Source organism: Bombina bombina, chromosome 4 (genome assembly GCF_027579735.1).
Source record: "Bombina bombina isolate aBomBom1 chromosome 4, aBomBom1.pri, whole genome shotgun sequence".
NCBI lineage: Eukaryota > Metazoa > Chordata > Amphibia > Anura > Bombinatoridae > Bombina > Bombina bombina.
Genome location: NC_069502.1, coordinates 870,381,529 through 870,525,707, shown reverse-complemented (window position 1 = coordinate 870,525,707; position 144,179 = coordinate 870,381,529). Strand labels below are relative to the sequence as shown.

The 144,179-nt window shown below is 40.3% G+C and overlaps 1 protein-coding gene across 2 annotated transcripts; it reads left to right on the top strand.

Moving 5' to 3' along the window:
- The first annotated feature begins 36,997 nt into the window (after nucleotides 1–36,997).
- Nucleotides 36,998–116,313, top strand: LOC128657369 (gastrula zinc finger protein XlCGF17.1-like). 2 transcript variants are annotated; one of them, XM_053711694.1, is made up of 6 exons: nucleotides 36,998–37,046; nucleotides 52,592–52,637; nucleotides 59,497–59,652; nucleotides 83,781–83,882; nucleotides 114,009–114,098; nucleotides 115,074–116,313. In XM_053711694.1, the coding sequence occupies exons 3-6, from the start codon at nucleotides 59,601–59,603 to the stop codon at nucleotides 115,754–115,756; spliced, it is 927 nt and encodes a 308-aa protein (XP_053567669.1). In that variant the 5' UTR covers nucleotides 36,998–37,046; nucleotides 52,592–52,637; nucleotides 59,497–59,600; the 3' UTR covers nucleotides 115,757–116,313. The 2 variants fall into 2 exon arrangements, with proteins under 2 accessions (XP_053567669.1, XP_053567668.1); XM_053711693.1 differs by lacking the exon at nucleotides 36,998–37,046 and adding an exon at nucleotides 52,357–52,480.
- The last annotated feature ends 27,866 nt before the right edge of the window (nucleotides 116,314–144,179 follow it).

The window sequence follows — 144,179 nt, the reverse complement described above, 5'->3', positions numbered from 1 at the left end:
TTATCAGGTAAGTTCTTACATAAATTATGTTTTTATACTCAGCACATTGTTGCAATTGGATATTATTAGTTATATATAGTGGTATATAAAGTAATATGTTGTGAGTATGACACTTGCCATTAAAAAACTAATCAGATATCAATATTTGACATATCCAGCGTGTTTTTTAGATGTTATGTTTCATATACCTTTTGCAACCTTTTTTGCAGAACAAATAGTGCAGCATTTTGTGAATGCAACATAGGCTACTGTTATACAAATCTGATATTGCAACCTGACAAGATCAGTGTTTATTATGGATGCTATGTTCTATATGCTCTTTATATATTTGCATGTTTTGTCTGTGTGACTCTCTGTATATATATATATATATATATATATATATATATATTTTTTCTTGGTTTTGTTATGCCTTTATTTAGTATTGATATATTATTGTATATGTATTTGCACTCATCCTGTTATATGACATCATCTGATTTGTTTGTGGTTCCTTGTACGGACTAGTGTTTTCAATTATCCTTTAGTCATTTGATTGGTTATAAATAGCATGTTCACGCTACCATTTTTATGATGCTGATGAAACAGCTTTTTAACAGCTGAGAAATGCGTTTCTTGTTTTACTATTTATCATTTTAATAAATGTGAGTTTTTTCTTACAACGTGCCATTTGCCAATCATTGTTTACCTCCTGCTTGGAGAGAAATTCTAAAGAAGATCTCCTTCCTGTTGCCAGTAACCACGGTAAACAAGTCTGCTGGGTGACTAAGAGATTCCTGCCTGCTTTGTTTGCAACATCTAACAGGAGTGCTACTATACATTTAAGTGCAATTTGACAGATTGGGGCTGATTTATCAAAAAGTCTGTCAAAAACACATGCGTCAAGTATGGCGCGATGAGCATTGGACTGTTGATAAATAAGAGTGATCGATGTTGCGGCTATTCTTTTTTTTCCAACTTTATACAATTTCATTACTGTCCATGAACAAGCACATTTCTCTAAAGCTAATCTTTTATTTTTCATCTGTTAATGTCCAAGAAATAGCTTTATTTATTCCTGAACAAACACTATCTCATAGAAAGTTATTTTTCTATTTAGTTGTTATACAAAACATCTGATATATGATATTTTCACATAAATTAATGTGTATTTGTATTTCTATAAATCATGATATGCCTAGCTCGTGTTTTTTTCTTTTTTTTTTAAATGATTATTAATGCTAGAATTTGTACATATACCTTTGCACATACTTGTATGTATATATATATATATATATATATATATTGAAAAGTAGTGCACCACAAACTAAACTGTCTACTTGAATATAATCAAATATATGTATATTACTCTTATCTCTTAAAGCGAGTCTAGTCAAAATTAAACGTTCATGATTCAGATAGGGCATGCAATTTTTTTATTTATTTTTTTATTTATATTTTAAAACCAACAGTATATCAGTGTCAATACATAGCAATCAAACCCATAAAGATTCAACAAAGATTCCTTGACACACTGTTAGTAATTTTTGACCATATCATAATACCGACAATCTACTTAGATACAGAAAAAAAGAAGAAATAATTATTAATTCAAGGTTAAATTTCAATTTGTAATAATTTTCCAAGGGAGAAAAAAAAAAAAAAAAAAAAAGGGGGGGGGAGGGAAACCTCCTCCCCCCACGCCCCCAGTTCCATTCTCTTTGTTTACCATATATTCAGCAAAACTATTTCAGTATTTCTAAATGGGAAGATCAAATGATCAATTTCTGTGGGTGAATAGGGTATGCAATTTTAAACAACTTTCCAATTGACTTTTATTATTAAATTTGCTTAGTTCCCTTCCCTTGGTGGTATTTTTGAAAAGCTAAACCTAGGTAGGCTCAAACTGATTTCTAAACCGTTGAAAACCGCCCCTTAGCTCAGAGCATTTTGAAAATGTTTCAGTGTTAGACAGTACTAGTTCATGTGTGTCATATAGATAACATTGTGCTCACTCCCGTGGAGTTATTTAGGAGTCTGCACCGATTGGCTAAACTGCATGTCTGTCAAAAGCCAGTCTGCAGAGGCTTAGATACAAGATAATCACAGAGGTAAAAAGTATATTATTATAACCGTGTTGGTTATGCAAAACTTATTTTGTGACAATTTGTCTTGTATATCGAACTTGTGTCAACTGTGTAGTAGTTTCAAAACCTAACACATTTTCTAACAAACGGTCAATGGCGTATTTTAACTGTTGCGTTTGAATATGGGCATTAAGCAGTGTCTAATTAGTAGCCCGCAATGAATACAATATAAAATTTAAACAATACGAACATTTGTTATATAAAAACAGAATAAAAAACAATAATATAAGTATTGCAGATATAGAGCGAAAAAACGGCAAATACTTGCCTGGCCAGACTTGTGTATACGTTACCACTACGCATTTCAGGTTCACGCCCCTTCCTTAGATGTAACAAACAGTCTCATTCGCTCTCTTTTAAATGGCATCAGTTCCTAATTCAACCAATAGGATTCTGGTTTGTATAAACGTAATGTAATCAATTTAATCTATTCAGATCTTTGTTAACAGATCTTATACATCTATTCTGCTTAAATGGTCATTAATGCTGTTATAGTTTTCAATGGATATAACCTAAATTTTGTTATGCCGGGATTTTTTTTTTTTGTATACTGAACATAAGTGTTATTTTCTATGGACACTGTATACCTGTTATTTTTGAAAACAGTTTAAGATCATTTAACAAACACATAGGGGCTGAATTATCAAAGTCTGTCGGACAGGATACGCTGTAGCGTATCATGTCCGCCAGACATTGCTGAATGTGAACAGCATACTTGGGCAATGCCGCCCCCTGCAGATTTGCGGCCGCTAGCAGGGGGTGTCAATCAACCCGATCATTGGTTGATTTCTGTATGCCGCTCAGAGGCCGTGGATCCAGTTAAGGAGCAGCGATCTTAAGACTGCTGCTTCTTAACTCCTGTTTCCGGCGAGCCTGAAGGCTTGTGCAGAAACAGACCGAGTTGGCCCCATTCGGGCATATGTCTTCACATGTAGCGGTTTATATTCGTTACATTTCTATTTATATGCTGCTTAGTTGCACTGACCCATACTTAAATAAGAATAAGTGTAAATTGAGATAAATAGTTGCATTGCATCAGTTGCTTAAACAGTTACTTGGACAGTCAAATATACAAGACATTTAACTGATTTTTATAAAAATTGGCAAAAAACATATTTTCTTCATAAATGGAAAGAGTCCACAGCTGCTTTCATTACTTTTGGGAAATAAGAACCTGGCCACCAGGAGGCAAAGACTCCCCAGCCAAAGGCTTAAATACTCCTCCCACTCCCCTCATCCCCCAGTCATTCTTTGCCTTTCGTCCCAGGAGGTTGGCAGAGAAGTGTCAGAATTTATTTTGTCTCTTATGGAGGGTAGTAGTCTTAGGCATGGGACTAGAGTTTTAACCCCTTGAGTGCTAACGACGGCTCTGAGCCATTGGAGAGTTTCCAACTCTGGTGCTAACGACGGCTCAGAGCCGTCGCTAGCACTCTCCCACCTTGAGGGAGATCTGGGGGCACCCTATCCCGGCGATCGAGCCTCCATAGTGACAGGCATTGCCGGGGGTTTACGTTATGCACAGTGACATCACACGCAATGACGTGATGACGTCACTGTGCAACGTTAGTTTTACTTAACAATGTTAAGTATAGGAGCAGGGGGCATGCTGCTTAGAAGCCTGTATCTCAGGCATCTAAGCAGCTACAGACCCCCAAGACCCACCGTTGGAAAGGTAATCGTCTAACCTTTCTAACAGTGTAAGTCTTGGAAAAAAAGTAAAAAAAAAAATACAAAAAATAATTTAAAAATAAAATAAAATAGCTTAGCACCCAGGTGGGAAAGTGCTTAGCACTCAAAGGGACAGTCTAGTCCAATGATTCAGACATAGAATGTAATTTTAAACATTTTTCCAATTTACTTTTATCAAGAAATTTTGCTTTTTTCTCTTGGTATTCTTACTTGAAAGCTAAACCTAGGAGGTTTATATGCAAATTTCAAAGCCTTTGAAGGCTGCCTCTTCTCTCAAGGCATTTTGACAGTTTTTCACTACTAGAGGGTGTTAGTTCATGTGTTTCACATAGATAACACTGTGCTCACGCACGTGGAGTTCCAGTGAGCTAGCTCCGATTGGCTAAAATGGATGTCTGTCAAAAGAACTGAAATAAGGGGGCAGTTTGCAGAGGCTTAGATACAAGGTAATCACAGAGGTAAAAAGTGTATTAGTATAACTGTGTTGGTTATGCAAAACTAGGGAATGGGTAATAAAGGGATTATCTATCTTTTTAAACAATACAAATTCTGGTGTAGAATGTCCCTTTAAGTAGTCTTGTCAGTCTCTCAGTGAGGGATTGGATAAAAGTTAGAGTCCGAAGATGCAGGAAGAGTCTTTCTGCAAAACCATCCTGACTCATGTTAACAGCTCCTCAAGCAATCGGCGTTGTCGATCTTCGCTCCACTGCCTGCTGTCTTCTCTCGAGTCCATGGCGGAAGCGATGCTACTATCCGTCACACTTGCAAGGCCGTGTTCCTGTTCCACGGCGTGGATTCCGGTAAGATCATTTAATTTTTCTTTCTTTATGAATGTACTGTAATATAGATGTATTCCTGAGAGGCTACCACCTTGCGGGTTTAACTTAACATAAGGGTCTCAGTGAGTCTCCTTTAGTATCTTGGAATCAAGGGTTAATATTTCCTGAGGGGGGTTATTGAACAGGGGGGTTTATAATCATGTTTGTTATGCGATTCAACCTGCTTGTATGTGGTGTTTACGGGCTCATGGTTGGAATATTAAGGCCTTTGGAGGTGGCGCAACCTTATGGTTGGACAAGCTTTTTTTGGACTATACGGATTACCTTGTGGTCAGGCGTGGTTACGCTCTGTCTTCCATTTCCGGTTTCCTGACCTGTAGCGAAGGAGAAATTCTAGTTCGCTGGGGTCTGGTCATAGGAGGTGGTGAGTGCCCCAGCCATTGTGGGTGTCAGGTTCCGTTTTTGTTTTACTTCTTTAGTCAATATTTTCTTATCCTCTATCCAGTTATGGAGGATTCTGATGCTGAGACTGTGCAAATTTCAGATTTAGCTATGGAGGATTCTGATACTGAGACTATTTTGATTTCAGATTCAGATTCTGCGTCCAGTGAAGAATCCGGTTTGGCCTCGTTGACATATGTCGACCAGTTTTGTTCTGTATGCCATATGAAAGCGCCTTGTTCCTCGGGCTCTATTTTCTTTTTATCCGGTTAGGATGTCTTTAGGATGTCTTTTATTTTGTTTATTATTTTCCTTTGGGAATACTAATCTGGGATCGATGCTCTCTGTTACTTAGGCGTAAGTGTTTTTGGACATGTTAGTCCTAGGTTTGTCTGTTTTCGTTCTTCACCTCTGAGGGAGGATTTATGCGGCCTGATGGTTAGGACCCGGATAGGTTGGGTTCTGTCTTATGGCTGTTCAGACACGTGGCGCCGTTCTGATTGGCTGGTTCGGTCAAGGTGCCGAGTGCTCATGTTATTTGTTTTACATTTAACTAAGTATTCTAGAGAACCTGTGGGTCTACAAGGCAAGAAGGATTGTCTCAGCTCTTCTAGCCTTCACTTTGGATGACTGGGTGAGTGGATCGCCACTGCGTCATTTCTATCGTGTCTGGTATTGCTGGACCCTAGTGTCCCGCTCCCACGTGATGGAGAGTTAGAGTGCTTAGCGCCTTCTCCCGCCATGTGGCGGTTTGGCTTTTTTTCTTTTGAGGCTCGAGGATTGTCATTGGACTTGGTCCTCAGCAGCTAGTAAGTTAAAGGGTAGTTCGGCTGCCTTGCAGGAATGTACCCAGCTGCAGCTATTGCACATCGGCTGTGTACTGTCTAGCTGTTTTTCTGAGACTTTTTGGTCTCCCTCTGCGATCTTCTGTTAGGTCTCCTTTTAGGGGCCTGGGAGATGTTTGTTCCCTGTTAGGGACACTGAGCGTGGTCTCCTTGGGCTTGTTTGGGGTTCCTCCCAGAACTGGGGATGGTTTGTGTCCCTTCTCCCTGTGATCATCCTCTTGTGCGGAGGTGATGTGGAGACCAGCCTTTGCTCGAGTGGTTTTGACCTTGAGGTATTCCCTTGCCTTATTGTCCTGAGGCTGTTGGTGAGTCTTGAAGCTCTAGCGTCGTCGTACGACTTTTACCGCCTTGACTCCTTGGAGAGTGGGACTTCGGCAAGGGGTGGTCTCTTCCTTGGGTCGGGACTTGCGAGTTTTTCTCGTTATCCGGATATCCCCTGTGGTCTGGGTTTATATTCAGATGGGGTGTTAAGTTTGCGGGTTCTGTTTATCTAAACAGTTGGGGGTTCAGACCTGTTCTCCCTGGGGCTTCCGGTTGCTGGGTTTCATTCAGCTTTTTCCCTTGTGGATCTCATTGTGGGTTGTTACCGGATCTTAGGCTCTAGGGTTGGTTCGGGGTTCCCCAGTTCCTGGAAACTTGGGCTATGTTCTTTTACTCGGATTCTTGATCTGGTCTTGGTTGGCCAGGTTTTCTGAGTGTCATAGCTTGTTGGGGCTTATGTTGCACCTTAGACGTTTTCCCTTAGTCAGTTTGCTGTAGTATCCATCAAATTCACTGCTCTGCAGGTGAATGGACTGGCAGTGTCACTGCTGCTACTATTTCACATTGGTTGCGTGTTAGCGGGCTATTTTTTAGGGGAATCACTTTCAAGGGGGATTGATCTCCTTTATCCTGTGGCTTATGGAAGGTGCTGCCTGTTAGCCCTTTCCCCTTCTTGGGTGAGAACTTAGTTTCCTTTTAGAGAAATGTAGCTGTGAAGGCTTTTCTCTCTGGGTTATGTTCCATTGTAGTCTTGCTGGCTCCGTGTAAAGACTAAGTTGGACCTTTCTGCTAGGTCCTTTAGGCCTACGGCCCTGTTGTCTGTTCTAAGGAGTCGGGTTGCACCCGTGGTCTGTTGGACTGGCCGTGGCCATTCTTCCACTCGTTTTGAGCTGGTTTTGGGGTGCTTCTGTTTCCCTGTTTCAGACCTGCCGCTGCTGGGGCTAGCACCCGGCTGGGAGTGGGTTCTGAGAGACGTCATATTCAGAGTCTAGGTGGGCTAGCTGGACTGCTAGCTCAGCATTCTAATGCTCTGTGGCTACTCTGTATGGCGGCAGACCAAAGGTTTACTAGTTTGTTCCCCGGCGAGGTCTACTCAGCCTTCCTCCTTTCGAGGTTGATAAAATAAGCAGCGCTTTGTGTCCCTTTAAGGGGATTAGCCACATTTGCATAGTAGCTTGCTGGCTACCTAAGCTTACGAACAGAAGCTCTAGGATTGCTCCGCCTCTGGTTCGGGGTGTCACTTCTCTTCTTGGGGGACCTTGTGGAGGTTATGATCCCCTTTTTTTTTGGAAGAACTGTGGGTAGATCTAGTGGCTTGGTTTGCCTAGATGCCATCTGTCTGGGATTTGTTTTTGCTCTCAGCAAGTATTCCCTGTGTCATCCTGAGGATGGGAGCGTGTTGACCCAAGGTTTTTCATCTGGGTCTGTTACAAGTTTTTTTGTAGCAAAATACTTTCAGTGTTCCAGGTTCCGGACTGTGTGAGGACTCTTCTGTTGTCCTTGGTGCTTTTGCACGACGTTTGAGAGAACATTTTCTCTTTCTATGCCCGGTCCTACACCTGTTTCCTTGGTCTGGATGTAGTCTTCCCTTGTTTGTCGGGACCTATTTGGGCCTTTGTGAGCTGGGCGCTCAGGTTTTTTTTCCCCTTTTATGGATTTTTGTGACCTTTCATTTTCTTCCTTCGTTTTCTCCTGGCCCTCTCCCTTTGGGAGTTTAGGCTAGTGTTCCCTTCTTTAGTGAGGGATGAGTGAGGAGGAACGACTGTTGGGTGACTGTGTCTCCTGGAGGCCTGTTGGCTCAGTTGAGTCTGCTTTTGTGGTCTCTAGCTTGGCTCTGGACTACCTGCGGGTCAGTGTCCTCAGGGCTTTTTCTTTGAAAGTTTCTCGGCTTCGGACGAAGCTGGGTTTTTTGGTGGGCAGTGGTTTCAGGCTTGGTGCCCTCGGAATGGGCCGCCTATTGTACCCTCCCGTCTTGGCATTCAGTGTCCTCTATAGCTTGGGTATTGTTTTCCCAAAAGTAATGAATGCAGCTGTGGACTCTTTCCATTTAAGAAGAAAAACAGAAATTATGCTTAGCTGATAATTTTCTTTTCTTCTGATGGAAAGAGTCCACAGCAACCCGCCCGTAATTTTTATAGGGGGCATCCGTATTTTATTCTTCTGGCACCTTTCACCCTGATGTTTCTTCTAATGTTCCTTGTTCCTCTGCAGAATGACTGGGGATGAGGGGAGTGGGAGGAGTATTTAAGCCTTTGGCTGGGGTGTCTTTTATTTCCCAAAAGTAATGAATGCAGCTGTGGACTCTTTCCATCAGAAGAAAAGAAAATTATCAGATAAACATAATTTCTGTCTTTATCTCCAATATTTTTAGTGCAAACCAAACAGCATATAAACCAGTCTATAGTACAATTTTCCTAAAAGAGTCAAATTGCGAACAAATATACAAGAACAGTTGCATTGCTTCTCTGTTTCATATATTGTTTGATACATTTTGAAAATAAACTAATTTTCTATTGTATTTTTGTGAAAAGTTAGATTATAAACATGAATAAATGTTATAGCAACCAATATTTCCAGTCGGCTAGATTACGAGTCTTGCGTTTTGAGTAAAAAAGCAGCGTTAAGCCTCATAACGCTGCTTTTTTACTACCGCTGGTATTACGAGTCTTTCAGATTTAGGGGCACACTTTTTTGGCCTTACCGCAAATCAACTTACGCAAATTGCGTATAGTCTTTTTTCTATGGGACATCCATAGCGCCGGTATTACGAGCTTGTCCTGGGAGGCCAAAAAGTGAGCGGTACAGCCTATCCCGTCAAGATTCGTACCGCATTCTAAAGTCAGTATTTATAAGTTTTACAATACAAAGCTGTAGCATAAAACTCATAACTAAAGTGCTAAAAAGTACACTAACACCCATAAACTACCTATTAACCCCTAAACCGAGGCCCTCCCGCATATCAAACACTAAAATAAAATTATTACCCCCTAATCTGCCGCTCCCGACATCGCCGCCACTAGAATAAACATAGTAACCCCTAAACCGTCGTACTCCCGCCTCACAAACACTAGTTAAATATTATTAACCCCTAATCTGCTGTCCCTAACATCGCCGCCACCTACCTACATTTATTAACCCCTAATCTGCCGCCCCCAACGTCGCCGCCACTATATTACATTTATTAACCCCTAAATCTAAGTCTAACCCTAACACCCACTTAAATATAATTAAAATAAATATAAATAAAACCTACAATTATTACCTAAATTATTCCTATTTAAAACTAAATACTTACCTGTAAAATAAACCCTAAGCTAGCTACAATATAACTAATAGTTACATTGTATCTAGCTTAGGTTTTATTTTACAGGCAAGTTTGTATTTATTTTAACTATTTAGAATAGTTACTAAATAGTTATTAACTATTTAATAACTACCTAGCTAAATTAATACAAATTGACCTGTAAAATAAAACCTAACCTAACCCTACAATTAAATAAATTCCCTAAATTAAATACAATTAACTAAATTCAAAACAATTAGCTAAATTACAAAAACAAACACTAAATTACAGAAAATAAAAAACAAATTACAAGATCTTTAAACGAATTACACCTAATCTGATAGCCCTATCAAAATAAAAAAAGCCCACCCAAAATAAAAAAAAACCCTAGCCTAAACTAAACTACCAATAGCCCTTAAAAGGGCCTTTTGCGGGGCATTGCCCCAAAGAAATCAGCTCTTGTACTTGTAAAAAAAAAATACTAACAACCCCCCCAACAGTAAAACCCACCACCCACACAACCAACCCCCTAAATAAAACCCTAACTAAAAAAACCTAAGCTCCCCATTGCCCTGAAAAGGGCATTTGGATAAGCATTGTCCTTAAAAGGGCATTTAGCTCTATTGTGGCCCAAAGCCCTAACCTAAAAATAAAACCCACCCAATACACCCTTAAAGATGGTGTCCCTTAGATTCCGATTGGCTGATAGAATTCTATCAGCCAATCAGAATTAAAGTTGAAAAAATCCTACTGGCTGATGCAATCAGCCAATAGGATTGAGCTTGCATTCTATTGGCTGATTGGAACAGCCAATAGAATACAAGCTCAATCCTATTGGCTGATTGGATCAGCCAATAGGATTGAAGTTCAATCCTATTGGCTGATTGCATCAGGCAATAGGATTTTTTTCAACCTTAATTCTGATTGGCTGATAGAATTCTATCAGCCAATCGGAATCTAAGGGACGCCATCTAGGATGACGTCACTTAAAGGTACCTTCATTCATCGGGTAGTCGTCGTTGGAAGAGGATGCTCCGCGCCGGATGTCTTGAAGATGGACCCACTCCGCGGCGGATGGATGAAGATAGAACATGCCGTCTGGATGAAGACTTCTGCCCGTCTGGAGGACCACTTCTGCCCGTCTGGAGGACCACTTCTGCCGGCTTCGTTGAGGATGAAGACTTCTCCCGGTAAGTGGATCTTCGGGGGTTAGTGTTAGGATTTTTTAAGGGTGTATTGGGTGGGTTTTATTTTTAGGTTAGGGCTTTGGGCCGCAAAAGAGATAAATGCCCTTTTAAGGGCAATGCCCATCCAAATGCCCTTTTCAGGGCAATGGGGAGCTTAGGTTTTTTTTAGTTAGGGTTTTATTTGGGGGGTTGGTTGTGTGGGTGGTGGGTTTTACTGTTGGTGGGGTTGTTTGTATTTTTTTTTTTACAGGTAAAAGAGCTGATTTCTTTGGGGCAATGCCCCGCAAAAGGCCCTTTTAAGGGCTATTGGTAGTTTAGTTTAGGGTAGGGTTTTTTTTATTTTGGTTGGGCTTTTTTATTTTGATTGGGCTATTAGATTAGGTGTAATTAGTTTAAAGATCTTGTAATTTGTTTTTTATTTTCTGTAATTTAGCGTTTGTTTTTTTTGTAATATAGCTAATTGTTTTTGGAATTTAGTTAATTGTATTTAATTTAGGGAATTTATTTAATTGTAGTGTGAGGGTAGGTGTTACTGTAAGGTCAATTTGTATTTATTTTAGCTAGGTAGTTAGTAAATAGTTAATAATTATTTAGTAACTATTCTACCTAGTTAAAATAAATACAAACTTGCCTGCAAAATAAAAATAAACCCTAAGCTAGATACAATGTAAATATTAGTTATTTAGTTATATTGTAGCTAGCTTAGGGTTTATTTTACAGGTAAGTATTTAGTTTTAAATAGGAATAATTTAGGTAATAATTGTAGGTTTTATTTATATTTACTTTAATTATATTTAAGTTAGGGGGTGTTAGGGTTAGACTTAGGTTTAGGGGTTAATAAATATAATTTAGTGGCGGCGACGTTAGGGGCGGCAGATTAGGGGTTAATAAAATGTAACTAGTGTTTGCGAGGCGGGAGTACGGCGGTATAGGGGTTAATATGTTTATTATAGTGGCGGCGACGTTGGGGACGACAAATTAGGGGTTAATAACATTATGTAGGTGTCGCGATGTTGTGGGCAGCAGATTAGGAGTTAATAAATATAATGTAGGTGTTGGCGATGTTGGGGGCAGCAGATTAGGGGTTCATAAGTATAATGTAGGTGGCGGCGATGTCTGGAGAGGCAGATTAGGGGTTAATAAGTGTAAGATTAGGTGTGTTTAGACTCAGGGTTCATGTTAGGTGTAAGCATAACTTTAGTTTCCCCATAGGAATCAATGGGGCTGCGTTACGGAGCTTTACGCTGCTTTTTTGCAGGTGTTAGACTTTTTTTTCAGCCGGCTCTCCCCATTGATGTCTATGGGGAAATCGTGCACGAGCACGTACAACCAGCTCACCACTGACTTAAGCAGCGCTGGTATTGGAGTGCGGTATGGAGCTCAATTTTGCTCTACGCTCACTTCTTGTCTTAACGCCGGATTTCTGAAAACCTGTAATACCAGCGCTGTAGGTAAGTGAGCGGTGACAATAACGTGCAAGTTAGTACCGCACCCCTCATAACGCAAAACTCGTAATCTAGCCGAGGGTTATTAATTAGCCAACCTAGACTATACATATATATTTTATCTATTTTAAAGATACTAAGTCAAAATTCTTGTTTAGTCCTTTTGGTTGTAAGGTGTCCAAGTCAAGAATCCAGAAAGGTGTCCAAGTCAATTAACTAAATTAGTCCTATTTAAAACTAAATACTTACCTATAAAATAAACCCTAAGATAGCTACAATATAACTAATAGTTACATTGTAGCTATCTTAGGATTTATTTTTATTTTACAGGCAAGTTTGTATTTATTGTAACTAGGTACAATAGTTGTTAAATAGTTATTAACTATTGAATAGCTACCTAGCTAAAATAATTACAAATTTACCTGTAAAATAAACCCTAACCTAAGTTACAATTACACCTAACACTACACTATAAATGAATTAATTACCTAAATTAAATTAAACTAATTACAATAAAATAAAATAAACTAAAGTACAAAAAAAAAACTCAATTACAAAAAATAATAAACTAATTACACGAATTTTAAACTAATTACACCTACTCTAATCCCCCTAATAAAATAAAAAAGCCCCCCAAAATAATAAAAAACCCTACCCTATACTAAATTACAAGAGCTGGACTCGTTTTCTCTCTGCAACTGTGTAACCCTTCCTGATTGCAGTTTAGTTTTAAACACCACCCCTACATAGGTGTTAAAAAATGGGCTGGCATATAAGATAACATTTCTTAATGAAAATGAAATTCAAGAGAAGGAAGAAAAACACTGAAAATAGCATGACAGTAAAGAGGTGATTTTAATTTCTGCTGTATCTGATTCATGACAGTTTAATGTTAGGTAAGATTATATTGAATCAAACATCATTTGATTATTAAAATCATTGTCTAAAAATATTACACTGTGTGGCCTAATGTCTTCATCAATGTTGATCTTTAATACTAATTTCACATATACATACTTTCAACGTATAATACACATTGTAACAAACGGCACTTACAAGTTCTAATGAGTGATCAATGACTCAAGTATAAAGGAATTTGATTAGTTAGTGATAGTAGAAAATGTATTTTTAGATCTTTAATGTTCTTATTATGCACCTGATTGAAATGACAGGAAACAGAGTGTTTAAGAAAACCTGTTTTGATGTTATATAAATGTTCATAGACTCTTTTATGAAGAGGGCGTGTAGTGCACCCTATATAGTACAAATTACAGCTACATTTAAGCATATAGATCACAAAAGTAGAATCACAGTTTAAATTGAAAATTAAGATAGTTATTTTTGTTTTGTTCAATATATACAATAGTCGCATCTTCAACATCTATGCCAACCTAGAATTGATTGGTTTCTTACTGTAGATATTTTTTGTTCAATATTGGGATTAATCTCTTAATCCTATTGGCTCTCATCTTATTGGCTGATTTAAATTTGAAGAATCAAATCATCCAATAGGAATGCAAGGGACGCCATATTTAATTTACTATTCAGTGTACGGCGGCGATCGTACGAAAAGGATCCTCCACGCTCCTTGGCTCCGCGGTTGCCAGTCTTCAGTTCTGCGGTCCTGGATAAAGATAGAAGAGGTCGCCGCTTGGAAGAAGACTTCACCGCCGGGCTTCAGGAACCATGAGTAACTATCTGGGGGTTAGAGTTAGGCTTTTATTTTAAAAAACTTTGATTAGGGATTTGGGTGCTGTAAAAGAGCTGAATGCCCTTTTAAGGGCAATGCTCATACAAATGCCCCTTTAGGGGCAATGGGTAGTTTAGGATTTTTTTGTGTTAGTTTTTTTAATTTTGGGGGGTTTGGTGGAAGGGGGGTTTTACTGTTAGGGGGTAAAGGTAAAAGAGCTGTTTAACTTAGGGAAATGCCCTACAAAAGGCCCTTTTTAGGGCTATTTGTAGTTTAGCATTAGATTAGGGGTTGTTTTTATTTTTGGGGGGACTTTATTTTCATAGGGATGTTTTATTGTTTTTTATTAAAAAAAATTATGTAATGTTAGACTTTTTTATTTTCTGTAATTTTAGCTTAATTTAAACTTAGTTTTTTTTTATTTTTAAAGTAATGTTTTTTATTTTAATTGTAATTTAGGATCATTTTAATTTATGTAATAGGGTTAATTTAGGGGGTGTTAGGTTAGTGGGCTTAGTGATTAGCTATTAGCATTGTGGAGTTTGGCGATTTAGGGGTTAATAGATTTATTAGGTTAATCGCGATGTGGGTTAATGGCGGATTAGGGGTTAATATTTTAAATAGTTTGCGTTGTAGGGGGATGGCGGTTTGAGGGTTAATAACTTTGAAAGATACTTTGCAATATGGGGGGTTGGCGGGTTAGGGGTTAATACATTAGTTATTGCGGTGGGAGGGTTGCGAGGTAGATATTGTGCATGCGTTAGGTGTTTGATTTTATTTAACATCAATCGACGGGTAAAATATATGGCATCGTATATGCGATTGAGTAATGTAAGGTCGGGTTACGATAGTAACCTATTAATGTTTTAGAAATCCGGCATCGGGTGGAAGCATTAACACAATAACTTACACCTACACGAAAAGAGCGACCGCTCGCAAAGAGGAAACATTTTCGGCGAGATTACGAGTTTTTGTCGGTAATGGTGTGCGGTGTTAACGAGCCTTTTTTTCTCACCGCTCACGTAAGACAACGCTGGTATTACGGGTTTTTACAAACCCGGCGTTAGCCGCAGAAAAGTGAGCGTTGAGCAAAATTTTGCTCCACATCTCACCTCAATACCAGTGCCGTTTACGATAGCGGTAAGCTGGCTAAACGTGCTCGTGCACGATTTCCCCATAGGAAACAATGGGGCTGAGGCGGCTGAAAAAAACCTAACACTTGCAAAAAAGCAGCGTTCAGCTCCTAACGCAGCACCATTGTTTCCTATGGGAAAATACCTTTTATGTCTACACCTAACACCCTAACATGAACCACGAGTCTAAACACCCCTAATCTTACACTTATTAACCCCTAATCTGCCGCTCCGTACACCGCTGCAAACTACATTATACCTATGAACCCCTAATCTGTCGCCCCCAACATCGCCAATACCTACATTATATTTATTAACCGCTAATCTGCCACCCCCAATGTCGCCGCAACCTACCTACACTTCTTAACCCCTAATCTGCCGCCCCCAACGTCTCCGCAACTATAATATATAATAAAGTTATTAACCCCTAAATCTAAGTCTAACCCTAACACCCTGTAACTGAAATATAATTTAAATAAATCTAAATAAAATAACTACAATTAACTAAATTAGTCCTATTTAAAACTAAATACTTACCTATAAAATAAACCCCAAGATAGCGACAATATAACTAATAGTTACATTGTAGCTATGTTAGGATTTATTTTTATTTTACAGGCAAGTTTGTATTTATTTTAACTAGGTACAATAGTTATTAAATAGTTATTAACTATTTAATAGCTACCTAGCTAAAATAATTACAAATTTACCTGTAAAATAAACCCTAACCTAAGTTACAATTACACCCAACACTACACTATAAATTAATTAATTACCTAAATTAAACTAATTACAATTAAATAAAATAAACTACAAAAAAAAAACTCAATTACAAAAAATAATAAACTAATTACACAAATTTTAAACTAATTACACCTACTCTAATCCCCCTAATAAAATAAAAAAGCCCCCCAAAATAACAAAAAACCCTACCCTTTACCAAATTACAAATAGCCCTTAAAAAGGCCTTTTGCGGGGCATTGCCCCAAAGTAATCAGCTCTATTACCTGTAAAAAAAAAAATACAATACCCCCCAACATTAAAACCCAGCACCCACACACCCAACCCTACTCTAAAACCCACCCAATCCCCCCTTAATAAAACCTAACACTACCCCCTTGAAGATCACCCTACCTTAAAATGTCTTCACCCAACCGGGCAGAAGTGGACCTCCAGACGGGCAGAAGTCTTCATCTGATCCGAGCAGAAAAGGACCTCCAGAAGTCTTCATCCAGGCGGCATCATCTATCTTCATCCATCCGGAGTGGGTCCATCTTCAAGCCAGCTGACGCGGAGCATCCTCTTCCAACGACATCCAAATGAAGAATGAAGGTTCCTTTAAATGACGTCATCCAAGATGGCGTCCCTTGAATTCCGATTGGCTGATAGGATTCTATCAGCCAATCGGAATTAAGGTAGGAAAAATCCTATTGGCTGATGCAATCAGCCAATAGGATTGAAGTTCAATCCTATTGGCTGATCCAATCAGCCAATAGGATTGAGCTCGCATTCTATTGGAACAGCCAATAGAATGCGAGCTCAATCCTATTGGCTGATTGCATTAGCCAATAGGATTTTCCTACCTTAATTTGATTGTCTGATAGAATCCTATCAGCCAATCGGAATTCAAGGGACACCATCTTGGATGACGTAATTTAAAGAAACCTTCATTCGGATGTCGTTGGAAGAGGATGCTCCGCGTCGGCTGGCTTGAAGATGGACCCGCTCCGCATGGATGAAGATAGAAGATGCCGCCTGGATGAAGACTTCTGGCCGTCTGGAGGTCCTCTTCTGCCCGGATCGGATGAAGACTTCTGCCCGTCTGGAGGTCCACTTCTGCCCGGTTGGGTGAAGACGTCTCAAGGTAGGGTGATCTTCATGGGGGTAGTGTTAGGTAAAGCAATTTGATTCGTTAGTGATAGTAGAAAATGTATTTTTAAATCAGATTGACTGATTTCATTAATCACGTGATTATGCATTTACCTATAAGTTGTGGAAAACTTTACTAGTTTGTGGGTTATTTAGGAGTTTGAGTATTGCGTCAAATTTGGTGCGAAGTGGAGAGTGCGACTTGTATTACATGCGTTAAACATGGTGCAAATAGATTTATCAAAAAAATGGAAGTTAGCTATATTATGTAATGTATTTATTTCATTTTTATCCCAATATCTACTAGTGCACCAATTTTGAAGCAATAATATTGTCCCCTTACTTTGTAATGAGAGACAAAGATGTAACAATCGATAAGTAGAGTAACATCTCCCATATTTGATTTTATTTAGTAATAAGGGCTAAATAAAATCAACTTAAAAAGGACATGAAACCCATATTTTGTCTTATGATTTAGAAAGAGTATACGATTTTAATAAAGTTTCTAATTTACTTTTATTATCTAATATGCTTCATTATCTTGCAGCATTGAACATAACCTTTCTGTGTTTTCAGACTCCCATTGATTTCTATGGCATTCGCGGCCTCAAAGGTGGTGGTTTGAACGAGTGTACCTATTGAATGTTTGATAAATTGGCAAGAGGGTCAAATAGAGTCGAAAGTTACAGCGGATGATCAGTATTCCGCTCGAATAACACAAGCATCTATCTGAGTCAGATTGATCTTGCGGGAGTGTATATTACGTCACACATTTCAACATTTGACGATCTTGACGCTTTGTTAACTACGGCAAATCAACTTTGCGTCTAATTTGAGACAGAATTACAGCGTATTATCAGTTGAGGCATTGATAAATCGGCCCCATTGTATCTATATCACTGCATTCTAGACAATACTAGGCGATGTGGCGCTTCTGTTTATGTTTAAATATATATATATATATATATATATATATATATATAAAAGAGAGAGGAACAGGGCCACATCCTAGGAGTGTATCCCTGTTCTCACTGTGGTGGAAATAAAATTATGTAAAGGAATAAAGGTAAATAACCGTATATACGATTATATAAGGACACTCTGTTAAGTAGTATGGAATCACAATGTGATGTCACTGGTGTTGAGAGTGATAGTAGTTCACAAAAATATATTAGGTGATTCAAAAAGACATGGAGTGAAAAGTCAATATAGTTGTCTTTAGTGAGGACTAAATATCAAATAGATGAAAAGCAGGTAAATCTGGTAGGTATTACACTTACTAGAACAAACCTCAATCATATGAGGTAAGTTGCCGCCTCTTGCAAGTGTAAAAACTTCCTCAGTCCTGGTGTGGCAGTAATGGTAGATCCAGACGGTAGTATCCTTCTCCTCTTAGAGTATGTGCCTTTATCCTCCTTCTCCTCTCAGAGTATGTGCCTTTCTCCTCTCAGAGTATGGACTTTCAGTCCTGATGGAGGCTGGTAGTCTGTTTCCTTCACGCTCCCACAGTCAAGGGTTAATGCAAATTCTTCCGAATGCCACAATACAGTAGAATAAAAGTTTGTGTAAAAACACCAGTTGGTTATCGTGTTATATAACTAACCAAATGGTAAATGACACACAGAGGATGTTAAAGTTCAAAAATAATAAGTCACACAATAATAATAAATCCCCCAATGGGGATAAAAGGAATAGATGTGTGGTTGTTTGTAATCCCTTACGCGTTTCAAAGGCTATGGTTTTCCTTCTTCCACAAAAGTATCCCTCAAAATAACTCAACACACAGCCATTAATGTCTAAACCGTTGGCAACAAAAGTGAGTACACCCTTAAGTGGAAATGTCCAAATTGGGCCCAAAGTGTCAATATTTTGTGTGGCCACCATTATTTTCCAGCACTGCCTTAACCGACTTGGGCATGGAGTTCACCAGAGCTTCACAGGTTGCCACTGGAGTCCTCTTCCACTCCTCCATGACGACATCACTGAGCTGGTGGATGTTAGAGACCTTGGGCTCCCCCACCTTCCATTTGAGGGTGCCCCACAGATGCTCAACAGGGTTTGGGTCTGGAGACATGCTTGGCCAGTCCATCACCTTTACCCTCAGCTTCTTTAGCAAGGCAGTGGTCGTCTTGGAGGTGTGTTTGGGGTCGTTATCATGTTGGAATACTACCATGCGGCCCAGTCTCCGAAGGGAAGGGATCATGCTCTGCTTCAGTATGTCACAGTACATGTTGGCATTCATAGCTCCCCAGTGCCAGGCAGCACTCATGCAGGCCCAGACCATGAGACTCCCACAACCATGCTTAACTGTAGGCAAGACACACTTGTCTTTGTACTCCTGACCTGATGCTGCCACACACCCCTGACACCATCTGAACCAAATAAGTTTATCTTGGTCTCATCAGACCACAGGATATGGTTCCAGTAATCCATCACCTTAGTCTGCTTGTCTTCAGCAAACTGTTTGCGGGCTTTCTTGTGCATCACCTTTAGAAGAGGAATCCTTCCGGGACGACAGCCATGCAGACCAATTTTTTGCAGTGCGGTGTGTATGGTCTGAGCACTGATAGGCTGACCCCCACCCCTTCAACTTCTGCAGCAATACTGGTAGCACTCATACGTCTATTTCCCAAAGACAACTTCTGGATATGACGCTGAGCACGTTCACTCAACTTCTTTGGTCAACCATGGCGAGTAATGTTCTGCCTGTCCTGTGAAACCGCTGTATGGTCTTGCCCGCCATGCTGCAGCTCAGTTTCAGGGTCTTGACAATTTTCTTATAGCCTAGGCCATCTTTATGTAGAGCAACAATTCTTTTTTTCAGATCCTAAGAGAGTTCTTTGCCATGAGGTGCCATGTTGAACTAACAGTGACCAGTATGAGTGTGAGAGCGATAACACCAAATTTAACACACCTGCTCTCCATTCACACCTGAGACCTTGTAACACTGAGTCACATGACACCGGGAGGGAAAATACATAATTGGGCCCAATTTGGACATTTCCACTTAGGGGTGTACTCACTTTTGTTGATGTTTAGACATTAATGGCTGTGCGTTGAGTTATTTTGAGGGGACAGCAAATTTACACTGTTATACAGGCTGCACACTTACTACTTTACATTGTAGCAAAGTGTCATTACTTCAGTGTTGTCACATGAAAAGATATAATAAAATATTTACAAAAATGTGAGGGGTGTACTCACTTTTGTTGGATACTGTATATGTTGTGGATAAAGTCCGGAATTGGCGAAGCCATGCTTGTAAACCACATTCCCCAAGGTTCACTTGGGGTGGATGCCAGAGGATCGGCGAGGCGCCTTCCTTCAACTCCCCAGGCAGAGGTAAAAAAATAAATAAATAATGTAAATGGAGTAACTACATTACTACGGGCTTTACCCAGAGCCGCTTGGGTGATGTCAGCTTTACCCGGGTAATCCTAGGATTACCTGGAATTGTGACTTTACCTGTAACACACACATATATATATATATATATATATATACACACACATATATACACACACATATATACACACACATATATATACACACACACTGTCATTGGCTCACCCATCTGTTCAGTTAGAAACAAGTAGTGCATTGCTGCTCATTCAACAAATGATACAAAGAGAATGAAACTAATTAGATAATAGAAGTAAATTAGAAAGTTGTTTAAAATTGTATTCTCTATCTGAATCATGAAAGAAAATGTTTGGGTTTCACGTCTCTTTAACTGACATCAAAACCAATGAAGTTAAAGGGAGACTGAACTCAAATTTTTTCTTTTGTGATTCAGATAGAGTATGCAATTTTGAGCAACTTTCTAATTTACTTCTATTATCAATTTTTCTTCATTCTCTTGGTATCTTTATGTGAAAAGCAAGAATGTAAGTTTAGATCTTTCAAGTACGTTAAAGGGCTTAGTAAAACTGAGGCTGTGGGTATTTTACATAACATGGAAAATTCAAGAACAAGGGGTCATGATCTCAAGCTGAAGGGTAGTAGATTCAGGAGTAATTTGAAGAAGCACTTCTTTACAGAAAGAGTGATTGATTTATGGAATAAACTTCCTCAAGAGGTAGTAATGACAAACACTGTGGGGGATTTAAAAATGCATGGGACAAGCATAAGGCTATCCTACGAACTAGATAAGTTTATACTGTTAGGTAATAAAGGGCAGACTTGCTGGGCCTATGGCTCTTATCTGCCGTCAATATCTATGTTTCTATATTTTTCCCCATTTCATTTTAATTCCCTTATTGCATATATAATTATTTTCTCTTCATTATTTTGTTTTCATTACTCAGTCTTTTTATTTTCTGACATATTTACCTTATCTTCCCATTATTCATTTTATAGTTCTCTGTTCTTTTATACTATCGTTACTTCTGTTCTCTTCCCGTTTTCCTTTTCCCGGCAGCATTTACTTTCTTAGTGCAGCTCGCCTCCTTGCTTCCTCCTTTTCCCTCTCCCTGATAGTGATGTAGAGGGCTTCATTTTCCCGCCTCCCGTTCCTTATCCACATCACAGCTTACCTCAGAAGCTCAGTTCTCAACTCCGGTCAGCCCCTTCTTTTTCTATTGCCAAGCACATATTTTAAATAGGTTATTTTGTTGCTCATTTCTCAGTTACATTTTATTTAAAAGTTACAATTTTTACTCAGTTTTTTCCTTCTAGTTAATATTCTTTCAGCATTCCTTTGCACATATTATATGCTTATTTAAAGCATAAAGAATAGATACACAAATTGATTATTTTGCACCTATAGAAATGGGCCCCTTGCTAACAGCATATTATTTGGTGAATCTGGCCTTAAAGGGACATTATACACTAGATATTTCTTTGCATAAAATGTTTTCTAGATCAGCGGTCACCAACCAGTGGTCCGATGTTGGTGGTCCTTGACACTATCAAGCAGGAATTAATCTCCTCTGATGGTGTCACCCCCGTCACGTCACAACTCCCTACAGTGCCTGGCTGGACAAGAGTGAAAACCGACGGAGGAGGAGTTAAATTACAATCTCCCTATGCACGTTGTGTAGTACTGCGCGCATCTTGCGTAGCTAGATTGTATTTTTAACTCCTCCCAACCGGTGCGCTGCTCAGAGGAAGATGCTTTCATTCTAAAGCCAGCAGAGTTGGTATAGTCTTGGCTTGAAATAGTGGAATTAAAGTATTTAAAAAAAGAAAATCTTAAAAACTAAAATTCTGACTTCTATTTCATTTACTTTCTTCCCTTTACCTGTCTCTTTCTAGTAGTTTTCCTAATTCCTTCTCATGGACTTACATCACTGTTTGTCTTCCTCCCCTCCATCTTCTTTTTTTTATTATTAAATATTAATTATTTTTTATTCTAATAATTTTCCCGCGCACAAAGCCACCTGAATTCCAGTAATTGCTTCCAGTTGATCAGCCACCAGTATTATAGTAATTGCCAGTAACATCAGTCGTTGTTAGCTCACATCCATATTGAGAGCTTTCTGATATAAACTTAATTTATGACTCCAATGTCTGTCCATGATAAGTAGTTTTGAATAATTCCTAACTGGGGAGGTAACTTGGAAGACTTGTGGTTCTTTTAAACATAATTCTTTTTCCCCCACTTTCTGCCTCTCTGTTTCCAGCTCAAAAGTTGGCACTCACCCTTCATCTGTTATTTGGAAGTATTCTCTCAGTTCTGTCATTCAGTTAGTTAATTCCAAAAAATAATTCTTAAAAATGTGTAAATATATACATAATGTAATCTTAGCTATGGTTATACTAATTATGTACAGTATATATATATATATATATATATATATATACATACACACACATTTTAGAGGTTTGTACAGTTTTAAAAAATTCATGTTAGTGGTCCACGGGATTAAAATTTGAGTTTAGTGGTCCCTGAGGTCCGAAAGGTTGGCGACCCCTGTTCTAGATGATCCATTTATATAGCCCATCTGGGAGTTTTTTTTTTGTAACAATCTATAGTTTTGCTTATTTTTCAATACCATTGTGCTGGTTTTCTGACTCATAACCAAGCCCCAACGCGTCAGATGTATATGTGCGTTTACAGACCACTGCTGGCTCCTGTTTGTCTTATCTGTTTTTTCATTAACAGTGCTAAACTTGGAACTTCTAAGTAAGTTTTAAAAAGGTTTTATACTGGCTTTTTAGATCAGTATCTGTGCATATACTTCTTTATAGTAGTGTCTATTACAGGCAGTTATAAGAAAATTGGTGTATACTGTCCCTTTAAGAAATTACAAAAATACGTTAGCACCTTTAATTCTCTAAATAAAACTAATACTAAAAATATATTTTATTATCCCATTAAAATTTTTGAGAAGGCCGGGAGAGACGGGAGGCGCTTTCACGGCTACTCCAAAAACATTTTGTGGTCCCATTTCCAAAATGACGTCACACCTACCACATCTCATGCAAATTTCTTCCCTTCAAGAGGGAGAACATGGACAAAAGACATCCAAGATCTTGTGCTTCCAAAAGACCATGCTCAGATAAATTCTCTCATTTCTTCATGCACACTTTTTCCCCTCAAAAAAATTGGAAGCAGACTATCCCTATTTCTTCACAATTGGCCACTTATAATCCAGTATCCATGGATCATTTAGTCTGTCACAGGTCTTCACTTAAATTTTTAATCCAAACCTATCCAGCTAAATCTTCCCAATCCAATAACATTTTTCTCATTCAGACCTTCATAAAAAAACAAGCAATAGAAAAGGCTCCTTCAGACATAGACTTCTTATCAGCAACATGTTTATCGTAAAAAAGAAAGAGGGTTCTTTTCGACCTGTTATAAATTTAAGAGAGCTAAATCTTTAATTTGGAATATAATCATTTCAAAATGGAAGGTATTCCCTATATCAGAGATTTTCTCTTAGAAAAAGATTGGTTGGTCCATTTAGACTTAAAAGATGCTTACCTTACCATCCTAATTCATCCTTCGGTCAGGAACTATCTTCGATTTATTTGGAAAAATTATATCTTCCAATTTACTTGCTTTCCTTTTGGTTTATCTTCGGCCCCTTGGGCCATTACAAAGGTCTTAAAACCAGTAGTAGCCTGCCTCAGGACGAGAGGCATCATTTATTTAGATAATATTTTTATTATGCATCAAGACCCTTCTACTCTTCATCAACATTTGAATATCGCTATTTCTCTTTTGAACGATCTGGGATTCATTATCAATTTCCAAAAATCTATTTTGTCTCCTCAGACCCTTATATTTTTGGCTTTTCTCATAGATACTGCAAATACCACTTTACATTTACCTCTCGACAAGATCAAGAAAATCAAAAAAGACATTTTTGTTGTCAAAATTCAAACTTTTTCAATTCGTACTTTGGCTCGAATCATTGGCTTATTGTCGTATTCAATTCAAGCAATATTTCCTGCCCTTCTTCATTATAGGGCTCTCCAGAGATTGAAGATTAATTAGCTTCATTAAGGTTACTCTTATTTTCACAAAATGTCTTTAGCAGAGGACGCCAGATGAGAACTTCGAAGGTGGCTTGCAAATATAGAAGCCTGGAATGTCAAAGCTGATTTTGGCAACTCTCCAGATATCATTATAGAATCAGATGCCAGCAACTCATGTTGGGGCAGCCGGATTTTGACGCAATTTAACCGAAGAGAAATGGTTTGTTGAGGAACAACATCATCACATAAATTGTCGAGAACTTTTAGCTGGCTCTTTCGCAGTAAAACGTTTTGTCAGGAGCAATTCACCTATTTCAGTCTTACTTTGGATAGACAATATTTCTGCCGTCAGATACCGCAATCATTTAGGTTGTACTACATCAAAAATATTGTCAGACCTTACAAAGGAATTTATTCATGTTTGTCTATCTCAAAATATTTGTGTCCAAGCAGAATACATTCCAGGGTTAATGCCGCCTTCGTTCAGTCTCGGGCACCCAGTGGCAGCATGATGTCTAATTCTCAGACTGCCTTGTGCTCACAAATTTCAAGAGCAGTTATGTAGGGTCTGGTGGCATTAAAAGGGCTTGCTTTCACCTTTGAGAGCCCACTATAGAGAAAAGAAGCTGTGGAGCAAAGTTAGCGTTTCGGGGGTTCACACAGACCCCTTCATCAGATCATTTCTGATGAAGGGGTCCGTGTGAACCCGAAACGTCAATAAACACTGGTTTTTGACCCACTATTGAGAAGTCCTGAGAGTGCTTTCATTTGCTGCTGTATACTTTTCATGCTTGCACCCAGGTCGTTGACCCAGGAGGACGGATTTACTTCTAGGATTGTGTATATATATATATATATATATATATATATATATATATATATATATATATATATATATATATATATATATATATATATATATATATATAGGAGGATGGTAGAAGCACTCCTGGTAAATTGTAAAGGCCCAAAACCGGCCCGTGGTGCCCCGGGTGCACTCCAAGTGTATTACAAATCAGCAAAGTAAGGGAGTCACTCACAGGGTCTTGTAGTGAAGAACAAAGTCTTTATTGATGTTTCGGGGTTGCCCCCGTTTCAAAATAGGCATACAAAAACAGACAAGTACTTACCCCCTATATACCCATACTAATCATCTAACATCCGTCAGCTGACGGGTGTTAGATGATTAGTATGGCTATATAGGGGGTAAGTACTTGTCTGTTTTTTTATGCCTATTTTGAAACGGGGGCAACCCCGAAACATCAATAAAGACTTTGATGAAGCGCATGTGCGAAACGCGTCAGGTGTTAATGTCTTGGCTTCACCTATGTACTAGCACTTTGCTAATAAATTTGTTCTGAACCGACCTTGGATGAAGCATCGGCCTTTATTTGTCCTCTTTTGGGGATCTTCTGTTTGATATAGATATAGATATATAGCAAAGGAGGATGGTAGAAGCATTCCTGGTAAATTGTAAAGGCCCAAAACCGGCCGTGGTGCCCCGGGTGCACTCCAAGTGTAATACAAATCAGCAAAGTAAGGGAGTCACTCACAGGGTCTTGTAGTGAAGAACAAAGTCTTTATTGATGTTTCGGGGTTGCCCCCGTTTTCAAAATAGGCATACAAAAACAGACAAGTACTTACCCCCTATATACCCATAATAATCATCTAACACCCGTCAGCTGACAGGTGTTAGATGATTAGTATGGCTATATAGGGGGTAAGTACTTGTCTGTTTTTGTATGCCTATTTTGAAAACGGGGGCAACCCCGAAACGTCAATAAAGACTTTGTTCTTCACCACAAGACCCTGTGAGTGACTCCCTTACTTTGCTGATTATATATATATATATATATATATATATTTATTTATTTATACACACACACACACACACACACCCATACACACAGATAGGAAAGTCTCTGTTACAGCCTTTGACTTGATATTATATTCCATGGTGTATAATGCATCGGAAATAAGGATCATCTGCCCTTCTAAGTAGTGACAGTAGTCAAATACTGAGCCCCACTAGAGCTGCTGCTTCCCGCACCCAGAACTATAAGGTGTTATGGCATTACTGACACGTATGACAGGAGCACTATGGGCCAGTAGCACAGTGTGTCATTATAAATGGTGGTTGGACCTCAGTTAGATGACCAAGCAGGGGGCAGAGCAAGGAAAGGTAGACAGGGCTGTATATCTAGGGTGACCATATTGCCGCTTTAAAAAGGGATACATATGAAAAACACATATGTCAGAGCTCTTTTCAGGGCTGTTAAAAGAAATGTTTTGTATAAGAACCCTGACATATGTATCTTTCATATGTGTCCCTTTTTAAAGCGGCAATATGGTCAGCCTATGTATATCCTCTTTGTCCCATTCCCTGTAGAGTTATATAAATTATTACCTATAGACCTGAGGGTCTGGTAATTCTCCATCACATCCTTATAAAGCTATTTTTGTTCTTCGACAGCCCCACTCCTCCTCAGAGAAATAAACTCCCAATTCATCAAAGTCCATTTGTTCCTTCCAAAAAAAAAAAAAAAAGGTCCATCAAAAACTGGTCTTAACCTATACAGTGTAAACCACAACATGCAAACTGACTGCGACAATGAACATGAACAAACCAAAACTCAGCTAGTGTGCTAAATCCCCATGGAGTTTTGCTGTGTGTGCTGTATAAAGGACGTGATCAAACCCAGAGCTCAGCCGAAGACCATGAACAGTCCATATGGTAGTGTGCTCACTTCCCCTGGGGTTATGCTTTGTGTGTGTTGTATAAAGGATGCCCAGCACCGAACGTTACACACAGCAGCAGATAAGTATCATGTAGAGCTATGAGGTCTGGTTCTTCTCAGTCGTGCTCTTGTTGGCCACACGTGAATCAGCTTAATACCACCTGGTTTTGGTCCTTCAATGACGTGTGTGACACTGAGTAACAGGTACAAACCATGTAATTTACAGTAAAACGGACCTATAACTAGAGAGAAGAGTGTAAATGTTACATATAAATGTACAGATCTGTGTCTATGTCACACAAACTTAAAGGGACATGAAACCCAAACATTTTCTCTCATGATTCAGATAGATGATGCAATTTTAAACAACTTTCCAATGTATTTCTATTATTTATTTTGCTTCCTTCTCTTGCTATCCTTTGCTGAAAGATTTATCTAGGCAAGCTCAGGAGCAGCAAAGAACCTAGGTTCTCGCTGCTCATTGTTGTGTATATATATATATATATATATATATATATATATATATACATACATACATACATACATACATACATACATACATACACACATACAGGGAGTGCAGAATTATTAGGCAAGTTGTATTTTTGAGGATTAATTTTATTATTGAACAACAACCATGTTCTCAATGAACCCAAAAAACTCATTAATATCAAAGCTGAATATTTTTGGAAGTAGTTTTTAGTTTGTTTTTAGTTTTAGCTATTTTAGGGGGATATCTGTGTGTGCAGGTGACTATTACTGTGCATAATTATTAGGCAACTTAACAAAAAACAAATATATACCCATTTCAATTATTTATTTTTACCAGTGAAACCAATATAACATCTCAACATTAACAAATATACATTTCTGACATTCAAAAACAAAACAAAAACAAATCAGTGACCAATATAGCCACCTTTCTTTGCAAGGACACTCAAAAGCCTGCCATCCATGGATTCTGTCAGTGTTTTGATCTGTTCACCATCAACATTGCGTGCAGCAGCAACCACAGCCTCCCAGACACTGTTCAGAGAGGTGTACTGTTTTCCCTCCTTGTAAATCTCACATTTGATGATGGACCACAGGTTCTCAATGGGGTTCAGATCAGGTGAACAAGGAGGCCATGTCATTAGATTTTCTTCTTTTATACCCTTTCTTGCCAGCCGTGCTGTGGAGTACTTGGACGCGTGTGATGGAGCATTGTCCTGCATGAAAATCATGTTTTTCTTGAAGGATGCAGACTTCTTCCTGTACCACTGCTTGAAGAAGGTGTCTTCCAGAAACTGGCAGTAGGACTGGGAGTTGAGCTTGACTCCATCCTCAACCCGAAAAGGCCCCACAAGCTCATCTTTGATGATACCAGCCCAAACCAGTACTCCACCTCCACCTTGCTGGCGTCTTAGTCGGACTGGAGCTCTCTGCCCTTTACCAATCCAGCCACGGGCCCATCCATCTGGCCGATCAAGACTCACTCTCATTTCATCAGTCCATAAAACCTTAGAAAAATCAGTCTTGAGATATTTCTTGGCCCAGTCTTGACGTTTCAGATTGTGTGTCTTGTTCAGTGGTGGTCGTCTTTCAGCCTTTCTTACCTTGGCCATGTCTCTGAGTATTGCACACCTTGTGCTTTTGGGCACTCCAGTGATGTTGCAGCTCTGAAATATGGCCAAACTGGTGGCAAGTGGCATCTTGGCAGCTGCACGCTTGACTTTTCTCAGTTCATGGGCAGTTATTTTGCGCCTTGGTTTTTCCACACGCTTCTTGCGACCCTGTTGACTATTTTGAATGAAACGTTTGATTGTTCGATGATCACGCTTCAGAAGCTTTGCAATTTTAAGAGTGCTGCATCCCTCTGCAAGATATCTCACTATTTTTGACTTTTCTGAGCCTGTCAAGTCCTTCTTTTGACCCATTTTACCAAAGGAAAGGAAGTTGCCTAATAATTATGCACACCTGATATATGGTGTTGATGTCATTAGACCACACCCCTTCTCATTACAGAGATGCACATCACCTAATATGCTTAATTGGTAGTAGGCTTTCGAGCCTATACATCTTGGAGTAAGACAACATGCATAAAGAGGATGATGTGGTCAAAATACTCATTTGCCTAATAATTCTGCACTCCCTGTATACATACATACATACATACACACTGTCATTGGCTCACCCATCTGTTCAGTTAGAAACAAGTAGTGCATTGCTGCTCATTCAACAAATGATACAAACAGAATGAAACAAATTAGATAATAGAAGTAAATTAGAAAGTTGTTTAAAATTGTATTCTCTATCTCAATCATGAAAGAAAATGTTTGGGTTTCACGTCTCTTTAACTGACATCAAAACCAATGAAGTTAAAAGGAGACTGAACTCAAATTTTTTCTTTTGTGATTCAGATAGAGTATGCAATTTTAAGCAACTTTCTAATTTACTTCTATTATCAATTTTTCTTCATTCTATTGGTATCTTTATGTGAAAAGCAAGAATGTAAGTTCAGATGTCGGCCCATTTTTGGTGAACAACCTGGGTTGTTCTTATCGATTGGTGGATAAATTCAGCCACCAATAAATAAGTACTGTCTAGGGTTCTGAACCAAAGATTGGCTGGCTCCTTAGCTTAGATGCCTTCTTTTTCAAACAAAGATAGCAAGAGAACAAAGAAAATTTGATAATAGGAGTTATTTAGAAAGTTGCCTAAAAGTGCATGCTCTATCTGAATCACGAAAGAAAAAAAACTTGGGTTCAGTGTACCTTTAATGACTACATTTGGTTAGATATTTAGGCCTCTTCAAAGCGTAGTGATTTCTTTTTGATGACAATGATAAAATTATGAGACATAAAAATTATTTGTTTTATTAAAAGCATTTAATAATTGTGATGATAAAGACTTACCTATAAAGTAAAACTACAAGTACAAATAACCTCTCAATCCTCCTATGATAATACTATAAATTTAAAGGGACACTGAACCCAATTTTTTTCTTTTGTGATTCATATAGAGCAAGCAATTTTAAGCAACTTTCTAATTTACTCCTATTATCAATTTTTCTTCGTTCTCTTGCTTTCTTTATTTGAAAAAGAAGGCATCTAAGCTAAGGAGCCAGCCAATTTGTGGTTCAGAACCATGGACAGCACTTGTTTATTGGTGCTGTCCAATCAGCAAGGACAACCCAGGTTGTTCACCAAAAATGGGCCGGCATCTAAACTTAAATTCTTGCATATAAAATAAAGATACCAAGAGAATGAATACAATTTGATCATAGGAGTAAATTAGAAAGTTGCTTAAAATTGCATGCTCTATCTGAATCATGAAAGAAAAAAATTGGGTACATTGTCCCTTTAAATGGACAATAAAACTTGATGGCATCTTAACACAGCTATTTTATATGATTATTTTATCCCAGTTAACTTTCTGTCCCTGGGGGGACAATTAAGCACAAATGTGCATTTATATGTGTATAGTTTAAAAAAAAAGATCTACAGGGACCTCTGAATGCAACTTTATTGGGGCTAATAAACCCTAACATGTAGTGGTCCCTTCTACAATCAGGTTGTATCACAGTAAAAACAGGGTGAGGTCATAGGACAGGTGTTAACCACTTAAAGGGACATTATACACTAGATAAATAAAAAGAGAGAAGCGCTCAACCTGGGAACGAACAGCAGCATAATAGCTTGTTCTATGGCTAGTTACCACCCTAGAAGCAGCCTCTTTTTGCTCAATATGTGCCTTTCACAGAGAAGGACTTTCCTGTAGCATATCAGTCTGATCCTGACTTCACAGTACAGTCCAGCCCCGAAATACCAGGCAATCCTTCTCTGAACAAGAGAAACAGCAAAACCCCAGACGTACGTTTCGGCCTATTGTGGGCCTCGTCAGTGAGGTGCAGCCATATCCCTCTAGGCACACTGAGCAACGGGTCCACGTCTGGATTCCCGCATCACACTTAGGGAGACTTCCCTAAGTGTCATAATTTGCATAAATAAAAAGAGAGAAGCGCTCAACCTGGGAACGAACAACAGCATAATAGCTTGTTCTATGGCTAGTTACCACCCTAGAAGCAGCCTCTTTTTGCTCAATATGTGCCTTTCACAGAGAAGGACTTTCCTGTAGCATATCAGTCTGATCCTGACTTCACAGTACAGTCCAGCCCTGAAATACCAGGCAATCCTTCTCTGAACAAGAGAAACAGCAAAACCCCAGACGTACGTTTCGGCCTATTGTGGGCCTCGTCAGTGAGGTGCAGCCATATCCCTCTAGGCACACTGAGCAACGGGTCCACGTCTGGATTCCCGCATCACACTTAGGGAGACTTCCCTAAGTGTCATAATTTGCATAAATAAAAAGAGAGAAGCGCTCAACCTGGGAACGAACAACAGCATAATAGCTTGTTCTATGGCTAGTTACCACCCTAGAAGCAACCTCTTTTTGCTCAATATGTGCCTTTCACAGAGAAGGACTTTCCTGTAGCATATCAGTCTGATCCTGACTTCACAGTACAGTCCAGCCCCGAAATACCAGGCAATCCTTCTCTGAACAAGAGAAACAGCAAAACCCCAGACGTACGTTTCGGCCTATTGTGGGCCTCGTCAGTGAGGTGCAGCCATATCCCTCTAGGCACACTGAGCAACGGGTCCACGTCTGGATTCCCGCATCACACTTAGGGAGACTTCCCTAAGTGTCATAATTTGCATAAATAAAAAGAGAGAAGCGCTCAACCTGGGAACGAACAACAGCATAATAGCTTGTTCTATGGCTAGTTACCACCCTAGAAGCAGCCTCTTTTTGCTCAATATGTGCCTTTCACAGAGAAGGACTTTCCTGTAGCATATCAGTCTGATCCTGACTTCACAGTACAGTCCAGCCCCGAAATACCAGGCAATCCTTCTCTGAACAAGAGAAACAGCAAAACCCCAGACGTACGTTTCGGCCTATTGTGGGCCTCGTCAGTGAGGTGCAGCCATATCCCTCTAGGCACACTGAGCAACGGGTCCACGTCTGGATTCCCGCATCACACTTAGGGAGACTTCCCTAAGTGTCATAATTTGCATAAATAAAAAGAGAGAAGCGCTCAACCTGGGAACGAACAACAGCATAATAGCTTGTTCTATGGCTAGTTACCACCCTAGAAGCAGCCTCTTTTTGCTCAATATGTGCCTTTCACAGAGAAGGACTTTCCTGTAGCATATCAGTCTGATCCTGACTTCACAGTACAGTCCAGCCCCGAAATACCAGGCAATCCTTCTCTGAACAAGAGAAACAGCAAAACCCCAGACGTACGTTTCGGCCTATTGTGGGCCTCGTCAGTGAGGTGCAGCCATATCCCTCTAGGCACACTGAGCAACGGGTCCACGTCTGGATTCCCGCATCACACTTAGGGAGACTTCCCTAAGTGTCATAATTTGCCTAAATAAAAAGAGAGAAGCGCTCAACCTGGGAACGAACAGCAGCATAATAGCTTGTTCTATGGCTAGTTACCACCCTAGAAGCAGCCTCTTTTTGCTCAATATGTGCCTTTCACAGAGAAGGACTTTCCTGTAGCATATCAGTCTGATCCTGACTTCACAGTACAGTCCAGCCCCGAAATACCAGGCAATCCTTCTCTGAACAAGAGAAACAGCAAAACCCCAGACGTACGTTTCGGCCTATTGTGGGCCTCGTCAGTGAGGTGCAGCCATATCCCTCTAGGCACACTGAGCAACGGGTCCACGTCTGGATTCCCGCATCACACTTAGGGAGACTTCCCTAAGTGTCATAATTTGCATAAATAAAAAGAGAGAAGCGCTCAACCTGGGAACGAACAACAGCATAATAGCTTGTTCTATGGCTAGTTACCACCCTAGAAGCAGCCTCTTTTTGCTCAATATGTGCCTTTCACAGAGAAGGACTTTCCTGTAGCATATCAGTCTGATCCTGACTTCACAGTACAGTCCAGCCCTGAAATACCAGGCAATCCTTCTCTGAACAAGAGAAACAGCAAAACCCCAGACGTACGTTTCGGCCTATTGTGGGCCTCGTCAGTGAGGTGCAGCCATATCCCTCTAGGCACACTGAGCAACGGGTCCACGTCTGGATTCCCGCATCACACTTAGGGAGACTTCCCTAAGTGTCATAATTTGCATAAATAAAAAGAGAGAAGCGCTCAACCTGGGAACGAACAACAGCATAATAGCTTGTTCTATGGCTAGTTACCACCCTAGAAGCAGCCTCTTTTTGCTCAATATGTGCCTTTCACAGAGAAGGACTTTCCTGTAGCATATCAGTCTGATCCTGACTTCACAGTACAGTCCAGCCCCGAAATACCAGGCAATCCTTCTCTGAACAAGAGAAACAGCAAAACCCCAGACGTACGTTTCGGCCTATTGTGGGCCTCGTCAGTGAGGTGCAGCCATATCCCTCTAGGCACACTGAGCAACGGGTCCACGTCTGGATTCCCGCATCACACTTAGGGAGACTTCCCTAAGTGTCATAATTTGCATAAATAAAAAGAGAGAAGCGCTCAACCTGGGAACGAACAATAGCATAATAGCTTGTTCTATGGCTAGTTACCACCCTAGAAGCAGCCTCTTTTTGCTCAATATGTGCCTTTCACAGAGAAGGACTTTCCTGTAGCATATCAGTCTGATCCTGACTTCACAGTACAGTCCAGCCCCGAAATACCAGGCAATCCTTCTCTGAACAAGAGAAACAGCAAAACCCCAGACGTACGTTTCGGCCTATTGTGGGCCTCGTCAGTGAGGTGCAGCCATATCCCTCTAGGCACACTGAGCAACGGGTCCACGTCTGGATTCCCGCATCACACTTAGGGAGACTTCCCTAAGTGTCATAATTTGCATAAATAAAAAGAGAGAAGCGCTTAACTTGGGAACGAACAACAGCATAATAGCTTGTTCTATGGCTAGTTACCACCCTAGAAGCAGCCTCTTTTTGCTCAATATGTGCCTTTCACAGAGAAGGACTTTCCTGTAGCATATCAGTCTGATCCTGACTTCACAGTACAGTCCAGCCCCGAAATGCCAGGCAATCCTTCTCTGAACAAGAGAAACAGCAAAACCCCAGACGTACGTTTCGGCCTATTGTGGGCCTCGTCAGTGAGGTGCAGCCATATCCCTCTAGGCACACTGAGCAACGGGTCCACGTCTGGATTCCCGCATCACACTTAGGGAGACTTCCCTAAGTGTCATAAATTTGCATAAATAAAAAGAGAGAAGCGCTCAACCTGGGAACGAACAACAGCATAATAGCTTGTTCTATGGCTAGTTACCACCCTAGAAGCAGCCTCTTTTTGCTGTTGGGGTTTTGCTGTTTTTCTTGTTCAGAGAAGAATTGCCTGGTATTTCGGGCTGGACTGTACTGTGAAGTCAGGATCAGACTGATATGCTTCAGGAAAGTTTTTCTCTGTGAAAGGCACATGTTGAGCAAAAAGAGGCTGCTTCTTGGGTGGTAACTAGCCATAGAACAAGCTATTATGCTATTGTTCGTTTCCAGGTTGAGCGCTTCTCTCTTTTTATTTATGCAAATTATGACATTTTGGGAAGTCTCCCTAAGTGTGATGCGGGAATCCAGACGTGGACCCGTTGCTCAGTGTGCCTAGAGGGATATGGCTGCACCTCACTGACGAGGCCCACAATAGGCCGAAACGTACGTCTGGGGTTTTGCTGTTTCTCTTGTTCAGAGAAGAATTGCCTGGTATTTCGGGCTGGACTGTACTGTGAAGTCAGGATCAGACTGATATGCTTCAGGAAAGTTTTTCTCTGTGAAAGGCACATGTTGAGCAAAAAGAGGCTGCTTCTTGGGTGGTAACTAGCCATAGAACAAGCTATTATGCTATTGTTCGTTTCCAGGTTGAGCGCTTCTCTCTTTTTATTTATGCAAATTATGAAATTTTGGGAAGTCTCCCTAAGTGTGATGCGGGAATCCAGACGTGGACCCGTTGCTCAGTGTGCCTAGAGGGATATGGCTGCACCTCACTGACGAGGCCCACAATAGGCCGAAACGTACGTCTGGGGTTTTGCTGTTTCTCTTGTTCAGAGAAGAATTGCCTGGTATTTTGGGGCTGGACTGTACTGTGAAGTCAGGATCAGACTGATATGCTTCAGGAAAGTTTTTCTCTGTGAAAGGCACATGTTGAGCAAAAAGAGGCTGCTTCTTGGGTGGTAACTAGCCATAGAACAAGCTATTATGCTATTGTTCGTTTCCAGGTTGAGCGCTTCTCTCTTTTTATTTATTATACACTAGATGTTTCTTTGCATAAATGTTTTGTAGATGATCCATTTATATAGCCCATACAAGTTTTTTTTTTTTTTTTAAATGTATAGTTTTGCTTATTTTTAAATAACATTGCTCTGATTTTCAGACTCCTAACCAAGCCCCAAAGTTTTAGGAGAATATCGACGTATACCTACTCCAGCTTGCTTCTGTTTGTGTAAAGGGTCTTTTCATATGCAAAGGAAGGGGGGGGGGGGGTCTGCTATTTCCCACTTGCAGTGGGTGTTCCAGTAACCTTTTAAACAGAGCTAAAACTGGAAGCTTCTTAGTAAGTTTTTTTAACTGGATTTTTATATCAGTATCTGTGCATATTATTCTTTATAGTAATGTCTATTACATGCAGTTATATGAAAAGTGGTGTATACTGTCACTTTAATAATAAAGAGATCAGTGATAAAAAATATTATATCCTGCTTGGGTTTTATTGATGCACTGAAGAAAGTATCAGTATATACTATAAAGGGGGTTCCATCTACCTCACACATACACCCCCACACTACTTTATATACAGATATATGTAATATTATAGATAGGTCCCTTCTGCCTCACACAAACCCCTTCACCTTATACACAGCTATATAATATTATGGAGTAGTTCCCTCTGATACACACACACACACACCATATCCCAATACATTATACAAAGATATAGAATATTATGGAGTACTTCACTCTGTACATTATACACAGATATATAATATTAAAGAGCTGTTCCCTCTGAGACACCCACACCACATGCCCAGTGCATTATACACAAATATATATTACTAGTCCTAAAGCCCGTTCACACGGGCCGTGTTGTGTTATATTTAATTCTCTCTCTCTCTCTCTCCTCTCTCTCTCTCTCCTCTCTCCTCTCTCTTCACTTGCCGGTCCTCGCGCTGCTTTGTTTCACCCCTGCGCGTGCGATCAGCTGTGCTGCCCGGTCCTCGCGCTGCTGTCGGGTGGGTGCGCGTGCGATCAGCTGCAAGTGTTTGTCTGAACTGCGCATGACGGCTTCAGACAAACTCTTGTCTTTTATAATATAGGATTATATTATGGGAGTAGTTTCCTCTGAGACACACAACATATCCTTAGTACATTATACACAGATATATAATATTATGAAGTAGTTCCCTCTGATACACACACACCCATCCTCAGTAAATTATACACAGATATATATTTTATGTAGTAGTTCCCTTTAAGACACAAATAAATACTATATCTCCAGTACATTATACACAAATATTTAATATTATGGAGTTGTTCCCTCTAAGACACAAATACATACTATATTCCCAGTACATTATACACAAATATTTAATATTATGGAGTAGTTCCCTCTGAGAAATACACACACCCAGTGACACCATATCCCCCAGTACATTATATACAGACATATAATATTATGGAGTAGTTCCCTCTGACACACACCATATCCCCAGTACATTATACACACATACATAATATTATGGATTAGTTCCCTCTAAAACACACCATATCCCCAGTACATTATATGCAAATATATATTATTATAGTATGAGACACATAAACCAAGTACATTAAATACAGCAATATACAGAGTTATTTCCCAGCACCTTACATACAGACATAAGCTATCGTTCATAAAATAAAAATGACGCTGTTTATAGCTACCTTCGTAAAACCACCATTTTGCTGTGAGACGGTAATAGCTAGTTCCACTTCTGCTACAAGAACTGTGATGTCACAGCAGCGATCAAATGGTGCTTAGAGATACATTCTAGTCTCCTGCCCAGCTCTTTCCTTCGGTACTATTTGATCTCTCCCGTCATGTGACTTCTGTGACATCACTGATCCTTTTGCTGGTATCGTCTCGCAACTTGGAAGTTTCAGGAAGGTATATATATAAATAAAGACTCTTTTGTATTGCGATATATACCTGTGTATACTGTATGGAATTTGAAGTGTATGTGTACTGATGAAGATGCAGTGTGTATTACTGAGGGAACGTCTCTGTAATATTATATACCTTATATACGGTGCTGGGGAAATGGCTGTGTGTCAGTGAGAAGAAGGAACCTCTCTATAATTGTATATACCTTATATAAGGTGTGTGTGTCTCAGGAGTCAGGGAACCTCTCTATAATATTATTTATCTACATAAAGGTGCTGGGGAGGGGGCTATGTGTGTGTTTATGAGACAGAGAGACTTCTCTATAATAGCATTTATCTTTATATGTAGGGGGCTGTGTGCATGTGAGGCAGCGGCAACTTCTCTATACTAATTATGTAGCTCTATAGAAGGTACTTGGGGGGAGCTGTATGTATGTGAAGCTACCCGGAAGGGGCTGTGTGTGAACATTGCATGGGATGAGCATAGAGGACCTTTTATATCATTTATTTTCAAATGTCCTTGGGAGGGAGCTGTAAGGCAGAGAGAACCCTTTTATGATATTATATATCTGTATATAAGGTGCTGGTGATGCAGAGGGAATCTCTCTATAATATATATCTGTATATATATATGCCAGGTACCAGGGAGGTAGACTTTGTGTATAGGGAGCGGGGAACTTTTTGATAACATTTATCTGTATATAAAGTACTGAGGAGGGGGTCTGTGTGTGTCTGGGAGGAAACCTCTCTATAATATTATGTATCTGTATATAATGTTGTGTGGAGGGCACTGTGTGTGAGGGACAGTGAAACTCTATATTATCATATCTCTATATAAGGTACTGGGGAGGGGACTGTGTGTGTGAGGCAGAGGGAACCTCTATAATATATATTTTTAAATAAGGTACTGGGGGTGGGGCACTGTATATGAGGCAGAGGAATCTTCTCTATAATATATGTATGTATATAAGGTACTGTAGATGGGGCTGTGTGTGTAGAAGAGGGATCTGCTCTAAAATATTATAAATCTGCATAGAGGGGGCCTTTTTATAATATTATATGTTTGTATATAATGTACCGAGAGGGAGCTGTGCGAGGCAGAAAGAACCCTTTTATAATATTATATATCTGCATTTAAGGTATTAGGGAGGGGGCAGTGTTTGATGCAGAGAGAACCACTCTATAATATTATAAATCTGTTTTATATAAGGTACTAGAGAGAGGGCTGTGTGTGTGTTTGTGGAGCAAAGGTAACTTCTCTATAATATTATGTATCTCTATATAAGGTACTGGGGGTGTGTGCGTGTGAGGCATAGGGAAACTCTATTATCATATATCTCTATATAAGATACTGGGGAGGGGGCAGAGGAAACCTCTATAATATTATATATATTGTATATAAGGTATTAGGAATGGTCTGTGTGTGAGGCAGAGGGAAACTCTTATAATACATATCTGTATATAAGGTGCTGGGGAGTGGGACTGTGTATGTATAGGGCATAAGGAACCTTTCTATAACATTACATATAAGGTACTGGGGAGTCGACTGTGTTTTAATAAGTAGAGAAAATTACTCTATTATATTATCTATCTTGGCCTTCTCTTGTAATACTTAACAGTGAAGAACCCCTCGCCGAAGGGGTGTGGACAGAACTACCACTCGCCTGATTTACCTATAAATGTAATCCTCGGGCACCTCTCTTTCCTCTCTTAGTTCTGTCCAGCCACAAGGTGGACAGGGCTAGGAAACTCTCCACAATCAAGGCTTCTGAGCAGTGGCGTAGCGTGGGTTATCAGAGCGCAGGGCAAGACAAGTATTGCGCCCCCTAACCCATTAGCACTGACCTACACAAACATACACATATGAATACACCTATACACAGTCACAAACATATGCATACACCCATACCCACACACATGCATACGCTATATACTCGTTCAGCTACCTATATACACACAATAACACTTGGTAAAACACACTTTTTGTGCCAATAAGTCTTACTGTGTGTTTTACCAAGTGTTATTGTGTGTGTCATTGTGTGTTTGTGTTACTTTTTGTGCCAATAAGTCTTACTGTAACACAAACACACAATGACACACACACACACAATAACACTTGGTGCATCACACAGTGGCGTGCACAATAACACTTTGTACAACACACAGTAACACAGTGACATACACATAATAACATTTTGTACAACACACAGTAACATACACACAATAAAACTTGGTACAACACACAGTAAAACAAAGTGACATACACACAATAACACTTGGTGCAACACAGTGACATACACACACAAAACACTCAGTGCAACACACAGTAAGACTTATGGGCACACAAAGTAACACAAACACACAGTGACATACACACAATAGAACTTGGTGCAACACACAGTGACATGCACAATAACACTTGGTGCAACACAGTGACATACACACACAAAACACTCAGTGCAACACACAGTAAGACAAAGTAACACAAACACACAGTGACATACACACAATAGAACTTGGTGCAACACACAGTGACATGCACAATAACACTTGGTACAACACACAGTAAAACTTATAGACACAAAGTAACACAAACAAAATCACACACACAAAGTGAAAATTACATAGAGTACTATGATGTTTGACAGTCACCACACACAATAACAAACAGTGGCACATGCACAAAATAACACAAACACTCAGTAACACACAATGTGACAGACACAGTGGCATAAATAAACACACTAAGTCTGTCACACACACTTTTTGGCACACAAAGTAACACAGTGATGTCATATGATATGTACACAGTAACACAATGAGACACAACAACACAGGTCTATACACAGCTGTAATGTGTTCTTGCTGCTTGGCCATGTTTCTTATGGGCTACACTTATTCATATAGAAAGCAAAGCACTGAGCAGACACACTTCCTGTTACCTAAGGCTGTTACTACATAAAACATCCCTTCAGTAGCATGATGGGAACTGTAGTCATTTAAGGAAAGAATGTTACGCATCAAATGCTTTAAAAACTACAAATCTCATAATGCACTGGAAAGTAGAGTTTTTTTTGCTAGAAATAATAGTTCCTATTTACGGAGTCATGTTGTCTGAAGGTGTAGTGATGACAGTTTGCTGCAAATTTGTTTATCTTTTATTAAGCGCATATCATATCTATAAAGAACCAACATGCACTATATGTATCACTGATGGCAACAAGCTAATGGGGTAATCATGTAATCCCCATATAACAGCCTAATATTGGTATGATTAGATTTTTCATAATTAAATTTTTTTTATTAAGCTGAACTTTGCGTGCTGTTTTTTCACTTTAAGGTTTTCTGTTAACAATCTCCTATCATTCTAGGATTTTTACTGAAAACGGCAGAATGATAGGAGATTGGTAACAGAAAACCTCAGTGAAACAGCATGCAAGGTTCAGCTGGAAAAAAAATGTAATTATAAAAAAAATCACAACATTTTTCATTTATGCTTCTGAGGATGATTTTTTTTGGTAGTAATTTATGGCACCAGAGCATTTTGCCTTTTTTACACATGTATCTGCATTTATGCACCCAAGGTTGGTACTGTGTGGGGGCTGCCATGTTCTGCAATATTACATTGCGGAGGTCTCGTTTGAGGGCTGCTCTGAGTATGCACATATTTGCTTTGAATTTAGCCTCAGCGTGGGCCTTTTCCCGTTGCGCTAGAAGTTTTTATAATATTCCCCATGAAGATATAATTTGTGAGGATACAGCCTCTGGATATTTGGTGCCTGTTACTGTGTATATTTGCAGGCCTGTACAGTGCTATATTATAATGAAGCATTACAACAGAAAAAGGGAAAAGCAAATTATAGCACAACTCAGATTTGAGTAGGAATGCCCTGTATTTAAGAACTATTACATATAGTTATCGATTTTGAAGGGCTAGAGTGCTTGTGCATTTATTCAATTTGAACAGAAATTAAAGTCAGAAAAATCTGACCCAAAGTATGAATTTGGAAGCACTTTAAGTTCCCTGGTTTTATCATGAACATCATGGTGTGGAGTTAAACTAAATTAAAATTTAACCTGTATTGGTATGTATTAAAATTCAATGGACATATTAAAAACTACCTCTATTAAGCCACAGTACTATATTATCATGCAGCACAGCTGTGAGCCACAGTACTATATTATCATGCAGCACAGCTGTGAGCCACAGTACTATATGATCATGCAGCATTTACTTCCACAGCTGTAAGCCACAGTACTATATTATCATGCAGCACAGCTGTGAGCCACAGTACTATATTATGAAGCACAGCTGTAAGCCACAGTACTATATTATCATGCAGCACAGCTGTGAGCCACAGTACTATATTATCATGCAGCACAGCTGTAAGCCACAGTACTATATTATCATGCAGCACAGCTGTGAGCCACAGTACTATATTATGAAGCACAGCTGTAAGCCACAGTACTATATTATCATGAAGCACAGCTGTAAGCCACAGTGCTATATTATCATGCAGCACAGCTGTAAGCCACAGTGCGATATTATCATGTAGCACAGCTGTAAGCCACAGTACTATATGATCATGCAGCATTTACTTCCACAGCTGTAAGCCACAGTACTATATTATCATGCAGCACAGCTGTAAGCCACAGTGCTATATTATCATGCAGCACAGCTGTGAGCCACAGTACTATATGATCATGCAGCATTTACTTCCACAGCTGTACACCACAGTACTATATTATCATGCAGCACAGCTGTAAGCCACAGTACTATATGATCATGCAGCATTTACTTCCACAGCTGTACACCACAGTACTATATTATCATGCAGCACAGCTGTGAGCCACAGTACTATATGATCATGCAGCATTTACTTCCACAGCTGTAAGCCACAGTACTATATTATCATGAAGCACAGCTGTAAGCCACAGTGCTATATTATGCAGTACAGCTGTAAGCCACAGTACTATATTATCATGTAGCACAGCTGTGAGCCACAGTACTATATTATCATGCAGCACAGCTGTGAGCCACAGTACTATATTATCATGCAGCACAGCTGTAAGCCACAGTACTATATTATCATGCACAACTATAAGCCACAGTACTATATTATCATGCAGCACAGCTGTAAGCCACAGTACTATATTATCATGCAGCACAGCTGTGAGCCACAGTACTATATGATCATGCAGCATTTACTGCCACAGTACTATATTATCATGCAGCACAGCTGTGAGCCACAGTACTATATTATGAAGCACAGCTGTAAGCCACAGTACTATATTATCATGAAGCACAGCTGTAAGCCACAGTGCTATATTATCATGCAGCACAGCTGTAAGCCACAGTGCGATATTATCATGTAGCACAGCTGTAAGCCACAGTACTATATTATCATGTAGAACAGCTGTAAGCCACAGTACTATATTATCATGCAGCACAGCTGTAAGCCACAGTACTATATTATCATGAAGCACAGCTGTAAGCCACAGTGCTATATTATCATGCAGCACAGCTGTAAGCCACAGTGCGATATTATCATGCAGCACAGCTGTAAGCCACAGTGCGATATTATCATGCAGTACAGCTGTAAGCCACAGTGCGATATTATCATGCAGTACAGCTGTAAGCCACAGTGCGATATTATCATGTAGCACAGCTGTAAGCCACAGTACTATATGATCATGCAGCATTTACTTCCACAGCTGTAAGCCACAGTACTATATTATCATGCAGCACAGCTGTAAGCCACAGTACTATATTATCATGCACAACTATAAGCCACAGTACTATATGATCATGCAGCACAGCTGTGAGCCACAGTACTATATTATCATGCACAACTATAAGCCACAGTACTATATGATCATGCAGTACTATATGATCATGCAGCATTAACTTGCACAGCTGTGAGTCACAGTGCTATATTATCATGCAGCATTTACTTGCACATAAGCTACAGTGCTGATTATCAAGGAGCCAGTTGCTCAGTTCATGACTGCCAGTTGGACTAAATACATTATTTCAAGGTTTGTGTATTATTTGAGTTAAAGGGACAGTATACTATAAAATTGTTTTTTCCTTAATGTGTTTCAAATAACTTTTTTTTTATCAGATGCAGAGTATAAAATTCATGAGATTTGCTTTTTTTTAAGGCTTATTTGGGCATTTGAATTAGCTGATTTTGTGTTTTGAAGCCACAACGTAATAAAATGGGTTGAGCTTGTAGGTATAATCAGATCTTTATCTTATATCTGTCCATAAACCAATCACCAATACTTGGAGAGAACAATGAAACATTAACTTTGTATTACCTTATCTCTTCTATACCCCACTGGGAATGTAATTTCTTCTACTGGCTGTGTTAACACAACTTGGTCTCGAGGCCAAAAACTTTCAGGATGGGTGGGGATACCACAGGCTAAATAAACTATTTTAAATGCCAATATAAGGTTAATGGAACTACTTGTAAACAATTTAATACACTCCAGCAGGTAAAGTGGATCATTGAGAACAAATTAAGGGGAGAAAAATTTTGAGTAAACTGTCCCTTTAAAGTCCTTATTATTGTTCTTTATTTAGATATTGACGGCAGATAAGAGCCATAGGCCCAGCAAGTCTGCCCCACCTTACCTAACAGTATAAACTTATCTAGTTCGTAGGATAGCCCTATGCTTGTCCCATGCATTTTTAAAGTCCCCCACAGTGTTTGTTGCTACTACCTCTTGAGGAAGTTTATTCCATAAATCAATCACTCTTTCTGTAAAGAAGTGCTTCCTCAAATTACTCCTGAATCTACTACCCTTTAGCTTGAGCTCATGACCCCTTGTTCTTGAATTTTCCATTTTATGTAAAATACCCACAGCCTCAGTTTTACTAAACCCTTTAATGTACTTGAAAGTTGCTATCATATCACCTCTTTCCCTTCTCTCCTCTAAGCTATACATATTTAGGTCATTGAGCCTATCCTGGTAAGTTTTATTTTTTAGACCATGTACCATTTTGGTAGCCCTCCTTTGCACAGATTCAAGTTTGTTAATATCCTTCTGAAGATATGGCCTCCAGAACTGCACACAATACTCAAGATGAGGCCTAACTAATGATCTATAAAGTGGCATAAGAACCTTACTATTTCTGCTGCAAATACCTCTACCAATACATCCAAGCATTCTGCTAGCCTTACTCGCTGCCTTACTACATTGTTTACTAAGTTTTAAATCATCTGAAATAATAATTCCCAAGTCCTGTTCCTCGTCTGTAACAGTCAGTAAAGTGTCATTGAGTCTGTAATTAACATTTGGATTTTTCTTCCCTAAATGCATTATTTTACACTTTGCTGTGTTAAACTTTAGATCCCAGTCGTTTGTCCAATCCTCCAATTGTTGTATATCACTTCTCATTTTGTCTACCCCCCCTGGAACATCCACTCTGTTGCAAATTTTTGTATCATCTGCAAAGAGACATACTTTCCCCTGTAGCCCTTTGCTGATATCGCAGATAAATATGTTAAACAAAACAGGCCCCAGAACTGACCCCTGAGGAACACCACTAGTAACAGCCCCCTCTGCTGAATGAACTCCATTTACTAAGACACTTTGTTTTCTGTCCTTAAGCCAGCATTCCACCCAGTTCACAATTTTTGAATCTAGACCAAGGAGATATAGTTTGTGAATAAGTTTATTGTGTGGGACGGTGTCAAATGCTTTGCTGAAATCTAGATATGCTACATCAACTGCTCCTCCCTTGTCTAATACTTTTGTTACATAATCAAAGAAGTCAATTAGATTAGTCTGACATGATCTCCCTGAAGTAAAACCATGCTGATTTTGGTCCTCTAAATTGTTTGTCTTTATGTAAGTCATAATTCTTTCCTTTAAGAGGCTTTCCATTAATTTCCCTACTACTGAAGTTAAACTAATTGGCCTGTAGTTGCCAGATTCTTCTCTACTGCCCTTTTTATGAAGAGGTATTACATTTGCTATTCTCCAATCATCTGGGACAGCTCCTGTTAATAGTGACTGATTAAACAGATCAGTTAATGGGACAGTTAGCACTGAACGAAGTTCTTTTAAAACCCTTGGATGAATATTATCAGGACCCACTGCCTTTGTAACATTTATTTTTGATAATGCTAACAAAACCTCATCCTCTGTAAAAAGATTACTGTTAAGCTTGTTTCTATTTTGCATAGCATCCCTTAATGTAGACATTGTATCTTCACAATCTTTAGTGAAAACAGAACAGAAGTAATCATTGAGACAGTCTGCAATCTGCTTATCTCCTTCTATTATTCTACCATCAACTGATTTCAATTTTACTATTCCTACCTTATTTTTTCTTCTTTCACTGATATATCTAAAGAATGTTTTGTCCCCATGTTTTACTGACTGTGCTATCTTCTCTTCTGCATCAGCTTTAACCTTCCTAATTAACTGCTTAGTCTTTTTTTGTTGGAGTCTCCATATTTTCATATCATCATCTGCTTGTGTGTGTCTGTAATTTTTATAAGCTATCTTTTTTGTCTTTACAGCATGTGCTACTTCTTTGGAAAACCAAATTGGTTTCCGCTTTCTTTTACTTTTACAGACATGTCTAATACAGTTTGGGCTTCTCTCATTTATAATTTGGCTGTATTGTATTTTTACATAATCTTAGCCATCTATTTATGTTGCTCCAAGCCTTACAGCAAATACCAATGTTTATTGTATTTTTTTTGGACAGATCTATAGTAGAAATTTGTATTAACCTCCTGTTTCTGGAAGTTAATTTGTATTCCAGATGTCTTTCGTTTTTTTTATCTTGCTTATGTCAAGTCTATTTTCAGATTTTAAAATCTAAGAGTACATAGGTTTTATTTCTATACACTTCTATAGCGAAGGGGTTAATTAGGTAGCTTGTAAGGTTAATTTTAGCGGGCGGAGGATCACCGGTCTGCTGTCATAAGGAAAAAGATACATATTTTTAAAAAAACGCTTAAATGTAAAGTTTAATGAATGAAAGTGCCCCTGTTTTTAAGAGTATTTTTAACTCCTTAAGGGCTGGGTATTTCTAACTAAGACTTCCCCAAAAGACCAGAGCATTTTTAGCATTTTTGCCATCACTACATTTAAACAAAAATAGAGCCTTGTTTTTTTCTATTTACCTATCAAAACTATATATATACTTTTTTTTTAGTAGACAATCCAAAGAATTGATCTAGGCCCATTTTAGTATATTTCATGCCACCATTTCACAGCCAAATGCGATCAAATAAAAAAAATAGTTAACTTTTTCACAAACTTTGGGTTTTTCACTGAAATTATTTATATACCGCTTGTGCAATTATGGCACAAATTAATGTAAAAGCTTCTATAGGATCCCCTTTGTTCAGAATTAGCAGACATATATGGCTTTGCCATTGCTTTTTGGTAATTAGAAGGCCGCTAATTGCAACTGCGCGCCACACTTCTATTATTCCCGGTAGTGAAGGGGTTAATCAGGTATCTTAAAAGGTTAATTTTAGCTTTAGTGTAGAGATTAGCCCCCCACCTGACACTTCCCACCCCCTGATCCTCTCAAACAGCTCTGTTCCCTCCCCCACTGGTCACCCCCATCTTATGTACTGTCAGACAGTCTGACAATAATAAAAATAAATACAACTTTTTTTTTTTCTGCAGTGTAGGATCTCCCATAACCCTCCAACCTCCCTGATCCCCCCCCAAATAACTCTCTAACCCTCCCCTTCTAACTATTGCTGCCATCTTAGGTACTGGCAGCTGTCTAACATTAGTTTTTGTTGTGTATATTATTATTGAAAACAAAAAATACCAGCAAATTACCATAATAAAATAAGTGACACAAAGTGTGGAGATTTTTCATAAGGACTTGCAATATTGTGATTTTAAAAATCATCAGCTAACTTACACTGTCCATTTCTATATAAAGAAGAATGCATAATTTACACAAGCCAAACACAGGGCCGGATTGGGCAGCCAGGATACCGGGAAAAATCCTGGTGGGCCGCAGCTCAGCTGGGATGGCAGCTGCTGTGTATAAATTTATACTTTTGCTCGCTAACTACTTAGCGATATTGATTGAGGCCACCGACAGCAGGTAATCAGTCCCTGCTGTTACACTGACTTCCCCACTGGCTGCAGCACTGTGTATTAAAATGGTTATTATTAAACTTTAATTATAAGTTATTAACCCCCTCTCTGCTGCCTCTGCCGCAACCGCAAGTAACCTAACCGGCCGCCGGTGGCCTGGGCCGCCAGGGAGGAGGAGGACTCAGGAATCCATTCCTCATATGCGGGCTGGGTCTGGTGGGGCGGGCCGGGCGGCGGCTTGTGATGTCACGAGTGTCCGACAAGTCAGTGTGAGGAGCAGAGGCATCGCAGCGCGTCAGACACGCACTGAGCTTAAGCAGGCCATGTGGGGTCAGGACTCAGGTGTGACACTGGAGTGGACTGGACAGCAGTCAGTCGGAGCAGCAGGGACACTGAACTGAACTGAAGAGAGAGACGGCGGGAGTCCTGTGCACAAGGCAGAAGGTGACAGACATATTTATTTCAGGGAGGTAGGTACATTTTAACCCACTGGCTTCCAGAGCTTGTTAAAGCTGTTTTTGACGTATTTATCTGTGTTATCAGTTCTAAGGCAGCTATTGTGCAATGGTGACAAAATTACAGGCCACAATTACTTTTTTGGCAGTTACTTACTCCTCAATTGCATGTAGTGTTACTTTACTGTCTAATGTGTGGTTGTAACTCACTATATTATATTATATTATATATATATATATATATATATATATATATATATATATATATATATATATATATATATATATATATAAAAACCGGGCGTGGCTAGGCTGGAGGGGGCGTGGTTAGACTGGAGGGGGCGGGGCTGGGCCGGTCTAGACAAATTTCCAGGGCCGGTCTGATTTCCCAGTCCGCCCCTGGCCAAACAACATTTAAAATGAAATATATATTCAGAACAAAGACCCAAAACACGTCACTCATGGGTAACAAATAGGTTTAATCGCTACTACAATGACACATCCAGTAATTTTAACTCCATAATAGACAGAAATAAAATGAATAGTTCACTGCCAGTAAGGTAATGCAATTTCACTGTGTATGAACACAAAACTTGCCCAATGGCACAACGAGTAAAAATAAAAGTAGTGCCTACAAATATGCTGAAATACTGAGGACTCCCACACATAAGCTCTGATTTTAAGTGCTGACTGGGAGAGCCGATAAGGGGAATTCTAGGATTTTTACTTTACAGCGCAGCGGCTAGTGGTGTAAACATCGGCAGCTAGATGTGCTGCAATCCCCATGCCTCTGAATTCCATCCTTCAACAGCAAAACAGGGGTTGGTGTGCACACATACAAATTCACTGTTAGAGCTCTGCTAAAGCATTTAAAGGGACACTGAACCCAATTTTTTTCTTTTGTGATTTAGATAGAGCATGCAATTTTAAGCAACTTTCTAATTTACTCCTATGATCAGTTTCTCTTCGTTCTCTTGCTATCTTTATTTGAAAAAGAAAGTCTAGAACCTTGGACAGCACTTGTTTATTGGTGGATGAATTTATCCACCAATCAGCAAGAACAACCCAGGTTGTTCACCAAAATGGGCCGGCATTTAAACTTACATTCTTGCTTTTCACATAAAGATTCCAAGAGAATGAAGAACATTTGCTAATAGGAGTAAATTAGAAAGTTGCTTAAAATTGCATGCTCTACCTGAATCACAAAATAAAAAATTTGGGTTCAGTGTCCCTTTAAGCACAGAGAGTGTAATGCAGCTCATCCTTTATCCCAGACCCCCACATATTGAAATTATATGTCTGATTAAACGTGCTATTGCTGTGCTAACAGGTGCTCTATCAAATGTAACCAGGACATAATTTAATTTGTGGGGGTCTGGGATCCCTAAACATAGAAGCCATCACATTGCTTATTTCTTACCCGGTTCCAGCTCTGTCTACAGCCTACCACTGCATACCTTTATGACACAGTGCCTCTGATTCAAAACAGCAGCAGTGTGTAGTAGCTGCGCTAGCTCCACCCACTCTCACACTCCTCTGCAAATGCCTGCGCGCAATGGATGTTTACTGGCTTTGCGTGGGTTATATAATTTAAATATATGCCACCTGAAATGTAATAAAAAAGATGGGAGAAGCTTCCTGTGCCCAAGTCATCCACTGCATGCTTGAAAAATATATATGTAAAAAAATAATAAAATTAAAAAACAAACAAAAAAACCCTCAGTTCTGCATGCAAGTAATGGCAGGGAGGTCTTTAAGATGCCGGGCCCTCGGACAAGGGCCAAATTGCACGACTTGTCAGTCCGCCCCTTTATAGAATGGCAGGTAAGTAGGGATATTTTATAATTTGATCCATTTTCTGTCTTTTTTTGACAGTTTACAGTCATGGAGATAAACATTTTCCAGGATGACATTTTACCTTTCTTCATCTGTAGTTAAATCGACAGTCTACAATAGAATTGTTATTGTTTTAAAAGATAGATAATCCCTTTATTATCCATTCCATTCCCCAGTTTTGCATAAACAACACAGTTATATTAATATACTTTTTACCTCTGTGATTACCTTGTATCTTCTGACAGCCCCCTGATCACATGACTTTTAATTTATTATTTATTGACTTGCATTTAATACTGTATTGTGCTAAATCTTAAAACTCCTCGTGCATAAACATCTATATCTATATGGCCCACATGAACTAGCTGTCTCCTGTCGTGAAAAGCAAATACAAAAGCATGTGATAAGAGGCTGTCTATAGTGGCTTAGAAACAGTCAGAAATGTAGAGGTTTAAAGGTTATAAAGTATATTAATATAACAATGTTGGTTGTGCAAAGCTGGGGAATGGGTAGTAAAGGCATTAACTCTCTTTTTAAACAATAATAATTTTAGTTTAGACTGTCCCTTTTTTAACAATTGGGGGAGGGGAAAGCAGTTTTTTTTTAGGCTTGGCAATAGTTCCTTTATTTCTCTTTTTTATTAAAGGACCAGTCAACACATTAGATTTGCATAATCAACAAATGCAAGATAACAAGACAATGCAATAGCACTTAGTCTGAACTTCAAATGAGTAGTAGATTTTTTTTTATAACAAATTTCAAAATTATTTATATTTCCACTCCCCTTGTACCATGTGATAGCAATCAGCCAATCACAAATGCATATACGTATAGTCTGTGAATTCTTGCACATGCTCAGTAGGATCTGGTGACTCAAAAATTGTAAATATAAAAGACTGCACATTTTGTTTAATGGAAGTAAATTGGAAAGTTGTTTAAAATTACATGCTGTATCTGAATCATGAAAATGTAATTTAACCTGAGTGTCCCTTTAAGCTTGGCAATAGTTCCTTTATTTCTCTATTTTAAGAACATGTTTTTTTAGAATCGCTAATTCATCTGAAATATAGTTTGTTTGTTTTTCAGTTTGATGTCATGATTACTTGGATTTCATGTCTGCAGTATGAATATTTTAGTTTTTGTTATTAATACCTTGTTTGTAGTTAAAGGGGAATATTTTATTTAGGTTTATTTTTGTGTTTTTAGCCCCTTTTCTGTACATTTAAGTTTTATCCAATATATTTCGGATTTCCGTATGATGGTTATTCTCCGAGATTTTGAAAATCCAGGTGCTTGTAGTTCCAACTTTTTCTGGTATAGTGGGTTCAAGGGCCCTTAAAGTGAAGGTCAATTTTGATGAATTAGTGCCCGGTTTTTAATAATCCTATTAAAAACAAGGGCACTTTAATTCATCAAAATTGACATTTCACTCGTTTTCTTCAAAAACTTACCTTTTAATCCTAAATGCCGCTCCAGCGATTCCCTCGGCTGTCGGAAGCCTCTGCAGACGTCAGAAATGACGAATCAGGCTTCCTCTAATCACAGCTTCCCCCCCGGGGGAATCTAGGCCTGATGCAAAGCTGTGATTGGAGGAAGCCGGATTCGTCATTTTGGACCCGCGGAGACAGCTTGTGACGGGCGGAGGAAGTGCTGGAGCGGCTGCCAGGATTAAAAGGTACGTTTTTGAAGAAAACAGTGAAATGTCAATTTTGATGAATTAAAGTGCCCTTGTTTTTAATAGGTTTATTAAAAACCAGGCACTAATTCATCAAAATGGACCTTTGACTTTAAATATACAGTTGGTATACTTAACCATAGAATAATTGTACAGTCTGGGGAACTGCCTTTAGATTTAGTAGCGTTTATGGTAACGTCACTTTAACCACTCTGGGGTGTCTCTTACTGTTTAGACTATTTTTTTCTAGTGATCATCATGTCAGTTAGACATGTACTGAATTTAAGAAATTTCTGTGTAACGTTATAGACTCTTTGCTAGAATTGTTTTGGACCTGGTCATACCCTTTTAACAGACAGACAAGGGTATAGGTTAACCCCCTGCAATGTCTGATATTGTCTGTTCATTTCATATATTGATAAGAAATTCAATTTATATATTAGATAATTATTTTGCCATCTTTCTTTTGATAGTGGGAAATACTACTTTGACGTTTCCTATACCAGCTGTTTCTTAAAGGGACACTGTACCCACATTTTTTCTTTCATAATTCAGATAGAGCATGCAATTTTAAGCAACTTTCTAATTTACTCCTATTATCAATTTTTCTTCATTCTCTTGGTATCTTTATTTGAAAATCAAGAATTTAAGTTTAGATGCCGGACCATTTTTGGTGAACAACTCGGGTTGTCCTTGCTGATTGGACAGCACCAATAAACAACTGCTGTCCATTGTTCTGAACCACAAATTGGCTGGCTCATTATCTTAGATGCCTTCTTTTTCAAATAAAGAAAGCAAGAGAACAAAGAAAAATTGATAATAGGAGTAAATTAGAAAGTTGCTTAAAATTGCTTGCTCTATATGAATCACAAAAGAAAAAAATTGGGTTCAGTGTCCCTTTAAGGACTATTTATTTAGTCTTTAGGTAGGAGGTGATCAAGTTTTGATTACTCTTGAGATGTCCTCTTATAAAAGCAGTCGCAGTATATTGAGATTTTTGTCTTTGAGGGATCTCTTACACAGTAGTTTGACATATCATCATACATTCATTTCCTTTTAGGCTTGACATGAGCCGTTCTGGTGCTGCTTTTTATTGATTGTAAAATTACAAACATAAAAGCAATACACAATAAAAGATGTGTATTGCTTTATACTCTTCACTGATAAGTATTACAAGGAAGGCCGATATATAGAAATTGCTTATATTAGGTTGTTAATTTCTAGTAATCTTGGCTCCCATACCCTTTTTTCTTAGTCCACCTTTTTGACTGGACATCTCTAGGAAGAGGAAAGTGAGGTGCGTTAAGACTACCTTTATAGGTTAATCATGGGAGTGGTAGTTCTGTCTATGCCCCTTCGGGGAGGGGTTCTTCACTGGTAAGTATTACCCAGTGATATAGGCCAAGATATAGAAATTGCTTTTATTTGGTTGTTAATTTCTAGTTATAGTATACTCACTGTCCTCTGATTAATCACTTTTTGTGACAGTTTGCAGGAATCCTCCTAGGACCTGTAGCAAAGATCCTGTAATCAGGTAAGGTAATGAGTCTCAGATCACAATATTCATTATTCAAAAAATGGTTGTTTTGTAGCTTAGGATAACACCACTATAATCATTACTTAGACATTGTGGCGTTAACGAGTAAGCATTCGTGCAAAAAGTAGGACTGAAGCACTATTTAAGTAGTGTGGTTATAGTCCTAATTTTAACTGTAAAAATATAAATGGCAGAACAAGTGATCTCAAGGGAGTAAACTCTAAAGGAGAGAGGCAAAGTTTAATCTGAATCAGAAAGTAAAAAATAAAGTCAAGGTTACTGTCTGTTTACACAGCAAGCAAGATATCAGACTTAAAGGGACAGTATACACTAATTTTCATATAACTGCATGTAAAAGACACTACTATAAAGAATAAGATGCACAGATACTGATATCAAAATCCAGTATAAAACTGTTTAAAAACTTACTTAGAAGCTCTCAGTTTAGCTCTGTTGAAAAGGTAGCTGGAAAGCCCACTGCAAGTGGGAAATAAGACACTCCCCCTCCCCCTTCTTTTGCATATGAAAAGACCCTTTATACAAACAGGAGCATGGTAACTGACGGTATTCTCATAAAACTTTGGGGCTTGGTTAGGAGTCTGAAAATCAGAGCAATGTTATTTAAAAATAAGCAAAACTATAAAAATTAAAAAAAACAAAAAACTTTACTGGGCTATATAAATAGATCATCTACAAAACATTTATGCAAAGCAAAAATGAGTGTATAATGTCCCTTTAAGTAAAAGTTCAGGAGCACAGAGGTTAACAGGTGGATACAAACAACCCTGTGTTGTTTTATAAGATAAGCAATACCTGCTGCAGGTGTAATAGGTAATTTAAATGATTTATAATTCAGAGAGACAAGCTTCTATATTTGTTGAAGAGGTTGCTGTAAAGGTACCTGAGTAATCCTTATGTGGCTAGTGTCTGTTTAGATTCACAGCGTAACCAAGTGAAGGGAAGCCAGCAGGGAGAGATCAGCAGTCTATGTCACTACTACAGGATAGTGTGATGAGAAAGTGCAGGCAAAACACAGCGGATAGGAATTATAAAATCCGCCCTGGAAGTAGGCTGAAGTGTCCAAGACTTGATACAAATGTTGCAGCAAGTTGCAAAAACGAGAATCCTTCACAGGAACTGGAGAATATTGCAAATAAGCAAATACAGGAATAAAGGAGGATGAGGCCTAGGAACTCCTGACTGAGCAACAGTGTTGCACAGTTAGGTTGCAAAAATTACCAAGCAAAGTGTTCAGTTCAGTTTCAGTTGGGGGGAACAGTTTGCAGACTTTTCTGCTCAAGGTATGACTAGTCCATTTTCTAACAAGACTTAGTAATGCTAGAAGACTGTCATTTTCCCTCTTTGGGATCGGTAAGCCATTTTCTTAGACTCATAACAGAATGAAGGCTTATTAATGGGCTATATACTGGTTGACACTATTGTGGGCTAAATCGATTGCTTTATTCGATATTTATATGTGGTTTGAAGTGTTTTAAAACTTGAGAATAATTCGGTAACGTTTTTAAGCGCCAGGCAGTCGTTTAGACACCTTTCCCAGTCAGGAAGGGCCTTTCACTCTAGTAGGCAGAGCCTCATTTTCGCGCCTTAATTGCGCAGTTTCTTTTGGATGCAGTGCATGCAGCTTCATGTGAGAGGGTCTGGTGGCCATTAAAAACGTTCCTGGAAGGCTTATTTCTGTGGCGAATAACCCCCAAGGACAGGTGAAGCCGCAGCAAACGCTGTGGCTGGGACTGTAGTGGGTTTAAAATTGTTAATTGATAAAACAGCTCCGGTTTCCTCATTTAAGGGGTTACAAACTTGTAAAATGAAAATTGGGGTGCAATACTTTTAAAGCATTAAGACACTAGGGTGCAAATTTGGTAAAGATCGGATATTTCCTTCATAGTTTTTCACACATTCAGAAATAAAGTGTGCTCTGCTTAACATTTAAAGAGACAGTAACGGTTTTGTTTAAAAACGGTTTTATTGCATTAATAGCCTGTATAAGCCTGTCTAACATGTCTGTACCTTCAGATAGAACATGTTCTGTATGTATGGAGGCCAAGGTGGTCCCCCCTTCAAATGTATGTGATAATTGTGCCATGGCGTCCAGACAAAGTAAGGACAGTACTGTCACATTTAATAAGGTTGCCCAAGATGATTCCTCAAATGAATGTAGTGGGGGTAGTTCACCATCCTCTCCTTCTGTGTCAATACCAGTTATGCCCGCGCAGGCGACTCCTAGTACATCTAGCGCGCCAATGCTTGTTACTATGCAACAATTAACGGCAGTAATGGATAATTCTATAGCTAATATTTTATCCAAAATGCCAGCATTTCAAAGAAAGCGTGATTGCTCAGTTTTAAATACAGTAGAGCAAGAGTGCGCTGACGATAATTTATCTGTCATACCCTCACACCAGTCAGAATTGGCAGTGAGGGAGGGTTCGTTGGAGGGAGAAATTTCTGATTCAGGAAGAGTTTCTCAACAGGCAGAACCTGATGTTGTGACGTTTAAATTTAAGTTAGAGCATCTCCGCGCCTTACTTAAGGAGGTACTAACTACTCTGGATGATTGTGACTCTTTGGTCATTCCAGAAAAATTGTGCAAAATGGACAAATTCCTAGAGGTCCCTGTGCACCCTGATGCCTTTACGATACCTAAAAGGGTGGCGGACATAGTGACTAAGGAGTGGGAGAAACCAGGCATACCTTTTGTCCCACCTCCTATATTTAAGAAAATGTTCCCCATGGTCGACCCAAGGAAGGACGCATGGCAAACAGTCCCTAAGGTTGAGGGGGCAGTTTCTACGCTAGCCAAACGCACGACTATTCCCATTGAGGACAATTGTGCTTTCAAAGATCCTATGGATAAAAAATTGGAGGGTTTGCTTAAAAAGATTTTTGTTCAGCAAGGTTTCCTCCTCCAACCAATTTCGTGCATTATTCCTGTCACTACGGCGGCGTGTTTTTGGTTCGATGAACTAGAAAAGTCGCTCAATAAGGAGACTCCATATGAGGAAGTCATGGACAGAATTCACGCACTTAAGTTAGCTAATTCCTTTATTTTAGATGCCGCTTTGCAATTGGTGAGGTTAGCGGCGAAAAATTCGGGGTTTGCAATTGTGGTTCGCAAAAGCGCTCTGGCTAAGGTCTTGGTCGGCGGATGTATCTTCCAAGACAAAATTGCTTAATATTCCTTTCAAAGGTAAGACCCTTTTTGGGCCAGAATTGAAGGAGATTATTTCAGACATCACTGGGGGAAAGGGCCATTCCCTCCCACAGGATAGGCCTTTTAAGGCTAAGAATAAGTCCAATTTTCGTTCCTTTCGTAACTTCAGGAATGGACCGTCTCCTAACTCTGCAGCCTCTAGACAAGAGGGTAACGCTTCCCAGGCTAAGCCAGCTTGGAAACCAATGCAAGGCTGGAACAAGGGTAAACAGGCCAAGAAGCCTGCTGCTGCTACCAAGACAGCATGAAGGGGTAGCCCCCGATCCGGGACCGGATCTAGTAGGGGGCAGACTTTCTCTCTTTGCTCAGGCTTGGGCAAGAGATGTTCTGGATCCCTGGGCACTAGAAATAGTCTCTCAGGGTTATCTTCTAGAATTCAAGGAACTTCCTCCAAGGGGAAGGTTCCACATGTCTCGCTTATCTTCAGACCAGATAAAGAGACAGGCATTCTTACATTGCGTAGGAGACCTATTAAAGATGGGAGTGATAAACCCAGTTCCAACAGCGGAACAAGGTCAGGGGTTTTACTCAAACTTGTTTGTAGTTCCCAAAAAAGAGGGAACTTTCAGACCAATTCTGGATTTAAAAATTCTAAACAAATTCCTCAGAGTTCCATCGTTCAAAATGGAAACCATTCGAACTATTTTACCTACAATCCAGGAGGGTCAATATATGACTACCGTGGATTTAAAGGATGCGTACCTACATATTCCTATCCACAAAGATCATCATCAGTTCCTAAGGTTCGCCTTTCTGGACAAACATTACCTTTTCGTGGCTCTTCCGTTCGATTTAGCCACTGCTCCCAGAATCTTCACAAAGGTGCTAGGGTCCCTTCTAGCGGTTCTGAGACCGAGGGGCATTGCAGTGGCACCTTACCTAGACGACATTCTAATCCAAGCGTCGTCCCTTTCCAGATCAAAGGCTCATACAGACATTGTATTAGCCTTTCTCAGGTCTCACGGGTTGAAGGTGAACGTGGAAAAGAGTTCCCTGTCCCCGTCTACAAGAGTTCCCTTTCTGGGAACAATAATAGATTCTGTAGAAATGAAGATCTTTCTGACAGAGGTCAGAAAATTAAAGCTTCTAAAGGCTTGTCAAGTTCTTCATTCTATTCCTCAGCCTTCCATAGCTCAGTGCATGGAAGTAATAGGTCTAATTGTGGCAGCAATGGACGTGGTTCCTTTTGCTCGAATTCATCTAAGACCATTGCAACTGTGCATGCTCAGACAGTGGAATGGGGATTATGCAGACTTGTCTCCCCAGATTCAAGTAGACCAGTTAACCAGAGACTCACTCCGTTGGTGGTTGACTCAGGATCACCTGTCTCAGGGAATGAGTTTCCGCAGACCAGAGTGGGTCATTGTCACGACCGACGCCAGTCTATTAGGCTGGGGCGCGGTCTGGGACTCCCTGAAAGCTCAGGGTCTATGGTCTCGGGAAGAGTCTCTTCTCCCGATAAACATACTGGAACTGAGAGCGATATTCAATGCGCTCCGGGCTTGGCCTCAACTAGCGAAGGCCGGATTTATAAGATTCCAGTCGGACAACATGACGACTGTAGCTTACATCAACCATCAGGGAGGAACAAAGAGTTCCTTGGCGATGAGAGAGGTATCCAAGATCATCAAATGGGCGGAGGATCACTCCTGCCATCTATCTGCAATTCACATCCCAGGAGTAGACAACTGGGAGGCGGATTATTTGAGTCGTCAGACTTTCCATCCGGGGGAGTGGGAACTCCACCCGGAGGTCTTTGCCCAGTTAACTCCATTATGGGGCATTCCAGACATGGATCTGATGGCGTCTCATCAGAACTTCAAGGTTCCTTGCTACGGGTCCAGATCCAGGGATCCCAAGGCGACTCTAGTGGATGCATTAGTGGCGCCTAGGTCGTTCAACCTAGCTTATGTGTTTCCACTGTTTCCTCTCCTTCCCAGGCTCGTAGCCAGGATCAAACAGGAGAAGGCCTCAGTGATTCTGATAGCTCCTGCGTGGCCACGCAGGACTTGGTATGCAGACCTGGTGAATATGTCATCGGCTCCACCTTGGAAGCTACCTTTGAGACAGGATCTTCTAGTACAAGGTCCATTCGAACATCCAAATCTAGTTTCTCTGCAGCTGACTGCTTGGAAATTGAACGCTTGATTTTATCCAAGCGTGGGTTTTCAAATTCAGTGATAGATACTCTGGTCCAAGCCAGAAAACCTGTGACTAGAAAGATTTACCATAAAATATGGAAAAAATATATCTGTTGGTGTGAATCCAAGGGATTCTCCTGAAATAAAATTAAAATTCCTAAGATTCTTTCCTTTCTCCAAGAGGGTTTGGATAAAGGGTTGTCAGCGAGTTCTCTAAAAGGACAGATTTCTGCTTTATCTGTTTTGTTACACAAACGCCTGGCAGCTGTGCCAGATGTACAAGCTTTTGTACAGGCTTTGGTCAGAATCAAGCCTGTTTACAGACCCATGACTCCTCCTTGGTGTCTAAATTTAGTTCTTTCAGTTCTTCAAGGGGTTCCGTTTGAACCTTTACATTCCATAGATATCAAGTTACTATCTTGGAAAGTTCTGTTTTTGGTTGCTATTTCTTCTGCTAGAAGAGTTTCTGAATTATCTGCTTTGCAGTGTGATCCACCCTATCTGGTGTTCCATTCAGATAAGGTCGTTTTGCGTACCAAACCTGGTTTTCTTCCAAAAGTAGTTTCCAACAAGAATATTAACCAGGAAATAGTTGTTCCTTCTCTGTGTCCGAATCCAGTTTCAAAGAAGGAACGTTTGTTACACAATTTAGATGTGGTCCGTGCTTTAAAGTTCTATTTAGACGCAACAAAGGATTTCAGACAAACTTCATCTTTGTTTGTCGTTTACTCTGGTAAGAGGAGAGGACAAAAAGCTACTGCTACCTCTCTTTCTTTCTGGCTGAAAAGCATCATCCGATTGGCTTATGAGACTGCCGGACGGCAGCCTCCTGAACGAATCACAGCTCACTCTACTAGGGCTGTGGCTTCCACATGGGCCTTCAAGAACGAGGCTTCTGTTGATCAGATATGTAAGGCAGTGACTTGGTCTTCTCTGCACACTTTTGCCAAATTTTACAAATTCGATACTTATGCTTCTTCGGAGGCTATTTTTGGGAGAAAGGTTTTGCAAGCCGTGGTGCCTTTCGTTTAGGTAACCTGATTTGCTCCCTCCCTTCATCCGTGTCCTAAAGCTTTGGTATTGGTTCCCACAAGTAAGGATGACGCTGTGGACCGGACACACCAATGTTGGAGAAAACAGAATTTATGCTTACCTGATAAATTTCTTTCTCCAACAGTGTGTCCGGTCCACGGCCCGCCCTGGTTTTTTAATCAGGTTTGAAAAATTTCTTTCTCTATATACTACAGTCACCACGGCACCCTATAGTTTCTCCTTTTTTTCTCCTAACCGTCGGTCGAATGACTGGGGGGCGGAGCCAGAGGAGGGGCTATATGGGCAGCTTTTGCTGTGCTCTTTGCCATTTCCTGTTGGGGAAGAGAATATTCCCACAAGTAAGGATGACGCCGTGGACCGGACACACCGTTGGAGAAAGAAATTTATCAGGTAAGCATAAATTCTGTTTTCTCTCTCTCTCTGTGTTTAGGCTCCTGAACTCTGAAGATCACGTACAAAACACATCACTGCGTTTGCTGGAAAAGGAGAAACATTATAAGAATATCTGACAAATTCAGTATTCTGAACAAGACAATGTCTGAAAAGACCGAGAACCAAACCTCAGACCTTCCTGATGCACACAGAGGTAAGCAGGTCGTCCTGTACATGTCACCTGGTTTTGTCATCAGAATGGGATAATATTTACATTAACGAACCAGAAACCTCAGTGATCTGATCACCTGAAAGGGATATAGGGGTTAGTAGTATACTGGTGATGTGCAGAAGTTTCTGCTAAGCAGAGTTTAAAAATCTGCTATAGTCTTGTTCATTTTAAGATTATCATGAAGCCCTCACACTCTCTGGGGCACTCACGAGGGAACAGTCCCTCTTTTTAACATTGCTTACTTTGGCGCTTTGATGTAATAGTAGCTTAGCCTCAAATTAGCACACATATTTCTCCAACATTGGTGTGTCCGGTCCACGGCGTCATCCATTACTTGTGGGAATATTCTCTTCCCCAACAGGAAATGGCAAAGAGCACAGCAAAAGCTGTCCATATATCCCCTCCTCAGGCTCCGCCCCCCAGTCATTCTCTTTGCCGCTCTGATCAAGTAGCATCTCCACGGAGATGGTGAAGAGTATGTGGTGTTTAATTGTAGTTTTTTATTCTGCTATCAAGAGTTTGTTATTTTAAAATAGTGCCGGTTTGTACTATTTACTCTAAAACAGAAAGGGATGAAGAGTTCTGTTTAAAAGAGGAGTATGATTTTAGCAGCAGTAACTAAAATCAATTGCTGTTCCCACGCAGGACTGTTGAGCCCAGAGAACTTCAGTTGGGGGGAACACTTAGCAGACTTTTCTGCTCAAGGTATGACTAGTCCATTTTCTAACAAGACTGTGTAATGCTAGAAGACTGTCATTTTCCCTCTTGGGGATCGGTAAGCCATTTTCTTAGACTCTTAACAGAATGAAGGCTTATTATGGGCTATACACTGGTTGACACTCTTATGGGCTAAATCGATTGCTTTATTTAAGTTTTTTATGAAATCTAGAGGTGATTTATAAAACTTTTATTGTGGGGGAACGTTTTTAGGCGCCAGGCAGTTGTTTAGACACCTTTCCAGTCAGGAAGGGCCTTTCACTATAGTAGGCAGAGCCTCATTTTCGCGCCATAATTGCGCAGTTTCTTTTGGATGCAGTGCATGCAGCTGCATGTGAGAGGGTCTGGTGATCATTGAAAACGTTCCTGGAAGCTTTTGGTATCGTATAACTCCTAAGGACAGGTGAAGTCGCAGCAAACGCTGTGGCTGGGACTGTAGTGGGGTTAAAAATTGTTATTTGATTAAACGGCTCCGGTTTCCTCATTTAAGGGGTTAAAAGCTTGAAAATTGGGGTGCAATACTTTTAAGGCATTAAGACACTGTGGTGAAAATTTGGTAAAGATTGGATATTTCTTTCATACTTTTTCACACATTCAGAAATAAAGTGTGCTCTGTTTAACATTTAAAGAGACAGTAACGGTTTTGTTTTAAAACGTTTTTTTTGCATTATTAGCCTGTTTAAGCCTGTCTAACATGTCTGTACCTTCAGATAGAACATGTTCTGTATGTATGGAGGCCAAGGTGGTCCCCCCTTCAAATGTATGTGATAATTGTGCCATAGCGTCCAGACAAAGTAAGGACAGTACTATCACATTTAATAAGGTTGCCCAAGATGATTCCTCAAATGAAGGTAGTGGGGATAGTTCATCATCCTCTCCTTCTGTGTCAACACCAGTTATGCCCGCGCAGGCGACCCCTAGTACATCTAGCGCGCCAATGCTTGTTACTATGCAACAATTAACGGCAGTAATGGATAATTCCATAGCTAATATTTTATCCAAAATGCCAGCATTTCAGAGAAAGCGTGATTGCTCAGTTTTAAATACAGTGGAGCAAGAAGGCGCTGACGATAGTTTATCTGTCATACCCTCACACCAGTCAGAAGTGGCAGTGAGGGAGGGTTTGTCGGAGGGAGAACTTTCAGATTCAGGAAGAATCTCTCAACAGGCAGAACCTGACGTTGTGACATTTAAATTTAAGTTAGAGCATCTCCGCGCATTACTTAAGGAGGTGCTATCTACTCTGGATGATTGTGACTCTTTGGTCATTCCAGAAAAATTGTTCAAGATGGACAAATTCTTAGAGGTCCCGGTGCACCCTGATGCCTTCCCGATCCCTAAAAGGGTGGCGGACATAGTGAATAAGGAGTGGGAGAGACCAGGCATACCCTTTGTCCCACCTCCTATATTTAAGAAATTGTTCCCCATGGTCGACCCAAGGAAGGACACATGGCAGACAGTCCCTAAGGTTGAAGGGGCAGTTTCTACCCTAGCTAAGCGCACGACTATCCCCATTGAGGACAATTGTGCTTTCAAAGATCCTATGGATAAAAAATTGGAGGGTTTGCTTAAAAAGATTTTTGTGCAGCAAGGTTACCTCCTCCAACCAATTTCGTGCATTATTCCTGTCACTACGGCGGCGTGTTTCTGGTTCGATGAACTAGAAAAGTTGCTTAACATGGAGACTCCATATGAGGAAGTCATGGACAGAATTCACGCACTTAAGTTAGCTAATTCTTTTATTTTAGATGCCGCTTTGCAATTAGCGAGATTAGCGGCGAAAAATTCAGGGTTTGCAATTGTGGCGCGCAGAGCGCTCTGGCTAAAGTCTTGGTCGGCGAATGTATCTTCCAAGACAAAATTGCTTAATATCCCTTTCAAAGGTAAGACCCTTTTTGGGCCGGAATTGAAAGAAATTATTTCAGACATCACTGGGGGAAAGGGCCATGCCCTCCCACAGGATAGGCCTTTCAAGGCTAAGAATAAGTCCAATTTTTGTTCCTTTCGCAATTTCAGGAACGGACCGGCTTCTAACTCTGCAGCCTCTAGACAAGAGGGTAACGCTTCCCAGACTAAACCAGCTTGGAAACCAATGCAAGGCTGGAACAAGGGTAAACAGGCCAAGAAGCCTGCTGCTGCTACCAAGACAGCATGAAGGGGTAGCCCCCGATCCGGGACCGGATCTAGTAGGGGGCAGACTCTCTCTCTTTGCTCAGGCTTGGGCAAGAGATGTTCCGGATCCCTGGGCACTAGAAATAGTCTCTCAGGGTTATCTTCTAGAATTCAAGGAACTACCCCCAAGGGGAAGGTTCCACATGTCTCACTTATCTTCAAACCAAATAAAGAGACAGGCATTCTTACATTGTGTAGAAGACCTATTAAAGATGGGAGTGATGCACTCAGTTCCAGCTGTGGAACAAGGTCAGGGGTTTTACTCAAACCTGTTTGTAGTTCCCAAAAAAGAGGGAACTTTCAGACCAATTCTGGATTTAAAAATTCTAAACAAATTTCTCAGAGTTCCATCGTTCAAAATGGAAACCATTCGAACAATTTTACCTACAATCCAGGAGGGTCAATATATGACTAGCGTGGATTTAAAGGATGCGTACCTACATATTCCTATCCACAAAGATCATCATCAGTTCCTAAGGTCGCCTTTCTGGACAAACATTATCAGTTCGTGGCTCTTCCATTCGGTTTAGCCACTGCTCCCAGAATTTTCACAAAGGTGCTAGGGTCCCTGCTGGCGGTTCTAAGACCGAGGGGCATTGCAGTGGCACCTTATCTAGACGACATGACATTCTAATTCAAGCATCGTCTCTTTCCAAGGCAAAGGCTCATACAGACATTGTTCTAGCCTTTCTCAGATCTCACGGGTGGAAGGTGAACGTAGAAAAGAGTTCCCTGTCTCCGTCAACAAGAGTTCCCTTTTTGGGAACAATAATAGATTCTTTAGAAATGAAGATCTTCCTGACAGAAGTCAGAAAGTCAAAGCTTCTAAACGCTTGTCAAGTTCTTCACTCTATTCTGCAGCCTTCCATAGCTCAGTGCATGGAAGTAGTAGGGTTGATGGTTGCAGCAATGGACATAGTTCCTTTTGCTCGAATTCATCTAAGACCATTACAACTGTGCATGCTCAATCAGTGGAATGGGGACTATGCAGACTTGTCTTTAAAGATTCAAGTAGACCAGATGACCAGAGACTCACTCCGTTGGTGGTTGACCCAGGATCACCTGTCTCAGGGAATGAGTTTCCGCAGACCAGAGTGGGTCATTGTCACGACCGACGCCAGTCTATTAGGCTGGGGCGCGGTCTGGGATTCCCTGAAAGCTCAGGGTCTATGGTCTCGGGAAGAGTCTCTTCTCCCGATAAACATCCTGGAACTGAGAGCGATATTCAATGCTCTCCGGGCTTGGCCTCAACTAGCGAAGGCCGGATTCATAAGATTCCAGTCAGACAACATGACGACTGTAGCTTACATCAACCATCAGGGAGGAACAAAGAGTTCCTTGGCGATGAGAGAGGTATCCAAGATCATCAAATGGGCGGAGGATCACTCCTGCCATCTATCTGCAATTCACATCCCAGGGGTAGACAACTGGGAGGCGGATTATCTGAGTCGTCAGACTTTCCATCCGGGGGAGTGGGAACTCCACCCGGAGGTATTTGCCCAGTTGACTCAATTATGGGGCATTCCAGACATGGATCTGATGGCATCTCGTCAGAACTTCAAGGTTCCTTGCTACGGGTCCAGATCCAGGGATCCCAAGGCGACTCTAGTGGATGCATTAGTGGCGCCTTGGTCGTTCAACCTAGCTTATGTGTTTCCACCGTTCCCTCTCCTTCCCAGGCTCGTAGCCAGGATCAAACAGGAGAAGGCCTCGGTGATTCTGATAGCTCCTGCGTGGCCACGCAGGACTTGGTATGCAGTCCTGGTGAATATGTCATCGGCTCCACCATGGAAGCTACCTTTGAGACAGGATCTTCTAGTACAAGGTCCATTCGAACATCCAAATCTAGTCTCTCTGCAGCTGACTGCTTGGAAATTGAACGCTTGATTTTATCCAAGCGTGGGTTTTCAAATTCAGTGATAAATACTCTGGTCCAAGCCAGAAAACCTGTGACTAGAAAGATTTACCATAAAATATGGAAAAAATATATCTGTTGGTGTGAATCCAAGGGATTCTCCTGGAGTAAGATTAAAATTCCTAAGATCCTCTCCTTTCTCCAAGAAGGTTTGGATAAGGGATTGTCAGCGAGTTCTCTAAAAGGACAGATTTCTGCTTTATCTGTCTTGTTACACAAACGACTGGCAGCTGTGCCAGATGTACAAGCTTTTGTACAGGCTTTGGTCAGAATCAAGCCTGTTTACAGACCCATGACTCCTCCTTGGAGTCTAAATTTAGTTCTTTCAGTTCTTCAAGGGGTTCCGTTTGAACCTTTGCATTCCATAGATATCAAGTTACTATCTTGGAAAGTTCTGTTTTTGGTTGCTATTTCTTCTGCTAGAAGAGTTTCTGAATTATCTGCTTTGCAGTGTAATCCACCCTATCTGGTGTTCCATTCAGATAAGGTCGTTTTGCGTACTAAGCCTGGTTTTCTTCCGAAAGTTGTTTCCAACAGGAATATTAACCAGGAAATAGTTGTTCCTTCTCTGTGTCCGAATCCAGTTTCAAAGAAGGAACGTTTGTTGCACAATTTAGATGTAGTTCGTGCTTTAAAGTTCTATTTAGAAGCAACTAAGGATTTTAGACAAACCTCATCTTTGTTTGTCGTTTACTCTGGTAAGAGGAGAGGACAAAAAGCTACTGCTACCTCTCTTTCTTTCTGGCTGAAAAGCATTATCCGATTGGCTTATGAGACTGCCGGACGGCAGCCTCCTGAACGAATCACAGCTCACTCCACTAGGGCTGTGGCTTCCACATGGGCCTTCAAGAACGAGGCTTCTGTTGATCAGATATGTAAGGCAGCGACTTGGTCTTCTCTGCACACTTTTGCCAAATTCTACAAATTTGATACTTTTGCTTCTTCGGAGGCTGTTTTTAGGAGAAAGGTTTTGCAAGCCGTGGTGCCTTCCGTTTAGGTAACCTGATTTGCTCCCTCCCTTCATCCGTGTCCTAAAGCTTTGGTATTGGTTCCCACAAGTAATGGATGACGCCGTGGACCGGACACACCAATGTTGGAGAAAACAGAATTTATGCTTACCTGATAAATTACTTTCTCCAACGATGTGTCCGGTCCATGGCCCGCCCTGGTTTTTTAATCAGGTTTGAAAAATTTCTTTCTCTATACACTACAGTCACCACGGCACCCTATAGTTTCTCCTTTTTTTCTCCTAACCGTCGGTCGAATGACTGGGGGGCGGAGCCTGAGGAGGGGCTATATGGACAGCTTTTGCTGTGCTCTTTGCCATTTCCTGTTGGGGAAGAGAATATTCCCACAAGTAATGGATGACGCCGTGGACCGGACACACCGTTGGATAAAGTAATTTATCAGGTAAGCATAAATTCTGTTTTTTTCCATACATTTATACTGTTATTCTATCTCCTGATACAGCATGTATATTACTTTCTATAATTTACGCTCCTGTTCTAGCTCCTGATATTTAAAGGGATATAACTTTTCTTGCGCTTGCTTATCAGCAAGCGCAACCCAGATGCTACACCAAGAAATGGGATGACTCCTAAGCTTTACATTCCTGCTTTTCAAATAAAGATAAGAGAACAAAGATAAAGTGATAATACGAGTAAATTAGAAAGTTGCTTAAAATTGCATGCTCTATCTGAATCATGAAAGAAAAAAAATTGGGTTTAGTATCCCTTTAAACTAATATGCATTATACATGACCATGCATTTTATTTTTAAACATTGTAGATATAATTTAGTCAGGCCTTGCATTGATCTTCAATATTTAAACTATTATGTATGTATATTGCATAATTCTTTAAGTATTGCATATTCATTAAAATCTATTTAGTTTAGCTTGTTGTGTTTATTAGTAATAACATAGATATATATGGTAATATATATTTATGTTATAGTAGTCAGTAGCATTAAATTATGTTTGTACATAACAGGCATGCAGTTATGTAGAACTACAATGTTGATTATACTGTCTTTAATAACAAATAATAAAAACAACAAGCAACATTAATTACATTTTAATTTATATGCAAATATTAACCCCTTAAGGACCGGACATTTCAGACAAAAACTTCCCCAAAAAACCAGAGCATTTTTGCCATTACTACATTTAAACAGATATAGAGCATTTCCATCTTAATATGGGAAGAGTCCACAGCTGCATTCCTTACTTGTGGGAAATACTGAACCTGGCCACCAGGAGGAGGCAAAGACACCCCAGCCAAAGGCTTAAATACCTCCCCCACTTCCTCATAACCCCAGTCATTCTTTGCCTTTCGTCACAGGAGGTTGGCAGAGAAGTGTAAGAAGATTTCGGAGCAGTCTCTTATGGAGGGTAGTACTCTTCGAGATGGGACTGGAGTTTTAAGTAGTCCTGTCAGCCTCTCAGTGACAGCATGGATGAAAGTTAGAGTCCGGAGATGCAGGGAGAGTCTTTCTCCGAAACCATCCGGACTCATATTAACAGCTCCATAGGCAATCAGCGTTGGCGAGTTTCCCTGCCTGCTTTCTCCACTCAAGTCCATATCAGAAGCGATGCTACTATCTGTCACACTTGAAGGGCCGTGTTCCTATTCCACGGCGTAGAATCTGGTAAGATTGTTTCAGATTTTATACATGTATGATAACACAAGAAGACAGGGTCACAGTGTGACTCCTTTTATCTGTATAGAATCAAAGGTTAATATCTCCTTAGGGGTATTATTGAACAGGGGGGAATAATCTTATATGTTTATTTGATTTTATGCTGCTTATATGTGTGAGATGTTATGGGCTCATAGGCTGTTATGGAATATACAGGTTTCACTTTCACTTTGGGAGCCATGCAGCTTACAGGCTTGGCGCGCTTTCTCATAGCAGGGACGGTCCTGCATTGTGCACTGTGTGATCATTTCCTTTTTCCTGACCGGGTGTCTATCAGAGAGGAGTCATAAATCTCTGTACTGTCTGGGTCATAGGAGGTGGTGAGTGCCCAAGCCATTGGGGTATAAGGGTGCCATTTATATTCCATATGCCTTTTTAATGTGATAATATCAAATATGTTTGATACCACAGAGCCATCCACCTCTGAGGAGTTGTCATCCAGTGAGGTGCGTACCCTACATTCTTATCTCTCTACACATGCAGTTTTCCTGTAGCATAGCTGATCCTCCATCTGGAGGGGGCCTTTTTTCACCAGAGGTTACTGTGCAGTTCAGACAGCAGTGTCTGCGGCCTTTAATACTTTACCTTGCCCTGCTAAGCGCAAGCGAAAGGTTACATATGGCACTTCTTCCCAGAGTATATCAGATAATTTATTAGATTTAACTGAGGTTATCCGTGGATGAAGTTCTTTTTGAGACTTCGGAGTATGAACATTTTGGGTCGGAATCTGCTGCCTCTAAACCTCTGGCTGTGGAGGAACCAGACTTTAGTTTAGGAATTTGCGCTTCTTCTAAAGGATGTTTTTGGCGAATTCAGAGGTTCCAGAGGCCAAATTGCCTGATGAACGTTTAATTCCTCAATTGGATAGAGTTTGAGGACAGGGTGGTACCATATCCTTCCCTGCTCCTGTTAGATGGCGAACATTATTAAGAATGGGACAGGATTGGATTCCTTTTCCCCCTCTTCTCCCTTCTTCAAATTGTACCCCGGTCCTGGACTCTCAATGGAGTTGTGAGGTTCCATCCCTAAATGGGATGGCGTTATCTTCACCCTTGCTAAATGTACTATTATCCCGCTTGAGGGTAGTTCTTCGTTTGGAGAGCACATGGATAACAGATGGAAACTCTGTTAAGAAAGAAGTTTCAACATATGGGATATTTGTTTCAACCGGCGGCGGCTGTTGCCGCGGTTACTGGAGAAACTACCTTCTGGTGTGACTCCTTATAGGATTGTTCGGGGTGGTGGATCCCCTCAACATTACTCAGAAAAGATTTATGGCCTTGAGGGTTGTTAATTCTTTTATCTGTGCTGCTATTAGGCAGTTTCTTCGCTTGAATGCTATGGCTTCAGCCATTTTTGTTCAGGCCCGTCGGGCTCTGGGTGAAGTCATGGTCTGTGGATATGACTTCTTCCCATCCTTTAAGGGAATGATTTTCTCTGGTCCAGGCCTGGACTCAATTATCTCCACGGTCACAGGGAGCAAGGGTGCCCTCCTACCGCAAGAGTATATGAACTAATCTAAGGGACAATTTTCGTTCTTTTCGTTCTGATAAAGCCCATGTCAGCAGTCCTCCGCTAAGCCAGAGCAAACCAAGAGCCTCTTGGAAGCCGGCTCAGTCCTGGAATAAATCCAAGCAGGGCAAGAAGCCTGCCGAGTTTACATCTGCATGAATGGGTGGTCCCCAGTCCTCTTCTGGATCGTGTAGGGGGCAGTATGTTGCTCTTTTCAGTCGCTTGGTTCAGGGATGTGCAGGATCCATGGGTCCTGGAGGTCATTGCTCAGGGTTACAAGATAGGTTTTAAGTCTCAGCCACCCAAGGGCAGATTCCTCCTGTCTTCCTGACCATAAAGGAGGGAAGTCTTTCTAGGTGTGTACGGGATCTGTCCTCTAGGAGTTATTGTCCCGGTGCCTATTGCAGTGAGAGGGTTGGGATACTATTCAAACCTTTTCGTGGTCCCTAAGAAGGGAGGAACTTACTGTCCGATTCTGGACCTAAAGTGCTTAAGCAGGTTTTTAAATAGCCCCTCGTTTATGATGGAGACAATAAGGTCCATTCTTCCCCTCGTTTGACTTGGTGAATGGAGGTGATTGGTCTCATGGTGTCCAGCTTGGACATCATTTCCTTTGCCAGGTTTCACCTCAGAATGTTGCAACTGCGCATGCGGAACTAGTGGAATGATCATTCGGATATGTCTCAAGAGATTTCTCTGGACAACCAATCGGACCATCCTGGGTGATTGTGACTACGGTTGCGAGTCTGTCAGGATGGGGAGCTGTTTGGGGTGCCAGGAAGGCGATATACAATGCTCTGAAGGCTTGGCTCCCTAATTTTGAGCGAAGTATCTCAGATTCTGGTGTGGGGGAGACCCGCATTGTTCACTGGTGTGGACAACTGGGAAGCGGATTTCCTCAGCAGAAAATCCTTTCATCCGGGAGAATGGTCTCTCCATCCTGAGTGTTTGCAGAGATTTGCAAGATCTTATAACGTCTCAATACCAAGCTACCCAGATAGGGGTCGAGGTACAGGGATCCTCAGGCGGAGCTAACAGATGCATAGCGGTGCCTTTGAGGTTCAATCCAATTTATCCTTTTCGACCGTTACCACTACTTCCTCTTGGCCGCGAAGGATATGGTTCGCGGATCTAGTGGGGATGTCATCATCTCCTCAGTGGAAGTTAACTTGTTGCAGGGATCTGCTGACCAAGGTCTCTTTGTTCATTAATGTCTAGATTCTCTGAGGCTGACTGCGTGGAGATTGACCGCTTAGTCCTAGCCAAGAGAGAGTTTTCTGAGAGAGTTATTTTTACTCTCATTCAAGCTTGTAAGCCGGTTGCTCGTCGCATCTATCATAAGGTGTGGAGGACCTACTTATTCTGTTCTCCAGGACGAACTGGAGAAGGGCTTTTCTGCAAGTCCCCTGAAGGGACAGTTTTCGGCCCTGTCAGTGTTACTGCACAAGAGGTTTGCAGAGCTTCCAGATGTGAAGCCATTTGTTAAGGCTCTGATGGGATCAGACCTGTGTTTATATCTAAGGCTCCTCTTTGGAGTTTAAATCTTGTCCTTAAAGAGACAGTCAAGTCCAAAAAAAACTTTCATGATTTAGATAGGGCATACCATTTTAAACAACTTTCCAACTGACTTTTATCATTAAATTTGCTTTGTTCCCTTGGTGGTATTTTTGAAAAGCTAAGCCTAGCTAGGCTCAAACTGATTTCTAAGCCGTTGAAAACCGCCCCTTAGCTCAGAGCATTTTGAAAGTTTTTTACAGTTAGACAGTACTAGTTCATGTGTGTCATATAGATAAACATTGTGCTCACTCCCGTGGAGTTATTTAGGAGTCTGCACTGATTGGCTAAACTGCATGTCTGTCAAAAGCACTGAGATAAGGGGGCAGTCTGCAGAGGCTTAGATACAAGGTAATCACAGAGGTAAAAAGTGTATTAATATAACAGTGTTGGTTATGCAAAACTGGGTAATGGGTAATAAAGGGATTATCTATCTTTTTAAACAATAACAATTCTGGTGTATACTGTCCCTTTAAGGTTTTGCAACGTGCTCCATTAGAGCCTATGCATGAAGTAGACATTAAATTGTTTTCTTGGAAGGTTCCTTTTCTACTGGCTGCCTTGCAATGCGTCCTTCCTTATCTGGCTTTTCATGCCGCTAAGGCTGTTCTACGAACCAAGTTAGGTTTTCTTCCTAAGGTTGTGTCAATTCGCAACATCAATCAAGAGATTGTGGTTCCTTTCATATGTCCTAATCCTTCTTCGTCGAAGGAACGTTTACAACGTATTTCTGAATGTGGTTTGTGCCTTGAAGTTCTTTTTTCAGGCCACAAAGGAATTTAGACAAACCTCTTTCTCTGTTTGTTCTCTTTTCCGGGAAGCATAGGGGTCAAAGGGCTTCTTCGACTTCCTTATCTTTTTGTATGAGGAGTGTCATCCATTTAGCATAGAAACGGCGGGATATCAGCCTCCTCTGAGGATTACTGCTCATCTATGAGAGCAGTAGTTTCCTATTGGGCCTTCAAAAATGAGGCCTCTATGGATCAGGTTTGTAAGGCGGCTACCTGGTTCTCCTTACATACTTTTACAAGTTTGATGTTTTTGCTTCTGCTGAAGCAGCCTTCGGGAGAGAGGTTTTGCAGGCTGTGGTGCCCTCAGATTAGGGTCCACCTCACTTTTTTTTTTCCCCTCCCGTTAGCATTCCGTGTACTCTAGAGCTTGGGTATATGTTTCCCACAAGTAAGGAATGCAGCTGTGAACTCTTCACATATTAAAATGGAAAACTTAAATTATGCTTACCTGATAATTTCATTTTCATCTGTATGGGAAGAGTCCACAGCTCCCGCCCCTGTTCTCTGATGGGCGGCCCTAAATTTGAACTTTTTTCTTCTGGCACCTTTTTCACCCTATTTCTCCTACTGTTCATTGTTCCCTCGGCAGAATGACTGGGGTTATGAGGAAGTGGGGGAGGTATTTAAGCCTTTGGCTGGGGTGTCTTTCCCTCCTCCTGGTGGCCAGGTTCAGTATTTCCCACAAGTAAGGAATGCAGCTGTGGACTCTTCCAATACAGATGGAAATTAAATTATCAGGTAAGTATAATTTGTTTGTTTTTGCAGCCACTTTCCAACATTGTTAGGCATAATTTTTCTTTTATTATTTTATTTTGTTTTAGAATTATTTTAGTCCACCCTAATGTAGGGAAAGAAGCGGTCCATACCAACTGTTGTGATTGGAGGGGCCAGCCTTAAGTACCAGGTGGTTTTCCATTGTAATCACCTATAATTAAACGCTACACCACAGAGTGGTCCTCTCTGCATCAGTAACTCTGCAAATCTATTTCTGCAGTGCCCCACTCGTGGTGCATGCAAAAATAGCGCAATCTCGCTATTTTTAGCGAGATCGCGGCATGGAGAAGCCCAGGACTGCAGCGACGTATAGGGTACGGCCCTGGTTGTTAAGGGGTTAAAACCATATGCATTCTACATAACAATGCATCATTTTAAATATTGAGTATTTATGTGTAGGGCCCTAGCATGCACAGTTAGTTTTAGGTTATGACAGTTTAGGGGTCAATGTTTAAATTATACGCATAGTCATGTACAATGCATATAGTTTAAAGCATAGCATATTTCTAAATACTAAAAGGTATTTAATAATGCTTCAATTTTTTTTAACATAAACATATATTTGCAAATATATATTTATGTTTGAAATAATAGCAAGCAACCATTAAATCCCTTTTAAGATATCTACAATACTTTAAATAATCTACATTGTACATGACAATGCATATTTTGTGGTATATAGATGTGGTAAATGCCAGAGGGCCAGCAAAACCTTTTCAGCCTAGCCGGGCTCCTGGAACTGAGCCCCGGCCCGCCGCTTCTTAAAACGGGTGCCCATAGAGTTGGGTGCAGGGGATCAAGTCGCCCTTATAGTATGTTGTCAGCAATTTGATACCTAGGGATAGGGGCTGCTACCTACTGGGAGGAATGGGGGACTGGAATTGAAGTGTCCTCTATTCCTCCCAGAAGGTAGCACCCCCAAACAAGTAGAATCCATAGGTGCCTCATCAAATTGACAACATACTAAAAGGGTGACTTAATCCCCTGCACCCTGCTCGATTGGAACCCCTATTAAAGAATTTTTGTTGTTTAAAAAGATAGATAATCCCTTTATTACCCATCCCCCCCAGTGTTGAATAACCAACACAGTTATAATAATATACTTTTTACCTCTGTGATTACCTTGTATCTAAGCCTCTGCAGACTGCCCCCTTATTTAAGTTCTTTTGACAGACTTGCGTTTTAGCCAATCAGTGCTTACTCCTAGGTAACTTCATGTGCGTGAGCTCAATGTTATCTATATGACACACATGAACTAACGCCCTCTAGTGGTGAAAAACTGTCAAAATGCATTCAAATAAGAGGCGGCCTTCAAGGTCTATGAAATAAGCATATGAGCCTACCTAGGTTTAGCTTTCAACTAAGAATACCAAGAGAACAAAGCAAAATTGGTGATAAAAGTGAATTGGAAAGTTGTTCAAAATAAACTTTCATGATTTAAATAGGGCATGTAATTTTAGACTTGAATGTCCCTTTAAGAAGTGGCTCAATTCCATTCCGGCGCTGAGTTCTAAGAGCCCGGCTAGGCTGGTGAGGTTTTGCTTGCCCTCTGGCATTTACCACATCTCCTTGACAAAATATGCATTGTCATGTACAATGTAGATTATTTATAGTATTGTAGAGTTAGTGGGGCGTGCTAGTGGGAGTAGCCTGCACTTTGATTCAGACACATCAACACAAGATCGATATGTTCGAATCAGCAAAGTGCAGGTTGAGAGGCGGGTGGCGGCCATGTTTGTCTCGCCAACTATCAGCTGTCGAGACTACATCGCCTGAGATAATTCGAGTAGGTGTAATAAAACGTAGGTCCCCACGGCAATATTTGAAGTGTGCCTACACGGAAACTATTTTAGTTTCAGTGACTGCACTGTCTGCACTGTGTAGGCACACTTCAAATAGGCAATGTTGGTGGTGATGTCACGCTTCCAGTTACTTCTATGTGAGAGACATCACCTTTCGCCAACATTGCACTTTTCTTTAAATATCTTGACAATGCTTTGAATATTGGGGCCTTAGGGAGACTTTCCTGTAGTATATCAGGATGATCCTAGGTTAACAGTGCAGTCCAGTACCGAAATACCAGGCAATCCCTCTCTAAATGAGAGAAACCGCTAAACATTTCGGCCTAGTGTGGACCTCGTGAGTGAGGTGCAGCGATATAAATCTAGGCACACTGAGCAACGGCCACGTCTGGTTTCCTGCATCAGCTTTAAAGGGATATAAAACAAGTTGGGATAGAGTCAAAATATAATAATATGTACTTTAATTACTTTACCTGTAAATTTATACTGCAGTGCCTCGTCATTAACCCTTTCTTTTTAGTTTCTGAATTGTAGAGCTCTAACTCCCCCCACGCATTTCCTTTTATGGCTGTAGCTATAGCCACCTTTGTTTTGGTAAAATGCAGAAGTGAATAGGGATTATCTGCTGGGCATGCCTAGAAGCTGTGAACTCAGTTGAAATACAATGTCTCTGTCTAAACACTGATAAGGGGGATGGAGTTAGCTGCTCCAGACAGCACAGCTTTGTAACTAATTTTCCTTGTTTTTTAATTATTTTTTTTTAAATATTTGCTAGCAATTTTTAAATAATTTTTTTTATGCAATCTTTTTTTTTTGTACTTAATTAGCCCTTTTAGGATATGCAAAGATCTCAACCTGTTTATGGCACTTTAAGGAGACTTCCCTCAGGGTCATAATTTGCATAGATAAAAAGAGAGAATCACTCAATTTGGGAACAAACAATAGCATAATTGCTTGTTCTATGGCCAGTTACCACCCTAGGTACAGCCTCTTTTTGCTCAACATGTGCCCTTCAAAGAGAAGAGCTTTCCTGTAAAATATCACTCTGATCCTGATTAAACAGTGCAGTTCAGTCACAAAATACCAGGCAATCCTCCTCTGCACGAGAGAAACAGCAAAACCCCAGACATACATTTCGGCCTAGTGTGGGCCAAGTCAGTGAGGTGCAACCATATCCCTCTAGGCCCACTGAGCAACGGATCCATGTCTGGTCTCCCGCTTCACCCTTAGGGAGACTTTCCTCAGCGTCATAATTTGCATATATAGAGAGAAGCTCTCAACCTGGGAACGAACAATAGCATAATAGCTTGTTCTATAGCTAGTCACCACCCTGATGTGGGAAATCAAATGTGGACCCGTTGCTCAATGTGCCTAGAGGGATAGGGCTGCACCTCACTGACGAGGCCCACATTAGTCCGAAACGCACGTCTGGGATTTTGGCGTTTCTCTCTTTCAGAAGGGGATTGCCTGGTATTTCAGGACTGGACTGCACTGTTTAGTCAGTAGCAGACTAATGTACTACAGGAAAAATTCTTCTCGGTGAAATGCACATGTTGAGCAAAAAGAGGCTGCTCTTAGGGTGGTAACTAGCCATAGAACAAGTTATTACGCTATTGTTTATTCCCAGGTTGAGCACTTCTCTCTTTTTGTATATGCAAATTATGACCCTGAAGGAAGTCTCCTTAACCCCTTAACGACCAAGGACGTGCAGTGTATAAATTCTAGTTATTATTATTAAAAAAGATTGCGCGCCATTTTTGTGACTGGCACGGTGCACCTCGTGACGGGTGTGGTTACGCATTTCTCACTTCCGTATGCTGACTGTGTGTGACAGAGGGAGTCTAGCTCGTGGGTTGTCTGGTTCACAGGAGGTGTTGAGTGCCCCAGCAATTGGGCGTGTAAAAAGGGTGCCAGTTAATTTTTGTCAATTTTGTAATCCTAAAATTATGGAGGATTCTGATATTTTAGACACAGATATCTCCGATACGGAGAATGCGTCTTGTGATGAATCCGAAATTGCCCGGGTAATCAATTCCCATCAGTTATGTTCCGATTGCCGTTCTAGAGTACTCTTTTCTCCTGAAGCTGGGAGCTTAGAGTGTGTTGAGCCATCCGCTTCCGAGGTGTCCATGTCCCGGGAGGTGCGTTACCCAGACTCCTTTTCGGCTACGTTAGCAGGTCTTCCTATGGTCTTTACTCCTCCGGAAGGTGGCCTGTTTCTGCCAGAGATTACGGCACGGTTCCGCATGGCCATTTCTATGGCGCTGTCTCACTTATATCTTCCCAGTGAAGTATTTCTAAGATATTGTCCGTGTTCGGTTAACCAGCGCCCGTTGGGCATGCAATCGCCTGATTCAGTTCGGGAAGCGTTGGCCCCTGAGGGTTCAGGGGCCCTATATTCAGGGTCGAGGTCTTTCGTTGATCTGACGAGAGATGATTTTGCATTCCGTTATAGGCTGGCACGTCTTCGTGTTCTTTTAAGGCATGTTTTGGCGATGTTAGAAGATCCAAGTCCTAGCGGGCCGAGGGATCCGAGGCCTTAAATGACGGTTGGAAAACTGATTGCAATGTTTGGGGATGAAGCCAATCTCCTTAACGTCTCTATTTTTATTTTATTTCTTCAAATGTTTTTGGTTCCAATACTGAGCTTGGGTAAATTGGGCTTATATGCAGCTTGTCCCATTGGCGTTCTCATTCACCTTGGGCGTTCACCCGACGGGTGCTGCCTTTCCTTTAATTTGATCCAGATGGATGTGTTTAATTTGTTTTCTTAATCTCATGTTTACTAGGTTTTCCTTTTAAGAACGTTCTTCTCTGGAACCGATACTTGCGTTTTGTCACATGGACACTTTGGAAGTTGCGCACTTTTGAATAACATGTTTTTAGTTTCATTTATCGAACCTTCGGGTCGATTTTTCTTGGACATTAGATAGTCTGGCAGTGTCCCTATACCAGGCTAGTACTGTTTAGACGTTTTTCAACTGTTCTTAGGTTCATGTCACCTTTGTGGTGCTGATTAATCCTGTCGGATTCTGAATGACACTCGGCCTAGTGATGTGGACTCCAGGCTCGGATCCTATGTTGAAATGGAGGTCCAACGCTTCCGTGAAAGGTTGTGTGAGTTGATCTAAGAATGTTTCCGGGCTACGCCCCTGGGATCGGGTCTGAATCGTCAGACTTCATCATGGTTCTTACAAGTCCCTGGGGGGGGGTGGAGCCATAGTTTCCATTCCTTGGGAGAGACGTGACGGACCTCTGTGGTCTAGTGTTTCGATTGGTGAACGTTTACGTCCCACATACGGCTGTCCGAATACTGACTCTTAGCCTAATAGCATTGTTTTTGCGGTTGCGGAGTCTTCTTCCTTCCCGTCTGGGTGGGTCATCTGGTTGGAAATGCGTACATTTCCTTTTTTCCTTGTTTAGGGTTCGTTACTCTGTCAGGTGGAGTGCAGGGGTTCCCCAGAGTTCCTGTGGGGAGCTGCGAGGCTTCCAGCTTATACCTTGTTAAGGGGAATCTTCTTGGAAAATCGATCTTACAGGGATTTGGAGACTGTTGTCTCTTACATATCGGTTTGCCCTCGGTCTGACCATGGTCTGCGGCGCTTGGGCGTTATCTGCGATAGCCTTTAGGTTAGCAGTGAGGGGCTGAGGTCGGTTATGGAGGGTTGCCCTTCTGGGGTCAGTTAGATGACCATTTATCTCCATTGCCCGTTGGGGGTTTTGGGATGATTTAAGCTAGCCTTCTGGGATGGCAAGCGGAGGGTCAAGGTTCACATCCACCTTCGGGTGCGGGTCCTTGCCTTACCAATATGTGTATCATGTGGTTAAGTTTGTCTGCGAGGGTTCCTCGTGTTCCTGGAGCACTGGATGCTTATCTCAGATGTTGGGAGTTCTTTTAGACTCTTGATTTGAGGTGTTTGCTAGCTCGATAAGTCTACGGACTTTAGGTGGTGCGCTCCTACTTTTAGGAGGCTGCTTGATGTTCCTCAGGAAGTTAGCTCTTTGGATTGATTCCGTTTCTGGAGGACTCTGGCCTAGGACCATGTCTAATTTTAGGAGGCTGCTTGATGTTCCTCAGGAAGTTAGCTCTTTGGATTGATTCCGTTTCTGGAGGACTCTGGCCTAGGACCATGTCTCCCCCAGAATCTGGGGGGATGGTTCAGTGACATCTTAGGGTTGTGGTTCCGCGTGTCCCTTTAAGGGGAGCGGGGTTCTTCTCAGGGTGGATTTTTATCTGTCTGAGGTTTAGGTTCTAGGTCCCTCTGATGGATCTTTAGTTGTCTTCAGGTGAATTTATTTTTCCTATAGATCCAGGTATCTTTCTACTGGGTTGTTGATATTGAGGTATATCCCCTATGGTGGGTGTTTGTCTGTTGTTTTAGTTCCCCTCTCTTCTAGATGGAAGTGGGGTTCTTGAGTGTTCTCATGCTTGGACTTCCTCAGTATTTTTAGCGGCCTGTGGATTACTACTTCCTTGCCTGGTAGGGGTTTCCCTTCTTGCATTCTGAATCCTGGAGGGGGAGATGTGGAATTGTGACTGATTCCACCGTCCCGGTGGCTGGAGTCTGTGGGTTTGGTCCTTGATAGGGCTCCTGTTCAGGGTGTTTTCTGATATTGATGCTAGAAGTGCGAGAACTTTGTTTCTCTTGGGAAGTGTCCCTATTTAAGGAGGACAGCAGTGGAGGGGGTCTGGTACCCGAGCACGTAGTCTGTCTTGACTCACGATTGCATACCAATTCTAGTAGCGGTCAGAGTTCTACTTGGGGGTTTGTTCCTCGTAGATCTATCCTTCAAGAGGTTGACCAGCTTTGGGCTGGGACCTTTACCGTGGAGGGAAGGTCGGGGATTAGTTCCTTGTTACAGTGTGACATTTTGAGTTTTCCTCCCCTTAAAGGGGATAATTTTATTTGTTGTCGTCCTCTCTCTAATGGGAGGGGACCCTGCTTGGAAACCTAGTTCTGAAGGTTGTTGTCGGATACTCGACGCCTCTTTAGTGGTTGGGTTCCACAATGGCTGAGTCAGCTTTCTTTCGGAAGCTGGTTGTGTGAGTTCCTGTTCAGGTGGCCTGGGTTCTTGTGGAAAGCTCTTAGCTAGCTATTGGGATGGTGTTTCTGTCCCTGCTCTAGGCTTGTCTAGCCACCATGTCTTCGTCTTGTTACGAGAGAACAGGGTATTCATGGTTTTCTGACGTATCTTATGATGCTGTGTCAGGAATGTGAGGGTGGCCTTCGGGTCCTCTTTTGGAATTCCCTCTAGTGTATCTTAGGATTAGTACACCTAGCCGGGAAACCATGGGGCGTGACTTTGAATCCGGTCTTTGATACTGGTTCTTGTGTTGAAAGGGCTTGTTCAGCTACTCTTTGAATTTATGCTTGTGGTCAGCTGAAGCTCTTGGTTCCTCCCGGGTTTCCTGAGTATGTTTCTTTTAGGAAGTGTGTCTCCCTGGGCGCTCCTATCGGGACATCCTTGGGTTGTCCTCTGGTGACTGAGCCGTGTGGTATGGTTTATTTTTTTCTGGGATCTATTCCCCCCTTTCGGGGGCAGGTAGAGGTCCTTGTTCTTTGGCCGGGTACTCTCCATAGGAGTCTAGGGCTGCAGGGCTGGTCCTCAGAGGCTGTATGTGTTCAGCGGTCTCTGGGGCTGAGTGGCCTTTTAGTTCGGCTTGCTGGTTGTGTAAAACTGATGTGCAGCTACCTGGGCTTCGGGTTTTTTACCGGTGTTTTTTGTTGTTTATAGGGTGTCGGGTAATATCAGGCCTGGGTGCCTTTTGAAGGGACCGCCTTGTTTTGTTATCACCCTTTGTGGGGGAGGTATTTAAGCCTTTTCCTGGGGTGTCTTTGACTCCTCCTGGTGGCCAGGTTCTGTATTTCCAAAAAGTAATGAATGCAGCTGTGGACTCTTCCTGTCAGAAGAAAATGAAATTATCAGGTAAGCATAATTTGTTTTTATTTTAGTACTGGCAGACTTTCTGCCAGTACTTAAGATGGCAATGACAATTGTGAGGTGGGGGAGGGAAGATAGCTGTTTGAGAGGGGTCAGGGAGGGATCAGGGGGTGGGATGTGTCAGGTGGGAGGCTGATCTCTACACTAAAGCTAAAATTAACCCTACAAGCTACCTAATTAACCCCTTCACTGCGTTTGTGGTGCGCAGCGGTATTTAGCTGCCTTCTAATTACCAAACAGTAATGCCAAAGCCATAATGTCTGCTATTTCTGAACAAAGGGGATCCCAGAATAGCATTTACAACCATTTGTTCCATAATTGCGCAAGCTGTTTGTAAATAATTTCAGTGAGAAACCTAAAGTTTGTGAAAAAGTGAACAGTTTTTTTTTTTTTATTTGATCGCATTTGGCGGTGAAATGGTGGCATGAAATATACTTAAATGGGCCTAGATCAATACTTTGAGTTGTCTACTAAAAAAAATATATACATGTCAAGGGATATTCAGGGATTCCTGACAGATATCAGTCATATTTTCTAAAAAAAATTTATAGTAAATTATATGAAATTATGAAAATAATGGTAACGTTAGAAAGTCCATTTAATGGCGAGAAAAACGGTATATAATATGTGTGGATACAGTAAATGAGTAAGAGGAAAATTACAGATAAACACAAACACCGCAGAAATGTAAAAATAGCCCATGTCCTTAAGGGTAAGAAAATTGAAAAATGGTCTGGTCATTAAGGGGTTAAGGGTTGCTCAGTGTTCCTAGAGGGATATGGCTGCACCATATTAGGCCCAAACGTACGTCTGGGATTTTGCCTGGTATTTCGCGACTGGGCTGCACTGTTTAGTCAGGATCGGACTGATATACTACAGAAAAGTTATTCTTTGTGAAAGGCACATGTTAAGCAAAAATAGGTTGCTGCTAGGGTGGTAATTAGCCAGAGAACAAGCTAGTATGCTATTCTTCATTACCAGGTTGAGCACTTCTCTTTTTTTGTATATGAAATACATGGGTCCCTCCCTGCCGGTGAGTAGTAATACGTGAGAGTCTGCCGGGGCTGTGCACACAGTTACTTACTGCTCTCCCTTGTGATTTACTGTCTGGTTTATAAGCGCAGATAACAAAACCACTTAAAGGGGCAGTAAACATCTTGTAATTACAAGAGATTACTGTTGTGTTTATATAGAATAACACATCAGCCGAGTCTAATCTGCATTTGCTGTTTTTTCGGTGATGCGGAGCAGGCTGCATCCACATATTTAATATGCAGAAACTGCTTCTTTAACCTCTTCACCACCTCAGATAAATCTCCCTGACATTTGTTCATTCAGGGTGATTCACATGCCCTGCTCTGTCATAATTGGTTGCCCAGGAGTAGGGGGCTGTTTTTCAAAACAAACCTCTTGTGCAATATTAAAGTTTACCGTGCGATGCAGCATCACAAGTGGTGATTGCAAACGGACAGGTTCACTTCTTGCGAATCTGTTCACCTGCAATGATGTTTTTTTAAAAGAAATATCTTGTTTGCTGCGTTTGTTTTTCATTAGTTAAACTCAACCCACCATTTGCCTTGTTTGAAGGAGCCAATCTGGGCGCAGTCTGCAGAGAAAAAGGCCATGCTCATTATGTTAGTATAAAGTACATTTTTTTCAGATGTTATCAGTTAAAGCCAATTAGGAACAGATATGCTGCAGGGTTAGCCTTGATAACTCATCAGGGTGCATTTGAAGTTTTGGGAATATGAAAATCCTCATCTTTCAGAGTTAAATTACATGAAAAGAGGCAAAATGAAAACTGAACATAACTTGTAAAGTTGTCTAATTACAAATAACTAAACATTTTATATATAATGCTCACAGTGTTTACTGTCCCTTTTGTACTGTGTTTAGTTCATATTATATTTATAAACTGGAATATACCAGATAACAGCTAAGCTAAAAGCCTTAAAAGGCCACTACACAAATTAAGACTGTAATATAAACTGTATAATTATGAGTAGTAAAACATCTTTGCAATATAATTTCAGTATTTATTTTGCACTCATTTCCTGTAAAGGGTTAGTGCACTCATGCAAGCAGCAGATAAGAGTTAATCATATTTAAAGCAGAAACCGGAAAACTGTTTAAAGGGGCTGGGCTTTCTGTTTCTCCCACCCCCACTGAGAGGTTGATATTTGCTGCTGCTGTTTCCTGTTTACATAGCTTTTTCTGTAGTCATTATTGCAGTATTGACATGTTTAGTACAGGAGAAACAGCTATTTCAAAGACAAAATAAAAGATAAAGGAGCTATTTCTAAAGCATTTAATACATTCCAAAAGGGAAAATTGATAATTGAGAACACATTAAAGGAGATAAAACTGTACAGTACACTGTCCCTTTAAAGGGACAGTCTAGTCCAAAATAAACTTTCATGATTCAGATAGAGAATGTCATTTTAAACAATTTTCCAATTTACTTTTATCACCAATTATGCTTTGTTCTTTTGGTATTCTTAGTTGAAAGCTAAACATTGGAGGTTTATATGCAAATTTCTAAGCCCTTGAAGGCCGCCTATTCTCTCAGGGAATTTTGACAGTTTTTTTACCACTAGAGGGTGTTAGTTCATGTGTGTCATATAGATAACACTGTGCTCACGCACGTGGAGTTCAGGTGAGCCAGCTCTGATTGGCTAAAATTAATGTCTGTCAAAAGAACTGGAATAAGGGGGCAGTTTGCAGAGGCTTAGATACAAGGTAATCACAGAGGTAAAACGTATTATTATAACTGTGTTAATTATACAAAACTAGGGAATGGGTAATAAAGGGATTATCTATCTTTTTAAACAATAACAATTCTGGTGTAGACTGTCCCTTTAAGTCTGAAAAGTGTGGTATTCACAATTATCTCACATGCCTGACCCTGCACCTATCTGTCCCTAGTTAGCCTTAGCAGCATTGATCTGGTAAGAACTGCAAAGCAATATATGTTTTACTAACACAATGACAGTGGCTGACTTTGTCTGCTCCAGTAACAAGTCCTCCAAGTAAGGCAAGTAGTGGGTGGAGTTTGGGTACTGAAAAACAGTTGCAGCAAACAAGGTATCAATGCATTTCAGAAACAATTCCAACTCACTATGTTAATTTATTACAAGAATGCAGAAAATCTTGTAATTGGAAAAGCCTAGAGCTTACAAACGGTAGCGCTATAGTGCACTAATATCTCAAGTACAATCCATAAGTGCTAACATCTGGAGGTCGGGCCAAATTTTCACCTAATAGACTTCTATGGGGCATTCTACAAAACACGAAAGGGGACTGCACTCTCTGACTGGATTGGGTGCATATCCTACGACCCTACAACATGCACAGCTCTGGGTGCCCAATAGCACTCACAGACAGGTCTGGGTGCAAGGCCCATAGGGAAAATTACAAAACAAATTAACATAATACACAGAGCACCCACTTGCAAGCACTCAGCGATGATCCCCTTCCGTGTTTGTATGTGTCTAGGGTGATTACATAAGTCTGTGCACCCTTGACTTGTCCCCAGTTTGTTGGATTAAGAGCTTGCATTGTGTGGCTGTTTCGGTTTTGGAAGAGACCTTGACGTGGTACCTGGGCTTGTCCCATTTTGCCCGATGCGGTAACTAACCCTTACATTTTTGCTTTTCATTTTAGCTGAGCGCTTGCAACTGAGTGCTAGACTTCCTCTGTGTGTTATATAAATATAATTATATATATATCATTTCTATGATTTTAATTACTTTACTTACCCGTGCACAGACTGTAACCAAGTGCTGTGTGTGGTCTTCTGAAAGGGGAGGGCAAAGGGAATGGAGCTGGACAGCCATGCAGCTTGTAGTAGCTGCGCTGTGTCCCTTTATGTTGCCTTGATAAAAAGAAGCTGGGAAGCAGGCTCTATAATGACTGTAAACAATCAGGAACTCTCAAGTGTATACTATGGATCTATACTACAAGATATGGACCTTTGTCAATCATCTTATGGTGAGTTGTTAGAGGGAACATTGGTTACAGATTAGTGTGCACAAATGTTGTTTCTGAGGCATGAGTTTTACAGGTGAGTGTGTATGTATATTGGGTGTGTGAGGTACACAGGTTACCTGCAAGTGTGAATATTTGTTGTGTGTGAGGTACACAGGCTACTGGTGAGTGTGCACATTTGTTGTGTCTGAGGCATGTATAGTACAAACAACTTACACATACATTGGTATTCTCGCTGTACAGGCCGCATGGATGTGACACCTTCAAATGAGCACAGAGGAGAACCGTATGTCTGTGATCAGATGAAGACTGAGGAGGATGAAGTTCCTATAAATACAGATACAGGTAATTAGCGCATATTAAAGGGACATGAAACCCTACATTTTTTCGTTCATGATTAAACAACTTTCCAATTTATTTCTATTATTTAATTTGCTTCATTCTCTTGTTATTCTTTGCTGAAAGGCTTATCTAGCTAAGCTCAAGAGCAGCAAAAAAAAACTAGGTTCTAGCTGCTGATTGGTGGCTGCATATATCTACAGATTGTTATTGGCTCACCCATGTGTTCAGTTAGAAACCAGTAGTGCATTGCTGATCATTCAACAAAGCATACCAAGAGAACAAAGAAAAATTGATAATTGGAGTAAATGATAACGTTGCTTAAAATTGCATGCTCTATCTGAATCATAAAAGAAAAATGTTGGGTTTCATGTCCGTTTAAGGAAAGGGAAGATTCTGTAATGGTGACATTTGTCTCTTGTGAATAATGTTATATTTTCTCAGATGGTTATACGGCAGACACATGTTAACTGTGCAGCTCAGGTTTATACGATTATACCACTTAAATACTCTGGGATGGTGCCAAACAACTTTATAAAAGCAGAAGGCCATATACCTCACTAGTGGCTCTTTACTGTGTCGCTTTCAGTGTGAGGAAGTTACCTAGTATTTCTAAATCTCAATGGATTTTTTTCTCTCCATTTTTTGCTAATACACGGATATAATTATAGCACTAAGGCTGCCGTAGTACTGGGTGTGAGTTGCATAGACAAGCTGTGTGTGCTGATACACAGTATAATTATAGCACTACAGCTGCAGTAATACTGGGTCTGAGTCACATAGACAAGCTGTGTGTGCTGATACACAGTATAATTATAGCACTAAAGCTGCAGTAGTTCTGGGTCTGTGTCACATAGACAAGCTGTGTGTGCTGATACACAGTATAATTATAGCACTAAAGCTGCAGTATTACTGGGTCTGAGTCACATAGACAAGCTGTGTGTGCTGATACACAGTATAATTATAGCACTACAGCTGCAGTATTACTGGGTCTGTGTCACATAGACAAGCTGTATGTGCTGATACACAGGTTTAATTATAGCACTACAGCTGCAGTAGTACTGGGTCTGTGTCACATAGACAATCTGTGTGTGCTGATACACAGGTATAATTATAGCACTACAGCTGCAGTAGTACTGGGTCTGTGTCACATAGACAAGCTGTGTGTGCTGATACACAGTATAATTATAGCACTAAAGCTGCAGTATTACTGGGTCTGAGTCACATAGACAAGCTGTGTGTGCTGATACACAGTATAATTATAGTACTACAGCTACAGTAGTACTGGGTGTGAGTCACATAGACAAGCTGTGTGTGCTGATACAGGGGTATAATTATAGCACTATAGCTGCAGTAGTACTGGGTGTGAGTCACATAGACAAGCTGTGTGTGCTGATACACAGGTATAATTATAGCACTACAGCTGCAGTAGTACTGGGTCTGAGTCACATAGACAAGCTGTGTGTGCTGATACACAGTATAATTATAGCACTACAGCTGCAGTAATACTGGGTCTGAGTCACATAGACAAGCTGTGTGTGCTGATACACAGTATAATTATAGCACTACAGCTACAGTAGTACTGGGTCTGAGTCACATAGACAAGCTGTGTGTGCTGATACACAGTATAATTATAGCACTACAGCTGCAGTAATACTGGGTCTGAGTCACATAGACAAGCTGTGTGTGCTGATACACAGTATAATGATAGCACTACAGCTGCAGTAGTACTGGGTCTGAGCTCACATAGACAAGCTGAGTGTGCTGATACACAGGTATAATTATAGCACTACAGCTGCAGTAGTACTGGGTCTGAGCTCACATAGACAAGCTGTGTGTGCTGATACGCAGTATAATTATAGTACTACAGCTGCAGTAGTACTGGGTCTGAGTCACATAGACAAGCTGTGTGTGCTGATACACATGTATAATTATAGCACTACAGCTACAGTAGTACTGGGTCTGAGTCACATAGACAAGCTGTATGTGCTGATACACAGTATAATTATAGCACTACAGCTGCAGTAGTACTGGGTCTGATCTCACATAGACAAGCTGTGTGTGCTGATACACAGGTATAATTATAGCACTGCAGCTGCAGTAGTACTGGGTGTGAGTCACATAGACAAGCTGTGTGTGCTGATACACAGGTATAATTATAGCACTACAGCTGCAGTAGTACTGGGTGTGAGTCACATAGACAAGCTGTGTGTGCTGATACACAGGTATAATTATAGCACTACAGCTGCAGTAGTACTGGGTCTGTACTCACATAGACAAGCTGTGTGTGCCGATACACAGTATAATTATAGCACTACAGCTGCAGTAGTACTGGGTGTGAGTCACATAGACAAGCTGTGTGTGCTGATACACAGGTATAATTATAGCACTACAGCTGCAGTAGTACTGGGTATGAGTCACATAGACAAGCTGTGTGTGCTGATACACAGTATAATTATAGCACTACAGCTGCAGTAGTACTGGGTCTGTGCTCACATAGACAAGCTGTGTGTGCTGATACACAGGTATAATTATAGCACTACAGCTGCAGTAGTATTGGGTGTGAGTCACATAGACAAGCTGTGTTTGCTGATACACAGTATAATTATAGCACTGCAGCTGCAGTAGTACTGGGTGTGAGTTACATAGACAAGCTGTGTGTGCTGATACACAGCTATAATTATAGCACTACAGCTGCATTTAATACTGGGTCTGAGTCACATAGACAAGCTGTGTGTGCTGATACACAGGTATAATTATAGCACTACAGCTGCAGTAGCACTGGGTCTGTGTCACATAGACAAGCTGTGTGTGCTGATACACAGGTATAATTATAGCACTACAGCTGCAGTAGTACTGGGTGTGAGTTACATAGACAAGCTGTGTGTGCTGATACACAGCTATAATTATAGCACTACAGCTGCATTTAATACTGGGTCTGAGTCACATAGACAAGCTGTGTGTGCTGATACACAGCTATAATTATAGCACTACAGCTGCATTTAATACTGGGTCTGAGTCACATAGACAAGCTGTGTGTGCTGATACACAGGTATAATTATAGCACTACAGCTACAGTAGTACTGGGTCTAAGTCACATAGACAAGCTGTGTGTGCTGATACACGGTATAATTATAGCACTACAGCTGCAGTAGTACTGGGTCTGAGTCACATAGACAAGCTGTGTGTGCTGATACACAGTATAATTATATCACTACAGCTGCAGTAGTACTGGGTGTGAGTCGCATAGACAAGCTGTGTGTGCTGATACACAGTATAATTATAGCACTACAGCTGCAGTAGTACTGGGTCTAAGTCACATAGACAAGCTGTGTGTGCTGATACACAGGTATAATTATAGCACTATAGCTGCAGTAGTACTGGGTGTGAGTCACATAGACAAGCTGTGTGTGCTGATACACAGATATAATTATAGCACTACAGCTGCAGTAGTACTGGGTCTGTGTCACATAGACAAGCTGTGTGTGCTGATACACGGTATAATTATAGTATTACAGCTGCAGTAGTACTGGGTGTGAATCACATAGACAAGCTGTGTGTGCTGATACACAGTATAATTATAGCACTGCAGCTGCAGTAGTACTGGGTCTGAGTCACATAGACAAGCTGTGTGTGCTGATACACAGGTATAATGATATCACTACAGCTGCAGTAGTACTGGGTGTGAGTCACATAGACAAGCTGTGTGTGCTGATACACAGGTATAATTATAGCACTACAGCTGCAGTAGTACTGGGTGTGAGTCACATAGACAAGCTGTTTGTGCTGATACACAGGTATAATTATAGCACTACAGCTGCAGTAGTACTGGGTATGAGTCACATAGACAAGCTGTGTGTGCTGATACACAGTATAATTATAGCACTACAGCTGCAGTAGTACTGGGTCTGAGTCACATAGACAAGCTGTGTGTGCTGATACACAGTATAATTATAGCACTACAGTTGCAGTAGTACTGGGTGTGAGTCATATAGACAAGCTGTGTGTGCTGATACACAGTATAATTATAGCACTACAGCTGCAGTAGTACTGGGTCTGTGCTCACATAGACAAGCTGTGTGTGCTGATACACAGGTATAATTATAGCACTGCAGCTGCAGTAGTATTGGGTCTGAGTCACATAGACAAGCTGTGTGTGCTGATACACAGGTATAACTATATCACTACAGCTGCAGTAGTACTGGGTGTGAGTCACATAGACAAGCTGTGTGTGCTGATACACAGTATAATTATAGTACTACAGCTGCAGTAGTACTGGGTATGAGTCACATAGACAAGCTGTGTGTGATGATACACAGGTATAATTTAGCACTACGGCTGCAGTAGTACCGGGTGTGAGTCACATAGACAAGCTGTATGTGCTGATACACAGTATAATTATAGCACTACAGCTGCAGTAGTACTGGGTCTGAGTCACAGACAAGCTGTGTGTGCTAATACACAGGTATAATTTAGCACTACGGCTGCAGTAGTACTGGGTCTGAGTCACATAGACAAGCTGTGGGTGCTGATACACAGATATAATTATAGCACTACAGCTGCAGTAGTACTGGATCTGTTTCACATAGACAAGCTGTGTGTGCTGATACACAGGTATAACTATAGCACTACAGCTGCAGTAGTACTGGGTCTGTGTCACATAGACAAGCTGTGTGTGCCAATACACAGGTATAATTATAGCACTACAGCTGCAGTAGTACCGGGTCTGAGTCACATAGACGAGCTGTGGGTGCTGATACACAGATATAATTATAGCACTACAGCTGCAGTAGTACTGGATCTGTGTCACATAGACAAGCTGTGTGTGCTGATACACAGGTATAACTATAGCACTACAGCTGCAGTAGTACTGGGTCTGTGTCACATAGACAAGCTGTGTGTGCTGATACTCAGGTATAATTATAGCACTACAGCTGCAGTAGTACCGGGTCTGTGTCACATAGACAAGCTGTGTGTGCTGATACAAGGTTATAATTATAGCACTATAGCTGCAGTAGTACTGGGTGTGAGTCACATAGACAAGCTGTGTGTGCTGATACACAGGTATAATTATAGCACTACAGCTGCAGTAGTACTGAGTGTGAGTCACATAGACTAGCTGTGTGTGCTGATACACAGGTATAATTTATAGCACTATATCTGCAGTAGTACTGGGTGTAAGTCACATAGACAAGCTGTGTGTGCTGATACACAGGTATAATTATAGCACTACAGCTGCAGTAGTACTGAGTGTGAGTCACATAGACTAGCTGTGTGTGCTGATAGACAGGTATAATTTATAGCACTATAGCTGCAGTAGTACTGGATGTGAGTCACATAGACAAGCTGTATGTGCTGATACACAGGTATAATTATAGCACTATAGCTGCAGTAGTACTGGGTGTGAGTCACATAGACAAGCTGTGTGTGCTGATATACAGGTATAATTTAGCACTACAGCTGCAGTAGTACTGGGTCTGAGTCACATAGACAAGCTGTGTGTGCTGATACACAGATATAATTATAGCACTACAGCTGCAGTAGTACTGGGTCTGTTCTCACATAGACAAGCTGTGTGTGCTGATACACAGTATAATTATAGCACTACAGCTGCAGTAGTACTGGGTCTCAGTCACAGACAAGCTGTGTGTGCTAATACACAGGTATATTTATAGCACTACAGCTACAGTAGTACTGGGTGATTACTTAGGATCAGGAAGATGTACTTAAGTAGGTTATATTCTGTCCCTATCGGGCATTGATTCTTCTTTTGCAAGCACCAAAGGCAACTTCTATTGTTCCAAAACACATGTTCATATGAATTATTTTAGTATCCCCTACACTCCTAATTCAGGGTGATTAAAGGTATACTGGTTTATAGTTATTAAGCAGCACCCTTTAAATTCAGATTAGGTAGTATAGGGAGGTGTGTGTATCTTTAAAAACACAATGTATGTAAGAATTTACCTGATAAATTAATTTCTTTCATATTGGCAAAAGTCCATCAGCTAGTGACGTATGGTATATACAATCCTACCAGGAGGGGCAAAGTTTCCCAAACCTCTAAATGCCTATAAATATACCCCTTACCACACCCACAATTCAGTTTAACGAATAGCCAAGTAGTGGGGTGATAAAATAAGGAATAAAAAAGCATACAAAAAGAGGAACTGGAAATAAAATTGTGCTTTTATACAAAAATCATAACCACCATAAAAAGGGTGGGCCTCATGGACTCTTGCCAATATGAAAGAAATTAATTTATCAGGTAAGTTCTTACATAAATAATATTTTCTTTTATGTTATTGGCAAGAGTCCATGAGCTAGTGACGTATGGGATAGAAATACCCAAGATGTGGAAGACCACAGAAGAGTCACTAGAGAGGGAGGGTTAAAATAAAAACAGCTATTTCCGCTGAAAAAGTTAAATCCACTCAAAAAAATAAGTCTTTTTCATTAATTTCACATAAATTACAAGAAAAAAACTTAAATCATAAGCAGAAGAATCAAATTGAGACAGCTGTCTGAAGAACTTTTCTACCAAAGACTGCTTCTGAAGAAGCAAATACATCAAATTGGTAAAATTTAGTAAATGTATGTAAAGAAGACCAAGTTGCTGCTTTGCAAATCTGATCAACTGAAGCTTCATTCTTAAAAGCCCAAGAAGTTGCGACTGATCTAGTAGAATGAGCTGTAATTCTCTGAGGCGGACACTGTCCAGCCTCCAAATAAGCCTTGTAAATCAAAAGCTTTAACCAAGATGCCAAAAAATGGCAGAGGCTTTCTGACCTTTCCTGGACCCAGAAAACGCAATACATAGACTAGAAGTCTTTCTGAAATCCTTAGTAGCTTTGATATAGTAATTTAAAGCTCTTACAAGATCTAAAGAATGTAAAGATCTTTCAAGAGCATTCTTAGGATTAGGACACAAAGAAGGAACAACAATTTCCCTACTAATGTTGTAAGAAATTCACAACCTTAGGAAGAAATTTAAATGAAGTCCGCAAAACAGCTTTATCCTGATGGAAAATCAGAAAAGGAGACTCGCAAGAGAGAGCAGACAATTCAGAAACTCTTCTAGCAGAAGAGATAGCCAAAAGAAACAACACTTTCCAAGAAAGTAGTTTAATATCCAAAGAATGCATAGGCTCAAAAGGAGGAGCCTGCAAAGCCTTCAAAACCAAATTAAGACTCCGAGGAGAGATTGATTTAATAACAGGTTTGATACAAACCAAAGCCTCAACAAAACAGTGAATATCAGGAAGTTTAGCAATATTTCCATGAACTAAAACTGAAAGAGCAGATATTTGTCCCTTCAAAGTACTTGCAGACAAACCTTTATCCAAACCATCCTGAAGAAACTGTAACATTCTAGGAATTCTAAAAGAATGCCAAGAGATTTTATGAGAAGAACACCATGAAATATAGGCTTTCCAAACCCGATAATAAATCTTCCTTTAAACAGACTTACGAAACTGTAGCATAGTATTAATCACTGAGTCAGAGAAACCTCTATGACTAAGTACTAAGCGTTCAATTTCCTTACCTTCAAATTTAGCGATTTGAGATCCTGATGGAAAACGGCCCTTGAGACAGAAGGTCCGGCCTTAAAGGAAGTGGCCAAGGTTGGCAACTAGACATCCAGACAAGATCCGCATACCAAAACCTGTGAGGCCATGCTGGTGCTATCAGAAACACATGCAATTGTTCCATTATGATCTTGGAGATCATCCTTGGAAGAAGAACTAGAGGTGGAAACATATAAGCAGGTTGGTAAAACCAAGGAACTGCTAACGCATCCACCATCTCCGCCTGAGGATCCCTGGACCTGGAAAGGTACCTGGGAAGCTTTTTGTTTAGATGGGTAGCCATCAGATCTATTTTGGAAAGACTCCACATCCGTACAATCTGACAAAATACATCTGGATGGTGAGGCCACTCCCCTGGATGTAAAGACTGATGGCTGAGATAATCCGCTTCCCAATTGTCTACACCTGGGATATGTATCGCAGAAATTAGACATGAGTTGGATTCCGCCCAAGAAAGTATCAGAGATTATTCTTTCATCGCTAAAGGACTGCGAGTCCCACCCTGATGATTGACATATGCCACAGTTGTGATATTGTCTGTCTGAAAACAAATGAATGATTCTCTCTTTAATAGAGGCCAAGCTTGAAGAGCCCTGAAAATAGCACGGAGTTCTAAAATATTGATTGGTAACCTCGCCTCTTGAGGATTCCGAACTCCTTGTGTTGTCAGAGACCACCAGACAGCTCCCCAACCTGTGAGACTTGCATCTGTTGAAATCACAGTCCAGGAAGGACGAACAAAAGAGGCCCCTTGAATAATCTGATGATGGGCTAACCACCAAGACAGAGAGCGTTGCGTGTTGGGATTTAAGAATGTCAATTGTGTTATCTGAGTATAATCCCTGCACCATTGATTCAGCATGCAAAGCTGCAGAGGTCTTGTATGAAAATGAGCAAAGGGGATTGCGTTCGATGCTGCAGTCATGAGACCTAAAACTTCCATGCACATAGCTACTGAAGGAAATGATAGAGACTGAAGGTTTAGACAGGTTAAAACCAACTTCAAACCTCTCTTGTCTGTTAAAGACAGGGTCATGGATACTGAATCTATCTGGAAACCTAAAAAGGTAACCCTTGTCTGAGGAATCAAGAAACTCTTTGGTAAATTGATCCTTCAACCATGTCTTTGAAGAAACAACACAAGTTGATTTGTGTGAGATTCTGCTAAATGAAAAGATTGAGCCAGTATCAAGATATCGTCCAAATAAGGAAACACTGCAATACCCTGCTCTCTGATTACAGATAGAAGAGCACCGAGAACCTTTGAAAAAATTCTTGGAGCTGTTGCTAGGCCAAATGGAAGAGCAACAAATTGGTAATGCTTGTCTAGAAAAGAGAATCTCAAAAACCGCAGAAACCGATAGTGGTCTGGATGAATCAGAATGTGAAGATACGCATCCTGTAAGTCTATTGAGGACATGTAATGACCTTGCTGAACAAAAGCCAGAATAGTCCTTATAGTCACCATCTTGAAAGTTGGGATCCTTACAAATTGATTCAAAAACTTCAGATCCAGAACTGGTCTGAATGAATTTCTTTCATGTAATTGTCAAGAGTCCATACAAACTTTGCCTCCTATGGAGGTGGTGAAGTAAGTTTGTGCTAAGATTTCTACGTTGATATGCGCTTCTCAGCATTTTGAAGCCCGGTTCCTCTCAGAGTACAGTGAATGTCAGAGGGATGTAAAGGGAGTATCACCTATTGAATGCCATGGTTTTCCTCACGGTAGATCTATTTCATAGGTTCTCTGTTATCGGTCATAGAGATTCATCTCCTACCTCCCTTTTCAGATCGACGATATACTCTGATATTCCATTACCTCTACTGATAACTGTTTCAGTACTGGTTTGGCTATCTGCTATATGTGGATGGGTGTCTTTTGGTAAGTATGTTTTTATTACTTAAGACACAGTCAGCAATATTTTGGCACTTTATGCATTAATATAAAGTTCTAAATATATGTATTGTACTTATATTTGCCATGAGTCAGGTTTATGTATTTCCTTTTCCAGACTGTCAGTTTCATATTTGGGGAAAAACATATTTAGGAAATATTTTTCTTACCTGGGGTTTAGTCTTTTTTTCAAATTGACTGTTTTTTTCTTTCAATTTCGCGGGCAAAATTAGGCCGGCGAGGGCACAAAATGCCAAAGTTTATTGTGTCATTCTTGGCGCGAGAATTTTTTTGCACGAAGGTACGTCCAATGACGCAAATTCGTCATTTCCGGTGTCTTAGTTGATGCTGTTCCTTGCACAAGGTTGCGTCATTAATGAAGGGAGTGTGTAATTTCTGGATGTTGTTAGCGCCCAAAAATTTTTTAGTTACGTTGTGCGTCATACTTGGCGCCAAATAATTTCATTATTTAAAACCCCATTCCTATATACCTCTTGCCTTTTTTCTATGTCAGTGGACTATACTGTTTGCATTTTTTCCCATTCCTGAAACTTCCGTATAAGGAAATTGATAATTTTGCTTTATATGTTGTTTTTTCTCTTACATTTTGCAAGATGTCTCAATCTGATCCTGTCTCAGAAATCACTGTTGGAACCCTGCTGCCTGATAACAGTTCTACCAAAGCTAAGTGCATTTGTTGTAAACTTGTGGAGATTATATCTCCAGCTGTGGTTTGTAATAGTTGTCATGATAAACTTTTACATGCAGATAATGTGTCCATCAGTAATAGTACATTGCCTGTTGCTGTTCCTTCAACATCTAATGTAAAAGATATACCTGTGAATTTAAAAGAATTTAAAAGAATTTGTCTCCATCCCGCCTTCTAATAAACGTAAAAGGTCTTTTAAAACTTCTCATAAAGTTGATGAAATTTCAAATTACCGACAACATACTGAATTATCCTTCTCTGATGAGTATCTATCTGATTCAGAAGATCCTTCCTCAGATATTGACACTGACAAATCTACTTATTTATTTAAAATGGAGTATATTCGTTCTTTGTTAAAAGAAGTGTTGATTACATTGGATATTGAGGAAACTAGTTCTCTTGATATTAAAACTAGTAAACATTTAAATTCTGTTTATTAACCTCCTGTGGCTACTCCAGAGGTTTTTCCAGTTCTTGATGCTATTTCTCCTACATTGGTGTGTCCGGTCCACGGCTTCATCCTTACTTGTGGGATATTCTCTTCCCCTACAGGAAATGGCAAAGAGAGCACACAGCAAGAGCTGTCCATATAGCCCCCCCTCTGGCTCCGCCCCCCAGTCATTCTCTTTGCCGCTCTGAACAAGTAGCATCTCCACGGGGATGGTAAAGAATATGTGGTGTTAGTTGTAGTTTTATTTCTTCTATCAAGAGTTTGTTATTTTAAAATAGTGCCGGTTTGTACTATTTACTCTACAACAGAAAGTGATGAAGAGTTCTGTTAAAAGAGGAGTATGATTTTAGCACCAGTAACTAAAATCCATTGCTGTTCCCACGCAGGACTGTTGAAACCAGAGAACTTCAGTTGGGGGGAACAGTTTGCAGACTTTTCTGCTCCAGGTATGACAAGTCTCTTTTCTAACAAGACATAGTAATGCTAGAAGACTGTCAGTTTTCCCTTATGGGATTGGTAAGCCTTTTTCTCAGACTCATAACAGAATGAAGGCTTATAAAATGGGCTCTATGCTGGTTGACACTATTGTGGGCTAAATCGATTGGTTTATATTATATTTATATGACATTTGGAGTGTTTTGTGAATTTGAAACACTTTTGGGAATGTTTTTATTACGCCTGGCAGTTGTTTAGATGCCTAATCTAGTCAGGAAGGCCCCTTCACTCTGGTATGCAGAGGGAGGAGGCCTCATTTTCGCACCTCAGTTGCGCAGTTACTTCTAGAGGCAGTGCATGCAGCTTCATGTGAGAGGGTCCTGTGGCTAAAAAACGGACTCAGGAAGGCTCATTTCTGTGGTGAATAACCCCCAAGGAAGGTAAAAGCCGCAGCAAAGTCTGTGGCAGGGACTGTAGTGTGTTTAAACCGGTAAATTGAACAATTGGCTCCGGTTTGCTCATTTAAGGGGTTAGAGACTTTGGTGTGCAATACTTTCAAAGCATTAAGACACTGGGGTGTAAATTTTGTAAAGATCAGATATTTCCTTCATAGTTTTTCAAACATTCAGAAATAAAGTGTGCTCTGTTTATTATTTAAAGAGACAGTAACGGTTTTGTTTAAAAACGTTTTTATTGCATTAATAGCCTGCCAAAATCTGTCTAACATGTCTGTACCTTCAGATAGCATATGTTCTGTGTGTATGGAGGCCAAGGTGGTTCCCCCTTTAAATGTATGTTCAAATTGTGCCATGGCATCCAAACAAAGTAAGGACAGTACTGTCACATTTAATAAGGTTGCCCAAGATGATTCTTCAAACGAAGGTAGTGGGGATAGCTCATCATCCTCTCCTTCTGTGTCAACACCAGTTTTGCCCGCGCAGGCGATACCTAGTACATCTAGCGCGCCAATGCTTGTTACTATGCAGCAATTAACTGCAGTAATGGATTATTCTATAGCAAATCTTGTATCCAAACTGCCAGTTTCCCAGAAAGCGTGATTGCTCAGTTTAAAATACAGAGGATGAGCAAGTGGGCGCTGACGATAATTTATCTGTTATACCCTCACATCAGTCTGAATTGGCAGTGAGGGAGGGCCTGTCTGAGGGAGAAATTTCTGATTCAGGAAAAGCTTCTCAGCAGGCAGAACCTGATATCGTGGCATTTAAATTTAAGTTAGAACATCTCCGCGCCCTGCTTAAGGAGGTGCTAACTACTCTTGATGATTGTGACTCTTTGGTGATTCCAGAGAAGTTGTGCAAAATGGACAAATTCTTAGAGATCCCTGTGCACGCTGATGCCTTTCCGATACCCAAGAGGGTGGCGGTCATAGTGACTAAGGAGTGGGAGAAGCCAGGTATACCTTTTGTTCCACCTCCTATATTTAAGAAAATGTTCCCCATTGTCGACCCTAGAAGGGACGCATGGCAAACAGTCCCTAAGGTTGAGGGGGCAGTTTCAACGTTAGCCAAGCGCACAACTATTCCTATTGAGGACAGTTGCGCTTTCAAAGATCCTATGGATAAAAAATTGGAAGGATTGCTTAAAAAGATATTTGTTCAGCAAGGTTTCCTTCTCCAACCAATTTCGTGCATTATTCCTGTCACCACGGCGGCGTCTTTTTGGTTCGAGGAACTAGAAAATTCGCTCCAAAGGGAGACTCCATATGATGAAGTCATGGACAGAATTCACGCACTAAAGTTGGCTAATTCCTTTATTTTGGATGCCGCTTTTCAATTGGCTAAATTAGCGGCGAAAAATTCAGGTTTTGCAATAGTGGCGCGCAGAGCGCTTTGGCTAAAATCTTGGTCGGCGGATGTGTTGTCCAAAACAAAATTGCTTAATATTCCTTTCAAAGGTAAGACCCTTTTCGGGCCAGAATTGAAGGAGATTATTTCAGACATCACTGGGGGAAAGGGCCATGCCCTCCCACAGGACAGGCCTTTCAAGGCTAAGAACAAATCTAATTTTCGTTCCTTTCGCAATTTCAGGAACGGACCGACTCCTAACTCTGTAGCCTCTAGACAAGAGGGTAACACTTCCCAGCCTAAACCAGCATGGAAACCAATGCAAGGCTGGAACAAGGGTAAACAGGACAAGAAGCCTGCGGCTGCTACCAAGACAGCATGAAGGGGTAGCCCCCGATCCGGGACCGGATCTAGTAGGGGGCAGACTTTCTCTCTTTGCTCAGGCTTGGGCAAGAGATGTTCCGGATCCCTGGGCACTAGAAATAGTCTCTCAGGGGTATCTTCTAGAGTTCAAGGAACTTCCTCCAAGGGGAAGGTTCCACATGTCTCGCTTATCTTCAGACCAGATAAAGAGACAGGCATTCTTACATTGTGTAGGAGACCTATTAAAGATGGGAGTGATACACCCAGTTCCAACAGCGGAACAAGGTCTGGGTTTTTACTCAAACCTGTTTGTAGTTCCCAAAAAAGAGGGAACTTTCAGGCCAATTCTGGATTTAAAAATTCTAAACAAATTCCTCAGAGTTCCATCATTCAAAATGGAAACCATTCGGACGATTTTACCAACAATCCAGGAGGGTCAATATATGACTACCGTGGACTTAAAGGATGCGTACCTGCATATTCCTATCCACAAAGATCATCATCAGTTCCTGAGGTTCGCCTTTCTGGACAAACATTACCAGTTCGTGGCTCTTCCATTCGGTTTAGCCACTGCTCCCAGAATTTTCACAAAGGTGCTAGGTTCCCTTCTAGCGGTTCTAAGACCGAGGGGCATTGCTGTAGCACCTTACCTAGACGACATTCTAATCCAAGCGTCGTCCCTTTCCAAAACAAGGGCTCATACAGACATTGTGTTAGCCTTTCTCAGGTCTCACGGGTGGAAGGTGAACGTAGAAAAGAGTTCCCTGTCCCCGTCCACAAGGGTTCCTTTTCTGGGAACAATAATAGATTCTGTAGAAATGAAGATTTTTCTGACAGAGGTCAGAAAATTAAAGCTTCTAAACGCTTGTCAAGTTCTTCAATCTATTCCTCAGCCTTCCATAGCTCAGTGCATGGAGGTAATAGGATTAATGGTTGCAGCAATGGACGTGGTTCCTTTTGCTCGAATTCATCTAAGACCATTACAACTGTGCATGCTCAAACAGTGGAATGGGGATTATGTAGACTTGTCTCCCCAGATTCAAATAGACCAGGTAACCAGAGACTCACTCCGCTGGTGGTTGACTCGGGATCACCTGTTTCAGGGAATGAGTTTCCGCAGACCAGAGTGGGTCATCGTCACGACCGACGCCAGTCTCTTAGGCTGGGGCGCGGTCTGGGAGTCCCTGAAAGCTCAGGGTCTATGGTCTCGGGAAGAGTCTCTCCTCCCGATAAACATTTTGGAACTGAGAGCGATATTCAATGCGCTCCTGGCCTGGCCTCACCTAGCGAAGGCCAGATTCATAATATTTCAGTCGGACAACATGACGACTGTAGCGTACATCAATCATCAGGGGGGAACAAAGAGTTCCTTGGCGATGAGAGAGGTATCCAAGATCATCAAATGGGCGGAGGATCACTCTTGCCACCTATCTGCAATCCACATCCCAGGAGTAGACAACTGGGAGGCGGATTATTTGAGTCGTCAGACTTTCCATCTGGGGGAGTGGGAACTTCACCCGGAGGTCTTTGCCCAGTTAACTCAACTATGGGGCACTCCAGATATGGATCTGATGGCGTATCATCAGAACTTCAAGGTTCCTCGATACGGGTCCAGATCCAGGGATCCCAGGGCGACACTAGTGGATGCATTAGTGGCGCCTTGGTCGTTCAATCTAGCTTATGTGTTTCCACCGTTCCCTCTCTTTCCCAGGCTTGTAGCCAGGATCAAACAGGAGAAGGCCTCGGTGATTCTAATAGATCCTGCATGGCCACGCAGGACCTGGTATGCAGACCTGGTGAATATGTCATCGGCTCCACCATGGAAGCTACCTTTGAGACAGGATCTTTTAGTACAAGGTCCATTCGAACATCCAAATCTAGTCTCTCTGCAACTGACTGCTTGGAAATTGAACGCTTGATTCTATCTAAGCGTGGGTTTTCAGATTCAGTTATAGATACTCTGGTTCAAGCCAGAAAACCTGTGACTAGGAAAATTTACCATAAGATATGGCAAAAATATATCCGTTGGTGTGAATCTAAGGGATTCTCTTGGAGTAAAATTAAAATTCCTAGGATACTTTCCTTTCTCCAAGAGGGTTTGGATAAAGGTTTGTCAGCTAGTTCTTTAAAAGGACAGATATCTGCTTTGTCTGTTTTGTTACACAAACGTCTGGCAGCCGTGCCAGATGTACAGGCGTTAGTTAGAATCAAGCCTGTCTACAGACCTATGACTCCACCTTGGAGTCTAAATTTAGTTCTTTCAGTTCTTCAGGGGGTTCCGTTTGAACCCTTACATTCCATAGATATTAAGTTACTATCTTGGAAAGTTCTGTTTTTGGTTGCTATTTCTTCTGCTAGAAGAGTTTCTGAATTATCTGCTTTACAGTATACTTCTCCCTATCTGGTATTCCATACAGATAAGGTAGTTTTACGTACCAAGCCTGGTTTTCTTCCAAAAGTGGTTTCCAACAGGAATATTAACCAGGAAATAGTTGTTCCTTCTCTGTGTCCGAATCCAGTTTCGAAGAAGGAACGTTTGTTACACAACCTAGATGTGGTCCGTGCTTTAAAATTCTATTTAGAAGCAACAAAGGATTTCAGACAGACATCATCCTTGTTTGTCGTTTATTCTGGTAAGAGGAGAAGGCAGAAAGCTACTGCTACCTCTCTTTCTTTTTGGCTGAAAAGCATCATCCGATTGGCTTATGAGACTGCCGGACGGCAGCCTCCTGAACAAATTACAGCTCACTCTACTAGAGCTGTGGCTTCCACATGGGCCTTCAAGAACGAGGCTTCTGTTGATCAGATCTGTAAGGCAGAGACTTGGTCTTCTCTGCATACTTTTTGCCAAATTTTACAAATTCGATACTTATGCTTCTTCGGAGGCTGTTTTTGGGAGAAAGGTTTTGCTAGCCGTGGTGCCTTCTGTTTAGGTTACCTGACTTGTTCCCTCCCTTCATCCGTGTCCTAAAGCTTTGGTATTGGTTCCCACAAGTAAGGATGAAGCCGTGGACCGGACACACCAATGTAGGAAAAAAACAGAATTTATGCTTACCTGATAAATTTCTTTCTCCTACGGTGTGTCCGGTCCACGGCCCGCCCTGGCTTTTAGTCAGGTTTAAAAATTTTTTATTCCATACACTACAGTCACCACGGCACCCTATGGTTTCTCCTTTTTCTCCTAACCGTCGGTCAAATGACTGGGGGGCGGAGCCAGAGGGGGGGCTATATGGACAGCTCTTGCTGTGTGCTCTCTTTGCCATTTCCTGTAGGGGAAGAGAATATCCCACAAGTAAGGATGAAGCCGTGGACCGGACACACCGTAGGAGAAAGAAATTTATCAGGTAAGCATAAATTCTGTTTTCTGATATGATTTCTAAGGAATGGAATAGGCCTGGTACTTCTTTTATTCCTTCTTCAAAAGTTTAAAAAATTGTATCCTTTGCCAGCAGTTACATTGGAGTTTTGGGAAAAGATCCCCAAAGTTGATGGGGCTATCTCTACTCTTTCCAAGGTAATAAGTTATTTGATTCTCAGTTGGATTCGATTATTTCAACTGTCACTGGGGGGAAGGGAGTTTTTTTGCCTCAGGATAAAAGACCTAAGGGTTAATCTAAAGCTTCTAACCGTTTTCGTTCCTTTTGACAAAATAACGAACAGAAACTTAATCCTTCCCTCAAGGAATCTGTTTACAATTGGAAACCTTCCTCAAATTGGAATAAATCCAAGCCATTTAAGAAACCAAAGCCAGCCCCCAAGTCCGCATGAAGGTGCGGCCCTCATTCCAGCTCAGCTGGTAGGGGGCAGATTAAAAATTTTTCAAGGATGTTTGGATAAATTCTGTCCAAAATCAATGGATTCTGATTATTGTCTCTCAGGGGTACCGAATAGGATTCAGAGTAAGACCTCCTGTGAGAAGATATTTTCTCTCATGCATCCCAGCAAATCCAGTAAAGGCTCAGGCTTTCCTGAAGTGTGTTTCAGACCTGGAGTTTTCAGGGGTAATCATGCCAGTTCCGTTTCAGGAACAGGGTTTGGGGTTTTATTCAAATCTATTCATTGTCCCAAAGAAAGAGAAAATTCATTCAGACCAGTTCTGGATCTGAAAATTTTGAATCGTTATGTAAGAGTACCAACTTTCAAAATGGTGACTATAAGGACTATTCTGCTTTTTGTTCAGCAAGGACATTATATTTCCACAATAGACTTGCAGGATGCATATCTTCATATTCCGATTCATCCAGATCATTATAAGTTTCTGAGATTCTCTTTTCTAGACAAGCATTACCAATTTGTCGCTCTTCCTTTTGGCCTAGCGACAGCTCCAAGAGTCTTTTCAAAGGTTCTCAGTGACCTACTATCTGTAATCAGAGAGCAGGGTATTGCTGTGTTTCCTTATTTGGATGATATCTTGGTACTAGCTCAGTCTTTACGTTCTGCAGAATCTCACACAAATCAACTATTTACCAAAAAGTTCTTTGATTCCTCAGACAAGGGTCACCTTTATAGGTTTCCAGATAGATTCAGTTTCCATGACTCTGTCCCTAACAGACAAGAGACGTTTAAAATTGGTTGCAGACTGTCTGAACCTTCAGTCTCAGTCATTCCCTTCAGTAGCTATGTGCATGGAGGTTTTAGGTCTCATGACTGCAGCATCAGACGTGATCCCCTTTGCTCGTTTTCACATGAGACCTCTTCAGCTTTGTATGCTGAACCAATGGTGCAGGGATTATACAAGGATATCACAATTGATATCCTTAAATCTCAATGTTCGACTATCTCTGACTTGGAGGTTAGATCACTATTGTATAGTTCAAGGGGCCTCTTTTGTTCTTTTAGGTTGGGGAGCTGTTTGGGGATCTCAAGACAACACAAGGAGTTTGGAAATCTCAAGAGGCGAGATTACCAATCAATATTTTGGAACTCCGTGCGATTTTCAGGGCTCTTCATATTTGCTCTCTGTTAAAGAGAGAGCCATTCTTTTGTTTTGAGACAAATAATATCACAACTGTGGTATATGTCAATCATCAGGGTGGGACTCACAGTCCCCAAGCTATGAAAGATGTATCTCGGATACTTGCCTGGGCGGAATCCAGCTCCTGTTTAATTTCTGCGGTTCATATCCCAGGTATTATAAGCGGATTATCTCAACCGTCAGACTTTACATCCAGGGAAGTGGTCACTCCATCCAGATGTGTTTTCTCAGATTGTTGAGATGTGGGGTCTTCCAGAAATAGATCTGATGGCTTCTCATCTAAACAAGAAACTACCCAGGTACCTGTCCAGGTCCAGGGATCCTCAGGCGGAAGCAGTGGATGCGTTGACACTTCCTTGGTGTTATTAACCTGATTATATTTTCCCTCCTCTAGTCCTTCCAAGAGTGATCTCCAAAATCATCATGGAGCATTTGTTTGTGTTGCTGGTGGCTCCAGCATGGCCTCAAAGGTTTTGGTATGCAGATCTTGTTTGGATGTTCATTTGCCAACCTTGGCCACTTCCATTAAGGCCGGACCTTCTGTCTCAATGTCCGTTTTTCCATCAGGATCTGAAAACATTAAATTTGAAGGTATGGAAATTGAACGCCTAGTGCTTAGTCATAGAGGTTTCTCTGACTCAGTAATTAATACTATGTTACAGGCTCGTAAATCTGTTTCTAGAAAGATTTATTATCGAGTTTGGAAGATTTATATTTCATGGTGTTCTTCTCATAAATTCTCTAGGCATTCTTTCAGAATTTCTAGAATTTTACAGTTTCTTCAGGATGGTTTGGATAAGGGTTTGTCTGCAAGTTCCTTGAAGGGACAAATCTCTGCTCTTTCTGTTTTATTTCACAGAAAGATTGCTAAACTTCCTCATATTCACTGTTTTGTACAGGCTTTGGTTCATATCAAGCCTGTCATTAAATCAATCTCTCCTTCTTGGAGTCTTAATTTGGATTTTAAGGCTTTACAGGCCTTAATTTTACAATCTGCTCAGTATATGCGCCAAATGAATATTGTCCAATTTTCTGGCAAAACTTATATACTAAGCTTATAGAATACATAGACACTCAAATTATAATAGGAGGTGACTTTAATAGAGTCTTTAACCCCCCTTTAGATAGACTAAAGAATAGTAAGAGCGCTAGGTACTCTAGGGAGGCAAAGGGTCTTGACAGTTTCACTAAAAATCTTAAATTGAGGGATATTTGGAGGACTCAGCATCCTGATGAGAGAGCCTATACTTGTGAATCAAAGACATACAAGAGTTTTTCAAGAATAGATATGATATTAATAAGTGAATCGTTATTGGGCGCTGAGATCTCATCAGATATCTCAAACATTATGGTCTCGGATCATGCGGTTACCTCAATCTCTATTGACCAACTGAAGCCCCCTTCAGAGAATAGAGCAAGCTTTTTTTTCCCCTCTTTTCTCTTAGCTAATTTCAAATTTAGAAACTGGCTACTCTCCAAATGGAAGGAATATGTATCTCTTAATAAAAGTTATTTGTCAAAGATTGAAATCTTTTGGGAAACAGCCAAGGCGTTTCTTAGAGGACAAATTAAGGCTTATATGAGTGCAAGAAAAAAGAATTTAAGACTGAGAGAGGATCAACTGTCAAACCAGTTAAAAAATAGTTACACAAGATATCTAAATAATGTCTCTAGGGCAAACTGGCAAAAGTATCAAGAGGCTAAAACAGAGAGGGAAGTTTTTCTAAACCAGCAGATCTTCCAAAGAGATATCAATAATAAAGTTAGATACAGCAGATTTACGCCAGAGACGGCTAAACTACTTGCTAAAATAGTCAAAAGTAAAAGGAATAATAATTATATTGGAGCCATTAAGTTGAATGGCAAAAGGTTTACGGCGCCAAAAGATATCTTGGCTAAATTTCATTCCTTTTATAAAACACTATACTCTATGGGTAAAACAGACTTAGAAACAATGACTAAATTCTGGAACAAAATCGAGGTACCAAAAATCAAGTCGGAACAACTAGAGTTCCTGAATAAAGAGATAACAGCAGAAGAAATAATACAAGTTATCAAGTCTGCCTCTTGTGGTAAAGCCCCAGGTCCAGATTTGATACCTATGGAATTTTACAAAATTCTGCAGGAGAATATTAGCCAAGTATTAGTATGCCTATATAACAGTTATTTTATTAAGAACATATCTCCCTCAAGATATTTCACGGAGGCCAATATTACTTTGATCTATAAAAAAGATAAGGATGTAGAGGCAATGGATGCATATCGACCCATATCTCTGCTCAATGCAGATTATAAGATAATAGCTAGTGTTTTAGCCGAAAGATTAAAAGTAGTACTAGGAGACCTAATACATCCGGATCAGAGTGGGTTTATGCCAAAGAGAACTATACAGAAAAATATTAGGACTGCAATGTTCCTTATTGAATTGATGATGCATAATCAGAAAGATAAGAAGCTCAAACAGGTTGACTTTGCTTTATTGACGGTCGATGCCGAAAAGGCATTCGACTCTATCTCTTGGAACCACTTATTTAATAAGATGGGGAAATTTGGGATAGTGGGAAACCTTGCCAATTACATCAAATTAATATACCGGAATCCAATTTCTTATATCAAGATGAACGGGATAAGATCACCCAGTATTGATCTACAGAAAGGAACTAGACAGGGTTGCCCACTATCTCCACTCTTGTTTAATATTTCCCTAGAACCCTTAGCAATTCTATGCAGAGAGAAGCTAGAGGGAACTATGTTAGGAAATAAAAAAAACTGTTATGTCAATGTATGCAGACGATATTATATTTTATATCAGTAACACAAAGGAAAATATACCCTGCATACTAGAGATTATTAGGGACTTCAGTAGTTTTTCGGGTTATAAAATTAACGTGGATAAATCCGAAATATTGTGGATTATTAAGAGAAGAAATAGCTTATTGGTAAATCCTTTTAAACAGGCATCTTCTAAGATTCGATACCTTGGAATAACTCTCTCAAAAAATCCAGCAGATTGGTACAAATTGAATTATGTTCCTATTTGGCAAAAATGTACCAACCTGCTCCAAAACTGGGCTAAATTGCCTTTATCTCTATCGGCTAAAATAACAATTATTAAAATGATGCTATTCCCGAAAATTCTCTTTCTGATCCAAAATATTCCCGCCTTTATTCCAGCAAAAGACATGCGGCGGTTTAATTCACAATGTCTACAATTTCTTTGGAAGAAGGGGAAGCCACGAATAGCCCTGAAAAATCTGTCACATACAAGATTAGATGGAGGATTAGCTTTCCCAAATGTGAAATATTATAATTGGGTGGGCATGGCAAAAAATGCATTAGACTGGTTAGTGGGCAATGAATACATGACTAACTACAGAAATGAGGATAAAGCAATCTCTCCATTATCCTTAACGGCGCTTCTTCATTTTCCGATGACAAAACAAATTGATAGGACAAGTTTTCAGTATACAGTACATAATATTACAAAAGCTTGGAAGAAAATATGTCAGTCGTTTGCCTCAGATACAAGAATGTCTGAATATCTACCGATTCAGGGCAACCCACATTTTATTAGTGGGATGGATACATCTGCCTTTAAAGATTGGAATGAGAAAGGATTAACTAAAATTATTCAGCTAATAGATAATCAATCTAAAACTGTCAAGACCTTTAACTCCTTAGTAACTGAATTTAATCTTAACAGAACACACTTCTTTGCATACCTGCAAGTGCGGCATTTTATTGACACTAACAAATTATGGGACCCAAAGGTATCTATCTCAAATTTTATCGAATCGAGTATTAAGCTATATCAAGCAGGGAAATACTCAATCTCCTTTTTATATCAAAAATTGAACACTATGGAAGCACAGGGGAAAATGGCAGGCTTGTTCTCTAAATGGAATAAGGATTTGAGAAACTTAACATATGATCGCTTCAAAGGAAGTTTCTCCCTTATACTGGAATACACTCGTGTGATATCATTTAGAGAGTCTCATATTAAATTATTAAACAGAGCCTATCTGACTCCCTGGTGGATTTCCAGATGGAAAAGACAAGAATCAGGTAAATGTTCTAGATGCAATGCCGAAAAGGCGGATTTATTACACGTCTTTTATCAGTGTCCAAAGATAAAACAATATTGGTGTAAAGTTGAATTTTGGATCAATAAGTTTTTAACACCCAGTATCAAGTTTAAGATAGAAGACATACTATTTCTGGTGTCTGATAAAAAAAGGACCAATAAACATTTAATCAATACTGTAATATTAGCGGCCAGACAGCTAATTCTATGTAATTAGAAAGGGAAAAGTGCCCCAAGTTTCTCCACGTTCTTGGGTAATATGGTTACGCAACTTATAGTAGATAGTAAAGATCCCAGGATACTTAAGGATAATCAAATTAAATTGTTTTTGGCGAAATGGGACTTGGTAATAGATGATCAAGCTGAAAATATAAAAAAACAGGTCCTACTGCATCTGCAGGATTCGACTTTATTTCAGCAATTGCTCTTAACAGACAGATATAGGCATTTGGGAAGAATGATGAATAGTGGAAATTTTGAATAGATAGCTGTAGGGTGTGGATTAGAGGAGAGAAGATACTATTAGTATGCTTTATATATAATTTATATTTATATATTTTTTATTTTTTTTATTTTTTTTCTCTCTCTTGTCCTGATCTGTTTTGTTTTCTTGCTTTGTTTTGTTTTGTTTTTGTTTGGTTTGAGTGGTTAGCCTATAAGGTTTGTATAAAATACCTTCATCGAGCACATATTGTTTTGGTATATTAACAAAGGATACATAATAATTGTATTCATTTTGTTGTCAATTGTTCTCTAAGTACTATTCATGTTATGATATCAAGCCCTGCATGGCGATTTTAATGTTATGTTGTGTACTAAATGTTGGTGTATAAATAAATATTTCAAAAAAAAAAAAAAAGGCTTTACATCCTCCTCCATTTGAGCCTATGCATTCTTTGGACATTAAACTACTTTCTTGGAAAGTGTTGTTCCTTTTGGCCATCTCTTCTGCTAGACGAGTTTCTGAATTATCTGCACTTTCTTGTGAATCTCATTTTCTGATTTTTCATCAGAATAAGGCGGTTTTGCGGACTTCATTTAAATTCTTACCTAAGGTTGTGAATTATAACAACATTAAATTGTTGTTCCTTCCTTGTGTCCTAATCCCAAGAGTTCTTTGGAGAGATCCTTGCATTCTTTGGATGTGGTAAGATCTTTGAAATATGTTGAAGCTACTAAAGATTTCAGGAAGACTTCTAGTCTATTTGTTATCTTTTCTGGTTCTAGGAAAGGTCAGAAGGCTTCTGCTGTTTCCTTGGCTTCGTGGTTAAAGCTTTTGATTCATCAAGCTTATTTGGAGTCGGGTCAAGCCCCGCCTCAGAGAATTACAGCTCATTCTACTAGATCAGTCTCCACTTCATGGGCTTTTAAGAATGAAGCTTCAGTTGATCAGATTTACAAAGCAGCAACTTGGTCTTCTTTGCATACATTTACTAAATTCTACCGTTTTGATGTATTTGCTTCTTCAGAAACAGTTTTTGGTAGAAACGTTCTTCAGGCAGCTGTTTAAGTTTGATTCTTCTGCTTATGTTTTAAGTTTTTCTTTTCATTTATGAGAATAAACTTATATCTTGGGTTGTGGATTAATTTTTTTCAGCAGAAAAAGGCTGTTTTTATTTTATCCCTCCCTTTCAAGTGACTCTTGCGTGGAGTTCCGCATCTTGGGTGTTTCTATCCCATACGTCACTAGCTCATGGACTCTTGCCAATTACATGAAAGAAAATATCATTTATGTAAGAACTTACCTGATAAATTAATTTCTTTCATATTGGCAAGAGCCCATTAGGCCCACCCTTTTTATGGTGGTTATGATTTTTTTGTATAAAGCACAATTATTTCCAAATTCCTTTGTTGATGCTTTTTACTCCTTTCTTTATCACCCCACTACTTGGCTATTCGTTAAACTGAAATTGTGGGTGTGGTGAGGGGTGTATTTATAGGCATTTTGAGGTTTGGGAAACTTTGCCCCTCCTGGTAGGATTGTATATCCCATACGTCACTAGCTCATGGACTCTTGCCAATATGAAAGAATTTATCAGGTAAGTTCTTACATAAATTATGTTTTTCCTTCTTCGAGACAATGAATAGATTTGAATAAAAACCCAGACCCTGTTCCAGAAGTGGAACTGGTACAATTACCCCTGAAAGCTCCAGATCTGAAACACACTTCAGAAAGGCCTGAGCTTTCACAGGATTTGTTGAAACGTGAGAGTGAAAAAATCTTTTTACAGGAGGTCTTATTCTGAAACCTATTTGATACCCCTGAGAGACAATATTCTGAATCCAATGATTCTGAACGGAACCTGCAACAACATCTTGAAATAATTTTAACCTGCCCCCCACCAGCAGAACTGGATTGAGGGCCGCTCCTTCATGCAGTTTTGGGGGCTGACTTTAATTTCTTATAAGGCTTGGATTTTTTCCAACTCGAAGATGGCTTCCAATTGGAGCCAGAGTCCTTAAGGGAAGGAGTGGTTTTCTGTTCTCTATTCTGATGAAAGGAACAAAACCAATTAGAAGCTTTAGATTTACCCATAGACTTTTTATCTTGGGGCAAAAAAACTCCCTTCCCCCCAGTAACAGTGGAAATAATAGAATCCAACTGGGAACCAAATAAAGTATTACCCTGGAATGATAGAGATAGTAACCTAGATTTAGATACCATGTCAGCATTCCATGATTTGAACCATAAAGCTCTGCTAGCTAAAATAGCCATGGACATAGATTTAACATCAATCTTAATTATATCAAAAATAGCATCACAGATAAAATGATTAGCATGTTGAAGCAAACAAACAATGCTATGCAAATCAGAATCTTTTTACCGTTGTGCTAAGCTATCCAACCAAAAAGTTGATGCAGCCGCAACATCAGCCATAGAAATAGCAGGTCTGAGAATATAACCAGAATGTAAATTAGTTTTTTTTAGATAAGATTCAATTTTTCTATCTAAAGGATCCTTAAAAAAAAGTACTATCTTCCATAGGGATAGTAGTACGCTTAGCAAGAGTAGAAATGGCTACATCAACCTTAGGGACTTTTCCCCAAAACTCTTAACTTAGCCACTGGCAAAGGATACAACTTTTTAAACCTTGAAGAAGGAACAAAATCACATCAGAAATAGCATCAGGAACAGGAAAAACCTCAGGAGTAATCACAGGAGGTTTATAGACAGAATTTAAACGTTTACTGGATTTATTATCAAGAGGACCAGACTCTTCAATATCCAAAGTTATCAACACTTCTTTTAACAAAGAACGAATATACTCAATCTTAAAAAGATAAGTTGATTTATCAATGTCAATGTCTGAAGTAGGATCTTCTGAATCAGAGAGATCCTCATCAGAGGTGGATATATCAGTATGTTGTCGGTCATTACAAATTTCATCAGTATTATGAGAAGTTTTAAAAGACCTTTTACGTTTATTTGAAGGCGAAATAGCAGCCATAGCCTTCTGTATCGCATCAGCAATATAATTTTTCATATCAACAGGGATATCATGTACATTAGATGTTGAGGGAACAACAGATACTGTACTAGCACTAATAGAAACTTTTTCTGCATCAAAGCTTATCATGACAACTGTTACATACTATAGCTGGAGATATAACCTCCACTAGCTTACAACAGATACACTTAGCTTTGTTAGAACTGTGTTCAGGCAGCATGGTTCCTACAACAGCTTCTTGTAAAATGTAAAAGAAAAAATAACATTTAAACAAAAATATCTTATTTCCACATATAACAGTTTCAGGAATTGGAAAAAATGCAAATGCTAAAATTGACAAAAAAATAAATAGCATAGCCCTCTGAGCATAAAGAAGACAAGGAGCATATAGGCAGTGGGGTAAAATGAAAGTAAATGTTTTGGCGCCAAGTATGACGCACGACGCAAAAGGAAGTATATAAATTTTTTGGCACCAACAAACATCCGGAAATGACGCAACTCGTGTCATAACAAACACAACATTGCGCCAAACAACCTGGCGTCAACTAAGACGCAGGAAATTACGAACTCGCCAAAAAATTCTCGTTCTCGCGCCAAGAGTGACGCAATAAATAACAGCATTTTGCGCCCTCGCGAGCCTAATTTGCCCGCAAGTTTTAAAAGAAAAACAAATCAAATTGAAAAAAGACTATACCGCAGTTAAGACCAAAACTTCCTAAAACATGATTCCCATATTGAAACTGCCAGACTGAAAAGGTAAATACACATAGACCCGACTCATGGCAAATATAAGTAAATACATATATTTAAAACTTTATATAAATACATACAGCACCAAACATAGTGTCTTAAATAATGATACATACTTACAGAAAGACACCCATCCACATATAGCAGATAGCCAAACCAGTACTGAAAACTATCAGCACAGGTAATCGTATAAGAGTATATCATCAATCTGAAAAGGGAGGTAGGAGATGAATCCCTACGACCGATAACAGAGAACCCTTGAAAAGATTTCCTGCAAGGAAAACCATAAAATCAATAGGTGATACTCTCTTCACATCCCTCTGACAAACACTGTACTCTGAGAGGAATTGGGCTTTAGAATGCTTAGAAGCGCTTATCATAGAAGAAATCATAAAAAGCAAGCACAAACTTACTTCACCACCTCCATAGAAGGCAAAGTTTGTAAAACTGAATTGTGGGTGTGGTGAGGGTTGTACGTCACTAGCGGATGGACTCTTGCCAATTACATGAAAGAAATATAAATTAGTATTTTTTTTGGTGGAAAATTAAAACCAATTCTATTGTGATGGTTATTTCACTTGGTCTGTCAAAATAAAACTTTTCAGATATTCTGACAATTTAATCAGAGAAGCTTCCCCAAAAACATATAATTTAGAAACAAAATATTTTAAGTTTCTGTAAATAATAAATCCATGTGCCCCCCAAGGCAAAACATGTTGTGATCTGTGATGTCATCGTAGAAGATGCAGCATGTTTGCAGAAAGAAAGTTGTGCTGGTTAAAATCAAATTTGTGCCTGCACTTCTCATTTCTACCTGTAGGTCTCACTGTTCCATTATAGCTCAATGTAAATATTTACTGCGGCTCCTCTCTCTTCACTATCACCCCCCTTCCTGAACTCCTAATTCTGTGAAAAAAGCAGTTTTTGTGTTTTTACTACTTTCCCTGACCTGCACCTAGAGGCATTGCTATTACTTCTATTGTTGACTAACTGATATGTATTCATTGATCACATTAATAAAAATAAAGAGGCACGAAGTAAGGCACAACTTAAGGATAGAAATAATCTTTTCAAACCAAAAGAATAAAAAACAATGGATTCTAACACTGGCAAAAATAAAGAGAGCCAATGTATTAGATTCACTACCACATATAATGAGGGAGCCTATGCAATTAAAGGTATACTCAATAAACATTGGCCTCTTTTGAAGGCTGATCTCTTGCTAGGACCCCATTTAAGTGATAAACCGAATATTACATTCAAAAAAGGGAAAAGTCTCAAAAATTTAGCACCCAGTAGATTGAAGGCAATCAAAACCGTAAAAACTCAGGGGGATAGTTGGTTGGCCAATTGGAAGGGCACTTTTAAAATGTACGAAACCAAGATGTAACATGTGCAAACATGTAAATAGATCCAAATATTTCAAAAATGCAGATAGCACTGATACATTTGAAATTGATTTTAAAAGTAATTGTGAATCTACTTTTGTAGTCTATTTGTTAGAATGTGGGTGTGGACTAATTTATGTTTGCCGCAAGAAGCGACAGATTAAACGTTGGGTGAATGAACACATTTATGGCATTAAGGAAAAACTAGTCAAACATAATGTGGCCAAACACTTTTTAGAACACCACAACAGTAACCCTAAATCTCTAAAAGAGCAAGTCATAGGGTGGGTGGCACCAACTAGACAAAACAGATTATTAGAATTAAGAAAATTGGAAACGTATTGGATATATAAACTCAAAAGTTTACACCCTCTAGGACTAAATATAGATATTGATGTGGCAGCATATATGTAAATCAAAACAATAGGAACATATCTAGCACATTTAATTCAGTTCTTTTAAACATGAATTTCTTTTTAATCATTAGTTTTTTTTTAAATTGCGTTTTTTGATCAATTGGTGTGTCAGTTTTGTTATATATTTATTTATATATATATATATATATATATATATATATATATATATATATATATATATATATATATATATATATATATATATATGTATATCTAATTTTTAGTATATACTATATATTTTTATATATGTATTTCTATATTTGTAATTTTGATAAGCACCAAGAAATGTATTATTTATTTTTAACTTTGTGTATTAGAGTTAGGATCTTACAAGATCAAAATTTGATTGTTGAATCTTTGCTTGCATTGAATATGGCAGAGGTACTATTCAGTTTCAGCTGGATTACAACAAGCTATTTTAACACACACCCCTTAGAAATGAGGATCTAGATTGGTCCACAGATTAACCAATAGCGGCCAATTCAGTTACACACCCCCTGGAGCGGGTAAAACTATACTATAAAATATTAACCATTAGGAGTAGCTGGTATACGACATTCCTCTTGAGAGAGCCCCAGTGAATACCGGGAGAAATGCGTTGGGGTCATTAGTTACTTCACCACATATAGGGAGATTTAAACAGTAGCTGCCGCAATTCCATTGCCTTAAACACTGCAACCGTCATTCTGTTGTGAATCCGGATATCCCTGAGTACAGACGGTTAGCGAGAGACATTCAACAGCAGTCTTATTTGGGCGTGCGAGCAGTCTGCCAGGATTTTAACTCTCTATGGGCTTGAATATTCTCAGTGTGAGTAGATAATATTATGCATGTCATTGTATACTAATAAACTACACTTGAATCTCCTTTGCGCTCTATTTCTTGTTTTGCATGTTTATACTGTTTACAAAGCCGTGCAAAGAAAGGACGGCTCAAAGGGAGCAGCAGGGTGAATGATTTCTGGGAAGGTGAAAATAACCACATCTCTACCTCTATACTACGCATTATGCAAGTCTGATATTTCACAACTTTAAACTGAGGTACTGTGATCTGGATTACTACTTATAACCAAGGGATCTCTATTGAAAGACTTTTTACGCAAGAGATTTATCACTGTTATTATTGCACTGTATATTTATCCCCATTATTGCATTTTATATTTTTCCCAATTTCAACATCTACGGATATATTTGTTATTATTGGTGTATAACAACTAATTAATATTAGGCTGTTGACTTAGCGCTGTAATAGGTTTTCGTTGGTTTCATTGATCACATTGTTTGATCTTGTGTAATTTCCTTGCCTTTCTTTTTGTACAGTAATTAAAAGCAAATTTGTTTGTGGATAGTTTTTAAAATTAATTAATTGAATTTTAAAATCACCTGCAGAAAAAATTTCACTAAACAAAAATCTCATGGCAGAAAGGGAAAAAAAAGAGCTGCCTCTGGGTGTGTACCACCAGGTAATAACCTGAGCAGTGGGCTATTAAATGTGAAGAAAAGGATAAAACAGATGACATGAATAGTCATCGGACTAAAATACATTGGTCCCTCCCTGCCGGTGAGTAGTAAAATGTGAGAGTCTGCCGGGGCTGTGCACACAGTTACTTACTGCTCTCCCTTGTAGTTTACTGTCTGGTTTATAAGCGCAGATAACAAAATATAGTGGATGTTAAAGGTTTTAATTTTAAAAAATTAAGAAATAGAGCAAATATTTCAATGTTTGGTGCTATTCTCTGTCTGGGAAATACACAAACTGTTCTATGGTAAAGTTATAACAATTAGATCATGGGATATAAAAACTGAATCTGCTTTATTTGTACAGACAAAGATAACCCTGATATAGTGAAAGTTGAGATAACAGAAGATCTGTTGGGAGCCTCGGATGAGGAAACCAGTGACAGTAACTGTTCAGGTGAGTGTGCAGGTTACTAGTTAGTGTTTATGTGCATGTTCGTTGTGTTTGAAGGACGTGGGTTACAGGTGAGAGTGTACATGTGTTTGCAATTTTAGGTAAAAGTTATTTGCTCCTTCCTCTATTATTTTGCTTTATTCTGTTAGAAACACTGTTGTGAATGTTTGTATTTAGTAAATAAAAGCACACTTTCCCTTAATTTCCGTTTGTAATATTGCTGAATACTGTATTTAACACATTGGACCCCTACATTAAACCGTGAGGTACACCCCCTACATTGTGTGCTCTGTACTTTAATTTTTAGCTAAGATTATAACCAGAAGCAAACCTGGAATAATTAAACTAAGGGCTAGATTAACCCAAGTGCTTGCAATGCTTATAAAATGGGCTATGGAACCGTTAAAAATGCATCAGTCTTGCTCCCTAAACAGCCACACCTTTCCCCTTTGGCATAGTCACTTTTTTGTTTACCAGTGCCTGCGTCTCTACTCTTTTAGCTCCATTTCTTGGGACATGGGTGGCTGAACCAGAGGTAAAGCTAAGTTTATTCCGGTGTGTATTGCAGACACTCAAAAGATTAAACCACTGCTGTGTATATTTACAGCTGTCAGTTAAACACTTGATTGTTCACATGTATTACAGCAAGCAAAGGTTACATATTAAAGCTTCATGACTCTGTTATTATATGTGCAGCCACCAATCAGCAAATAGCACCGAGGTGCTGAGCCTACCTAGCTATGCTTTCCAACAAAGGATACCTAAATATTGGTGCAAAGTAGATAATAGGAATAAATTAGAAAGTTGTATAGAGGTCATACCTAGTCCCAATCCCTTGGTATTAGACACTAATTCAAAACAGTAATTGTTTCATTATTTCAACCTACTCTATTTAAAGAAACCATTAAAATATTCTGAAAAAAAGATAAATGCAACATTGATAAATAACATTACTTCCATTGTTTTTCCTTCTAACAGATTATTATAATCCTAGATATGACCAGAATGCTGATTCTTCTTGCAGTCTTTTTCAAAGTGAAGAAAGCCACATGAGAAATGTATGTTCTGAATGTGGAAAATGCTTTACCAGGAAATCAAGTCTTGTTAATCATCAGAAAATCCATTCAGGAGAGAGACCATTTTCATGTTCTGAATGTGGCAAATGTTTTATAGAGAAATCAACTCTTATTAAACACCAGAGCATTCATAAAGGAGAGAAATCATATTCTTGTTCTTATTGTGGGAAATGTTTTAATCAGAAATCAACTCTTACTACACATGAGAAAAGTCATACAGGAGAGAAACCATTTTCATGTTCTGAATGTGGGAAATGTTTTATGCGGCGATCAGATGTTCGTAATCACCAGATAATTCATACAGGAGAGAAACCATTTTCATGTTCAGAATGTGGGAAATGTTTTAACAGGAAATCAAATCTAATTAGTCATCAGAAATCTCACACGGGAAAGAAAGCGTTTTCATGTCCTGATTGTGGTAAAAGTTATGTCTGGAAAGGAGATCTTGTTTATCATCAGAAATATCATACAGGAGAGAAAGGATTGTCATGTTCTCAATGTGGAAAATATTTTACCTGGAAATCTGATTTTATTGCTCATCAGAAAACTCATACAGGAGAGCAATCCTTGTTATGTTCTGAATAGGTAACTATATCCTTTGAGGCTACTACATTACTGAGCTTAAAAGGACAGTTTATCCAAAAACATTAATTTAATTTGTTCCCAATGATTCATTGTACGTGTGTGAGTGTATTAAATTGTTTACAAATAGCTCTCACCTATCCCGAAAGTTTCTATACCTAGGTATAGGCTATTGAGAAACTATTTAAACACAGACAGCAGAAGAAATTACACTCACAGTGGTAGGTGGAATAGATGAAGTTGTAAAATCTTCATTTTCAATTGTTCTTTGTAAGTTTTATACAGAGAGAAAGAGAAGAAATGGAAGCATTTGAGTGATAAGATAGCAAGATACAAGCCTAGCCTATTTTGATGGGCTGTGGTTTCAAAGAGCAAATCCATCTATTTATTTTGCAAAAGGAAGCATAAATGAGCAATTTCACATACATTTTATACGCTGCAGCTGGTATAAAAAGTCATAGGGGGCACATTCAAGGAAAAAAATTGGAGAAAATGTTAGGGTAAACTGTCCCTTTAACTAGTGCTAGAGAAAACAATAAGTGTGTGTGTATATATATATATATATATATATATATATATATATATATATATATATATAGTATAACCATAACTAGTATGTGAAATACAAGTGTATAATACTATTTTATAATAATAACATCATCATAGGTTATACAGTAATGTGCATAATAAAGATATTTTCCTATTTTTTTTTTAAGAGATAAAGAAGAGAGAGGACAAGAAAAAAAAACTTATAATAATTTATGTAAGAACTTACCTGATAAATTCATTTCTTTCATATTGGCAAGAGTCCATGAGCTAGTGACGTATGGGATATACAATCCTACCTGGAGGGGCAAAGTTTCCCAAACTTCAAAATGCCTATAAATACACCCCTCACCCCTCACCACACCCACAATTCAGTTTAACGAATAGCTAAGTAGTGGGGTGATAAAGAAAGGAGTAAAAAGCATCAACAAAGGAATTTAGAAATAATTGTGCTTTATACAAAAAAATCATAACCACCATAAAAAGGGTGGGCCTCATGGACTCTTGCCAATATGAAAGAAATTAATTTATCAGGTAAGTTCTTACATAAATTATGTTTTCTTTCATGTAATTGGCAAGAGTCCATGAGCTAGTGACGTATGGGATAGCAATACCCAAGATGTGGAACTCCACGCAAGAGTGATAAAAATAAAGGGAGGGATAAAAATAAAAACAGCCATTTTTCGCTGAAAAATTAATCCACAACCCAAAATATAAGTTTATTCTCATGAATGAAAGGAAAAACTTAAAAGCAGAATAATCAAACTTTTCTACCAAAAACTGCTTTCGAAGAAGCGAATACATCAAAATGGTAGAATTTAGTAAATGTATGCAAAGAAGACCAAGTTGCTGCTTTGCAAATCTGATCAACTGAAGCTTCATTCTTAAAAGCCCACAAAGTGGAGACTTATCTAGTAGAATGAGCTGTAATTTTCTGAGGCGGGGCTTGACCCAATTCCAAATAAGCTTGATGAATCAAAAACTTTAACCACGATGCCAAAGAAATGGCAGAAGCCTTCTGACCTTTCCTAGAACCAGAAAAAGAAATGAAATCTTTAGTAGCTTCAACATAATATTTCAAAGCTCTTACCACATCCAAAGAATGTAAGGATCTCTCCAAAGAATTCTTAGGATTAGGACACAAGGAAGGAACAACAATGTATCTATTAATGTTGTTAGAATTCACAACCTTAGGTAAGAATTTAAATGAAGTCTGCAAAACCGCCTTATCCTGATAAAAAATCAGAAAAGGAGAATCGCAAGAAAGAGCAGATAATTTAGAAACTACTCTAGCAGAAGAGATGGCCAAAAGGAACAACATTTTCCAAGAAAGTAGTTTAATGTCCAAAGAATGCATAGGCTCAAATGGAGGAGCCTGTAAAGCCTTCAAAACCAAATTAAGACTCCAAGGAGGAGAGATTGATTTAATGACAGGCTTGATACGAACCAAAGCCTGTACAAAACAGTAAATATCAGAAAGCTTAGCAATCTTTCTGTGAAATAAAACAGAAAGAGCAGAGATTTGTCCCTTCAAGGAACTTGCAGACAAACCCTTATCCAAACCATCCTGAAGAAACTATATTTCTTGTTGCGCTAAATTTTCCAACCAAAAAGTTGATGCAGCTGCAACATCAGCCAAAGAAATTGCAGGCCTGAGAAGATGACTAGAATATAAATAGGCTTTCCATAGGAATAGTAGTACGTTTAGCAAGAGTAGAGACAGCCCCATCAACTTTGGGGATCTTTTCCCAAAACTCCAATGTAACTGCTGGCAAAGGATACAATTTTTTAAACCTTGAAGAAGGAATAAAAGAAGTACCAGGCATATTCCATTCCTTAGAAATCATATCAGAAATAGCATCAGGAACTGGAAAAACCTCTGGAGTAACCACAGGAGGTTTATAAACAGAATTTAAACGTTTACTAGTTTTAATATCAAGAGGACTAGTTTCCTCAATATCCAATGTAATCAACACTTCTTTTAACAAAGAACGAATGTACTCCATTTTAAGTAAATAAGATTTGTCAGTGTCAATATCTGAGGAAGGATCTTCTGAATCAGATAGATCCTCATCAGAGGAGGATAATTCAGTATGTTGTTGGTCATTTGAAATTTCATCAACTTTATGAGAAGTTTTAAAAGACCTTTTATGTTTATTAGAAGGCGGGATGGCAGACAAAGCCTTCTGAATAGAATCCGCAATAAAATATTTTAAATTCACAGGTATATCTTGTACATTAGATGTTGAAGGAACAACAGGCAATGCACGATTACTGATGGACACATTCTCTGCATATAAAAGCTTATTATAACAACTATTACAAACCACAGCTGGAGAAATAATCTCCACAAGTTTACAACAAATGCACTTAGCTTTGGTAGAACTGTTATCAGGCAGAAGGATTCAGCAAATGTAAGAGAAAAAACAACATATAAAGCAAAATTATCAATTTCCTTATATGGAAGTTTCAGGAATGGGAAAAAAATGCAAACAGCATAGCCCTCTGATAGAGAAAAAAGGCAAGAGGCATATAGGAATGGGGTTTTAAATAATGAAAATATTTGGCGCCAAGTATGACGCACAACACAAACAGAATTTTTTTTTGGTGCTAACATCGCGAAATGACACATTCACGTCATCAAAGACGCAACATTGTGAAAGGACTCTGCGACGACTAAGGCGGCGGAAATTACGAATTTGCGTCATCGAACGTAACTGTGCTAAAAAATCTTGCGCCAAAAATGACGCAATATACTTTGGCATTTTGCGCCCTTGCGAGCCTAATTTTGCCCGCAAATTAAAAAGAACAGTCAATTGAAAAAAAGACTATACCCCAGGTAAGATTTTTTCCCCCCCTAAAATGTGCATTTCCCAGATATGAAACTGACAGTCTGCAAAAGGAAATATACTTAAACCTGACTCATGGCAAATATAAGTACAATACATATATTTAGAACTTTATATAAATACATAAAGTGCCAAACCATAGCTGTGAGTGTCTTAAGTAATGAAAACATACTTACCAAAAGACACCCATCCACATATAGCAGATAGCCAAACCAGTACTGAAACGTTTATCAGTAGAGGTAATGGCATATGAGAGTATATTGTCGATCTGAAAAGGGAGGTAGGAGATGAATCTCTACGACCGATAACAGAGAACCTATGAAATAGATCTCCTGTGAGGAAAACCATTGCATTCAATAGGTGATACTCCCTTTACATCCCTCTGACATTCACTGTACTTTGAGAGGAATCAGGCTTTAAAATGCTGAGAAGCGCATATCAACGTAGAAATCTTAGCACAAACTTACTTCACCACCTCGATAGGTGGCAAAGTTTATAAAACTGAATTTTGGGTGTGGTGAGGGGTGTATTTATAGGCATTTTGAGGTTTGGGAAACTTTGCCCCTCCTGGTAGGATTGTATATCCCATACAACACTAGCTCATGGACTTTTGCCAATTACAGGAAAGAAAGTATGATATCCATCAGTTGTTTAAAACCTTTGTTAATGTTTTTCACCTGTAGTTCTGTTCAACATGATTATAACTAATTGGTATAATAAAGTTAAACCTCATAATAAAGGCATATTGTTTGTATTAGTTATTCAAGTATTCTTCCCATATAAAGATCAGTTCTGTGAAAAATTCTGTGCAATTTCCTTTCATATAGTGGTATTCCTATAACTGAATCGTATAGTACATTTTATTAATCCATTGGGCTATAGCAGGAGTTTGGTCTTATTTTAAAAAAAATCATGATCAAAATTTTAGCACTGTTAAGCGCAAGTTGAAGTATTATTAAATGTATAGTTGGCCATTTAAAAAATAATTTCAGTTTGTGAGGCTACTGCTTTCTAGAAAATATTTATTTAAGGACAACTCCACCATATGTGGCCTGTATGTTCCATATCTACTTTCCAGCACCAACATATATCTGATCTATGGGGACACAATAATTATTTTCCTTTTGATTAAGTCATAATTGTGGTTTAATAAGTCTGATGTATTGCGTGTAAGGTAAATTCCTAAATATTTAAAATTATTTAGTCTGCCACTTAAAGGGGCAGGCTTCTTGTGTAAGTTCCAACTCTTCTGGGGAAAGATTTATATTAATAATTTCTGACATTGAAAAGTTAATAAGAACATTTTAAACCTCTCTAAAACTACTCATCTCCTTAATTAATTTGGGCATTGAGATGCTTGGGTCTGTTAAGGTAAAGAGAACATTGTATGCAAAGAAGGAAAGTTTATATGTGTCTGACTGGATTTGGAGGCCCTTAATATTGGCATTACTACAAATTTTTAAGGGTAGTAGTTCTATTATACAAGCAAATAGGAGGGGAGATAGAGGGAATCTTTGCTGGGTGCAGTTATTTATGATAAAGGGGGTAGATAGCTTACAATTAACTTGTATATGGGGGTTTGGTTCATGATATAGAGCAAAAAAAAAAAATTCCCAGTAAACCCTCTCCAAATCCAAATTTCTCCAAAGTGTGTCTTAAAAAGTCCCATCCCACATGGTCCAATGCCTTTTCTGCGTCAGTGGATATTAATACTATCTTTGTATTTGAGGTGATGGCATGTTGTATAAGATGTAGTGTCTGTACAGTGTTATCTTTGTCCTTCCTAACCTTTATAAATCTGACTTGATCGCCATGTATAAGTAGGGGTAAAAGGGGTCAAATTCTGTTAGCCAGTTACATCCAAGTTAAATAGGTCTGTAATTTGTAACCTGATCAGGTTTGTTTCCTAGTTAAGGGAGCATAACTATTGTTGCCTCTAGAGCCTGTCAGAGAAAATTAGTTTTTATCTATTCTATTATACAGAGTACAGTACATTTCGGAATTTCTTAAAATAAAAATTGGAAATTCCATCTGGTCCCGGGACTTTACCATCTGTTAAGTGTTTTATAACCGAGTTGATCTCTTCTATTTGGATTTGGCGGTCTAGATGTTCCTGTTGTTCAAGTAAGGATAGGACCTGAAGGTTGGCGAGATATTTTAAAATATAATTTTGTAAAATATTAGTTTGTGCTGAGGTTCTATTTTTAGACCTTTTTAGATTATATAAATTTCCTAAATATTCTCTGAAGTCTTCAGCTATGGGTTGAGTTGAGTGGCATTTAATCCCCTGCAAATTATTGATCATAATAATATATGATCTGTTAGTACGTCTTCGTAGTTTACAAGCTAGCAAACACGTGCTTTTATTATCACTATCAAAATATAATTGCCTAAGTTGTAATGCTGTTTGTTTGTATTTATTGGTTTTTCATATCTTGTGTTTTTTTTTCCAAACTCATTTTTAATAGTCATCTGTAGGGTTCTGTTTGTGTTGTGTTTCAATAGTTGAGATTTGGTTTTAGGTGTCCTCTTTATAGCGCTTTGTTGTTTAAGAAGCATAGCTTGAAGACTAATATATTCTCCAAGTGTAATGCTTTTGTGGGCTTCCCATATTATTCTGTTATCCATACCTGGTGATACATTAAATTCAAAATATTCGGTTAAAGGGACAGTCTACACCAGAATTTGTATTGTTTTAAAATATAGATAATCCCTTTATTACCCATTCCCCAGTTTTGCATAACCAACAGTTATATTAATATACTTTTTACCTCTGTGATTCCCTTGTATCTAAGCATCTTCTGACAGCTCCCTGATCACATGACTTTGTATTTATTATCTATTGACTTGCATTTAAGCCAATGAGTGTTGTCTTGTGCTGACTCTTAAAAAACTAAACGGGTGCGAGCACAATGTTATCAAAATGGCCCACATGAATTAGCAGTCTCCTGTGAAAAGCAAATAAAAAAAGTATGTGATAAGAGGCTGTCTGTAGTAGCTTAGAAACAGGCAGAAATTTAGAAGTTTAAATGTTTTAAAGTATATTAATATAACAATGTTGGTTGTACAAAGCTGGGGAATGGGTAGTAAAGGCGTTAGCTATCTTTTTAAACAATAACAATTTTAGTATTGACTGTCCCTTTAAGGATTATACTATTTTCTCAGCTATACTTGGGTCATCCAGGATTGTTATCTAGTTTCTATGCAAAATGTCTATTGGGGATGATAGGCCATCTTATAGAACAGCTTATGGTAGAGTGATCTGCCCAGGAACAAGTATGGATTTTGCTGTCCACGATGTACGGGAAGCTAGTGACATCCATCAATATATAATCTATGCTAGAATATATTTTTTTCGGAGCGGAGTAAAATGTATAATTCTTAGTCAAAGGATTAAGAAAGCTTACCAGCAATAATGCAGCTGGTGTGCCAGTGTAGACAGAGGTTTTCTGCCAAACCCTCACAAAACTCCAAAAGATATAGAATGTCCACAGCACCGTACTCTTAAAACAATTCTTTTATTAGTAAAATGGTGTAACAACATATAAATCACTGAATAAAAAATGTAGCAATTAAAAAAGGTGTATAAGAAATAAATATATATATATACACACTCACCGGCCACTTTATTAGGTACACCTTGCTAGTACTGGATTGGACCCCCTTTTGCCTTCAGAACTGCCTTATTTCTTTGTGGCATAGATTCAACAAGGTGTTGGAAACATTCCTCAGACATTTTGGTCCATATTGACATGATAGCATCACGAAGTTGCTGTAGATTTCTCGCCTGCACATCCATGATGTGAATTGAGATCTGGTGACCGTGGAGGCCAGTTGAGTACAGTGAACTCATTGTCATGTTCAAGAAACCAGTTTGAGATGATTTGAGCTTTGTGACATGGTGCATTATTCTGCTGGAAGTAGCCATCAGAAGATGGGTACACTTGTCCATGGGTCAGCAGACCTTCAGTCCAAAATTTGGGCACTTCGTCCAGAGTAATTCCTCTTGCAGACACTTTGGGGAACTTGGGTTCCTCGGGTTGGTTGTGGCCAATGCTACATATATACTCCTGCCCATTCCCCTTTCCTTTCCCCTATCTGAACCCTTCCCAAATCCCCCCTGCTCATATCCCCTGTCGGTGTGTACCTCTCTCCCTTTCCCCCCCCCCCCCCCTATTTGATAGCTTGACACAGTTTCTATCCTTTTCTCTATATAACCTGGTTAATATTTCTGATTGTCATGTTCTATGATTAAGTTATAGTTTTGGTATGAACATTTATGATGAAACCTCTATGCACTACGGAGTTTGCTGATCTATATGGGTTAATAGTAATATGGTTCTCTTCTCACAACAAATGGACTTTAACACTCTCACCTGGAGAGGTGGGAGTAAGATCGCTGACCAACAGACACCGAATATGGACTCAAACACTCGGCATTCTCTCTTGTATCCCTCATTATATGTGACTGTTTTATATATTACAATCTCTGGTTAATTCTGTTAATCCTATTTTATGTACTATTGATATGTATGTACATGCTTTTGATGCTCTTATGTTCATTCATCTTTCAAAATAATAAAAATTATTTAAAAAAAAAAAAAAAAAAGAAGATGGGTACACTGTAGTCATAAAGGGATGGACATGGTCAGAAACCATACTTAGGTAGGCCGTGACATTTAAACGATGCTTAATTGGTACTAAGGGGCCCAAAGTGTGCCAAGAAAATACCCCCCACACCATTACACCACCACCAGCAGCCTGAACCCTTGGTACAAGGAAGGATGGATCCATGCTTTTATGTTGTTTAGAGTCTTCAGGGAGTGCTTGAAGCTTTCAAAACTTGGGGAGAGTCTTGTGGAGCGAAGCAGAGGTTTCCACAAGATGGGAGCCAGTCTGGAGAAGTCCTTTAAACGGGAATGTGAGGAGGTAACAAGAGAGGAGGAGAGTAGGAGGTTGTGAGCAGAGCGAAGGGGACGGGAGGGAGAGTATCTGGAGACAAGGTCTGAGATATAGAGGGGAGCAGTTCTATTGAGGGCTTTGTATGTCAGAGGCAGAATTTTGTGTTTAATCCTGGAGGCAAGAGGAAGCCAGTGAATGGATTGGCAGAGAGGTGCAGCAGATGAAGAGCAACGTGTAAGGAAGATGAGCCTGGCAGAGGCATTCATTATGGATTGTAAAGGAGCTAGACGGCAACTAGGGAGACCAGAGAGGACGGAGTTGCAGTAGTCAAGGCAGGAAAGGATGAGAGAGTGGATTAAAAACATAAATTATGACTTACCAGATAATTTCCTTTCCTTCGATACAGGGAGAGTCCACAGCTGCATTCATTACTTGTAACCTGGCCATCAGCTGAATTAATTACAGAACCTGGCCACCAGGAGGAGGCAAAGACACCCCAGCCAAAGGCTTAAATACCTCCCCAACTTCTCTCATGCTCCAGTCATTCAGCCGAGGGAACAAGGAAACAGTAGTAGAAATATCAGGGTGAAAAAGGTGCCAGAAGCAAACAAAATAAATTTAGGGCCGCCCATCGGAGAACACTGGCGGGAGCTGTGGACTCTCCCTGTATCGAAGGAAAGGAAATTATCTGGTAAGTCATAATTTATGTTTTCCTTCTAAATACAGGGAGAATCCACAGCTGCATTCATTACTTGTGGGAAATTATACCCAAGCTACAGAGGACACTGAATGCTAATGGGAGGGAAAAAGAAGAGGCGGCCCAAGTCTAAAGGGGCACCACAGCCAGCAACAAACCCATTCTCCCGAATGCTGCTTCAACAGAAGTAAAAAAGAAAAAGAATGTTAGGAGGATCAGATAGCCGCCCAACAATCAGAACCATGGAGATCTAATGCCAGAGACCCAAGAAGACGTCACTGCTCTAGAACTGAGCCATATCCTCTGAGGAGGCTAGTGTCCAACTGACTCCCAGGTCAAGCTAAAAACACTCCTCCACTACAATAAAGAAGGCAACTAAGCCTCCATAGTCCAAAAGAACATCAAGGTAAAATTCTCTGGAAGGGGACACACTTTTTTCTATTTAGAAAGGAAAATGACATATAAAATAATAATCTTAGGGAGAAAACCCTAACAAAATGTGTAAACAGCCTTAATAAAGGGGAAACTCCTTTAAGGAGTACGTATTGCAAGATTGCAACATAGGGACAATGGCATGTAGAAAAAAAAAATCTACAGACGGAATAGATTGAAGAAGGAACTCAAAGACCACCTCCTGCACGGGTAGAAGAGTAACCCGATGCAACCCCCTAAAAATAAAGACTAAGCTCCAAGAAGGAGCAAAAGATGGTACCTGCCTGACTGCGGTCAGTGCCCTAGCAACAAAAAAAAACAAAACGCCTGAGGGTTTAAATGAACCTCTGGAACAGAAGAAAAATCAGGGAATTGAAAAACTACTTGCAAGCCCACAATCAAGGAGCAAGGACTGCCGCTGGATTCAACCCGCAACCTTCTGCATGCTAGGCAGCTGAGTACACATCAGGTTATGACAGCTATCCGTTCCCATAAAGGACTGCTTGAGCCAGAGCTCGCTAGGAAGGCCCTTCTCCAGCTCATTCTTCTGATAGAGAGCCAGAACAATCTAGCTCCTCCCTACAAAAATGGGCCTCCACACCTATGATGTATGACGACAAACCAATTATGCACCAACGAAAAGGAACGTAGCCTTTCAGAAACCCCTCTCTTGGCTAAGGCCAAGCGACTTCTCGCAATCCGCCTCAGAGGAATAAGATTCCATGACGCAAACAGACCCCGACCCCGCAGATCCCTGCAACAAGATCCATGGAGGTGAAGCCCCTAAACCGAGATACAAACTCAGACATAAACTGAGCAATAAGTCTCACTTGACGCTCGCTCCTGCTAGGATCAAACCATACCCAACAAAGCGTAACATGGCACCAAAGAAGAGGATCCAATAGCTCTGTCTGAGGATCTTCTTAGGGATGCTAGCTGACACCAGAAGCACATTCTGGCAGAAAAAACAGCAGCTGACCTGGGTTCAAAGCCACAACCCTCTGCTTCAGAAGCGGTGGAGCTAATGACTACGGCACATCTCCCCAATCAGACACCGACCCTCTAAGCACGAAAAGATAGAAGGGAACATCCGTTCCTGAAGAGCCCACTCATAGAGTGGATTGCTGACAAAGAGCTGCAGTGGGCCTCCGCCCACCACCAAACACAAGGCCCTCCTGTCTACGCAGTAGGAACTCTCCCTTTCCAAAAAAATCTACCCACCGAAAGATCCCAACTGGTACGAACCCAGAAGACCAAATCCTCAAAGCAGAATATTCGGCTGAGGAACCATAGGATAAAACAGAAGGAAACTCCTGATCCACGGACCACCGTAGGACACTAGTGATGTCGCGAACTTAAAAATTTTGGTTCGCGAACAGCGGACTCGAACTTCCGGTATTGTTCGCGAACCGCCATTGACTTTAATAGGCAGGCGAACTTTAAAACCTACAAGGACTCTTTCTGGCCACAATAGTGATGGAAAAGTTGTTTCAAGGGGACTAACACCGGGACTGTGGCATGCTGGAGGGGGATCCCTGGCAAAACTCCCATGGAAAATTACATAGTTTATGCAGAGTCTGCTTTTAACCCATAAAGGGCCTAAATCACCTAACATTCCCAAATTGTTTGCAATAACGTGCTTTAAAACATCAGTTATGATGTCGTATCTATCAGGTAGTGTAAGGGTTACGGCCGCTTCACAGTGACAGAGCAAACTCCAAGTGTAACGCACCATAATCAACCGCAAACATTTGCACAACCACGAGATAGATAGATTTGATAGATAGATAAATAGATTACATAGCTCAATCGATGCAATATACATATGATTGATACAATTTACATAGATCAATAGATGCAATATACATTTGATAGATACGAATTACATCGATCAATAGATGCAATATACATTTGATAGATACGAATTACATAGATCAATAGATGCAATATACATTTGATAGATACGAATGTTATCGAATCAAAAATGCAATATACATTTTATAGATACGAATGACATCAACCAAAATATGTAATATACATTTTATAGATACGAATTTTATTGATCAATAGATGCAATCTACATTTGATAGATACGTTTGATAGTTCGATCGATTTGATAGATAAATAAATAGATTTGAAATATATATATAATTTCCCTGACAGAGTATAACAATAAGACATGCGGTCTGTGACCCGTGGTGTGTTAACTTGTTAAGTAGTACTATTCTTAGCAGTTTACTACAACCTGTTATTACCCCTATCGGGGGAGGTCTATATGGCCTTCATTTTTGGAACCGGGAGATGGAAGAAGATGATTGTTCTGTCCTCCTACTTCAAATTTGTCAAAAATACAAGTGTCTGTCTCAAAACAGTCTGGACAGAAGATAGATAGATAGATAGGATAGATAGATATACATAGATTGATAGTTAGATAGAATCGATAGAAGAGAAATAGATAGATTTGTTAGATATATAATTACCCTGACAAAGTATAATAATTAAACATGCGGTCTTGGACCCATGGTAACTAGGTTGTGTTAAGTAGTACTATTCTTAGCACTTTCAGCCCTGTAACTCCCCCTATTGGTGGAGGTCTATATGGAGGTTATGATTACCCTGATAAAGTATAACAACAAGACACGCGGTCTGGGACCCATGGTAATTTTGTTGTGTTAAGTAAAACTTTTCTTATCACTTTAATCCCTCTTACCCCCCCCCCCCCCTTTCGTTGGAGTTCTATATGGCCTGCATGATTAGCCTGACAAAGTATAACAAGAAAACATCTGGTCTGGGACCCATGGTAACTAGGTTGTGTTTAAATAGTACTATTCTTAGAACTGTAATCCCTGTTACTCCCCCTATCAAGGGAGGTCTATATGGCCTGCATGATTACCCTGACAAAGTATAACAACAAGACACACGGTGTTGGACCCATGGTAACTAGCTTGTGTTAATTAGTACTTTTCTTAGCACTTTAATCCCTGTTACCCCCCCTATCGGGGGAGGTCTATATGGCCTGCCTGATTACCCTGACAAAATATAATAAGACATGCGGTCTGGGACCCATGTTAACTAGGTTGTGTTTTAAGTAGTACTATTCTTAGCACTTTAATCTCTGTAACTCCCCCTATTTGGGGAGGTCTATACGGCCTGCATGATTACCCATACAAAATATAATAATAAGACATCTGCTCTGGGTCTGGGACTCATGGTAACTAGGTTGTGTTAAGTAGTACTGTTCTTAGCATTTTAATACCTGTTACTCACCCTGTCGGGGGAGGTCTATATGGCCTGCATGATTACCCTAACAAAATATAATAACAACACATGCGTTCTGGGACCCATGATAACTATGTTGTGTTAAGTAGTAATGTCCTTAGCATTTTAATACCTGTTACTCACCCTATCGGTGGAGGTCTATATGGCCTGCCTGATTACCCTGACAAAATATAATAATAAGACATGCCGTCTGGGACCCATGTTAACTGGGTTGTGTTTTCAGTAGTACTATTCTTAGCACTTTAATCTCTGTAACTCCCCCTATTTGGGGAGGTCTATACGACCTGCATGATTACCCATACAAAATATAATAATAAGACATCTGCTCTGGGTCTGGGACCCATGGTAACTAGGTTGTGTTAAGTAGTACTGTTCTTAGCATTTTAATACCTGTTACTCACCCTGTCAGGGGAGGTCTATATGGCCTGCATGATTACCCTAACAAAATATAATAACAACACATGCGTTCTGGGACCCATGGTAACTATGTTGTGTTAAGTAGTAATGTCCTTAGCATTTTAATACCTGTTACTCACCCTATCGGTGGAGGTCTATATGGCCTGCATGATTACCCTTACAAAATATAATAACAAGACATGCGGTCTGGGACCCATGGTAACTAGGTTGTGTTAAGTAGTACTCCTCTTAGCATTTTAATACCTGTTACTCACCCTATCGGGGGAGGTCTATATGGCCTGCATGATTAACCGAACAAAATAAAATAAGACATATGCTCTGGGACCCATGGTAACTTTGTGTTAAGTAGTACTGTTCTTAGCATTTCAATATCTGTTACTCACCCTATTGGGGGAGGTCTATATGGCCTGCATGATTACCCTTACAAAATATAATAACAAAACATATGCTCTGGGACCCATGGTAACTAGGTTGTGTTAAATAGTACTGTTCTTAGCAGTTTAATACCTGTTAAAATACCGAATGGTGGCAGGTCTATCTGGCCTTCATGATTAGCCGCACCCAAACCCCAAAAAAAGCCAAGCGGTCTTGGACTAACACCCATGGCTAACTCGGTTGTTTTAATTAGTACTATTCTTAGCACTTTCATCCCTGTTACTTCCAGGCCTCTCGGGGGTGGTCTACATGGCCATCATGATTATCCAAACAAAATACTACAATCCAACCTTGGCTCAGTCTTCATAGGCCCTTAATTGGCTGTATTTTGGTAGTACTGTTCTTATTAGTTTAATACCTGATACAACACCGAATGGTGGCAGCTCTATATGGCCTGCATGATTAGCCGCACCCAAACCAAAAAAAAAGCCAAGCGATCTTGGACTAACACCCATGGCTAACTCGGTTGTTTCAAGTTGTACTATTCTTAGCACTTTCATCTCATCCTTGTTACTTCCAGGCCTCTCGGTGGTGGTCTACATGGCCATCATGATTAGCCTAACAAAATACTACAATCCAACCTTGGCTCAGTCTTCATAGGCCCTTAATTGGCTGCATTTTGGTAGTACTGTTCTTATTAGTTTAATACCTGATACAACACCGAATGGTGGCAGCTCTATATGGCCTGCATGATTAGCCGCACCCAAACCAAAAAAAAGCCAAGCGGTCTTGGACTAACACCCATGGCTAACTCGGTTGTTTCAAGTTGTACTATTCTTAGCACTTTCATCTCATCCTGTTACTTCAAGGCCTCTCGGTGGTGGTCTACATGGCCATCATGATTAGCCTAACAAAATACTTCAATCCAACCTTGGCTCAGTCTTGATAGGCCCTTAATTGGCTGTATTTTGGTATTACTGTTCTTATTAATTTAATACCTGATACAACACCGAATGGTGGCAGCTCTATATGGCCTGCATGATTAGCCGCACCCAAACCAAAAAAAAGCCAAGCGGTCTTGGACTAACACCCATGGCTAACTCGGTTGTTTCAAGTTGTACTATTCTTAGCACTTTCATCTCATCCCTGTTACTTCCAGGCCTCTCGGTGGTGGTCTACATGGCCATCATGATTAGCCTAATAAAATACTTAAATCCAACCTTGGCTCAGTCTTGATAGGCCCTTAATTGGCTGTATTTTGGTAGTACTTTTCTTATTAGTTTAATACCTGATACAACACCGAATGGTGGCAGCTCTATATGGCCTGCATGATTAGCCGCACCCAAACCAAAAAAAAAGCCAAGCGATCTTGGACTAACACCCATGGCTAACTCGGTTGTTTCAAGTTGTACTATTCTTAGCACTTTCATCTCATCCCTGTTACTTCCAGGCCTCTCGGTGGTGGTCTACATGGCCATCATGATTAGCCTAACAAAATACTACAATCCAACCTTGGCTCAGTCTTCATAGGCCCTTAATTGGCTGTATTTTGGTAGTACTGTTATTAGTTTAATACCTGAAACAACACCGAATGGTGGCAGCTCTATATGGCCTGCATGATTAGCCGCACCCAAACCAAAAAAAAAGCCAAGCGGTCTTGGACTTACACCCATGGCTAACTCGGTTGTTTCAAGTTGTACTATTCTTAGCACTTTCATCTCATCCCTTACTTCCAGGCCTCTCGGGGGTGGTCTACATGGCCATCATGATTACCCTCACCAAAATATAACAACAAGACCATGGTAAGGTTACTTCCTTTCGCAAAATCGAGTATAACAGTTGCAGGCAGAGGTTCTGACCCTGCATTATGGCTGCACCTCTCCCTAAAAGAGGCATGCGTTACAGAGTCTGTGGGCATGTATGCAAAGAGCTGGCCTGCCTAAAAGGAGCAGCAAGGCAGTACAGGTCGTTCTCCTTCAGCCGTTTTATACGATGGCCCACGGCCACGACCCTCAACAGCCACAACAGAATGAAACACCACATATGCCATCCTTTTGAACAATAGAGTACAGGTATGGCATTGATTTTACTTACACAGAGATATTTATTAGGAACCGTGAAATTGAAAAAAGAAACCATGATTGGACACCCAGTACAGTACAGGTCGTTCTCCTTCGGCCTTTTTAGAAGAGGGTCCCGGACCCTCAACAAAAACAACAGCAGGAAAGAGGACATATGGCATCCTTTTTAACAATAGAGTACAGGTACAGCATTGATTTTAGAAACCCAGAGATAATTTTTAGGAAACGTGAAATAGAAAAAAACATTGATTGGACAGGACACCAAGTACACTTCTTTCTCCTTCTGCCTTTTTATAAGAGGGTCCAGGACCCTCAACAGAAACAACAGCAGGAAAGAGGACATATGGCATCCTTTTGAACAATAGATTACAGGTAAGGCATTGATTTTAGAATCCCTGAGATAATTTTTATTAACAGGGAAATAGAAAAAACATTGATTGGACACCCAGTACACTGCTTTACCCTTAGGCCTTTTTAGAAGAGGGTCCAGGACCCTCAAACAAAACAACAGCAGGAAAGAGGAAGTATGGCATCCTTTTGAACAATAGATTACAGGTAAGGCATTGATTTTAGAAACCCAGAGATAATTTGTTGCAACCGGGAAATAGAAAAAAACATTGATTGGACAGGACACCCAGTACACTTCTTTATCCTTAGGCCTTTTTATGAGAGGGTCCAGGACCCTCAACCGAAACACCAGCAGGAAAGAGGACATATGGCATCCTTTTGAACAATAGATTACAGGTAAGGCATTGATTTTAGAATCCCTGAGATATTTTTTATGAACAGGGAAATAGAAAAAAACATTGATTGGACACCCAGTACACTGCTTTACCCTTAGGCCTTTTTAGAAGAGGGTCCAGGACCCTTAACCGAAACAACAGCATGAAAGAGGACATATGGCATCCTTTGGAACAATAGATTACAGGTAAGGCATTGATTTTAGAAACCCAGAGATAATTTGTTGCAACCGGGAAATAGAAAAAAACATTGATTGGACAGGACACCCAGTACACTGCTTTATCCTTAGGCCTTTTTATGAGAGGGTCCAGGACCCTCAACCGAAACACCAGCAGGAAAGAGGACATATGGCATCCTTTTGAACAATAGATTACAGGTAAGGCATTGATTTTAGAATCCCTGAGATATTTTTTATGAACAGGGAAATAGAAAAAAACATTGATTGGACACCCAGTACACTGCTTTACCCTTAGGCCTTTTTAGAAGAGGGTCCAGGACCCTTAACCGAAACAACAGCATGAAAGAGGACATATGGCATCCTTTGGAACAATAGATTACAGGTAAGGCATTGATTTTAGAAACCCAGAGATAATTTTTTGCAACCGTGAAATTGAACCAAAAAAATGATTGGTCAGTGGTCACCCAGTACACTTCTTTCTACTTCAGCCTTTTTATAAGAGGGTCCCGGACCCTCAACAAAAACAACAGCAGGGAGGCTGAGCATAGGAGTACAAGGGAGTGGGACAATAATAATATGAAGGGGAAGATTGAGGAGTTGTGGCATTTTGATTTGGTTATCGGGGGAAGTCCTTGCAATGACCTTGATCTGGTGAATCCATATCGCAAAGGTCTTTTTGAAGGCACTGTTTGTCTATTTTTGACTTTCAGCATTTGGTAAATGAAGCGCGACCTTAAGGCTGGTGAGAACCGACCTTTCTTCTGGCTGTTTGAAAATGTTGTGGCTATGGACAAACATGTGAAGAAGAGGGCCAAGCCCTGTGATGATTGACGCTAAACATGTGTCACCTGCAAGCAGAGCTCGTTACTTCTGGGTAAATCTTCCTGGTATGGACAGACCACTGTTTCCCACAGCAAATCATAAGCTGGAACTACAAGATTGTCTTGAGTATGGTAGGAAAGCAAAGTTAAGTAAAGTCTGTACTATCACCACAAAAACTGAACTCCTTGAAGCAAGGGAAATGCCAGCAGTTTCCTGTGCTTATGGATGACAAGGAGGAGGTCCTGTGGTGCACAGAGATGGAGAGGATTTTTGGTTTCCCTGTACACTACACAGATGTCTCCAACATCACCCGAAACACAAGACAGCGACTCTTGGGAAGTTCCTGGAGTGTTCCGGTAGCCATCTCTTTGCGCCCCTAAAGGAATAATTTATCAGTGTTTAACCCCTTCACTTCTAAGCCTAACCGCTGTGTGAAGCAGATTTTATATTTTTTTTATGCTGCTGCATATAGATCTAACCCCTATTGTAAATCATGCTTCAGTTAGTAACTCAAGGTTAAATTATATATATATAAAAAAAAAAATAATTATTGTGCTCAGCAGATTCAAAACATACCATTATTGTATTCATATCACATGACATGTCAAAAGGCTGCATCGAAAATGGCAGTGTGCGAAGTCATAATCTTAGTGAACCTATAAGTGCATTATAACTTTAAATGTTCTAAAATAAACAAAAATACTGGGGGAAAAAACAGCAGGAAAGAGGACATATGGCATCCTTTTGAACAATAGAGTACAGGTGAGGTAAGGTATTGATTTTAGAAACCCTGAGATAATTTGTTGCAACCGGGAAATAGAAAAAAACATTGATTGGACCCGCAGTACACTTCTTTATCCTTAGGCCTTTTTAGAAGAGGGTCCAGGACCCTCAACAAAAACAGCAGCAGGAAAGAGGACATATGGCATCCTTTTGAACAATAGAGTACAGGTACGGCATTGATTTTAGAAACCCAGAGATAATTTTTTGGAAACGTGAAATTGGCCAAAAAAACATGCTTGGACACCCAGTACAGGTCGTTCTCCTTCAGCCTTTTTATAAGAGGGTCCAGCACCCTCAACAGAAACAACTGCAGGAAACACCACATATGCCATCCTTTTGCACAATCAAGTACAGGTATGCCATTGATTTTAGGAACCCGGAGATAATTTAGAGGAACCGGGAACATTTTTAAAAAAATGTGCTTGGACAACCATTACAGGTCGTTCTCCTTCAGCCTTTTTATACCATGGGCCACGACCCGCAACAGGCACAACAGCATGAAACACCACATATGCCACCCTTTTGCACAATAGAGTATAGGCATGGCATCGATGGAACCCGGAGATAATTTAGAGCAACCAAGAGACGGATAAAGATGCTTGGTCGGTCCTCCTCCTTCACATTTGGGCACTGCGCGTGCAATTTAATGGTCCACCAGATATGAGTGGTGTGTTAAGTTGTACTATTCTTAACAGTTTAATCACTGTTATGTGCCTTATTTTTGATTTGAGTTTTGTACCCACAGAGCAGCAGCAGAGGCCAGAAAATTTAGGCATGTACAAATGACTGAAAAATTGGGTATTGTTGTAGCCACTGCTGTAGCAGCGGCCAGAAAAATTGATGTTTGTAAAACATTTAGAAAGTGCCCTAAAAGCTTGTGGCTTGAACACTAGTTGTTGGCGGATAAGTCAAGCAAGTCATCCTGCATTATAAGAAAAAAAAGCCAGCATGTGTACCAGTTGTAGCCCAAGCCAGCTCATCTCATCATCAGGCCTTTTTACTCAAATGTATCGCCCAATGTCAGTCCCTTCGGGATCCATCCCTCATTCATTTAATAAAAGTGAGATAGTCGAGGCTTTTTTGACCTAGGCGACTTCTCTTCTCAGTGACAAAACCTCCTGCTGCACTGAAGGTCCTTTCGGACAGGACACTTGAAGCGGGGCAGGCCAGAAGTTCCATTGCAAATTGGAATAGCTCAGGCCACAAGTCAAGCCTGCACACCCAGTAATCAAGGGGTTCATCGCTCCTGAGAGTGTCGAGATCAGTTAATGCTAGGTAGTCTGCTACCTGTCGGTTGAGTCTTTCTCTGAGGCTGGATCCCGAAAGGCTCTGGGGATGCATGGGAGTTAAAAAGGTACGCATGTCCTCCATCAATAAGACATCAGGAAAGCGTCCTGTCCTTGCCGCCGTGGTCGTGGGAGGAGGAGGATTACTTTAATCTCTTCCCCTGTTACATTCCCGTTGTGCCTGTGACATCACCCTTATACGCTGTGTAAAGCATATTTTTTAATTTATTTTTAAAATGCTCCATCCTTTCCGACTTGCAGTAATTTGGTAACATTTCAGGCACTTTATGCTTATACCGGGGGTCGAGGAGCGTGGACACCCAGTACAGGTCGTTCTCCTTCAGCTTTTTTATACGAGGGTCCCTCAACAGGCACGACAGTATGAAAGAACCCATTTGAACAAGGTTGGATGCCGAGCTAATCATGTCCCGTTCCTCTTCCTCCCTGATCTCACTGAGGGTATCTTCTTCCCCCCAGCCACGTACAACACCACGAGTACCAGAGAGGTGACAACAACGAGCACCCTGGGATGCCTGTTGTGCTCGGTCTTCCTCCTCCTCCTCAAAGCCACATTCCTCCTCTGACTCCTCTTCCTCACAATCCTCTTCCTGCGTTGCCGCAGGTCCAGCAAGCGATGCTGATAAGGCTGTTTGTGGGGGTGATGGACACCACAACTCTTCCTCTTCACGCTCATCTACGTCCTGATCCAGCACTCTGCGCAGGGCACGCTCCAGGAAGAAAACAAATGGTATGATGTCGCTGATGGTGCCTTCGGTGCGACTGACAAGGTTTGTCACCTCCTCAAAAGGACGCATGAGCCTACAGGCATTGCGCATGAGCGTCCAGTAATTTGGCAAAAAAAATCCCCAGCTCCCCAGAGGCTGTCCTAGCACCCCGGTCATACAAATGCTCATTAACAGCTTTTTCTTGTTGGAGCAGGCGGTCAAACATTATGAGTGTTGAATTCCACCATGTCGAGCTGTCGCAAATCAAGCGCCTCACTGGCAGGTTGTTTCGACGCTGGATATCGGACAAGTGCGCCATGGCCGTGTAGGAACGCCTGAAATGGCCACACACCTTCCTGGCCTGCTTCAGGACGTCCTGTAAGCCTGGGTACTTATGGACAAATCGTTGTACAATCAGATTACACACATGTGCCATGCACGGCACATGTGTCAACTTGCCCAATTTCAATGCCGCCACCAAATTACTTCCATTGTCAGAAACAACCTTGCCAATCTCCAGTTGGTGCGGAGTCAGCCACTGATCCACCTGTGCGTTCAGGGCGGTCAGGAGTGCTGGTGCGGTGTGACTCTCCGCTTTCAGGCAAGTCAACCTCAAGACGGCGTGACACTGCCGTACCCGGGATGTAGCATAGTACCTGGGGAGCTGGGGGGGGTGCCATAGATGTGGAGCAAGAAGGAGAAGAGGACTCAGCCGAGGTTATGGAAGAGGATGGAGTAGAGGAGGTAGCAGCAGGCCTGCCTGCAAGTCGTGGCGGTGTCACCAACTCTTCTGCAGAGCCAAGCATTCCATGCTTGTCAGACGTCAGCAGGTTTACCCAATGCGCAATGTAGGTGATATACCTGCCCTGACCATGCTTTGCAGACCAGCTATCCGTGGTCATATGGACCCTTGCCCCAACGCTGTGTGCCAGACATGCCATAACTTCCTTTCGAACAACAGCGTACAGGTTTGGGATTGCCTTTTGTGAAAAGAAATTTCTGCCAGGTACCTTCCACTGCGGTGTCCCAATAGATACAAATTTTTTGAAAGCATCAGACTCCACCAGCTTGTATGGTAAAAGCTGGCGGGCTAAGTGTTCAGACAAGCCAGCTGTCAGACGCCGGGGCAAGGGGGTGACTTTGAGAAATTGGCTTCTTACGCTCAAACATGTCCTTGACAGACAGCTGACTGTGGGCAGATGACCAGGAACTGCTACGTTAGAGAGACTCAGTGGAGGAATGGTTGAGAGGGGGCAAGGAGGACAGGCAGTGGTTGATGTGGCTGAAGATGCTGGAGGAGGAGGGGCGGCTTTCAGTTTGTGTGCTGCTTCTACTCATGTGTTCTTCCCATCGGCGTTTGTAATGGGAGACCATGTGCCTTCGCAAAGCAGTTGTACCTAGGTGGGTGTTAGACTTGGCACTGGTTGCAAATGGCATCGCTGTTGTCAGAGGCAGACACACAAAAAAATGCCACACTGCTGGTGGTGGCAACAGCATGCGTTGATGGGCGTCGGCGTGCTGTCTGGCTGACCCCAGGTGCCGATACATGCTGTCTGACTGTGCCATTATCTCCTTGCGACGACCTCCCCCTGCTTCCAACTCATCTCCTCCTCTCTGTCTCCCCATCTGAACTTTCCCCCTCTTCTTCTTCTCTTCTAGCAGGCACCCACGTGACATCCACCGACACATCATCATCAACCGCTTCACTTGTATCTGACACATCAAGAAAGGAAGCAGCAGCGGGTACAACATCATCACACCGTACCTTCATCTCGGTAATGCTGCCTGACTGAGACATATCACTGTTATCTACATCCTCTGTCAATGATGGTTGCGCATCACTCATTTCTTCCAACTGATGTGTCAATAACTCCTGTGACAGATCAAGTGAAGCGGCTGTGGTGCTAGTGTTGGTGGTGGCGACAGGCGGGCGAGTGGCACTGGTCACTTGAGACTTGCCTAAAGCACAGCTGGACGTAGATGGTGCGTCAAGGTTAGGAGGACTAGGAGCGGAAGCTGTAGAAGATTGGGTGTCCTGTGTTAGCCATTCAACTAGGTCCTCCTCAGAACTTTTCGCGTCCCCCCTGGCACCCGGCGTCTGAACAATGTGCATATTTGTAGGGTCTAAAGGAATCACAGCACCACAACCACAGAACCTGCGGGGTGGCCTGCCTCTGCCTGTCATTTTTTTTCAAATGGACACTGACAATACTATTACACAAATTATGAGTGGTGGCACTGGGCAAGTGGGCACAGTATACGCTGTGAGACTGACAACCAAAAAAAGACAGATGTTTAAAAGTCACAGATTGTAATTTTTTTAAATATTAGAAGTACTGTGACAACAAATATGATTGTTGGCAATAGTTGGCAAATGGGCCTGTCTGGCACACACGCTGGGAGAAAGGCAACTGCAATTAGATTAAACTAGCTGAGTCCTGCTTCTTAGTCCAAAAATTTATTTTGAAAAAAATTTGACAATACTGTTAGAACAAATATGATTGGTGGCACTAGTTGGAAACGTCAAGTGGGCCTGGCACACACGCTGGCAGGCAGGCAACTGCAATTCAATGGCACTAGGAGACTGAAAATTCACAGTCAAAACAGTTTATGATTTAAATTTTTATCAATACTGTTACAAGAAATATGATTGGTGGCACTAATTGGCTAGTTGGGCCTGGCACACAGGAGGAAAATGCAATTCAAGGGCACTAGTAGACTGCAGATTCACAGTCCAAAAAGTGATGATTTACAATTTTTTCTATACTGTTACAAGAAATATGATTGGTGGCACTAATTGGCTAGTTGGGCCTGGCACACAGGCTGGCAGGCAGGAGGGAACTGCAATTCAATGGCACGAGCAAACTGATGATTCAGAATCACAATCTAACAATTTTTAATTTTAAATATTAACAATACTGTGACAACAAATATGATTGGTGTAACTAGTTGGCAATTCAGCCTGGCACACAGGCTGGCAGGCAGGAGGAAACTGCAATTCTAGGGCACTAGTAGACTGCAGATTCACAGTCAAAACAGTGATGATTTACAATTTTTTAAATACTGTTACTAGAAATATGATTGGTGGCACTAATTGGCTACTTGGGCCTGGCACACAAGCTGGCAGGCAGGAGGAAAGTGCAATTCAATGGCACGAGCAAACTGATGATTCAAAATCACAATTGAACAATTTTTAATTTTAAATATTAGCAATACTGTGCCACACAAATATGATTGGTGTAACTATTTGGCAATTGGGCCTGGCACACAGGCTGGCAGGCAGGAGGGCACGAGCAAACTAATGATTCTGAATCACAATCAAACAATTTTAAATATTAACAATACTGTGACAACAAATATGATTGGTGTAACTAGTTGGCAAGTCAGCCTGGCAACACAGGCTGGCAGGCAGGAGGAAAATGCAATTCAAGGGCACTAGTAGACCTGCAGATTCACAGTCAAAACAGTGATGATTTACAATTTTCTCAACACTGTTACAAGAATTATGATTGGTGGCACTAATTGACTAGTTGGGCCTGGCACACAGGCTGGCAGGCAGGAGAAAAGTGCAATTCAATGGCACGAGCAAACTGATGATTCAGAATAACAATCAAACAATTTTAAATTTTAAATATTAACAATACTTTTACAACAATTATGATTGGTGTAACTAGTTGGCAAGTCGGCCTGGCACACAGGCTGGGCAGGCAGGAGGAGAATGCAATTCAAGGGGCACTAGTTTGACTGCAAATTCACAGTCAAAACAGTAATGATTTTACAATTTTTTCAATACTGTTAAAAGAAATATGATGGGTGGCACTAATTGGCTAGTTGGGCCTGGCACACAGGGCTGGCAGGCAGGAGGAAAGTGCAATTCAATGGCACGAGCAAACTGATGATTCAGAATAACAATCAAACACAATTTTTAATTTTAAATATTAACAATACTGTGACAACAACTAGGATTGGTGTAACTAGTGGCAAGTCGGCCTGGCACACAGGCTGGCAGGCAGAAGAAAATGCAATTCAAGTGCACTAGTAGACTGCAGATTCACAGTCAAAACAGTGATGATTTACAATTTTTTCAATACTGTTAAAAGAAATATGATTGGGTGGCACTAATTGGCTAGTTGGGGCCTGGCACACAGGCTGGCAGGCAGGAGGAAAGTGCAATTCAATGGCACGAGCAAACTGATGATTCAGAAATAACAATCAAACAATTTTTAATTTTAAATATTAACAATACTGTGAAAACAAATATGATTGGTGTAACTAGTTGGCAAGTCGGCCTGGCACACAGGCTGGCAGGCAGGAGGGAACTGCAATTCAATGACACTACTAGACTACAGATTCACAGTCAAAAAAGTGATGATTTACAATTTTTTCAATACTGTTATAACAACAAAGATTGGTGGCACTAATTGGCTAGTTGGGCCTGGCACACAGGCTGGCAGGCAGGAGGAAACTGCAATTCAATGGCAATAGTAGACTGAAGATTTGCAGTCAAAAACTTTATGATTTTAATTTTTTTCTATACTGTTACAAGAAATATGATTGGTGGCAGTAATTGGCTAGTTGGGCCTGGCACACAGGCTGGCAGGCAGGAGGAAAGTGCAATTAATGGCACGAGCAAACTGATGATTCACAAATCGAACAATTTGTAAATTTAAAGATTAACAATACTGTTACAAACAACTAGGATTGGTGTAAATAGTTGGCCAAGTCGGCCTGGCACACAGGCTGGCAGGCAGGAGGGAACTGCAATTCAATGGCACTACTAGACTGCAGATTCACAGTCCAAAAAGTGATGATTTACGATTTTTTCTATACTGTTATAACAACTATGATTGGTGGCACTAATTGGCTAGTTGGGCCTGGCACACAGGCTGGCAGGCAGGAGGGAAATGCAATTCAATGGCACTACTAGACTGCAGATTCACAGTCAAAAAAGTGATGATTTACAATTTTTTCAATACTGTTACAAGAAATATGATTGGTGGCACTAATTGGCTAGTTGGGCCTGGCATACAGGCTGGCAGGCAGGAGGGAACTGCAATTCAATGGCACTACTAGACTGCAGATTCACAGTCAAAAAAGTGATGATTTAAAAAAATTTCAATGCTGTTAAAACAACTATGATTGGTGGCACTAATTGGCTAGTTGGGCCTGGCACACAGGCTTGCAGGCAGGAGGAAACTGCAATTCAATGGCACTAGGAGACTGAAGATTTGCAGTAAAAAAACTTGATGATTTTAAATTTTTTCTATACTGTTACAAGAAATATGATTGGTGGCACTAATTGGCTAGTTGCGCCTGGCACAAAGGCTGGCAGGCAGGAGGAAAGTGCAATTCAGTGGCATGAGCAAACTGATGATTCACATTCGAACAATTTGTAATTTTAAAGATTATCAATACTGTTACAACAACTAGGATTGGTGTAACTAGTTGGCTAGTTGGGCCTGGCACACAGGCTGGCAGGCAGGAGGGAACTGCAATTCAATGGCACTACTAGACTGCAGATTCACAGTAAAAAAAAGTGATGATTTACAATGTTTTCAATACTGTTACAACAACTATGATTGGTGGCACTGGCTGGCTGCTACGTAGGGCAGCAATTAACAACAGTATGCTCTGTAAGTCAGATAGACAGTTAGACACAGGCCTGATAGAAAATAAAATTAGATTACACTAGCATAGTGATTTAAAGATTTTTTGGGGGAATTTAAAGAAAAAGGTTAAGCACATATGAGTCGTGGCTGATAGCCTTGGAAGGGCAGCAATTAAAAACAGTAGGCTCTGTAAGTCTGATACACACACGCCTGATAGAAAAATACAATTAGATTACACTAGAAAAATGATTTAAAGTTTTTTTTTTTTTTTGGGGATATTAAAAAAAGGTTAAACACATATGAGTCGTGGCTCATAGACTAGGGAGGGCAGCAATTAAACACAGTATGCTCTGTAAGTCAGCAAAACACACAGGCCTGATAGAAAATGATATTAGATTACACTAACAAAAAAATTTAAAAGTATTTTTTTTTAATTTAAAATAAGGAGAAGCAGATATGAGAGGTGGCTGCCTGGCACAGAGCAATTAACCAAAAGACTGAAAAAAACTGAAGTATAAAATGTGTGAGCCTGACAGACACAGGCCTGATAGAAAATTACATTAGATTACACTAACAAAATGATTTAAAAGTTTTTTTTTAAAATTTAAAATAATGTTATAAGCGGATATGACCACTGGTGGCTGGCACAGAGCAATGAAACAGAGTATATGCTGTGTGACACAGGCCTGATAGAAAATGAAAATAAATTACACTAGCAAAATAATTTCAAATTTTTGTTGGTTAAATTTAAACTAATGTTGTTAGGCAGATATCAGTGGTGGCAGTAATCACAGCATATGCTGTGAGCCTTACACACAGGCTGAAAGCCAGGCAAATGCTAATAAAAATAGGAAGAAAAAAAAAAAAAACGGCTCGAATTATAGCCCTAAAAAGGGCTTTTTGGGATGCTGTCCTTGCAGCAGAGATGAGATGAGTCCTTCAGGACTGTAGTGGACACTAAATACACTAGCCTAGCTATCTATTTCCTTATAATGTCAGCAGCAGCAACACAAAACGTCCTCTCACTAACAAAGCAAGGTCGTTATGAGTCTAAAATGGCTGCTGCCAACAAGAGGGGAGGGTCTGTGAGGGAGTGTCTGATGCTGATTGGCTCTAATGTGTCAGAAGGCTGTGAGATACAGGGTCAAAGTTTCCTCAATGATGACACATAGGGGGCAGATCGAACATCGCATGTGTTCGCCCGCAGCTGCGAACGCGAACAACCAAAGTTTGCCGTGAAACCGTTAGCGGTGGCGAACAGTTCGGGGACATCCCTATAGGACACTTGCTCCCACAGGCAGTGAGGCGACAAAGTCAAAACCATCCCGGAAGAGCTAAGAGAAACTTACTCAAGACAGAGCGGTCTGAACGGAACACAGGGGATCGATTCCCCCAACCGGTATTCCCTACAAGTCTATTAAGACAGATTTAGAAATAGAAACAACGCCATGCCGAAGACTCAGCCTCGGCTAGTTATATCACCCTCCACCCCAGTGCCAACGAAGACCAGAAGGGGGACTGGAGGGTATATCGCAAGATCTCAGGAAAAAACTTCCTGTCCGTAAGAGTCTAGATCCAACTCTGAGGATCAAAAAGACAAGAGAAAATCCCTAAAAGTCTATTAACAGCCGACGGTAAGGAAAACCAGAAATGCTTAAGACCCGGGAGCTACTGCAAAACTCTGAAGCAGGATACTGCCACATTAAACCCCAGATCCCAAAAAGGAAACCTAGGATCAGAATGAGGTTTGCTGGACTATACGGTTCCTAAGAACCGGATTTGCTCAAAAGGATGAAATAGGAAAGACATCTTTTTACCTGAAAAAAAGAAGAGAGAACCTTACGTTGCTCAGGCAAAAAGGAGAACTAATAAGCTCTGCTTAACAGTCATAAAACCCAATTAGGGCAGGAATCCCCTCCCTTATTGGACCATACACCAACAGTGGAAAGAAAATATTCCCACAGTGCTATAGATACTGGGACAATGACTCCAAAGGTCCACCCGAGAGACTTCCCTCTCTCTGCCAAAGACAAAATCAAGAGAAGAGAAAACTGCCCCAAAAAAGAAACAAGCCTAGTTCCGGCCTCTAGGACCCCCTAGATCCATATGATCCAGTACAAGCGCCTATCCAAAGTAATACCTAAAACAGGTCCAGCCTGTACTCTAGTATAGGTGAACCTGATGTGGCTGGACCGGAAGCTAGAAAAAAAAACCAACTCCCCTCTCTTGTGTAAAAGGAAGGAGCAGACTTAACTAGAATCCAAAACAGGTCCTGACTGTCATCTAGGTCAGATATGACGTATCTGCCCAAAACACTCTAAGGTTAAACAGAAATTCTTAAATTCCAGCAATGCTAGAAAAACAGGAGAATAATCAAATTAAGGAATATAAGATCCAGGGTTAAATTTGTCTCAAAATTATCAGGGGAACATCACCCTGAACAGAGATCTAGATGGTTCCACCAAAAGTCTAACAATAATCTCGACCATCTGAGTCGATAGTATCAAAAATCCCATGTGACGAAACGTCCTAAGAGTTTCTATAACAACCCAAAGCTCTAAAAACTGAAAACTATCCGGTAACGGAATAGAAGGCAAAAAGAAAATAAGCAAGCGCCCAAATATGATAGCTGAAAAAGGGAGTGTGCAAACAAAAAACAGGACCTGTCACACTACACAAACCCCCCATAGAGCTCTGAACTGGG

What these genes read in the sequence shown, in the direction of transcription:
- LOC128657369 (XM_053711694.1), top strand. Translation starts at nt 59,601, where the DNA reads ATGTCTGAAAAGACCGAGAACCAAACCTCAGACCTTCCTGATGCACAC. An exon ending in CCTTCCTGATGCACACAGAG is followed by an intron (nt 59,653 to 83,780) that starts GTAAGCAGGTCG and finishes CTCGCTGTACAG; the next exon opens with GCCGCATGGATGTGACACCT. An exon ending in CAGTGACAGTAACTGTTCAG is followed by an intron (nt 114,099 to 115,073) that starts GTGAGTGTGCAG and finishes TCCTTCTAACAG; the next exon opens with ATTATTATAATCCTAGATAT.